Raw genomic sequence first — 144179 nt, forward strand, 5'->3', positions numbered from 1 at the left:
AATAACAATTCCTTTAGTAGTTCTTGATTATTATTTTACCAAAATACAAAGATGTCAATCTCTTGTGTTGCTATTGCAATATATTCATGAGTCATGAGTATGATTTATCCTCTGGGGATGAATGAATGTCTGCAAATTCATCTAATAGGCCCTAAAATATTGAGATATTTCAGTCTGGCCTGGTGTGGTGAGATTGGTGGTCCAAGTGATTGACAATGCCATCCCACACCACACTTGAATTATTATTGTCTGCTCAGGCATCTTCCATGAAAACAAATATGAATAAGTACATGCCGACTTAATGTGATCATAGTGAAAACCTTTGCATCAGAGGACGCAAAAATTATGATTTTTCCAGTTTCAAATGAAAGGCTTTTGTCTCTACAATCTATTTATGCAATCTCGTGTATCAGTTGGCAGTAGTAAACAGAAAAATGCAGATAAAATATGGGCGGTGAGGAGACGAACAAAAGGAGAATAGGGATTTGTAAGCTTAAATCCAACACACTCGGTGGAGGGTTTTCCTGTTCCTGCGTGGCTAAGGCAAGAAAGCGAGAGAGATGGCTGGGTTCAGTCTGAGGGTCACGCTCAGTTTAGCATCGCTACAAGGCAAGAGAAACCTTTTTTTCCTCTTGAAAGCTTTCAGAACTGTCACACCTGCTTAGGCCTGTAACACCACCCTTCCCACACCCCCTTCTTCCTCCATACCCCCCCCCCCCCCCACACGCACACACACACACACACACACACATGCACACTCCCTCATCACCCACCCAACACAGAGAACAAGCTCTCCCTTCATCCCTTCCCCCAGATGTGCGCTCTGTCGCTGCCATGCCTACAAGTTGATAGTTGATTACATTTTTCAATGGTCACTTGTTTGGATTTTGATGAATATCTCTCTGGCTCTATATGTGAACTGGAAGCTTACAGACTTTGCATTGCAGGAGTCTGATTCCACAACTTGGAGGGTGTTCTAGGAAAAGCCATTAGTGAGGGCACTTACATATTCTGCTAGTACTGCAAAAACAGGGGGGGATAGTATGGACTCAGCTGCCAAAAACTTTAATTTACCGTCTTAACAAACCGTAATGTAAAAAAAAAAAAAAAGATAAAGCTTGGCAGGTCAATAAATAAGTTATATGACATTTCAGGTTGTGTTATTGCTGAGGAATTTGGGGAATGAGTAATTTCCCGTTAAAAAAACATAATAGCTCATTTTAGTGTTAGAAAATGTGAGAATATGTCATGCTATAATAACTCTGCTCCTATTATTGTGATTTTTTTTAAAGTGGACACCATTATTCCACCCTTCTGTGCATAGAGAGACTAAAATGAATATGCACTTGGAACAGACAAACTCCTTCAACCTTGTAGGTGACAAACACCTAGACACTAATCTCATCTATCCTTCCTTTGTGGCATTTGTCCATGCTTACACTTGCATACACCATGTTGACTGTAACAGAGGAACACAATTGTTTAATGCTTGGTATAGCCTTCATTGATATATCTTTAAAATGTAATGGTTTGATATTTAATACATATACAAGGTTCCATTAAGTCCTAGTGAGTGTTGAATTACTTCCATTTTAGCACTCCGCGTTCTCAAAGGAACATTTGACACCGTTGACCATACCATCTTCACGTCCTGTTTTGAGCAATGGGAAGGCATCAGTGGATTGAATGATTTATCCCTTGGATGATTTAAGTCACACTTTACAGACAGGACCTTCTTCTTTAGCATTGCTGAGTTGAGGCCTTCCAGGACTACATTGTGGGGGTCCTCAGGGTTTGGTACTTGGCCCATTTTCTGCTCACCATTAACGCGCTGCCATTCAGCAGGAAGTATCAAAATGGACTCAGTAGAAACAGATATATACAAAAACTTGGCCCCTATATTACCCTCAATGCAAGATGACCAAAATAATTTGTTATCTTATTTTCTTGAAATGGATTTCCACTGGCTTGTATAACGTGTTCACTAAGCTTCATATTATATTTTTGTATGACCATTGTTTTACTCCTCTATTGCAAACTGGTTTCAGTTGGTGGTTTTTAACAAAAAAAGTTTTTTTCTAATATATTTCTGTAAAACAATATCATTAAATATATCAGTGATATGGTCAACAACTTAAGTTTAGCATTATATTTATCTGCTGCACACATTTTAGTCAGCTTATCACCCACCAGCAGTGTTGGGCAGTAACTAATTATTCAGTAATATATTACTGTAATATAGTTACTTTTTCCAGTAACTATTAGTGTAAGGGATTAGAATTTACTAAATTGTAATTGTATTAGTTACTGATCCAAGTAACGCTGCATTACTTATTACTTTACAAACGGACAGGTCACGTCGGCTACGAGCCAAAAAGCTAGACGAAGAATGGGGGATGACAGAGATCTGGAGAAGCTCGTCGCTGGGTATATCGTACATAAGAGGTTTGAGAAGCTTCTGCTAATGACAAACAATCGTTGTTTCACTTCTGAACATTTTTACCTTGCTTAATATGCCAGGGCAGAAATATCAGTACAATAATCTGGACATAATATCAGCCTAGGTTTTATGCAAAGTTGTATGTTCTGTAAAACCATCAGATACTCCTTGCTGCTCTTATGACTGACGAGCAGAACCCGCAAAAGTAAAATAGTAATATAACGAGAAACGTAACAAATTACTTTTAAAAGTCAAGTAATAAGTAAGGTAATATAGTTACTTTTGAAAGAGCAATAAGTAATTAGTAACTTATTAACCTTCCTGAGTAACTGGCCCAACACTGCCCACCCGTCATTTACTCTCGTTCATCACCCGACCTAATGATCTGGCAGGGACATGTCACTCTGTGCATACTTTATGTTACATCAAAAGCTGACTACCAGTATCTAAAACATCTGTTTTATACCTTTAAATAAAGGTATTGTCTCATATTTGTATATGACTGGTGTCTTTTGTGTGAAGTAGGCCACTTCTGAGACCAGGGGGCCGAGGAGTGGCTGAATCCGTTTACCCCACCTCATGGATTTCATCCATTGTTTTCTCTTAACGCAGTTATTATTATTCCGTCTCTCTCTCTCTCTCTCTCTCTCTCTCTCTCTCTCTCTCTCTCTCTCGCTCTCTCTGTGTGTGTGTGTGTGTGTGTGTGTGTGTGTGTGTGTGTGTGATTTGTTTAAAACATGCATTACACTGAGGGGCTCTCCTTCATTCTTTCATCAAACCAAAATGAAAAGCCAATAAGGCTATTTTAAAGACACGTATATATCATCACATAATGCCTCTCGGCTTGTTACATTTTTATATCCGGTGTTACCCCGGGGAGATCACTCAGGTAACATTCAACCCCCGGCTCTATGTCTTCAGTAAGCAAACAGTAAATAGGCTGCGGGAGATATTTATACCCCCAGACAGGACTGTCGTGCCAAACTGAAGTGAGTGTAGACACACTGCGACCGGAGTTTACTAGTCTCCATCTCCGTGTATGTTTTTTTCAGTTATTAATGGATATTGTTGCAGTATTCACAGCCCCTATGAGAATTAAAAAAAAGACAGATTTCAAGTTACTCTGAGGCATACGTTTTTGTTGTCAGAAAAACAAGATTATTCTGAACGGAAATTGTGTTTTGTTGTTTTTTATAGGCCAATTGATTCTCTGTGTTTGATTCCCGGTGGGAAAGGTCACAGAATACATTTCGGAGCAAGCACTTTGGTGGCCAAAGTCAGGCATTTGATAGATAAATAGAGTATTTGGATTATTTATGGGTCGAGTATTGAGCTTTTAGGGTGCAGGACAATCTCCCCCAAAACAACATCTTCCTTCAAAGTCAAGTATGAATCCAGAAATCCAACTTAAATTCATCTTTCAAATACGGCATGATTAGTATTCGCTGTTGCACCGTCAATCCTCTTCAAAGCATCGACACCCTCCTCCTTTCTGTTCGTGTCCACTCGGTGAACTCATCGTGTGGCCTGTCAGTTCTCCTCGCCCACTACAGGTGGACTAAAGCTCAGACTCTGTGACACGCGGTAAACGGAGCTTGCAGCTCCATTCGTCGTGTCAGACCAGACCGTGGTCTGCCCTGCCTTGCTCTGCTGAATAGTGTCTAGAAAGCGCAAATATACTAGAAATAATCTCTGAAAGCAATAAGGGATTTGGCACTTGGTTTAAGGCTCCAGTAATTAGAAACGCAGTCGGGCCTTCAAAAGGCTGGCTGCAGATGGAGATCAGAGCCCGTTCTTAGCCGTTAAAGCTGTGTAAAGAAATGTCATGAGAGCTGAGACCCCCCCCCAGCTCTTTACCTTTTCTACCTTACCAGGGTATTTATAAATACAGCTGTAACTCATCCCACAGTCATTTTTTTTTTTTTAAATGATTGTGAATGATATACACCTCTCTTCACAGTGCTTCTTCAAAGCCACCATTCTTTCAAGGTAAATAGTAAAGGGTGACGGAGAGGAGAAATCCTGCCTTTGAGCTCCTTTTCAGGATTCTCTTTGATCCAGGCCTCTGTGTGTGTGTGTGTGTGTGTGTGTGTGTGTGTGTGTGTGTGTGTGTGTGTGTGCGTGTGTGTGCAAACAGAAAACCAAACACCATGTTCCCAAGAGCCAAAGATGTGTGATAAAATGCAACCCTCTAAGGTATATGAGGGTGTGTGTGTGTGTGTGTGTGTGTGTTCGTGCATGCATGCATGCATGCATGTGTCCCCACTAGGTGCCTCCGCCACAGTCAGAGCCAACATTCTCCCTGCATCATCACATTGTGCTTTGAATGTTCAGTAACAAATGCATAGTAATGCAATTTATCGCCACTGGTTGCAAAAAAGGATTCATTTGTAAAGGAGACTTTTTTCCTGTTCATCCTCTGACAACAGTATTCGCGTTCAGACTCGGCGTTCTGCAGCCCTCTGTGGTGAGGAAGCACGTTTCGTTGTGACGTGCGACTCTCTCCTGAGACATTGACATGTTTTGCGGTGTCCTTGTTCCACGGCCACGTAGTGTTCCACTCGTACCTAAGCTCAAAGCTATGAACGTTAACTGCGTGTCAGATATGTACCTCCTGTTTTTGCAGTCAGCCCACCCACCGACTGATGAGCCCACAATGGAAAAATCGCACAGAAAAAAGTCCCGCCTCGCTAATTTAAAACACAGTGTTTCGTTTCTCACCTCGCCGCTCGCCTCACGAGGCATGCACAAGCAAAATCGCATGTAATCCCTTTTTGGGGTGAAGCGATCGTACATGCACAACGAAGAGGCCATCAATCAGAGCCTTCAGGGACTTTTTTTTCTGTTTCGTTTTTTTTCCGTGCGTTCACGCAACAGACAGCCCCACCTCCTCCCTGTCGTTTTGGGCGATCTGATCGCTCGGCAGTCTGATCGCTCGGCCCTCTCCTCACATCGAGGTTACAAGGTCATCCTCGAGTGTCAAGTCAGATTTGTCTGTTTTGGCCTTTAGTAAAGAAAGCACACGCACGTGCCTGAATAAAGAATACACTGACACATAGGGCCGTGGGTGAAGTGGGGGGGGCCTCCGGACTCCGACAACACCTGGATCCAGACAGCTGGCCTGATGAGGTGTGATGTGGCCCCGGGCATGTCAGACTCTGCATTCTCAATGGACTTTTACGCAACTACCTGCAGTGTTTCCTACAGCGGTAGAGGTCAGCCGGATCGTCCACCCCCAGCGGCCAAGGGCATACTTTGGATGAATTTTCTAAAGAAAGCTCCTTTTTTCCCGATGCAATGTTCTGTTCTGTAAGCTCCGTGCAGCAAATCCCCTCATCGTCTTCCTTTGCCCAGGAAAAGCAGCTCAGTGAAGCCTGCATCGCTGGACATGTCTCTGAATAATCCAGCACCCGAAACTGTACTTTCCTCTCTTTTGGTGACAAATTGGGAAGAAAAAAACCCCAACAACAACAACAGGTGACAGGTTTCCGGACCATACGGTGGAGCCTGGGGGCCTTGCAGGAAAGGTTGCAGAAAATGTTGGAGCAGCGTGCTTTCATTTGCAGTCTCACATACAGCCCCTCTGGAAAAAGTTCAGGGAAATGTCCAGACTTCAAATGCATGTCTGAAAAGCAGCTTCTCTCGTCAGCGGATCCTACGACGCATTGCGGCGCTTTTGCCTCGGGTCACCATTCAGCTTCTTTCTTTGCGTTTGTTGTGCACATCCTTTTGAGGTTAGAACCTTTTGGAGTTTTTGCAAATTAAAATGCCAACACGACGGTTGTCTAAAGGAACAATAGAAGAAGAAGGGACAGCGAAGGAGAACCGCTAGGTGAAGAACTGCAAGCGACAAGACACAGACGCCTGGATTCATTTCAAGATGTAACCTGCTTTTAACGTGAACATTAACGTAACGCTCACGGTGATGGTGATGCTTCTTGTGCTGGCTGGTCGAGCTGCTAAGGGTCGTTGTCACATGATGCGGGGCCTGCGTGCACCTGTTGTTCGTCCCAATCCGGCTCCCCGGCGATTCTGATCCTCACTGTTTTTGCTCCGTCACCTCCGTGTTGCACACCACAGGGAGAGCAGCCGGGTTGTCCGTCTGCGTTGGACTACTTTGTGGACGTCAGGACCCCTGAATGATTGAAATATAGGGGGGGTTACATCAATTACAACAAACTGCATCCTCCCACCAAATCTCCCAAATTCTGACACCGTATGGTACTGCAATTGACCACAAAAAAAATCAACGATGAATTCAAAGACTATTACGCTTCTCTATATACATCTGAATCCAACGCTGACACACATGACTTCATCACCTTTTTTGAGTCGATTCTAGTTCCTTTAGTCCATCCAGATATGGCCCAACTGCTGGAGAGCCCGTTGAGTAATACTGAGCTCGCTGCTGCTATTACAGCTATGCAGGGTGGCAAATGCCCAAGCCCGGACGGGTACCCGATTGAGTTTTACAGGAAATTTCAACATAAATTAGCCCCTGTTTTGATGGATATGTATAGCGATTCATTTCAATCTCTTAGTTTGCCCCCAACACTGAATCAAGCTTCTATTTTCCTTATTCTAAAAAAGGATAAAGATCCCTTTACTTGTTCCTCTTATTGGCCAATTAGCTTGTTAAATGTGGATTTTAAATTGTTATCCAAAATGCTTGCCCTACGCTTGGAAGCTGTGTTACCAACCGTTATCTCCCCTGACCAGACTGGATTCATCAGAAATAGGCTCTCTTTTTTTAACCTGAGGTGACTTTTTAATACAATCTACCACTCCCGCATGACCTCTGTACCAGAAGCTGTGATTTCCTTGGATGCGGAAAAGGCCTTCGATCGCGTGGAGTGGAGATATCTATTCTATACATTGGAGAAATTTGGCTTTGGTGGTGGCTTCATCTCGTGAAGCGACCCACTGGCACCGCCCATGAGGATTAGGAACTCACCATTCACCTGCCAAAAGGCTACTAAGTGTTGTTTTTTTCGCCTGCTCCCGTCATACAAGCATCACATACGGCGAGCAGAACTTTCTTCTGGTCACGATGGTTTCCAGTAGACCCTCTGACCATTGTCTGAGATTTGGCAACTGCCCACACCTCACCATACTCGATTGACCCCATGCATATACTTGCCAGTCTCGGTGCACACTCCATCAAGCAATCCAGCGATTCAGTCACCTCTAAACTTTAACTACCCCCCCCCCCCCCCCCCCCCCCCCACGCGCCTCTCGTGCATCAGGCTCAACCCTGCAAGTTAAAGCTGTGTGAATTTCATTAACATATCCCCCCCCCACCACGCTCTTCCAGTGGTTCGGATCATGATATGAGCAGAGGAGTTAATAAGCATATTAATTACCTGTGTAGGAGACAAACCAGCTCCCACAGCGAACCCCCCCCCCACACACACACACACACACACACACGCACACACACACCAACCACGGACTGTCACTGTTGCGTTTAAATGAGCCATCATCGTCCTGCGGCCTCCGAGGTCAGCCGAGGCTCTGCAGTTAGCACAGTACCTGCTACAGGAAGTCTCCAAAGTCACTCGGTAATGAGAAATAATTAGAATAATACAAGGTCAAGCCGGACGGCGAGGAGTCGACAGAGGCGGGCAGGGAAAGAGGGAGGGGAGGGAAGGAAATGGCTGTAAATCCTCGCTGAGAGGCTGGATCCGATCACGACTCGCTACTAAAGTTCATAATTATGTCTCTGTCAGAAAAGTGAGCTTGGTGCGAACACACGTGTTAACTGCTCGCTCAAGACGTCCTCTCACATCTCAGAAAAAGGAACAAAGTGTCCAACTTTCGCAGATACACACAACGTGCTGACCGTATGTGTCTGGCCTGTCACGTGCTCGCACTGAGCATCAATCTGATATTGAATTAAACGGCGTGTGTGCATCTGGCGCCGTGGGCGATAGGTGCCCTCCCGCGGCAAGCTCTGCCAGACCGAGCCGGAGGCTCAGACAGACGAGGGGCGAGCGGCGGCTCAGTGTGCACAGAACATACAGGCAGGAGTCAGCGCAGGTCAGCACACAGGAGCCGCCCACGGCCCAAATAACAAGCAGAACAAACAGCAGGATTTTCATTCCTCGGCCGCAGACTTTCTCCTCTGTATGCTTATAGGAATCGGAACACACCAGTGCCGTCACGATCACAGAATTGAAACCTTCACAGGCTGTCACAGTCAAGGTTTTTTTTTTAACCCTTTGTTGGCATTAGAAAAGTCCTCCAGTTCATACTGTACTGTTCACATTCACCCCATGAAATATGTCAGGTGTCAGGTGTCAGCTGCACCTGCGTGTGATTCTGGACAGCAACTGCCATGATGCATCTTGGGATTAGGGCCGTGTGCACGTGGGGGAAAAGAGGAAAGCTTCATATTAGTTATAAGCAATGTGTGCAACTTTCTGTGTTGAGTTTTTTATTTCAGTATCATGGCTTGCAGTGTTGTTTTGAAGGAAGGAAGTTAAAAAATATCAAGTGTTTTTTTTTATATATTAGTGGGCTAATATCAAGTGGCAACCCATCATGTCGTCACCCATTTGTCTGTCAATTGCCATTTTGAAGTTTTTCAAATTATTATTTTGGCATTTTGGCCACTGCCATCTTGTTTTTTGGAAACCAGAAGTAACCATATTTGGAGGGGCAGTGGGCGGGGCCTGACTGAGGTACCATGGTTTACAAAAATGAACATCACCCTGAATTGAAGAAGACATGAAACCATAAACTCCTCAGGAAAATGTTTCCTGACGTTATAAATCAAGTGAGAAGTTGTGTCCAACATGGCTGCCCACTCTGAACCCCCGGGCTGATCCGAGAGCAAAGGTACCATGACCTGCCTTCCCACACTCTCTGGAGAGAGTGAGCGGGCAGTTGAAGAGTCGGGGGCGCTGCTGCCTCCAGAGAACTGGTGACATTCTTTTGTGCCGACCTCAGAGGGTCCGGCCGCCGCACTGTCTGTGTGAAGAAAAACAAGAATGAATAATTCACACTAAAGCCAAAGAACATGTGCAGTGCGGCCTATAACTTGGGATGCCTGTTAGGTGGCCGAACAGCGTGGCATTTTAGTCACACATTAACAGTGACTGTATGCCGCACGCCACTTTTGTGGTGATTCCGAAGAGCACAAACTTGTAAGCGTATTGGATTTAGGGCGGCGGAAGGCTGGAGTGTTGGTACAGGATTTACACAGAGTCATGTTTGTGCACACTTTCAGCACGAAATGTACACAAGGCTCTGTGCACGAGGCCCCCAGTTGAAGACGCGCCGGAGAGTCCGATGCTTTCCAAGATCTCCAACCTGCAGCTGCCAACAGTCGGGATGCTGCTCTGTGTCTTCCAGACCTTTTTCTTTTTTTTCTTCTGATTGATGGGTTTACAGCCTCTGGCACTCTTGATGCTTTCTGGGGGGGAAAAAAAACATTGGGCGCAAAACATAGACGATCTAGGAAATCACTTCAATCCCTTGCAAGCGGCACGGAATTGCTGCGACATCAAGAAAACAATAATGAGACTGAGAATCAGTTCACGCCTGCTGGGTCTGGGAACCGGTAGCTACGAGCTTTCATCTCCCAGTTGCTGTTTTTTTTGTTTGCTTTGTGCGTCTGCTGTGTGTCTGGATATCCTCAAGTCTCATTTGCATTCATGCAACAGAGCAGTGGCCATCAAAATGACATAGGTCGGAGCATAACGTGATGGCCTTTCTCCAAATGATAATGCACTGGAGTGGCTATATATAGATGAATGTCACAATGTGTGTGGTGGTCTAAAAAACGCAGTAGAGTTACTGTGTGTGTGTGTGTGTGTGTGTGTGTGTGTGTGTGTGTGTGAGGGGAGGTTTACTTTCCTGCCTCATGTGGCTGCTGCACATCATCAGTGAAGTGAAAGACAGCATTCTGGCATCTTTTACACTCCAATACACAGGAGAATAAATTCCCTCACAAGACCAACCTCTCCACCGCACACACACACACACACACACAGTAGCAGCAGAATCCTTCCAAAAAAAGAGAAAAAGTCATGAACATTAGGCACGAGGAAGTTGCTGAGAAGTGAAAAGCCGCCTAAGCTGTTGATCCTGTTTGCTGCTTTGAAATTTTCCGGGGGAATCTTCCCTTTCAATCTTTTTCACCGAGGGATGAGTGCGTGGCGAGGGAGAGTGTGTGTGTGTGTGTGGGGGGGGTCTTATCTGTCGCGGGGCAGAGTAGCACCCTGCGAAGCTCGGCACACTCAGGTGCTTCATCTCGTGTGTCCTCTGCCGGCGAAGCCTAAACCCCCTTCTGAAACAGCGGCGGCGGCGGGGGGGGGGGGGGGGGCTGGAACATGAAATCGTTGGAGGGAGTGTCGTCCGGTGAGCCGGTATCTCTGAGTGACACGCCGACGCCACACAAAGGGTGTGAATGTTGAGATGTCTGGAGGTTTGGGACGATTCCTGAACGGTGATGAGACATCGTTTGCCTCGGCTTTTTTCGAAAACCGTCTATTTGGCAAAACAAATGAAGATACAAAAAATGAGGTTAAGATTTGGGAAAGACCATGGGTTCGGTCGAATTGTCAAATTTGCGTCAGAGGTTTCCTAAATCTTGAAGTGACCCGGAAGTACTTCATCGGCAGCCATGATAAGAGCTGTTCGGATTCTCTAACTGCTTCCATTCCTATCTCCTGGAGCATAGGGTACACTGGACTTCCCTATGCCAAAGGAAAGGAGAAATAGAAGCCCCACAATTCATTGCGGCAGCGACATTTAACATGACGCCCCCATGCACGAACGTAAACGATAAGTAAAAGAAGTAGAAGAGTATGAATATGACCCAGAAGAGACGCAAGTCATCATGTCAGTGACCGTTGCTTTTTAATCTTTCACATCTGACGTCACACGCTGGCGAAACACACCGAAACGTGATGGATGGGTGTACAGTTCTTTTGTACCCACCGTCTACGAAACCGGCCGCCTGAGGTGTCACATGTTCACAACGGGGACACATACTAGATAGCTTCAACCAGATACTGGTCACGGTACGGACACATCGGCGCCGGCACGATCTTATGTTTAGCATCAAGCGTCAAGACATTGTGCTCATCGCTCACAATCAGGACGCATTCTGCTTCTGCCGTTCCATATCAACGATGGATCAAAAGTCCACACGTGAAAGTGCAAGGTTCTCGCCCCGAGGGAGAATCATCAGATTGATTGCGACAGGTCCCTTTCTGGAAATTCTTATCTGACTAGACTAAAGGGGACCGAGGGCCCTGACAGATTCAGGGCACAGCGTGTCGTTGTGTGTGTGCGTGTGTGTGTGTGTGTGTGTGTGTGTGTGTGTGTGTGTGTGTGTGTGTGTGTGTTTCCCCCCCCTTTTATTTGTCCCGCGAAATAGGACATGGTACAAAAAGGTTGCTACTCATCTACTCTTGTGTCATTCTATCAAGGGCGAAACAACCTATTTGGCTGCCGCCGTGGCCTTATTTAAAACACACACTCTCTCTCTCTCGCACACACACACACACACACACACACACACACACACATACATGTTGCACGCAGCCATACTGTAAATAGGAATCTGAGCACTAGAGTAGATGGAATTTTTTTCCCACATTCACACATTCTCCCGCCTGCTGCCGGGCTGAAGGTAACCTTTCGCTTCCTCCCTTTGTCTTCCTCTGTGTGACAGGCCCCCCCTCCCCACCTCCCCGCCACTTCTGTTTCTCGGCCCCTTTCTCCTGGCCCGCACAAAGGGAACACGTCGGCAAAAAGGTGAGCTTCTGCTACCAGATGAAATGTAATCAGACAAGAAGGGCACGTTCACAGATCGCCGACGGGAGACGCACACTTTTCCCCCCTCCTGCTTTTCAAAAAAAAAAGAAACGGTCCAACTCGACGGAAATTGCCCGTAATCAAAAGGTAACTGTAACTGTCCGGGCTCGCGCAAAGTAATAACCACTGACAAATTGAATCGCATACTTTTCATGCCACTCGTGTCATCCAGTGTTTTGTGAGGCAACAAAAATAGCCGGGGAAATCGTTTACCAAGGCAGCAGATGGTCTATGCAGTCAGCAAAAAAGGTGACGGGTCATGAATTCTGTTTTTCCACAGGGGGGGAAGAAAAAAAAAGCGAGGATGAAAAACACTTCTGAGGGGAATGAATGATAGAAGAGCCACGGTGGTCTCAAAGTCTGACGCTGCCAAAACACACCGCTGCGCGTTTGGTGGTGTGTGTGTGTGTGTGTGTGTGTGTGTGTGTGTGTGTGTGTGTGTGGTCCAGGTATTACTCATGTTGTGGGAACCTAAATCGGTTAAAAACAAGTCGTAATGTAGATCATTTGATTTTAAGGCGAGGACATGTTTTGAGGTTAGGTTGAGGTTAGACTAAGGGGTTAAGGTCAATGTCCTCTTAAGTCACGGGGAGACAGTACTGGACCAGAGCAGATGAGGTCCTCTCTGCTCTCCCTGGCAACAGAAGCGTCATCAAGTTATTAAATAGGAATTGAATATATTCAAAAGTAAAATCTTTAAAAGGTGACATATTATGCAAAACTCACTCTTTCAGTGTTTGTGCAGAAAAATGTGTGGTTCTGTGGAGCCTGTCGGCCCACAAACTGTCAAAAAAGACCACCCTGTCGGGTTTTTTTGTGAGATGGCTAAACCCTCCAGCCTGGCTCTGAACCACTGGTTCACATTTCTCTCCCAGTGTGACGTCACAGTTGGACTCTTTTGGGGGTAACCACGCCTACAATCTTAGAATCTCCACTTTTCTGGTGTAGGGGACGTGACATTTCCTACACGTTTTGAAATCGGTTGACCAATCACAACAGACTGGGCCAGCTGGCCAATCAGAGCAGACTGGGGGTTTATTGGGAGGGGGAGGGGCTGAAAGAAATCCAGGTGTTTTAGACAGAGGGTGAAAGAGGAGCTGCAGGAATGGAGAGTGTGAGAACACTGAGGCCTTTTCTGAACATTAGAGCATGTAAACCTTTTCAAGTGGTGACACAAATTAAAAGTATGAGCCTGAATATGAGCATAATACGTCACCTTTAAGCCTCCTTTCTGGGAGTTATGTAAGGTTATAGACACCACTCTCTCATGCATTTCTAGGAAGCCGTAGCTTATGGGCACCACCGGTGCAGTTTCCACCGACAATAAAGTTGGGCTGCATGCCACAGCTTTTCAAAGAGTAAGGGAAGCGTGGAGGGCGAGAGGTGAGGCTTAAAATGACGGCATGTTGTGAGAAGGGGGCCGGTGGGTGCACACAGGTGTCGTGAAGCAAATCGACAGTCGGCGCGGGCGGCTGTGACGCGATTGAAGCAGGCTACTGGCGGTCGGTTGAGTCACAGCTCAGTCGAATCCAAATACGCAGACGCGACACATGTATGCTTCGAGTCGTTGCGGCGGCTTACACTTTCCAAAAATACAATTATGCACAAATGTCCCTCAAACGAATAAGTGTCCACAAATGTGGTTAAAAGTCAAGAACGTGTCCGGGAATCATCACGTCGCAACGTTTTCCCCCAGGATCAAAGTAATTCATCGACAGTGATCATCCACTCATTCACATGTCAAATGTACACAAATGTTTATATATTTATAAATCAATCTGTAGTCCACTGTGTAACGCACTGAATTTGAGGCAGCATCATTTTTTTTCCCTCTTTCATGTAAAAGTTTAAAGTTTAAAAGAAAACTCTTGACGTCTAAAGTCCTTATCCAATATCCAAAAGACTTTTTAGAAGAAAAACACTATAATTGTACTGATATACTACTACTAATTTAAACTAAAAATTGGGTTACTTTTATGACAAAGGCTTTTTTTTCGGCAGCCAAATCTAGTAAGTGTGAGAGAGCACAGGTCGTCTCTTTGGAAGGCACGATGGAAGCGGAGACGGTGAAATTGTATTTTTTTTACTGCCGTTTGGCTTTGAAGATAGCACGTATAAATGAGTAAGCTCTACAGATAGTTGTGGATGTTGTTGTTCCAAAACAGTGGAATAATTTCATTCATTGAAAAACAATCGCACGAGGCTGTATTCATACTGTAATGCTCTAAAAATGTGCAATCTGCAATGGGCCTCGGATGCAGAACCTGGGGACCGAGTCAACGCCCTCGTCGGCGAAGATCGCCTCATGAAATTTAATAAGAAATCCTCACCTTCAGCCTGACGGCGCGTGCTGACCTCGCCCCTCCGTGTGCCGCTTTGGCCGACGCGAACGCGAGACGAACGCGCAAAGGGGGAATACGGGACAACTTTGGATTCCATTGTAAACCAACTTGGTTCAAAGGATTTCTTGAAACATTTCAGAGCAGTTGTGATTGTGACCTCGTATACAACGCTCCACTCGAAGGCCGCTCTTTCAGCTCTCTTGTTGTCCCGACGCTGATCTCGTCTCTGCGCACTGCAGAATAAACCAGGCACATCCAAACGCAAGTTGGATCCGCGGGACACCGAGTCCGCTTCGGGGCTGTTGAAACGTACCAGATGGTTGAGGTTTTTTACTGCAGAGTGACTGCTCACGAAACGACGAGACAGACAAGAAATACACGGAGCGCTGTAAAAAAAAATACACGAGCGTGGTGCTGTCCCGTCCTTCCAGTGAACCAGCTTTTGAGAAGGCGAAGCAAAATGTGAAGGTTGGTTCAAAAAAAGTCACAGTCTGAAGACATAATTTGTGAACGTCACAACTCTTTTTTTGTTATTTCCCCAAAATGTGGGACTCCAAAAGACTTGAATTGAACATTAGGTGTCTGACTCCATGGCTCGAACATCAACCGTAAACAATGTTGCCCCCGTGTGGTTTAAAGACGGAATCACAGGTAGAGAGGGAACGGGTCCCTCGGGAATCCTGCGTCCTGCTGGGACACAACCTGAGAAGAGCATGCATGCATACATATGAACACACACCCAATTCTTCATCCACACACACACACACTCACACACAAACACACAGTGATATGCTTGTTCAATTAATGTAAATGTATATACAAATTATGGCAAAAAATGTTTTTGCCAAATGCCAACTTCCCGGGATATGTTAATTTTCCCGTTATTTTTCATCCTGCCAAATTTCCTTTTTGCTCCACGCACACGGCTGGGGGGGGGGGGGGGGAGAATCAATTAACGCGGAGGAAAAGGCAAATATGAGACATTCAAAGGGAATTTCCCCCTTTTCGGAAATGCTTGTTTGTATAAAGCTTTACCAAGAGTCAGAACCAGTGGCGACTGTGCCGTTCTGATGAAATAAAGGCCGTTCCTTTTATGAACATATGGCATTGATAGGCTATAATTCCCTCAATGGTCGCACCACAGTAAATCAGATTAATCTTATGTAATACTTTTTCATTATGTAGTCAGGTAACGATGCAATACTGACCCGTTACTCCGGACACTTTAATGTAGGTGCAAAATATGGCCAAGTGGAACAAGGGAGTATCAAATGGACATTTTTTAGAGGAAAAGAGAAATAAATTATCCTCATAATTATTCTCAGTAACTACAAGGTCATCTTTCGTCATTTCCGAGTTTATTGTAATTTTTCCTCCAGGGGAAATTCATGTGAATATCTAAACTCTGCACTGCATTAATTCTAACAGACCACAGTTGTATATTTCTGATCGTGTTTTCTTCAAATTATGTTTTTAAGAAACATTTGAGAAAATCCCCCGATACATTAAAACTGCTGTACGTTTCCGCCTGCAGCCTTTTTCCCAAAATTGAGACACGTTGAATTGATTACACGTTTTAACGTAATATATAATGTTAAAAAAACAACAACAACAAACACATCTTGTGTTGCCAAATGTTTCACCAAACTTGCTAAAAAAAACGCAAGAAACATTTGTGTGTTGATCACAATCCCTTCTGTCAGTCTGCAAATGTTCAAATATTAATATTTCAACAGAGCACTGGACCTATTCTCACAGACCTCAGCTGTATTTTTTTTACCTTCAGCAGTGACCTCGCTCTGCTGAAGGCTCCTCTCTCTCCCCTGACCCCCCGTCATTGGTCGGCTGTTGACCTGTTTGTGAAAAAAAAATCACAAAATAAGCTATTTTTGAAAATGTGTCGTCAACGTCCCGATGGCGTGCAGTAGTGTAGTACAGTATGTGTACAGGTTATTTCATTCTGCAGGAGCTTCTCTTCTCTCAGTGGACAGATCGCAGCGATTGCTTTGTCTCCCACGGTCGTGGACATTGGCGCTGGAACTCATTACCTCCTCCAACGGGGTCCAGTTTTTCTCACCACACTTGGTGACGAAAGGTTAAGTTCCCCCCTTTTCTCTAACTGTTTTGTGACATAAATAATTCAGGTTATCAGACCACTTTTTTTATTTTTCATTCATATTCCTCCTGAGCTAGACAATAACTTGAAGGAGAAACATAGAAAAAACATGTTGAATTCTAGTTGATGAGGCAAACCATTCAGATACTGCTAATAATTGCATTTTCTCACTTGGTTTTGTGGACAATAATGAAAAAGGCTTCAGCTTTTAAGTATTCTGAGGGAGAGTTACACCTTATTCATGTAAGTACTAATGAAAAGATCATATTAATAAATTGTTTTCATGTTATAACGTGACACTTTTTACATTGTAGCATGACATATTGCTGCATTATGTTCCACGTTAGAATAATATAGGAGCTTAAGTAAGTCATTTCAGATTTTTTGCATATGAATTCATCTTCCACTATTAACCCACCTTTAGCTATAGCTAAATACATTGTTTTTGATCAATTTTCTCCTTGTGGTGCCTACTTATTGCTTCTTTTTTTGATTGCGTATCGTAGTTTATGATGTTTGTTGTTCTTTGTATGTGTGCAGTTTGGAATGTGCTGGCAGGGTTATTCTAATAAAAGAAAAGAAGTCTTAAAAGAAGACAAAGCCTTGAGGGCATTTCATGTGAACAAAAAAGGCCACAATATTTCTCTAACATTGAATTTGAGGAAGAGCCAAGGGCACAGAAAAATCTTAACCTATATAAAATAAAGACAAAATAATAAACTTTATTTATATAGAACTGTAAGTTGAGGCAAATTAAATTATGAAAAAATTAAATATATGCAGTCCTTGTCTACAGTTTAACACTCAGAAACTTCAGTTCACGTGCAAAGACCATTATTTTGAAACCGGAGTTGTAGACGAAGATTTACGGGCTTCTTTTCTCTGCTGACTACATCTCAAAAAAATCTCCAGCAAAATGTTAAACTTTTTTGTGCTTCACACATTTTCATTTCTCAGGCTGCATCACTTTCCTTCGAACGCATTTCTGTGATTCATAGATAAGTGATGATGTTGCCACCTTGTGTTGAGGAAGTGAGCTACTGCCACTTTCAAAATGTGGAGTTATAGTGGCAATTTGGCCAAATTTCAGACATTTTACATCTTTGATTGTTTAAAACGTAGTGATTTGGGAAGGGTCCCATGCTACTAATGTAAATCAGAATGGTGATATATTAACATAAGAAGACTTGTGTGCCTCATCTGCATCACATCAGGTCAATAGGAAAATGTTTCCTACGAGTCAAATCGGTAGTGGGGAAAAATAACCGCTGCTGAGACTTTAACAAACTCAGCGGTCACAGAATTGTTCACCCCGTTGTATCAGCCGCCATCGTCCCCAGTGACCCCCGAGTTTCTGCTTTACCAGACCTGATCACACTTTCTCCCGACATCAGCACGACCCGAGAGAGCAGCAGAGAAAACACAAAAGTCGTTTAGTCTCGCACTGAATAAAAACAGAAAGAAAAAAGGGACAGATATGTAACTGAGAACGTATCGATTGAATAATTCAGTCCTACCCTGGCTTTGTTTCAAATGAGACTCTCTATTTGCTCCGGGAATTTCTCTTCGATCGAGCTCCAACATCTTGACAAGCTGCTGAAATAAGTCGCGACACAATCGGGCGCATTGTTTACAATTTTATTGTTATGTTCCATTTTTCTCATTGTCAGATAAAAGCAGATAAGAGAGGAGCGTTCTCGTCCCGAACAGCGTGCAGCTATGGAGGGGGAGAGGGGGGGGGGGGGTTCCTGTCCAAAGCCGGACCAGCGAACCATCTGAGGTGAGTATACGTTAACGATACGCGACGAACACCACCCCCCCCCCCCCCCCCCCCCCCCACCCCCACCCCGCCGCCACCATCAGAAAAATTGCTACGTGACACTGTCCGTGTCATAAACAGTCACAATAGTGGCTGCCGCGTTGTCAAGCTCGTCGACGACAGTCGGCCTGCAACACATTCAGGACACACAGTCATTCTGAGGTAAACTAGAGTTGGCTAGTGTTGTACTGAGCGAATAAAACTATTTTGTTATACATACTGTAGGTCTATAGTGTCGTGACCGCCACATCCTGCTCCTTACGCGCAGGTCACCGTCGCTCGTCTCTACCTTGGCATAGCTTTGGCAATAGGAGGTAACATGGTGGCGCCCCGTCCGGGGGGGGGGGCAAGCGTCTTGTGTCCATTTCATGAACACGTAGGGAGGATCTCCCAAGGCCTTGGGCCAGTGAGTATAATAAGGGACAACACAATGCAGAGATTAGAAGTCAGCTATTCATATTTCAAGTTCGACGGTTTTCTATATACTGCTACCGCCAGCTGAAGGAAAAGCACCCGTAGACGTGATTATTCTTGGGTTATGTACATGTCCTAGGCCCCGAACGCGGCCAGAGTCTGTACCGCCCCTCCCTCTTTCAGTTAGAGTGAGATCCACTGTGAAGTGCAGCTTTGCGGTCATACCAACTCAACACGAGCTTTAGCTTATTCCAATAGTAGAGGAAGGTGCTTGTAGCATGTCAGCCGACACATCATGATTTTTTTTTCTCGATCACATTTGTTTTAGCGTTCTTTCAAACGTAAAAAAGAAATAAAAAGAGAAATGAAAAAAAGAAAACATCCGAGTAGACTTTTGAGTCTAGCTTCACGACACCGGCTTAGCTGAGGTCCGAGACGGATTCTGAAATAATGAGGGGTAGACTACAAAAACAGCAGCATAACAAGGACAATTGGGATGACAAAAAGAGATACTATGATAATAATATGACACGATATATCGTCCTAGGCTTGTTTTTGCTAATATAAAAAGGTATAAATAACACATCCCCGCTTTGGTTACGTACAGTAAAGATGAAGAAAACAAAGCAACAAATGTTAAGACACAAAAGAGAAAACCTGGTGCAAATTTTCCATTTCCTTTTTTTGGGGGGGGTGGGGGGATTACCTGAGATTCCAGTCGTCCCTCAGGGCTTTTACGGGTTTGATAGCGACGGCGCTCGCCGATTGACCGACTGATTTGATCAGTCGACTGATTGAGGTTAGAGTCTTCGCGAAGCCCCGTGGGGTCGGAGGTGTTCGAGCAAGCGGCACGGGGCGGTCGTGTCACCACCAACCAGACCCGTTACACCGGAAGTCTTACCTCCGCCCGGCACAACCTGACCTGCAGGCTCAGCACGTTCATGTCGCTACAGTCCGTCAAAGCAAACGCTCTTAGAAAAAAAACTAAACTAAAAGCTAAAAGAAGGCATGTAAGCAAAGGTTGGTTTGAAATGGGCGAGGTATCCTTTACACAATTCTCCCTCTAAGGAATTTGGGGTTTTTAATACCATCATGGAATGCACTATATATTTATATTCATATATATATATATTTATGTATACTGTATATTGCCATTAATATAAGCAGGATTACTGTTGATAAATACAGTGGCCCCCTTACCAACAGAGAGCACCCTTCTGCCTTTGATTGTTGGGTGTCACGGCCCCCAAAGGCCCCCGCGTGGGTGATGGAGGAGACGCTCAATGTTTTTTTTCCCCTATTTCTTCTGATTAAACTTCCAGTATGACGATGAAATCCACACTAGCCGGGGCTTTGGTCACTCCTCGTCCACGGTCTCCCTTTTTGAATCCGCCTCTTTCTGTTCCAGGACCTGAGGGCTGGGGCTGGGCAGGGCCGCCACCTCTGTTGTAGCCAGGGAGGAGGGGTCGTGCTGGTCGACAATCCTCTGGGAGGATGTGTCTTCCTGTGGAACGATATGCAACAGATATCAGGCTACGTCCCGTTGGAATCAGGTGGGCCGCTTCTTATCAATACAACAGTTTGGGTTGTTTAAGTGGCCGAAGCAGTTTGTAGCCTTGGTCCTCTTGTGAGGCTAGTGAAGCGGCTAGTGAAGCTGTGTGTGTCCTGCTGTGGAAGGTTAACAGCCGGCCTGAGTTTCTGCTGTAAGCCCTTCTGACCTCTTGGCAATTTCTCAATTTGTTTCTCAGTGTAGTAAACTGTGGCTCATGGAAGAGTATTAGAGACAGGTATAAGAAGAAAAAAAAAATGAAGGGGAAGACTTTTCCTTTTCATTAATTATTTAAGACATTTCAACTTTATTTTCGAAATGTAAAAAAAACTTTAAAAATCTTCCCCCCTGATTTTTTTTAATAATGACTTTCCCTAATACTCTTCTGTATTTATAACCACCTTCCACTGACTTGGCTGAAACATAACATGTGTGCAGTGATGCGGGTAACATCACAGACAGCAGCACACCCTCAACACAAATACGGAGGAGGTTCTTTGCTACTGGCAGTTCTCGTGTCCATGTTCCAGGGCAAGAACATCTATTTCGTATGCAAAACATCGCAGTATGATACAGAGGTAGATTCGTATTTCCTTTTACTCGGACAATCGCAAGATATTTAAAAACAGTGATATTTATAATTGATTATGACTTGACACTCTTCATTCTGCTACAAAAATGATCAATACCAATGATATGACTGAAAAAGAGCACTGGGTTTCAACTTCGACAGTGACTCCTTAACCCCCCATGTCTGATATGACGGGCCTGGGGGTTTTGTTCACGCGTGTCCATGTTGGCTCTTGAGCTGATGACGAGATCAGATCCCGCATGAAATAGAATACAACAATATGAGGGCAATATACAAAGCGGTGCACCGATTAAAAAAGCTCCATTCTTAACATGTTCTCTTCAGCCAACGTATCTCTGTGACTGATCAGTGTCGCTACATGGTTTTTACATGCTAGGGTCCTTTTTCATGCAAGCTTAATTTCCCCGTGTGAAAAAGTCAACCCTACGGTGCATTTTTCAAACTATCTTCTTGTGCTGGGAAAGCATCGTACCATCACCCAGGTACGCAGTGGTCAGTACCTACCAAAGGTGGTCCTATAAAAGACAACTGGGTTCATGGGTGCCCAAGGCTCATGCTTAGATTTGGGGAGAGGCGGTTGGCCCGTGTGCTCCAATCCCACAGAAGATTTATTCTAACACATATTGCTGAGAAAGGCCGGGTGCTTGTGGGTCGTTTGCAGAGGCAAGAGATGGCACCAGGATGCTCTACGGGATGGAATTGTTGACTTGGCCTCAAAAATCTCAATCTCAATCCAGACCAAAATCTGTAGGATATGCTGAGAAAAACAAGTCAGCTCGATGGAGGCACCACCTCGAAGTATTCGAGACTTGACGGATCCGTCGCTAACTTGGTGCCTGATACCATGTGTCCATAGGTCAGAGCTATGTGTTGGTGGTATGAATATTAGGCAGGTGGCTAAATGGTGTATGTTGTGGCGATCTTTACATTCGCTTTTCCTTCCATGGCGAGTCCATCGTGATAAAAGTCTATAAAGCATTACCCCAACTATTATAGTGATAATGTTTATATTTCTCTTTTTTTCTGAGACAATAAAGTCATCTAAATGTGTGATCACCTGTGCCAAAAAAATGCTCGAATGACCAGTTTTAGAGTAGCACGATCAAGGTCTACGGGTCTTACCGCTAGTTGTTTTCAATTGTTATGTCGTCTTACTTGCTCTGAGAACCGGTAACTCACCTGATCACCGAACTCTTGCATCTCTCCCTCCTCACCGTTCGAGTGGCAGCTCGGACTCGGCACCTCAATTCCATGGCTTTCCAAAATGGCAGCCTCTAGTTGTGTTTGACGAGAAAAAAAGTGGGAATTGGAAACACAGGAAGTATAAATGTGCACGTACGTTTTCCGGTGGTCTATGGAGAAGAACCAATGACCAAATGCTTTGCTCCTATGAATCCACCTGCGATATGTTAAAGGGGCAGTAAGCCATTCTAAAGCAATACACGTTTTGTAAAATAATTAGCGAATATTTCCTCGCGGTCCGCTAGCCGTCAGTTCTGTGTGTGCGCATGGAAAAAATCGGGGTTTTCGGCTCAGCATGATGCAAAATGATGCAGGCCACACAACACGGTGAGTGCAGTTTGTAGACGTCACATCCAGACACATTAAGAGACGTCCTAGCGGGTGGCGCTCCCATACCTGAGGTCGCGGGTTCGCAGCCCGGCCAGAGAAGGAAGATCACAGCAACAACAAAGAGAGAAACAAGCTTTCTACAAAATAGCTTACTGCCCCTTTAAGTGCCGTCAGTTATCAGCTCCTCACCGATATTCGCTCGTCTCTTCATCTCCTTCCGGCGGTTGGCGAACCAGTTGTACACCTTCAACGCAGTCACTCGCTCAAACTCAGACAACTTACAACCTGGTTAACAAAACCAGACATCTGTCATGTCAGCGAATTTAAGAAAAAACACATTTGTCAATAAAAAAAAAAAAGCAGTCTTCCACAGTGTCATTTAAGAAACAACCACTTGGATAAAATAACAAGTGACCAAAGCCCAAAGTCTAAATGCATATTAAGTCTGCTCAACACTCTGAAACCACAATATATGCAATAATATGAGGCAAAAAAAGAGGAAGCCATATATCTTTCAATTTACGAGCTCGGAAAAAAAAGCTAAAGTCTGGCATTTCCAAATAAATAAATGACTGATATGATCAATCGCCAAAATAGTCTTGACGAGAGATGAATCAATTTATCAGAACTAGTTCAGATCACATACGCAGAATGCCATTTCAATTTGAAGTGGTTGAGCGGACAGGGTTATTTTTAGCGATCGCCCTCAGTCGTTTCTGACGGGAGCGGGCGTCGACGCAGCAGGAGTACGTCACAGTACCTGGCTTCTGAATGACAGAGTTACAGGCGCCGGCAATCTCCTCTCGCTTGGCTTCGTCCGGATACTGGTTCTCTATGAAGAAGCTGTAAGAGATAAAAAAAAGACGCCCACAGTATTGGGAAATAGTTCAATCATATCGCATCGCGGGCTTTGCATTTATCAGGAGCCGGCAGCAGTCTGAGCGGCGGAGCTGGTGACGCCCCTCGTTTGACACTTTTATCAACTCGTATTCTTTGTATTGAGCCAGAGGAGAGAAAGGACAATATTTATACAGAGGAGGAGCATCGGCAGACGGGCCTCGCTGGAGGGGAATAGATTAATGGATGCATTAAGTGGATTAATTTCAGGGACTGAAGCTTTACATACCTAAATCTCTTCTTAAGCCCCATAAATATGGAGATTATTAGGTAAAAACAGATATTAATATTACCACGCAAGCCCCCCCCCCACCCCCTCAAAAATGTTCCTTACTCATGTCCACCTTCTTCATATCCCTCCATGTTTCAAAAAGAACCATAGTCTCACATTACAAAACACACAGGGATAAATTTCCTGCATCCTCCTTATCCTCTCAAGCTGAACACACACACACACACACACCATCTTCACCTCTGCCGTCCTGTCCTTGGGTCGAAACTAGCTCATAAGGATCGACACTGCGGTAGAATTGCGTAATCTGGTGGGCACGCCTGGTGAGTGTTGTCTGAGGGCCTGTGTGCTCTTGTTACTTACAGCAACCACGCAATAGAGAAATCAATGGCACACATGCGTCCCTCTGAAGAGACTGTCAGGGACAAAGATGTTGCAGAGGTGCGGGGGGGAATAACACCTCGTAAAAAAAAACAAAAAAACCTGCATCATAAATCAAAAATGCTTCTGAGCCGCACAAAAAGCAGCAAGTCAAAACAGTGAGACACTCAAGGACACTCACCCGGGGGAAGATTATTCGTGCTATACTTTAACTTCAGGCAATGGTTGCATTCCTATCATGGGGAAATGACAATCACGAAGGTCTCGATGGCTGAATGCCGAAGTGCGGACACGTTCTAACTCATCTGTAGGCGTCAAAATACACATGGATGGTTCCTGGAAAGCTTGGCTGGAGATTTTTTTTCATAGTTGAGCGAAAAACACAAACTCAATCCAGGTGAAGCATTTGTTTTTCCTTTTATTCCAAACCGAAAACCGCTGCAACAGTTAATCGATTAGTGATCGACTACTAAATTAATCGCCAACTATTTTGATAATCGATTAATCGGTTCAAGTAGTTTTTATGGAGAAAAAATTCTCTGGTTTCAGCTCCTTCAATGTGAATATTTTCTGGTGTCTTTGCTCCTCTGTGACAGTAAACTGAATATCTTTGGTGTGTGGACAAAACCAAACATCATCTCAGGGTTTTGGTATAACACGATCAACATTTTTCACCATTTTATGGACCAAACAACTCATCGATTAATCAAGCAAATAATCGACAGATTAAATTGATTTCAAAATAATCGTTAGTTGCAGCCCCGTGCGAAATACACATCATTTGTCTCGCACCATACAGTTACACTGCTGCAGCACCTCATGTCCAAAAAGTGCGGTTTACTCCGATTGGTCGGCTGCCCCTGCTCCTCTGTGATTGGTCAACCGACCTCGAGCGTGTGTTGGAAATGTCACGCCCTTTACCCAGAGGCTTCCTGATCAGCTGTGAAGCCAGGGAAACAATGGCCTCGCTTCTGCAGCAACCAATTGGAGCCAAACTAGCCGGTGGGTGGACGTAGACGCGGAGAAAAAAAAAACCCAGGGAAGCTAAACGAGACCTTTCAGGCTCTTCGGGAGCAGAAGTTTCTGTGAGGGAGAAGGACTCCTTATATCGCAGACGTCGTCCAAAAGGCCAAATATGGGAACTATATTGTCGATAGAATGAAGGAAGTCAGAGTAATTACTGCGCAAACCCCCGAGCTCCTGAGTAGGATTTCCTCCTTTAGAGTTTAGTCAAATGGTATTTTAAAAGAAGAAATGGTCCAAAGTCTCACCTCTCCATGATTGACTGGCACTCCTTCCTCCAGGTGAACCTGCTTCCTCTGCGCAGCCGCAGCGGCCCGGCCACTATCCCCGCTCTGTCGCCGGACATGATGCCCGTCCTCCAGTCGGGCTCCTCCTTCACCAGAGAGCGCATCGATAAGGTGGCACCTGAACAATGCAGCAGCACACATGCCAGAGTTTAAGCGTTTGCGAAAAAACAAAAAGAGGAGAGCGATCATGTTTAGATGTCGCAACAGCCGAACGGACACCAGGGTGGAAGGTTGGAGTGCGAAGTCGGCGCGAACCGCTTCACTGGGACAAATTACTGTCATTCTAAACTCGCAAAAGTCTCAGAAAAACGTCCATGGTGGTGAAACGTTCGGCTAAGAATAAAGAAACAAAGCGCACATGGCCCAGGTGGTGGCAGCGGTAATTCCCATCTCCAGTGAATGCAGCATGACATCTCACTTCTTACAATACAACTGTTTACAAATGTAGTCTGTCACAGGAAATATGCCCCTGGATTGGACTGTACCAGATATCTATTTTTAGTAACTAGTGAGTTACTAAATCCTGTTTGCATCACTAAACCTGAAAATGTCTCGGCTGGTTGAATCTGTTGCTCGGAAACATTTGTCCAATCAAAACAAAATGTAACAGTACTGTTTCAGTGAGTGGTCAAACCCAACCAAACGTTATTCAGGCTAATGCAAGCGACATTACATTTGGTCACTTGAGGTTTTACTGTTATTTTTTACATCAAACGTCACATATCACCAAACGTATATATTGAGGCTTCGTCAGTTTGACCGTTAGCTATGTAATATTTCGGGACATCTACTATCCACACAAGGACTAGTTTGAGATGTTCAGCTCGTTCTAAAAAAGTGATGTTATCGAAACTGGATCAGATCTACTGTTAAATCTCCGCTATCATCATTCAAACCTTTTCACCATTAGTGATGACTTGCACCTGCTTTCTGTGGACTTCAGTTGTAACTATAGTCTGACCAGTTTAGTTCTTTTTGGAGACAGATACCAATATTGTTATGAGATTTATGAAAGTGTGTCAGTTTAGAAATATCAACTTCCGTTGCACAACCCATAACAAACTTAAACTTGAATGTGTTTACACCCGTGACCAATAAATGTGCCGGCAGGACATTGAACTGCTACACAATATACATTTCACTGCGCTGTGGCGATTCGTAGAGAACGGCCAGACGGATTCTAACATCTTTGGCATTTCTTTACCCCGATGACTTTGTTTCTTGTTACCCGCTCACAAGTAGGCTGATACAGACACAGCTGAAATGAGCGCATGTGGTCCGGCTCTTTGCCTACGCTGTACTTCACTACATTCAAGCCAAGCCCTGTTTGCCCTTACACACAGTCAGCTACTGAGGATTTCAATAGAAGCCACTGTATTTTTAAGCTTGGGGGCACAATCAGCAAAAAAAGAACTTGAAAGTGGCTATGGATATTGACGGGATGCCTGCCAGCTGGTGTGCAGGCGCCCACTGCTGCAAGCTGCTGAGGCCCGGGCAGGGGAGGGGCTGGTTACCTGGTTGGGCCTGGGTGGCCGCGGCGGCGGCAGTGTACCACGGCAGCAAGTGCATCAGCAGCTCTCTCTGCCTGCTCCACACTGGGTTGGGGTTGAGGTTGGTGTTGGGGTTGGGGAGGATGTTGGGGAGGCTGCCACTTGCCCCTGCTACCGTCCCATCTCTGTCCCCTCCCCTGGCCCTGGGCATGGGACTGTGCTGGCTTTCACTCCACCTCAGCCCTTCAGTCGGGACAAAACCAATGGTCAGGCAGGCCACAGCCGTGGATCAGATTATAGACAGGTCATTGGAGCTTGAGAGTTTTTTCGTGGGTTTACTGACACACTCCTGTAGACCCGTCTGCCAACTTTCAGTTGTAAATTTGAAAACAAAATCAGTTGTTATCATTTATTTCAGAAGCATTTGCCAATTAAGAATTTTGACAGATTCTTTTTTTCACGTTTTCGTGACGAGCAGGTCAATAGGAGCAAAGGATGTCAGGAGCGAAAGCACTGTGACCGCTTGGTCTTTGAAACCTTGCGGAGCACAATGCGTAATGTTAGTATCATTGTTACGAAAGCCTGTTTGTTAGCCGTGTAGGAATGAAAACCAGCACCAGAGTACCTCCAGCATCAGGGCTGAGAACTACAGAGGAGCCGAGGTAGAGCTTGGGGAGGAGGGGAAGAGGAGATAAAGGGCTAAGATGAAGGGAGACGGCACGGATAGCAGGTGGTCCATCGGTGGCTTTAGTCGCTTTTGCAAAACTGGTAACGGAAAATTGTGACATTTATTTATTGTGCTGTCTGTCACGAACAAGTAAAAGCCGTGTGAGCATCTTTAGCAGCTACTGCTTTGTTTCAAACCCGCACCAGATTTTTTATTGTTGTTGGTAGATGTGTCCCCTGTATCCTCGGACATTGAGAGGTCGACACCCAACCAAGCTGTTACTCTAGCCTGTACAGACACACCGCATTCACGCGCTAACGTTTCATTTCCAAACCAGAAGGGCCTCAAAATTATTGATTGGCATCTCCTGTGACAGGGCTACCTTTATCATTTGTCTTTCCTCTGAAATTATAGATTGGTCCCGTGTCCTTCCTCGACCCCGCAGCCTTCGAGGACCAGGGTGTGAGTTAGCGTGAGGTAGTAAGAGGTGCGTGGGTTTACCATGCAAGGGGATGGGGGGGTGAAGACGGGGACAGATGGAAGGGGAGGTTAGCAAGCAGTCCTTCACATTTATTAGACACAGGGAAATATGATCTCTTTTTAATATGAGCCTCATCGTGTCCACAGTATAATCTATTATCATTTCCCTGACATTCAACCTTGAGGCCCAGATCAGCACTCTCATAATTAATCTTCCTGTCCCGAACATCCATCACGCCTGTAACTGTCTAACGTTTTCGCCCATCTGCTCTACAATAACATCACATCCACCACTGTAAACTTGACGCCCCGCGCGTCTCACCTGGGTTGTTCCTCTCCAGCAGGTACCAGCGGTAGAAGGCTCGGCGCTTGGAGTCGCTCATCTCCAGGCCCTGCTGCAGCAGCCACTGGGAGATGTAGCTCTGGCTGATGCCTGCGTGCACGAGGCAGGACATGTTATCTCGACACATTAAAGACGTTGATTTATCTCACGCTGCCGCAAAACGGCATCGGCGCGGCTGAGGTGGGCCGCGAGCCAGCTGTGGAATACTCCCGTTAAGCTGATGAAACCCAACAGCGATGCCTGAATTAAGGACACGTGAGCCGATGCAAAACGTTTTCCGGGGAGGACAGACAGAAAAGTAACTTTGCTGATGCAAACATTGAGCTTATGAAGAGCCGCATTACCAATATCGGACAAAAACACTAAACATTTTAGCTAGTAAACACAAGCCGTTGCACGGATCTTGTCCATGCCATAAATCATAAATTGTTCAAACATTCATGGCAAAAGTTGGGGAAAGTATGTGAAGCCCTTGGCTAATGACACAGACAAAAGTTTTTATGGAGTCAGGAGTTTTCAAACCTGGAGTCCAGTCGATGCAACATGATTGGACAAGTGGTGTGTGTGTGTGTGTGTGTGTGTGCGTGTGTTGGAGCTGCTTTAAAAAAATCACTCAAACATTCTGTTCTATTGACAACACCTCAGATCTTAGGTAGACTCGTGATGGAGACTTATCGATTGACATGAATTCATGTCAAAGAGTTTAGATGTTCATCTGACGATTTAGCATTGCACTAACGATTATTTTCATAATCGATTCATCTGTCGTTTATTTTCTCGATTAATCGATTAAAATTTAGTTGTTGGTCCATAAAATGTCCTAAAATGCCGATCGTGTTTCCCAAAACTCCAAGATGGTGTTTTGTTTCGTCCACACACCAAAGGTATTTAGCTCTTCTCTGATTTCGCTTAAATCAGAGAATTAAGACTCCTTTTTTTCATAAAAACTACTAATAGTTGGCGATTTATTTAGTAATCGATTAATCGATTAACTGTTGCAGCTCTAGTGGAGGGAGCATCATGATTTGGGGCTTTGCTGCCTCTGGGCCCCGGACACCTCCACATCGTTGTGGGGGTAAATTATTATAATGCTTATCAAAGTATCTTGCAGGATAAGGAGAATGATCTCAGGAGGATCTCGAAGGAAAAAAAATTCCTTAACGTTGTGCAGACTCCAGGAAGAGTTTGTTTGAGGAAGCTGATGCCAAGAGGAGGTTCGACCAGTTGTTGAATCCGAGAGTGAATTATTTTTCCCTCCAGCACTTTTTTTAAGTATAAACTTAAGCACATTTGGTTTGTCTACACTTGTGACTGAGGTGAAGATCAGATTATACATACATGTACTGTATAACTACATATACTATAATTTCTTATAATCAATTATCACCATGTTCATTTCATTCTTTGCGTCTCATTTTTCAAGGACTTCCTGCTTCTCTTGTTGTTATGGTTGGATGAATGAACAAAACTTGACACTTGCATTCGTCACTTTGGGAAACTGTGACGAGCAGTTTTTGGACATTTTATAGGCCGAGTGACTAATCAAGAGTAAAAAAATAATAACAATCTGCAGATTAATCGATAAAGAAAATAAATGTTGTTGTTGCAGCCCCAGCAAACACTACTGTGGAGTCAGAGAGAGCGCGGTGGACTGTTCCAACAAATCGCACGACCAGTGATTCATTATTTTCATACATTTCCAAATGATTGTAGGATACAGTTTCTAAATTAAGCTGCATTCAGTCATATTATTTCCTGTAACTTAGCAACCGACTGCGGAATAGACAATCAGCTTCCTGTCTACACCAGATTAATGCTGATTGGGAGCTAAAACTACCATTTTAAAATGAAAAACATAGCAGTATGGATGAAGCCTTAGTGGCTAACTTAGTTATCAAGCTTCATGTTGCTATTGAGTGGACGAAAAACATACAAGCAAACAGTGAACTGGCGTGAGAACCTGAAAATAGAATCAAGAGTCAAATATGTGTCTTATCTGAATCAAATCAAACTGAAATATGAGATTCTTCCACCCCGCATGTGTGTGACATGTATCATCATCAGTTGAACGAGCTGTAAAGACACTGTAGAAACAACCTGGTACCTACCCGTGACCTGGCCGACGATTGCCTGAGAGATCCTGCGATTGTTGAGGAACGTTTTGATCTCCTCTTTCACCAGGTTGCTGTCTCGCCTGTGGAAGTAACAAAAGCCCCATCACGGCCGAAGATCCATTACACTGTGGTTAAAACAAAAGCCTTTGCTCCGACTAACCTTATTCACTGTTGCTTCTCTTTTTTCAGCCATCCCTGAACGCCTGACCTGAATTAACTCCACTAAAATGCTGGAGAACAAGTCTGCACCTCTGGGGACTGTAGCTGTCATTATCCTATCCGATGTTATAATAAGTCTCTCTTTGTCTCTACCGTTCATTTGCTCTCTCTACGCTCGTCCTCACCCAGTACTAACTCATCCCTGGCCCTCTTAGCACCGACGCGCCCCTCTTTTCCCCTCTCACCTCATGTACTCCTCCACCTTCTCCTCCAGGTCCCATTCCTCCTCGCCCATCATGTCGTAGCTGAACGACCGCTGAACCGCCACACTGGGAGGGTACAGGGGCGGAGGCGAAGCCTCGTAGCTGTGGCTGGGGGACAGCGCGGCGCCGTCCAGGCCGGAGGTCTGCGTGGTGGCAGAGGCCAGGGAGAGCGAGGAGGAGGAGGACGACGATGACGAAGAGGACGGGGCCGGTGCGGCCGCGGCGGGGGTGTTGTTGGACGGGGCCGGGTGGGAGTCGCAGTGCGAGGGGCGGTGGTCTGGGTCCAGCCTCTCCAGGGACTCCAGGGCGTGGATGATCTGGGGTTTGGTCATGCCGGAGAGACGCAGGCGCTGCAGGAGGTCGATCTGCTCGATGGTGTAGCGTGGCTCGGCCTCGCAGCACTCCATTCTGGCATCTGCAAACACAACCAAGAGTGTAAAATTTTTTGCCACAGTGAACCCGAGACTGGCTTTTTTTCACTGAAACACAAGACCAATTTTTGTAAGTGAATATGAACCAACTGCGCGGCTCTATTAATACACCACAGCTATGCACGGCTGGGTGGATTTCTCACCAGATAAACAGCGAGTCCTCGCAAAGCGTTACCAAGGCATATGCTGCTATATTTATCTCCACTCTGCACCGTTTGATACACCTTAAATTTAGATAATATGTGGCAGACTTTGTCAGAACCTGCAGAGACACACCGATGAACGACGAGAGCATTATTAATAGACAAAAAAGACACACACACACACAAACATTTCAAACACTAACCCCCTCTTTTGTCGCCATCCATTCATCTTGAAAACAACACTTAATCTGGCAATAACCACGTCATCTCCGTTATGTTGAGAGCACATAACTTTGAGGCCAGACACAAGACTGACTCGGGTGGAGAAGCAGACTGCATTCTCCTCTGGAGAACCCTCGGGTCATTCAAAGTGTTGGCACCCCGTCAAAACGCTTGGCAGAGGCACTCTGTGGCTAACCTTGCTCCATTTGTCCAGAGTGGAATTAAAGTAAGATCCCCCTGGCACACGTGGCCCAGTCATATCCATCGCTCCCTTTTTACGTTCCCCACCTGCCTTTCTGGTGCAGAGGGCTGTACGGTAAGCCTGTCGAGTGAATATTGTACTTATAATAACTGTAATCATATTATTACACTCGTGTTACTTGACACGACTTGGTTGAAAAGACCTGGGAAAACTGAGCGCATCAACGCGTGTTACAAATCTATTAAAACCAACTCCTCATTACAGCATAGGTTTACCACAAAAAGTTAATCTTGTTAAATGGAACGTGTCACAAGAGGGACAAAGAATTCTGGGATGCACCCATGTGCCTTTGTTGATGAGCAGGACTTTGGTAAAACTCGCCAGACTCTTGCAAAGAATTATATTGCACTTTTTCTTTTTTTTGCAGAAGTCGTTTAAGTCATTCACAGTTTGTGTGTTTTTTTGGGGGATCCCGAGTTCTGTCAGTGCACGACCAAGGTGATGCACATGAAACCCCGTCGCTCGAGGTCATCTCTTACCTGCCGGAGGCGGCGACGCGGACATGCGCCCCGGGAGCGGCTCGGCGCGCGGGGTCGCGGCGGGGACGCACCACTGGCGCATGGCTCGAGCGGAGTGGTCGGCTCGGCCCGGACCTCTGCGGAGGGGAAGACAGGGAGACTTGCTGCAGTGTGCCGCGGTCAAGCTGCCTCTGCTCGCATGCTGACGGGGGGGGGAAAAAACGATAACTCCACACACACACACACACACACAGCCTGCAGATCACTCGCTAGGTCGGCTAAGCGAACGCCGTAATCTGTGCGCCGTGCCCCCCCCGAGCACCAGCCTCCCCATCCATAGCCGCTCCGCTCGCTCGCGTACTGTCTCGTTAGGTCAAGTTCGCCAAAAACGAGTCGAAGGCGGAGGCGGAAGTACTGCAATATAATTTTCACAATAAAAGCATTTCCCTGACATCGCTACAAAAGAAAGTTGCACGCTTATACCCAAGTGAATCAAAGGGTTGTATTGACAGCAGAGCAGAGAGCGTGACCACAACCTCACCTCCAACCACGCACAAGCAATTACTTGCCGTTGTGTTTAGGAAAGAAAATATTGATATACACTATTAGTCCCTAGCTTTAATTAACTAGAGGCCCTGTATCTATAGCCGGTGGTACTTTACCACATAATACACAATAGTAAGTTATTATTATTATTGGGGAGCAGCATCGTAGCCAGCGACACAAACAGACCGAACAAACCGATCAAGAAAAGCTGGCTCCATAATAGGCTGCAAGATGGTGCACCTTTGAAGCTGTGGTGGAGAGGAGGACTATGAACGAACTGTCATCCATCACGGATAGACCCGGAGCCATCCTCTCCGCCTCACACTGGACGGACGGCGGAGCTCCTTCTCCGATGGGCTGACTCCGCTGCGCTGTCGCAAGGAACGCTACAAGAGATCTTTCCTGCCACGAGACTTGAGACTTTACAACACCTCACCTCTGTCTGACAGAAAGACTCTGGACTCTTGTTTGATCTAAATTAAAAACATAAATCCCGGCACATTTGCACCTTCATGTGGTAACTGATTGTACTACTGCATGATGGATGACCATTTCGACTGATAATATTTCATGTCAATTCTTTATATTTATTATTCTTATTCTCTATATTTTTGCAATTCGTACATTTTTTACATTTGTTTGTGCATATATTGTATGTGTGTTGTGTGCTTGGGATAAATAAAGAAACTATCTATCTATCTATCTATCTATCTATCTCTTCACAGGCTCCTTTCTTCGTTGACGGTATACTTAAAAAATGTATCCAAGTACACAACATACGCTTTTATTTTGAAGGATGCGGGAAACAATTACTTAGTTTGGCCACCTTGACTCTACAGTCCGCCTCGTCTGGGTTATCAACTCGCCTGAAACTTCCACCTCAGAGGTTACACACGCACATCCAGCGTGACAGTGACAGTGTTCCCGTCGGGCCGCCGTGTGAGACGCGTGCACGGGTCAAACGTGTCCGCCCGCGGACAAGTTGGCGCATTGCGTTGGGAGGTGCTGCTGGGTCTCGGCTAGTGGCTAACGAGCTAGCTCGCTTGGCTAGCAAAGTTAGCCGACGGCTAGCGGCGGGATTGTCCCGCACCCGCGGAGCGCGTCCCCCCCCCCCCCCCCCCGCTTACCTCGCGTCGCCCGCGGAGCCGGGCAGGGCGGACGGTGACGGTGGCGGAAAAAAAAGTGTCGGTCGGTCCGCCCGACCCCCACTCGGAGAAAGTCACTTCCTCGGGCCGGAGCGGACAGTTGACTCAACGGGCGCAGGGTGAACGGTGCCGGCTCATGTTGCCTGTCAGCTATGCGGTGGGGGGGTAAACAGTGTACGTGGGGAGTCCGTCTCAATTTATGACCCCTCACCCGACACCAGTCAAGCCGCCAGGAATTATGATTATGACTTCCGGTTGTACTGTACCCACCATAAAATACCCATAAATATACTTAAACGCTTCAAGAAGTGTTGACGTTAAAAAAAACAACACGATACATTTCAACCAAAAACACAACAAATACCAACAATGCTTTTCCATATCTACTTTTACGCAGCTTTAGAGGAAGTCTGTTTTTTTTTTTTTTTTGGTTTAAATTCTTTTATTTTGCCCGCTGAGGGAAACACGTGTCACTGACTGCGTCCGCCTCGACGCGGCTCGTTGTCGGCAGATGCACAGAGCCCGAGGACGCACAGTCCGAACGTTACGCAACACAAGTTCACCCAGTGGGTGATCACAGCCAGCGCTCGGACGTCCCGCCTCCTCCTCCAAACAGCGATTTCATAAACAGTTGGCAGTCAGATGGGTCAACGCTGCTGCCAAGCTTGTTTGATTGAGGTCTGACTTGGAACATGTTAAACTAAAACAGAAAGGGTAATAACGAAAAAGATAATAATCTGACACAAAACAGACAGACATAGACATGTCCAAAAAGGAGCGGGGAGTAGTACACCCCTTCTACAATTGGTCATTGTTAATCATATTCCTCCAGTCTTAAATAGTCTTAAGTAAATCAAATAAAATGAAAAAAAAATTGAAACTAAGAAAGAAGAAAGTATCAATCTAAATGAATGAACCATAGACAAACAATGCAAATGAAGCACCTTCGTCCCTGTACCCTGTGAGAATGTTTGGACATGCCTCGTCCCATGACGTTGCCCCACAGACGGAAACACAAAAACTTGAAATGAAATTATCCACTTCAATTATAACTTGCTTTCTCTTTGAGTTAACCTTTTTTTGAATAATTTACCGGTAGATCGTTATATATATATTTTTTTGCTTTAAACATAAATCGTGCCGTTTGAAATTGTTTGTGTCCGTGCGGAGTCAGTACCCTTTTTTGGAAAAGTAAAAAAAAGTCTTCACCTGTATGAACTCAATTGAACCTTTCCTAGAACACCATTTGTTGCTATATGTGTGTTCTTAATTAATTATGCTGAAGTAGCTATTGGAAGTTTCTGAATATCATGTCCATTGGACAAACTGGTCACTATCAGCTTTGAAATTGCATACAAATGAAAAACATGATGATTTTCTCACAAATTCTGGAGTTACAAGGAGCTTCTTTTTTCCCCTCTGATTTCTAAGCAGATTCACGAATGTTTATTTGCAATGGACATTGGAAATCATTTTACAAATTGGATAGTGTAAGTCACTCTGAATCTACAAATATGTGTGTGTGTTCACTTTCGACAACATTTTGACTCCAAAATCGGACACAAAAATTGACACTGACGTGATTTTGACCTTTGGATATTGATAAATGGCTACACACACACCAAAAAAACTGAATCTTATTCATCTGGTTTAGTTGGAGGAAAGTAACTATTAATATAAGACAAAAGTTCTCAAACACTTTCAGGTTTTGAAGGTATAGCTCTTAGGGAGGTTGGAGACCCCTAGTGCATGATCTGTATACAGATATGGAGAGAAGAGGGTGAACAACACCAATTTTCAATGATTAAATAATAATAATAATAACCTGTAGTTATAGTTAAACTGTATTGATTTCCTCTGAAGTCTACACTGGACTGAGTGTTAAACCTGTATTCGCGGCTCTGCGCTTCTGTTTGCAGTGGTGTTTTCGTTCTTCGGTGTCTGAGTGTCATGGTTTTTCGCCAGTCCTCCAAATTTTGCAACATTTTCATATTTGGCTCTCGGGACACTGGAGAATACTGTACCTCGGGCCTTCCCCTCTCTGAGCCTTTTTGAAATGGACACCTCCTACTTTTTGTACCTCGCAGACGGCCTGTTCGCCGGAGACAGTGAACCCATTGCTGAGTGATATAATATACTTAGATTTGATTGCCAGAGTTCACACAGGCAGCCCACAGACAACATTCAATCCATATTGTACAGTCCGGTCTAAACCCAAAGGAATACTGGATTCTGGCTGGTGTATATATTCTCTTATCATACATCGTCTGGGACTCACTGAGTGCTGGACACTACAACACAAAGCATTTCATCATTGAGAACCAGCACTTCTAGTTTGCAAAATGGAGGCATTACACGACTGATCCTCATTGCCCCATGCGGAAATTGTTTTTGGTTTTTTTCTGACTGGAGAATGCGTAGACACAACGAGCTGCAAGCGCGGACTGTGCTAAAGGGAGCTTTTAGTGATGACCTCGTGAAGGTACATGTTGTTCGCTGCAATGTGCAACCCACCCGTTTACTGCTGCCGTGCGAGGAGAACTCGAGCTTTGTTCAGCATAATAACGGGAAACTCTGGGTGAAAAAGAAACCTGGCTCTGTCCAAAAGGCAAATAATATTTATCTAAAATTAGCTGGGAGGCAGATCATTTATGAATCTTTGTACAGAACCACACTCTTCTCATCTAACTTTCCAAAAGAAAGAAAGCTTTGAACGAAAATTCGTTCTGATGTGCAGTGGTCTTCTGGTGTATGTGGAATGACAATGAAGTCTGTCTATCTATCCATCCATCCATCCATCCATCCATCCATCCATCTATCTATCTATTCTATCTATCTATCTATCTATCTATCCATCTAGCCATCTATCTATCTAACTCGTAGTACCCTGAACAGCACAGGCTCATGAGTCAATTGGTTTCCAGCAATCTCTCCTGCGTGTTAGTCAAGGTGTTCACTATCACCAGCTGCAGCAAGTGACTGTAGCTGAAGAATGAGTCTATGTTTGCCTTTGTCCAATATCCCTCCCTCCCCTTCAGCCCGTGCCAAGAAGGCAGCAGTAATAAGTGCTACATTCAGGAGCCATTGCTCAGTTCTGCGAGTCCACGCCATCGGTATTTCAGCACTCAGCGGAGCGTTCTTTTCTTTGTGGGGGTCCAGCCCGGTATCTAAGACAACACCATGAACTGGTCCTTCCTCGAGGGCCTCGTGAGCGGAGTGAACAAGTACTCGACTGCGTTCGGTCGCATCTGGCTTGCAATCGTCTTCATTTTCAGGCTTCTGGTCTTCCTGGTGGCTTGCGAGAAGGTGTGGGGCGATGAGCAGAAGGACTTTGACTGCAACACCCGGCAGCCCGGTTGCCAAAATGTCTGTTACGACCACTACTTCCCAATCGGCTACACGCGCCTCTGGGCTCTCCAGCTGATCTTTGTGACCTGCCCGTCCCTTCTCGTGACCCTCCACGTGGCCTACAGAGAAGATCGCGAGCGCAAACACCGGCTGAAGCACGGGGACGACTGCGTCCCTCTGTACAATAACACGGGCAAGAAACGAGGGGGTCTCTGGTGGACCTACTTCCTCAGCCTGCTGTTCAAGATAATAGTGGATTCTGTCTTTGTCTTCCTGCTGTTCTACATCTACGAGGCCACCTTCTTCCCTCCAGTGGTCAAATGCAATGACGAACCGTGTCCGAATGTGGTGGACTGCTACATCGCCAGGTAAGGGCACCTCCGAACTTCCAAATGATAAAGATCCTGCAATCTCAACGGCCAAACTTGGCCACTGACAGCCACCAAATGAGCTGATTTCTTTAAAAGAGTCGACAAACACCAATGCCATTCCGTCTCTAACCTCTGACCGTGTGTTCCCCAGGCCCACAGAGAAGAAGATCTTCACCGTCTTCATGGTGGTGACCAGCTTTGTGTGCATCTTACTCACTCTCTGCGAGGTCTTCTATCTGTGCGGGAAGAGGTTCTGGGAGTGTTCCGGAGGAGGACCGCGCTCCGGCAGAGAAAACTCCTTCGTGATGACCAGAACCCCTCTGACTGGGAGGGAGAACTCGGCGTACAAAGACCCTTCCCTGGAGAAGGCGAAGATGGTCGACAAGGGCAACGGAGAAGTGGGCAAAGAGAGCCCGGCCCCGGCGTACAGCATAGCTGTCGCCTGAGAGACATCGGCATCACGAGTTTGACCCAAGAAAACAGAGTAGAAACCCAAAGTAAAACCTTATGTACTGTAACTGTTCTACTGTCAATTAAGATTAAAGGCAAAAAAACATTGTTGTTTACAGAGGTCATATCATTTTTCAAAGATATGTAATGTTGTTGTGATATAATATGTAATGAGCTGAACATTTATGTGGTAGTTTTTGTAATCTTGTGATCTGAAATGACTCCTATATACAGCAGAGGGGATCTATTTTGTTCTGTTTATATGATTATATCTTATCTTATTATCTGTTTCTACTACCGCCACATATAAAATTGCTGGACTTGCAGTGTGTACGTTAACATGAACAGGAAGTGAGGAAATATGTGAGTTGTGAGCATACGCAATGTCACGAACTCACCCCAGACATAAAGACAGATGCCCATTCTATTTTCAAAAATAAACAAGCATTCTGTAAGAACTTGCTCTCGCCCCCTTCTTTTGTCCCTCTATGAAACGTTTTAGAAATCACAGGTACCCGACCTGCGTCTCGTCTTGGTCATTTGAAGCTTTGTCCACTGTGTTGTTCAATAAGGACGTCCATAAGTTCTCTACGATATGCAAGGCATAATAAAAACGGGCGCAGTATTGGTATACTGAAGCCAAACACGTTCAAAGTAATCAGCAAAACCACAACGTGACGTGCCGAAACAACTCGGATACAACATGCGGTCAGTGATTGGAGTAGCATTATTGACAAAAGTTTATAAAGTCAGTCACCACTTCTACACACAAAGTTTCAGACCAATTAACAAGCCCCGCATTCTTTCTGGAGCGGAACAACAGGCCGAGAGTAGATTTGTAAAGGACGCTATCGTAAAACCGAGTGTACCAACAAGGCAGTGCCTGTTCCTGTACATTCTTGCCTGATAAAGAATGAATATTCGATTATCGGATTTTTTGCGACATTTGCTCGCCATATCTCCGGTGTTTCTTAATGGAGGTGCCTGCTCAAACAAATGTTAGGTGGTGGCCCTATTTGATCCTGATTAATCAGGAGGCTACAAAGGGGCATATCTCCACATCGCAGTTGCTTAGTGGAGCTGATATGAAGTCACCTGTCGAGAAACGTGGCGAGCAGAGCGGACTAAGTCCCACTATGGTCCGCTTGTTATGTGTCGAGTCATATCGCCTTTGTTATTTGGACAGAGTCGTGCCCAGTTACTGAAATTCCTCATTCGGTCAAACCATTGACGTCCATCATTCACGTGAAATTTGTTTTTAACTGCACATCAGCCGTAGTAAAGGTTAGTTTTACATCAACGGTTCCTGAAGCCCTTTGTCTTAGCCGAGAGTCGATCGTACGATAAATCACTGCCGAAAAACAAGCTCAAAAAGTTTAGGACAAAAGTTTGTCCTAAGTAGCTGGAGTTTTAAATGGAAACTCAGGGCGGACGCCAAAAGTGGCCACGCCTCCAGATTATGGTCAAGAGTTGAATCTTCAACTCAGTCAATATTGGAAATCCACTGTAGGAGAGAAGTTGCCCAAAGCGACCCGTGGAGCCTCTTCTCATTGTAAGTCTATTTCCAAGACAGACGCACGATGGACTGATTGGAAAACCAGACTTCTCGAGGTAAGCCGGGGACATTCTGTCATGTTTTGTGAAAAAAAGTCTTTAGAGTCGAGAATTTAAAGACTTTAGAACAAAGTCGGAGGCAGTGCGAGATGAAATTAAAAGAACGGCACATACACATTTCAGCCTAATTTTTTAAACGTGTGCGAGGATGAAAACCAGTTGAGCCATGTGAACGTTTTTTTTGTGCTGAACAAGCAAGTGTTTTATTAACTATTGAAGGCTTTTCTCCTCGAAATATCAAGTAACATTTTTAACTGTGAGAAGCGGAATAGGTAAGTATCTGAAACAAGAATATTTAGCAAAATCAAAGCTGATTATACATATATATATATATAAAATACTTTTTTATATTATTCCCCTAACTTTGTATCTCCATTGGTGTTCAATCTCTGCAGTGTATTAGGTTTAGAAAGACCGACCCCTCAAAACAGTCAAAGGTCAACGGGACTGAATCGACGCTGACCTCATGGATTGGAAGTTTCTCCAGGGCCTTCTCAGTGGAGTCAACAAATACTCCACTGCCTTCGGACGCATCTGGCTGTCGGTGGTCTTCGTCTTCCGGGTGATGGTCTTCGTGGTGGCCGCCGAGCGCGTCTGGAGCGACGACCAGGGGCACTTTGACTGCAACACCCGCCAACCGGGCTGCACCAACATCTGCTACGATCACTTCTTCCCCATCTCCCACATCCGCCTGTGGGCCCTGCAGCTCATCTTCGTGACCTGCCCCTCGTTCATGGTGGTTCTACACGTGGCCTACCGAGAGGAGCGGGAGCGCAAGTACCAGGCCAAGCACGGTGAGAGCTCCCGGCTGTACGACAACCCGGGCCAGAAGCACGGCGGCCTCTGGTGGACTTACCTGATCAGCCTGTTCATCAAAACCACCTTTGAGGTAATGTTCCTGTACATGCTCCACTACATCTATGACAGCTTCAGGCTGCCCAGGAAGGTCCAGTGTGACACCAGCCCCTGCCCTAATTTGGTCGACTGCTACATTTCCCGGCCCACGGAGAAGACCATTTTCACCTACTTCATGGTGGGGGCGTCGGTTGTGTGTGTGGTGCTCAACATCTGTGAGATTTTCTACCTGGTCGCTTTCCGGATGGTGAATCTCAAACACCGAGGCAGCGTCCACACTTCGTCGAGAAAGATCCACTCCAGCACGATGGACTGCGGCGGCTGCAAGCCCTCTCTTGCGTCCTAGCTGCAGACTCAGTGTAGAGAATCAAAATGTCTTATTATGCCACTGTTTGATTAACTAGTGGGTGATCTTTTTTTTCCATCAAAGGGCAGGTTCACCTTTTTTCATGTCTGTACCCTTGTCTTTAAGTACATAGAGAGAGTTTGTTGGTTGCTGTACTTGTTCCTCTTGCCCATATTGGCAGAGATCCCTCCCTATTGTGATTCAATTGATGAGGGATACCTTCACCTTCTTCATCTTCTTCACTCCAATCGAAACTTCAGCTTATCATCAGAATGCATCTTTGTACAGGAGAGGGACAGTGGATTTTGTCCCAGGTCTTGGGCAGGAGAAATCATTATAGCAACCAATAACTCTTTCAATGTGCAATAATGGCATGTGTGCGTCGTTTTTGTGGACAAAGGGTGACTCTATCCCTTATCTTAATTTTGTATGTATTTTTTTATGTAAATGTATCTATTTTAGCACAAATGATATACTCTATAATGTGATTGGATTCTTACAATACAAATAATTGATCCTTAAAAGAAAAAAGTAAAATGGTCATACAATTGTAACCACTGTCCACATGAATATGACCAAAACTGAAATATTTTTTTTGTTGTTGTTGATTTTCCTGAAAAATATTTTCAAAGCACTCAGAATAAACTTTCTTTCCCCTCCCAACTTGCATTAAGCCATTTCTCCACCTGGTGGCACTAAAGGCACACTACATGATCTTGTTATGAAGCCTTCGGGACACATAGCAATGATCCCATGCACAAGTTATTTTGTGTTATAATGATACAAAATTAAAACAATTACCTGAATTCCTGAATTATAGCTCCTGTGTTACTCACTAGTAACTTTATAATCAGATTAGTGACACTAGGATTTTAATAGTAACTTATCTCTCATGTCATGTAAACACAACCTGCTGAATTAAAAAAAATATTTCAGTAACGTGATCTCAATATTGTAGAATGTATGATCAGTCTTAAAAAAGCATAGTTTATCAAGTTTTTCCAGGCTCTGTTTCAGGTGCTGACACCATAGACCGGATATGGAGAGATTGAGACCGGAACTATCGAACTACATCAACGACCTTAAAGCTCCTCGTTTATTTAAAAAAAAAAATAAATCCGTTTGATCATAGTAAAAAAATCTTTATGAAAAAAGTCAGTTGAGTGTAGTCCAGCATACGAATGTGTATGAATTTTCGTAATCTTAATTTCTAACACAAAAAACAGCGCCTGCGAGCAACTATCAACCTATATGTGGGTTTCAAAATAAAAGTGTCAACCCTGCATCCTTTAAAGGAGCAATATTTACCTCTGGGGACGAATTTAAATCTGAATTTTGGAGAGATTAAAAATGATTGCATGATTGTGATGAAACAACACTGTTATCATCAGTGGCGCCGTCAAGGGGAGAGTTGCAGTAGCAAATGCATAACATGCTACATGGTGGTAAAATGCTTCTATCTGATATTTTACATTGGGTGCTATTCATTTCAATCAATAAAGTATATATATATATATATATATATATATTTTATAATAGTTAAATAGTATAGTTCGGTTTAAGTGTCACGGGTTTGAAAGAGCAGGACCCAAATGAAGGTAAGAAGGAAAAAAAAGAGTATTTAATAACTAAGGTAACAAAAAACTGACTTAACTAAACAAAATCCAACTATCCAAACCTCCAAAATGAACTACAATGGCATAATAGAATTCATTACCCCCCCGAAACAAACTGGGGGGCTCCACTCCTTATCATACCTGCAGGTTCCTGAAGTAAAATGGGATTTTATTTTGAAACATCCGAGCAGAAGTGTTGTTGTGCGCGCCGTCTGACCGGAGAGTCACTCTGCGAGGACAAGAGCAAGACGCGCCGATGAGGTCCTGACAGAAATGGCCGCTACAGGTAATTAAAAAAAAAAAAAGTAAAATAAACGTGAATGGAAGTGTGTGTGTGTGTGTGTGTCACGTGCAAGACGGTGTTTGTGTGAAAGGTTTGACACACACACACACACACACACAAGCACACGCACGCCAGCCAGCCTGGAGATGATGAACTCCGATGTGTGTGATATTTATCATAAGTTGCATCATTTCACTTAACCAATCAATTAGTTTCCTCTCAGACTTCAACAATTTGAACCCCCTTGTTTTTAAAGTTGTGGTGTTGAACGGTGATTTATCTATTCATGGGTCCTGATATTTTACAGCGATCGTGGTGAGTTCAGGTGTTAGTCAGCTGGGTGGTTACCAATTGTCACCTGTGCACGTGCCTTGTCTCGGAGCATGCGGGATTGTGTGGGTGAAAATGTCCCAAATATTGAGTCAGCCTTTACAGTAGATCAGCAGGTTGGTGTCTGTGGGATGAACTTCTTGAAAAAACAAATCTTTCTAGTTTCATTTTATCGCTGTTATTTAGCACAAGTTTATGGATCCTGTGTGGATGTTTTCAAAAGATGGATCCTCGTGGTGGTTCAAATTGATTCCCCACTGGTTTAGAGTGACATTTCTTTTTGATTTATTGTGCTTTTATCAATTGTATGCCTCGTCATCAGAGTCTTGTGAAATACACATAAGCAAATATTTAGACTCTTTTTACAAAAATGCCCCCTTTGACTATATTGCCAATTTAATATAAAAGCATATGATAAATTGTAAGCGTTAGATTTATTAATGCTACGTTGGGTGCACTTGTTGTCCCAGGGGTCCATCACAGTGTTAGTTCACCTGTTAATAAATTGTCCACTGTTGTTAAGTCCTGTTCTGCTTGTGGTTTGGGGACCGGGAAGGGAACAATTTTCATTTAATATACTGTATGTTGTGCTCCTACCCCCCCCCCCCCCCCCCAGTCAGGGGCATAACAATGTGCATGATCAATATGTCTCATTTGAAAAGCTGCTTTTTTTGTTTGTCAGTGTAAATATGGAAAACAGTGGAAAATTTTGCTGGAATATTTGGCCGCAATTTAATTTTTCCGTTGGTTTTAGAAGCAGCCGATTGAGTCGGCTCCATTTCTCTCGACGAGATATTGTTTCGGGGGCACAGTCTGTACTGTAGTTATGTGCTCAGCAGCTAATCATTAATGCAGGTGACATCTCTGTGGCGGCTTTGACCGGGCTCTCGTGTGTGCCTCCGATCAATAACCGCATCCACGTGGACAACATGGTTGACATGGAACCTGATCAGAAATCCCTGCAGCTCCCACTACTTTGGAGCACTAACTTGCTTCTCCTTCTCTCTCTATCCAGGATTGTGTTGCTCCAGGCTTGAGGAACCGAAGGCGCTGATGAAGATGGGCCTGTGCATGCTCCTCCTCGGCCACGTCAACTTCCTGCTGGGAGCGCTGGTGCACGGCGTGGTGCTCCGACACATCAACCTCCACAAGCAGGCCCGCGCCATGGAGTACGCCATCTCCAACGTGGTGGCGCTCACCTCCGGCCTGGTGGTGAGTCCGTGGAACCGGCGACAAACACCCTGTGCGGAGACTGCGGCTGCACACTGCATACCTCGAGAATTCCTAGAATCGTTCGTTTAAAAAAAAATCTATATTACAGAAAAACATTTCTTCATGGAAATAGGAAATACGTGTGTATCTGTTTAAATGGCTCCGCGTGTAGCCCCTTAAAAATCAACCAGGACAACTTGGCCTGTCACGATAAACTCCTTTTTGTTGCACGATATATTGTCCCAGAAATTATTGCGATAAACGATATTATCGTCATTTTAAGACAATTTATTTCGACATCTTGTTAGTTTGCAGTTTAGGCCTTTTAGTTGTTTTCGTGTGTCAGTCCTCCACGATTTGTGTTGTGTTGCAGAGAAAAAAATGATATCCAAAGATTAGACAAAACAAGCAATTCGAAGACACGGTGCCTTTAGAAAAATACTAAGAGATCCCAATTTTCTGACATTTCAAAGAGCAAACCAGTGATTTATAAATCAAACGACGAGAAACAGACGAGAGGGCAGAAGCAACGAGACTTTGCTGGACTGTTATGTCCACAAGCTTGCTTGTGGACACAATCGCTGCTATCGAGGTCAATACAAATTATTGAGTTAATATTCATGTATTGTACCATAAGCCAATAACGTAGTTATTGTGAAAAGCCTAAGGACAACTCACTCCAGCTGATCACTGGCTCCCTCTTAGCTTAAACTTCCACAAAAATGCAGAAAATGTTGTTATTATAATGATAAATTTAGATCTGGTTAATTCCAAACTGATAAATCAAATTGATAATCTGATTTGAGTGCAATGTTAAAGGGCTATTCCATTATGACTTTGTCAGGCCTAGCGAAAACAACCTTCAAAGCACGCACACACACACGCACACACACACACACACACGCACACACACACACACACACACGCACAGAGGCCCTCAGACACATACTTGAAATGCTTGTAATGATAGCACACAGCTGTGCTGTTGACAGAAACCATGTTTTGACTCGGCCCGTGTTGCTGCTTTTGAGTGTGTCGAGGCTGCACGAGAAAATAAAAATTGCGATGTGCAATCTTGAAATTCTTTATAAATTTGTTTTATGGTCATTTTTAACCCTTATTTCCTTTTCCCCTGTATCGTTGAGAGATTGTCGCGATCTGCAAAGTGAACATCTGTCTCGTCCCTGCAGGGAATTGTCGTTGGCATCCTGGCTATCATCCTGTCTAAGAACAAGAGGAGTAGAGGCCTGGTTAGTGTCACTTCACCACTTCTCTGCTTTTCTTCTTTTTCATTTGAAGCTTCTCAAGAAGGGATTGAACAAAAAGACACATCGCTCCCTACTTTGCCAGATGGGTATTTTCATGACGCACAGTCTGTCTCGTCAGGAGGACGTGGGGCCTCGGGTGTGTGCAGAGCTGGAATAGTCTCTGTTTTCTTTTCCCCTCCCTCTCTCCAGTCTTGCAGCGTGGCTTTTCCTTCCTGTCTGCTCAGTCAGCTGTCGGGCTGCTCCAACTGGACTGACGAGGCGGCGGTGTGAAGGGAATGAGTTTGCCATGGTAAACCGCTCCCAGTCCCCCTTTTGTTACTGAGACTAACCGTGGACTGGGGCAGGGCAGGGCAGGGCAGGGTCGGCAGGCAGCCGGTTGCCTCCTCATCCGTCATGCTATTTTATTTCCATGCATCATGTGGCATGAATGGTGTCTAATCTCAACACTCCCTGTTATTTGTGTCTTTATCACATCGTGCTGGAGCTGCAACAGTTTTATACTCTCCCAAGGAAACTCGTGCTATTCCTCATTGTTCTTATCGGGTTTCGATAGAACTGCTCAGCCGTCGTCACCGGGAGATTTCGAAAGGCCCTCGTCTCGCCTTCTGTCAGCGTATTGCAGAATGGGGTTCCGTACCCACAACATTTATCAAATCATTTATTATCCTGCGTCGTCGATAGTGTTACGGTCAGAAGGCTGAAGCCCTTCTGCTCTCCCCATCCCGTCTGTGGAAGCTACAGGTCCATTGGTTCGTACTGAAGATGTAAAGAGAGGTCACAGTCATATTAAAGGTGACGTATTATGCAAAAATCCCCTTTTCAGTGTTTGTGCACATGCATGTGTGTATCTGTGAAGCCTGCCAGCCCACAAACTGTGAAAAAAAGAGCAAAGTGAGCACCCGAAAAGGGTCCAAGTGTGACATCACAGTGGGAGTTTCATGACACATTACTGTTAAGTATAGGAAACAAAAACATCATATTGAGGTCTTATAGTGTTTTTAATTTATTTTGCCAAAACATATTCATGTTTCTTTCTTAAATTCTTTCTCAATATTAAACTTTCATGTTGTAGCAGATGCCTTGAATCTGCTATATTCGACTATATTTCAATTAATATTGTAAATAATTGATTGTGCTTTTATCAATTTAGCTAGTCATCAGAGTCTTTCCCCGCTCCCCCCTCCAATGTGTCTCCCACAGACGTGGTCACTTTTCACCGTCAGTTTGGCGTCAGCAGTCATGGCGACGGCCTCGGCAATCGGACTCCTCGTGTCCGTGGTGAGGGCCATCCTTCATGGTGGGCGGAGCCTGCTGACTCACTGCCGCTTCCCCGACGCCACTGGCTACTCCAGCATCACCAACGAGTGTCCCTTCGACCCCACTCGCATCTACGTGAGTGTATCGTGGGGGGAACCGCAGATGTCGAGATTAAAAAAACGTGAACTGTGAACCTTTTTTCCCCGCAGCAGCTGACCGTCATCGCCGCGGCATGATCGGAGCAGAGCGGCGTGGCATCCACGTCATGGCGGCTGTGTCTGTTTGTGTGTACATAGGGTGTGAGAGGAGGAGGGACTTGGAGGCAGGGTGTCTGTCTTTTCTGTCACTCAGTCAGCCCGCGGCTGCTGGTGGCAGAAATGCTGACCCGACCCTGTCGGCCCACTTTGGGCTCCGTCGTGCTCGAGTGTGCCGCGGATGCACCGCCAGGCCTGCTCCGCCTCACAGCTGCAGCCACACATCAGCACCACTCTGGCATTTTAAGCTCGTGGTCTACAATTTGTCACTCCGGTGACCTTTGTCACAAGAGGTTAAGGGTTTCCTGTCATCACAGGAGAAGTTACAGATTGATGAATGGCTCACGCTGATACACACACATCTGCAGTAGAGTGTGTTATAAACCCATACTAAATTTAAAACATGCGTACTGCTTATTAATTCTTATTTGGGGGATTTTTAGTGATGTGTTTATAGTGGCTTCGAGCATCTTCCGGCTTGCAATAGTTTTGATCGCTGCCCTGGACAATATGTGCAACAAAATTTGAAGACATCGGGTACTTTTGGTCAAATACTCGTTCGTCAGCGGCAGCCATCTGGGTTGCTTACAAAAGTCGCTTCTCTCCGCGTCGTGGTATGAACCCCGCCCATTATCGGATAATCAGTTGTGATTGGACCGGCAAGTTTTCTTGCCGGTTGAAAATCACTTCCCAATGGGGGGAATTCAGACAGAGCTAATTTAAATGAGCTCCCAGAATTCCTCTGGGTCCCTGGCTAGTGTCCCGCACGTTAATTGAATGAAACCTGAAAGTCTAAGTTTTGTTTGGCAATTTTAATCGTTCCAAATCGTGCATTACTTCACCTGAAAGTGTGTCTCAGGCTCCTGGCTCTGATAGTTGTCCAGAGCCTGTGATACTGGTTAGGCGAGGTTTGTGTTTTTGTTGTCTCCAGCACATTTCATCATGAATTCCAAAGAAAATCTTGTACTTCAAACCCTCCATTCTCTTTGTAGTCTGCCAAGCGAGCATGCCGGAACAAAAGTCGCATCTCTTTTTCCTTTGAATTCCCTCTGAGCAACTTTAATACATTCTGCGCTGCATGATTTATTCAGCACGCGGTCTCTCTCTCCCTCTCTCTCCCGCGCATACTGAAGCCCTCACGGTACGCCGCTGTTGTGTCTGTTGCGGTGCTCCGCAGTGACATGAGGAAAAATAAGCTTTCCGTATCGCACCATTAACCCGCACTGTCCCCCCATCTACGTGGAGCCGCTCTTGCCTCAAATTGTGCTCCGTGTGCTCCAGCTGGTGGTCGCCACTGACTCTCATCCCTCCATCCCTCCCCAGAGCACCACTCTGATCCTTTGGCTGCCTCTGATCGTGACTTGTATCACCCAGATGGTGTTTTCTGCCCAGTGCTTGGCCACCTGCACTTCCTTCCTGGGCCTGCCTTGCTGCCCTACCAGAAAGTCCCCCATAGACTATGGCAGATCGGTGAGACACTTCAAAAAATGAAATTCTTTAGATGGTGCATTAGACTTGTCTTAAATGGGGCAATATTGTGACAAATACATAAAGAAGATGTCCATCTGTGTAGATCAATGTGGTGCGGCCGATCGAGGAAGCCGCCCCCTCCCTCTGCAGAGTGCCGTCTAGGGGCTCCAGTGAACCGCCGACGCTCCACGCTGGGCCTCCGAGGAGCCACCGCGAGCCTCCGAAGCGGTACACTGCACCTCCGAGAGAGCTGCACCGACCTCCGCCCCCTCCCCGTCAGCACCGGAGCCTTCCTCCCTCCGAGAGACAGCCTCTCCACCAGCCACACAGAGAAAGGCCAGAAACGACTCGGGCCGGCGGCCAGCAGAGGCCACCGGAGCAACACCAGCTGCTGGAGAGAGGTGCGCTGCAGAGGTCCAGCTTCTGGATTTAGGCACGTTCGACAGACGGGAGCTTTTGTCAAATATGAAACTCACAACCCTGCTTTCCTGTCGGTACCTCCAAGCTCTGGACTCTGCGGGTGTCTTTTATTTAGCAGTGCATTGGACTTAAGATCAATTCTGATGCATGGACTTTTTCTGCAGCTCACAGGGTCTTTGCACTGTGGGGAATCCCTGTTTGGTTAACTTGTAGGTTGTTTTTTTTGCATATGATGGTTGAATTATTCCTCAGGATAGAAAGATGAAACAAATCCTTTCAAGTGAGGACATGGTTAAAGACATAGTTTGACACTTTTGGGAAAATGTTTTTTTCTCTGTAGTTAGGACGTGGTTAGTTTGTTGGAAGACCTGAAGTTGAACTATTACACGTATCATGGCAGCCGGAGATGTGGAAAGGTCCCCACAAAGGAAACAACACACAGAATACACAGTGTGTGTGTGTTTCTGTTTTTGCAGAGGATGGAATCTCTAGTTTGAATTTTTTACATAATTGAGAATAAAGTGTGTGCGTGTGTGTGCGCAACTTTTCTGCAATAAGGTCAAGAAAAACTAGTTCCATGAGAAGCTAGTACAGTGAGATTTTGTATTTATTGCCTAAGTAAATAAAGTTTTTACTCAGAAATTATGCAGCGCTTCTGTTTGTTCTGTATCTGAACTCTGCGAGTGGGGAAACAAAACCCTACTTAATACGTGGTAATGGCAGCAGCTACAGTGACCTGACAGGTGTGACTGGTTACTGACAGGCTTCTAAAAACACATTCACCCACATCACGTTGGGTGCATGTTCAGGGCCTTGACGGGCTGCACAGGGCGTGACTTCAAGTGCTTCAGCTGCCAGACCAGGCGTCCGCCTCATCCACGGCGAAACGCCGCTCACCCCTAATTGCTTTCCACACGTGACGCAGAGACCCAGAAATGAGGAAGCAGTCCACACGTGCAATACTTTGAAACACACGTGTGTGTATATATATATATATATATATATATATATATATATATATATATATATATATTTTCGATTTCATGTCCAAACGGAACCAACATGACGTACTCACGTGAGGTTTTCATGCAACAGAAAAATGGGAAAGGGGGGGGTTTGGGAAGGAAGAAAAGAGCGGGCATATCTATCCAGCACAAGGTACCAGTTTGTCAGAGGCAGAGAGAATAGAAAAGGGTGAAACTGTAATCAGTGGGGGGTGGGGAGGTTTAGCAACTGTTGTTCCTTGTCCTACCAGCAGAAGGCGGTGACACCATAGGATTCTGCACACTTTTGGTACAAGTTAAACCCTTGGTAGGTCTGATGTCATGCAGCAGCACCAGCATGGCTCTCAGGCCCTCAATCTTTATTTCACTCGGCCACCACTGCACACACTTCCATTTGTGAGGTAGCAAAATGTGCCGGGGCAACCCAATATATATAAATCACATTGAGATGTTCAATTAGATGTTTGTCAGTTGAGTCTGGTATGATGAGAAGTGCCTTTACTCACCAGCGGAACAAAAAAAGGTATGCATGTGTATCCAGTACCTGCTTCATGGAGATGCTGCTTCATGGAGATGCTGACAATGCTAGAATAACTGATTATTATGGGTTTTAATTCAGTGTCTAAAAGGACTTCCTTAAACAATGAAATTCTGGAAAGAATACTGAATCCTTCTCCGTTTTCCTCTGAGGAGGGGTATTGAAGTAGAAGTATTCGGACCATTAATTAAGTTATTACTGTAAGTACAGACATATCTTCAATAAAATCCACTTTGAGTATAAAAATTAAAAGTACTCATTATGCAAAATGGCCCCAGTAATTTATATATCGTTACAATTTTGGATGTTAACCTGTATGCTGTGGTATTAACTTAAGGTGGAGCTAAGTTTAAATGCTGTATTACTTCTTTAATCTACAACAATACATATTTCAAAAATGAATCCTATGTTTTGTATATAAAATCTTAATCTATAAAAAAAGCAAACATAGTGGTCAAATAAATACAGTAAAGTAAAAAGTACAATGTTTTCCTCCAAAATGTAATGGAGAAGTATAATGTAGCATAAAATTAAAATACTCCAGTAATATGTTAGTAATTTGTACCAATACAAGTCCAGTATTTCAAAAAAAAAATTGGACCACTGCTAAATACATATATAGTAGTTATCAGCCTATAAAAAAAATAAAGAAATGTCAGTACAGTGGTATGTTTCGTGGTAAAAGCATCAACTAGTGCTTTTAGTTGAGCATCAAATGACAAACACGATGGATAGAAAATGTTTTTGCCCCAGTCTGTTCACTCTTAAAGTAGGACTTTCAAACACGGTGTCTTGAATGTGTTAACTTCGAATTTCCAGGCTTCCCTATGGTCCGATTTGTCAAGACATAATTTGTAGTGTGTGCTGTCTCGCCAAAAAAAACTGTGATCTTGCAATTGTGGACCTGAAGTGACTGCTACGTGAGAGTGGTGCTGGCACTGCTGCGACCGCTGGCTCTGTTTTGTACATGCACAGTATTTAGGGTGGAGGGTTTTTCGTTTCTTTTCTGGAACATGTTTTATTGTTTTAAAACTCACGATGTCAAGTCTCCAGTGCTTCACAAGAGAGGGCGGGTGTCGCTAACATAAACACAGCCACTGGCTCCCGTCGGACGACTACGCTCGTCTGGAGGAACCTTCCAAATCCCAATCGGAGCAAGTGTCCGGGCTTGCTCGTGTCTCGCGAAACATGTCCCTGCGCCTGTGAGCAGACGAATCCAGGTTTACAAAAGCATTCAGCTAGAGAGTGGTGAACGAGCCCTTAGTGAACTCTCCTGTCTGTCGGAGGAAAAGGGAGAGGGGGGGGGGGATCGGGGGTTTGTCCCGGAGCATGGTAAAGATTTAGTTGTTTCTGCCTGAAAACGGTGCTGAGGAGGCTGCAGAGCTACAAAAAGGACGCCGCTGCGCGTTGTGGCTCGTGTCGTCGTCTGGCTCTCAGGAACATGCAGTGTGGTGACAGCGTAGGACTTGATAGGTTTACTGCTCCTCGATGAAGAGCTTTTTTTTTTTTTAAATACTCACAAATCAATAAACAGCACAACATGATAATACTGTAAAAGTTAGCCTCAAGCACGCGGCGCCATATTCACATGCACACACACACACACATGCATTCAGGCCCTAAATGCACGGCCGCGCTTCATGAACACATGGCGGCTCAAACGATATGTGCTACCGGTGTCTTTGATCAAATGCATTATGGGACTTCCTTGTGTCACAAAGACTTTCTTCACATTCTCCCACGAAACCACAAAAATCCCGAAGGGATCGACCTCGACTGCCGTTGCCTCTCTCTCTCTGTCACTGTAAACTGGAACATGGTCATCTTTAACAAACTTGTCAAAGTAAAAGCACAGTTAATAAGAATAAAAATGAATAAATAAAACACCATGAAGGAGAAAAATAATAAGTACAAATGAAAAAAAAACAAAAAAAACATTGAACATTTTAAATCAACAAAATGCCAGTAGGCATTGAATAAAAACTGAATGGGATCTTAGGCCTTCTTTTTCTCAGCGAAAACATCATACAGCAGAAAAATCCCAATAACGCCCCCGCCCACCCGCCGTCAGCCCCCGCCCACCCATACAGATCAGACCAGGAAGCTACGCTACATAATACTGCCTTTCAATGCCAGAGTGAGTGCACCGTACATGAAGACAAATGTACTTCATCTTGTGATATACACAGACATACAGTATGTACATGATATACACGTGTTTTGGAGGAGCGCGTGAGCAATCCCCAGCCAGCAAAAAACTTTGTCACAAGCTCCCTGGAACTCCGACATTCCAGAGAGAGAGAGAGAGAGAGAGAGAGAGATGTTGGGGGGGGACATTAGCGGAAAAACACCTCTGTTGACTGATCAATGAATGTACGCTTCTCCCTTCGTCTTCCCCACATATACCAAATGAAAGTAAAATGAGAGTGATGACTTTTCTTATCCCCTTTCAAATGCCCCCTCCATCCTTGCACGCGACATCAAAAAACAATTATGACGATATGAGAGATGAGAAACCATCATGCATTGATTTGAGTGACTAGTTCAACAGCAACAGAGAGGGTGGGTGGGGGTGGAGGGGGTCGCGGCGAGGCAGCAGTTCAGAACTGGGAGGCCGAGCTGGGGTCGCACTGGAGTAGCCGCACGATGGAGGGGTCACTTTTGGCACCTTTGATGAACTCCTCCAGGGACAGTTTGCCTGCAGGACAGACACCAGAGAAAAATAGGAGTTATTTTGTAGGATTAAAGCAACGCACATTGCCCTTGTTAAAAGTAGTGAATATTTCAATATGGTGTCAATAGAATAGTAAATATCTACAGTGGGACTCTTAATTGACAATCACATGAATTTTATATATTAAAGTTAGAACAGGTAACTGGTTTTAATGTTGTGGCGTTAATGTTAATGTGTTAATGTGGCTGCCCGCTCTATTTTTTGACTTAGAGAAGCCATGAATAATTAATTGATTAATTGTGATCAATGTTTCTGCTAGTTTTGTGGTCTTGAGTGTGAATCAGTGCCCAAAAAAAGTGGGCTATTGTTGAATTTGGGGTGTGCACAAATGCGCTTACTTGGCTATAGATCTGGGAGAAATGAGATGGGCTCTGTGTAACTCAGTTATGGAATCAAACACTTTTAGTTTGGTAGGAACAGGCTGAACAGAAAGACTTAATAAGAAATAAGACAACTTATTGGATCTTGGTCATGAAGATGTGTCAGTTCGTTTTACAACTGTGGGTTTGGCTAGGTGTTTTTAGCCATGTTTGCATGCGTGGCCCTATGGATGGCAGCGGGGGGCCAGTCTGTCTGACGGCTTGCTGGTCCACCATTTTGTTTCAGACTGAAATAGTTCAACAACTTTTGGTGAGGTTGTCATGAAGTTTTGTAAGTCATTCACGGTTCCCCCGAGGATCAATCCTACGGACTATTATGACCCCGATTTTTCATCTAGTGTAGCCACAAGGTGGTTTGCCATGACACTTGGTACAGATATTCATGGTCCCCAGAGGGTGTGGCCTAATTACTTTTCCTGTAGCTCCACCATCCATCCAGCTATTGGATGGATTGCCATGAACTTTATTACACACATTCATGTTCCCCACAGGATGAATTGCGATACCCAAACCTTTTAATCTGTTGCCGTCACCAGGTCAAAATTCTGATTTCTTCCGTAACTTTGTGTTATACCACCTGCAAAATAGTGCTGGCATGCTAAACAGTGATAGTGAACATGTTGCCATTCCACTTGACCATTTTGTTCACAGCTCTTGGTCTCATTAAATACGGAAGAAGTCAATATTTATTATAATTAAGTTTGCAAATACTGCTGATGCATAAAGACTAAGTTGGTTGTTCACGTATAAAAGATTCAAATTAGCCAGTTTCTTGGAGAAAGCCTGGAGATGAAACCCCAACAACAACTAATACACGTAGTCTTGAATTCTCTCTAAAATGTCTAGTTTCCTCCACTCACCATCATTATTGAGGTCCATTTGTCTGAAGATCTTGTCTGTCCTCTTCTCTGGCGTGGATTCATCCTCTGGCATCTTCATCACAGATGACACCATCTTGTAGATGGCCTGAGAGACGGTGAGCGATGAAGCAAGGCGAGCGCGAGAGAAAGGAGGAGAGAGACAAAGTGGGCGGGGGTGAGAGAAAGGAAAAAGATAAGTGAATTCGAGCCAGCGGGGACCCATTAAGGAGGCTCAGCGGGAGGGAACTAAAACACGTCAAAGCCGAAAGAATAAAAGTGGCCGCGGCTTTCAAGACGCTGATATTCACAGGACTCACTGGCAATTGTCACTCCTGATGCTAAGAGCAGTTGTCCACAAATACCCATGGCAGGGTCTGTATGCCACCAGGAACAACACACCATCATACCACAGTGACAGAGGCGGCATGTGCCAACAGGGTGAGGGGTGGTCAGGGCCCACCCAAGGCATAGGCGGCTGCTTGGGGCCCCCTAGTCGCCAGCCCATGCCCAATGTAACGATAGGTATGATACAACCACCGTCAGTCACACGGTTGATGGAAAAGGCAGTAGCATATAAAGTTAAAGATAACTTTATCTTAAAGATCACTTATTAAACAAGTAGGGTAGTTCCAGCTCTGCTGGTGATGGGGGCTCACAAGAGGAGCTAACACTGTATTGATCTGATACATCTTTATCTGTTGACTGATTTCGAGCGCCCCCCGTCCCCCGACAGCATTAAATTAACCTCTGCGAGTCGAGCGCAGAGAGGCTGCGAGTATCAGCCGGCCCCAGGCGCGGATCTACAATCTTCTTACGCGGTCCGATAAATCTCTTGCAATGGAAATGTGTAGGGTGTGAAAACGGACGGTAGATCAGCGTCGCGGCAGAGCCGTCCGAAGGCGGGAGGTCGCTCGCAGGGAATAAGCTCTCTGTGCTTTTCGGTCACATATACCAGCTTTAAAATTTTAGCTCTTGGTACTACAAAATGAGACCTCAAAAAAAGAATGTATATGTTGAAAAATATCACAGAACTATACTAAACGGACAATGAGGCTGACAATCACAATTTCCGGCTTTATACTTTCTTTCCATCGTTTTACTTTGAACACAGATCTCGTTGACGTGACATGAACGGAGTGACTTGTTCGTGTCAGGGGGGACAGAGCAATTTTTTACGAATTACGTATATATATATATATATGTACGACACAGTCGATGTAATATATTAATATATATATATATATATATTAATATATTACATCGACTGTGTCGTACATTTTGGATTGGCGTGTGTGAGGTGAAGCTGACGATCTGTTGTCCAATAACGTGGTGTAAAAACAAATCTGACCACCCCTACACTGACAATGTCTCCGTCTCTGTGGGTGTGCAGTGACACAATGGGCCCCACCCCTCTCATCCACTGGTGCGTAGCCTTAATGAGCTTGAGGATAATCCCAGTATTCTGCACACTCAGGGATAAACTCTTGTTAAATTTAACTCGCTAATCCATGAGAACTCTGAAACGCGCACACACACACAACATACAGAGAGATCTTCAGTCCGATATCTCGGTGTATGAGTCTCTCTATTTCTTCTCTTACAACAGTGAAAGGATTACATGCAGCACTAATGTAGCACTGTACTTAACAGTTTCCTGCGCGAGTACTGCAATCGGCACATTAAGTATAACCCATATACATACTTAAACAAATGTATTAACTTGCATAACTTAAGTCAGCACTTATCATATTTATCGCAGTCTATTTCTGTCCATGAAAAATGTATATATGATTGGCTGGTTCAAATAAGATTGGACAGCAGTGGGCTTCTGGGAAATTTGAAGGAACGTGGGAAACGCTGAAGTTAATAAAATATATACATTTTTGAAAGGAACGACCCAGTAAACGGCGCAATGTGTGTATATGAATAGAAAAAAGTGTATGTTTGGTGACAGAGAGATCTATGGGACTATTAAGGAATTTCCTGTTATGCAAAAAAAAACACGTGACTTATATTCGGGATCCCCTTGTTTGTGAATTGTGCCCTTTATCTTCATCTTAGAAGAAATGTAATCTTCCCTGGGAGACATGGAGTTTCAGGCACAGGGGCGTTAGGCAGACAGAAAGAGTGTGAGACACTGCAAATTGTTCTGTGCCTGCCAAGATTCAAAATCCAAAGATTTGGATATATGAGATGTATTATCTCAACTCATCCTTTGCTCCCAACCAGACTTCATTACCCAGTGTCCCTTGCTCACCTGTACAATCTCCAGCATCTCATCGCGGCTGATGTACCCGTTTCCGTCCAGGTCGTACATGCTGAAGGCCCACTTCAGCTTCTGCTCCAGCTTGCCCCGTGACGTCACGCTCAGGGCAATGATGAACTCCCGGAAGTCTATCGTCCCGTCACCGTTGGTGTCGAAGGTTCGGAAGACGTGCTCAGCGAACTTGGAGGCGTCGCCGTAGGGGAAGAAGTTGGCGTAAATCTTCTTGAACTCCTCAACATTCAGGGTGCCACTGGGGCAATCCTTCAGGAAACCCTGGGGAACGGAATACGACACGGGTAAAAACTAGTCCTTTAACACTCTCTTTCAGTCTCTATGACACTTTTACTTTTACATCCGCTGTCACTCTTATTGGAAGAAATAAAATCTTTTCAAGGGCAGTTGGAGCAATCAGAAATCCAATTCCTGTCACGCAACGTTGACCAGCATAGGTTTCATCTATCTAATGCTCTATTCTGAACAGATTGAGGAAGTAGGAGTCTTGGATAGTTGAAAGTAGTCCTCTTTTCAATAAGTCACATTTGATAAAGCCCCTTTCTGCCTGAGAAGAAAGTCACAGAGGCAGAGATAAAGCTTTTTTTCAATCTTCGTTAAGATAGAGGCAGCAAAGTGACAAAGTCATTCTCCAGATTTGAAGGCTAGAGTTACTTTTTGATCATCCTAATAAATATCCTCACAAGTGAAGGTGGGAAGCCAACATGCCTCTGCTCCTCATATTGCCACGTATTCCATGAGCGGGCGAGAGGGCGTCACAACTTTTTAAAAAAGGCCTCCTTTGACTCGAAGCTCAGATTTATTGCCTAAAAATCCACAAAATTGAAAAGGTGGATTAATTCCCAGAGACGTCGGGCACCTTAACATCGTTTGGAATATATTATGCAGTTTATATGACATCTCCGGCATCTAGGAGCGTTCACCTGCTGGGAACAGGGGCTCTACGGTCACTTCAGGTGTCTTAAGCATTTACTGCAAGCTCGAAGCATCAAAGAGAAAGGTGAATGGAAAATGGACTATATTTATAGTGAATGGACTATATATATAAAGCACTTTTCTAGTCTTATTGACCACTCAAGGCACTTTACAGTACAACTCACATTCACCCATTCATACCGCGCTGCTATTCACAACGCTTTATTCTGTCACATTCATACACTGCCGGTTCATAAGAGCCGCCAGAGTCAATTTAGGGTTAAGAACACGTCGGCATGTGGACCGGAGGAAGCCGGGATCGAACTGCCAACCTTCGGGTTAGTGGACCTCCTGAGCCACAGCCTCCTCCAAGGCGATGGGTAATACGGATGTTAACAGGCTTACAAATCTGAAAGCTTTCCTCTCTGCAGGGCGTGTTTAAGGGTATTTGTCACGGGACACCTCCACACATATGTGCGAAAATGTTTTTGTATGCATCCTAAACAATGCATTACATTCACCCAAATCACCTTGTGTGAGGACTTTCAAGGGAAGACAGCTGACTGGATTCCTTGTTCGTGATATCAATGTGACCTCTGATGCAATCGCCACTGGAACTGGGATCAGTGGGGGGGGGGTTACGTTTATCCTTGAGACAGACAGTCAACTTGTTTTTTTAGGGCCCACTCATGCAGCCTTATGCAGTAAGCCTAATACTGACCAAAGATGGATAAATTCCTTCCCAATCATCGCGATTGCATTCAGTGTGAAGATAGCCGGGGTCAGCGCGGCTTAGGTCACCGGCCGGGGGAGGTGACGGTCTTAACATGCACAGCTCTGATGCGGGACAGCTCACACATCTGTTCCATAGGTCTAATCCAGGCAGAGGGCCACACAGCCATTACACAAACACACATCTGCGCGCACACGACGGTCAGTTCACCGTGGCACTTTATCGCGCCAAGACCTATTTCAGTCTCCCCAGTGGATTAACAGACTGGCAGCGGGTGACGTCATGCTCGAGGCAGCTGTCAGTTTTACTAATTTCTGATGAAACTTTGACTTTACTGAGGAATGGAGCCTCTCACAGATTCATTTCTATTATCAAAACTTGGTATTTTTCGATCAGAGGGTATTGTTTTGTGCATTTTCAGTTGTTGGTAAGTATTTATCTGTGTTGACAAGTGTGATCTTTGTCTGAAGTCGACTATGACTGAAGTGTTAGATGAACTCGACGGTTGTAAACCTGCAACAACACCAGTATACAATTGACCTTTGAACTCAAAGTCAACTCCGTCACCTATGCATCGTACACCAAAAAGTCTCAATAACTGCACAGTATTTGGACCTTCTGCTTAATGCTGCACTAATCAATCGTTTAATATTAACAATGGATCATATGACAGCAGCAGTTAAAGTGGTGGAGAGGAAAACATTGTATTGTAGCCAGGGATGTAGTACTCGGGCCCGGACTTGGACTCTGACTCGAGGGTTAATGCAAAGAGGACTCAAGCTTTCATGAAATCGGACTCGAAGGTGGATGAAGTCCCTGACAACTTATATGTGTAATAGGTCTGTCAATTTAGACTGTAACAGTTTCTTGCAAGGGGCAAGGGCGTGCTTGTCCTCTTCCACCTGCAGATTCAGCCGCCCCACACTGTGAACAAATTTGGAAGATGCAGCGGGACGTGCCCCAGGTCGTGAAGACTTTGAGTGGTGAAAGCTGTGTCATTTTTGTAGACCCTCTTTAATTTGTGACCCGACTTGGACTCGGAAACAAACACTGGGGACTCGAGACTCGACTAGGACTCAAACTGAGGTAATTGTGACTCGACTCGGACTCGACTCAAACTTGTCTTTGGTGACTCGGACTTGAACACTGGGGACTCGAGATTCGACTCGGACTCGCAAGTTGGTGACACGACTACAACACTGACTGTAGCAGCATAAAATGGAAATACTTGAGTAAAGTTAATTTTTATGACAGCAGTAGTAGTAGTACTATTACCATGATTTGGTGCTGCTCAAAAAATGCCCAGCCTCTACGACGTGTGTCCACGCACCTTGTACCACTCCTGCAACTCGTGGTCGGAGAACTCCGTATTCTCCCGGAGGTCCTGGAGCATCTCTGGCCGCAGCTTGCTGTTCTGTTTCCCCATGGTAACAGGACGGGACTCTCGGTTTCCTTGACAACGACGGGAACTACAGCTCTAGCCAGTCCGCGTTTTGCACACCTGTCAATCAGAGATAAAAAAAATTTCAACAAATGAAGCAGGTCAGCAACAAACAGGCAGAGGGGAGGATGAACTCCGGTGACAAATGGGGACAGACAACAGGTCGGTCAGCAGACACAAGCACGTGTCTGCTGACAACAAAATGTGAGGGATTCAAAACCAGACTGAGGAACATCAGCTACAGTAGAATATTTGAGAAACGGGGCTCACAAACCAGAGGTACGTCATCTATTACTGTAATAGACTTTGTAATTGATATTTGTGCGAATCAACAAGAAAACATTGGAAAAGCAACACGAAACAGTTCCACACAAAAAGAAATTGACAACATGACTTTGTCCATTCTGCCCTCCTGTAATGAAATCCAAGTGGGCCCCGTCACCGCACAGGGCCCACTTTGACACGAGATGTTACGCAACGCAGCGAGTCTTTAAACTGCCACATTACGTTTGCAAAACATTAAATAATCCTAAGGCGCACCCATCCCGCCCCACTCACCCCCCGCGTGACGTCAAGTGCTAACACACTGATCACATTTATGGGTTTATCTGGCCAGCTGTGTGTGTTTGTGTGTCAAATCAGCAACGTGGCGTGAGTGCGTGTGTCCAGATCTCCTAATCTTCATCTCGGCTCAACCTGCCCGACAAAACACGATTTCAGTGATGCAACTATGCACTGCAACCGTTACTAGGAAACCGTAAGTCTTTTACCTTGAAAATATACGCATTTACCCTTTAATGTTGTCTTTAATGCACTTCTAATGGGCTTTTAAGAGGATAATTAATAGACATATTGGGGAATTTGCCTTCTGGCGGAGAGTTAAATGAGAAGATCGATACCACTCTAATATCTGCATGATAAATGGGAGGCTATTTCCAGCGCCCAGTTTGCTGAGGTTAGAATTAAGGAACAGAGGGGGAAACAAAATCTGGACAGAACATTTTAATCCATTTTGAAGGGGACAAAACCAATGAATGAATACAACAAAAGCATCTCAGAAATAGAGCATTCAGACATTATTCACTTCAAAGAAAGAAAAATATCATAAAATATTAGACTAACAAGCCCTTAAAATGGTCCCTTCTGGCAGTATTGTCTTTAAGGTCTCCATCTGGGCGAAGACAACGCACACGCAGCTGATGCGTGTCGTCGCTGACGAGCACCATGGCGACAGCAAAGACAAAAAAAAAAAAGCAGATGCAGAATGTTGCACTTTTCTAGGAGAAATGGACAAAAGATTATTCGTTTTTTCATTGAAGTAAATGGTGGTGTGCCCCCGTGTGCAGGTGTGCCGCCGCTGGCCAATCTCGAGCATCATTACAGCCAGAGACTTGTGGCTGAACTGGGTGAGCTGCGAGGATGAATGATCTCGGTGGAAGGTGACACTCGTCGGTGGAGCTCGAGTGTCCAACTAGCAGTTTTCACAGGGCCGCATCTGAATGAGACAGTGTCATGCAGGCAAGTTTTGTGGTCAGTAATAACTAAGAAGCTTGTTCAGAAGGAGAGTTGGCGAAGCTCTGCCTCGTCCAAGTGTCGGTTCGTCTCGATTGCTGACATGACATGATATTATATATATATAGCATCATATTCGTCACCTGACATCAGACGCTTTATCAAAGAGAAGTATCTTCCATCACATTAGAGTTATAGTATGTATAGTAGAGCTGCAACAGTTAATCGATTAGTAATTGATCACTAAATGAATCAGCGACTATTTTGATAATAGATTAATCGGTTCAAGTAGTTTTCATGAAAGAATCTGTAAAAATTCAGATTTCAGCTTCTTAAATATTTATATTTTCTAGTTTCTTTGCTCCTCTTTGAGTGTAAACTAAATTATGTTTGGTGTGTGGACAAGAGAAAACATCATCTTGGGGTTTGGGAAACACAACCGACATTTTTCACCATTTTATGACATTTTTATGGACCAAACAACGAATCGATTTAATAGAGACAATTATCGACAGATCGATAATGAAAATTATCGTTAGTTGCAGCCCTAATGTATAGTGTAGCCACCTGCCCAGAGCCGTTGAGAGCGAGGGAGTAGCGACAACGGAATTTCAAAATGCTTGTGCATCACATTACTCATGTAGAGTTCAGATAATTCCCGGGATAGTTTGGCGCAATTATTAACTATTATTCAGAATGACATAGCTGCAATTTTGGCTAATTAGTAGTCAATAAATGAATCGATATACCATATAGAAGACAGACATGCCTATGTAGTTGGTGAATACGTTTTTAAAAATGAAATTTGGTTATATTTTATTCTATATTTCACACGTTGATTTGATTCAGATGTGCTGATAATATACAATCTGATTATTTAAACGTCTCAACATAGACGGTCCATTGACTCCATTCTGCTACTCTAATGCGATGCTGCTCACTTCCGTGAACTATTGAGAGGCTCCGTGATCCGCCATTCCTGGAAAAAAAAAAAAAGAAGAAGGTCCATAGGAGTGAACGGAGTTGTCGCTACTCTCTCTCTCAACGGCTCTGGACCTGCCCTTTCGAGGACGCGCCCCTCGTGACGCTGACCCTGCTAGCCTGATGGCTGGCTGGTTTTCAAAAAAAAGATGGCGCGTACCTTCCAGCGAACACTCGGAGGAAGAGGTGAGAACGTCCCGTTGTAGCTGAGCTCATACAACCGCCGGTCGAGTATCTTGGAATCACCGCCGTTCAATATTCCGGATACATCTAAACCACATCTCACGCCACCTCTTCCAGCGGTCGCGGTCACGTCCACGGTGCCCCGGACTACTCGTCGCCGGAGTCTGCGCGTTGTCTTCCGGGAACTGGAGGTAACGCCGGTTGCCGGTTCACACAGATGCTAATAGGAACAGGAGGTATCACTCCAGCTGATTTTCTGGCGACCAAACAAACCCCACGGCTTACAACGCCGTTTTCTGTGAGATAGACTTGTACATACGGACTGAGAGAGAGACTCAAGGGTTTTGGGGAATGTTATTTTGTGTGGATTCGAAGATGGACTTCTGTTGTATAATGTACTGTGGGGAAACATTGAACTATTCTTTCTGTTCATGTGTGTTATTACTGACTGTAGGCTCACAGTGATGGGGAGAGTGCTGAATCACTCTTCCTCGTAGAGATCGTGGTTATTTAATAACTCTAAAATGGCCAGACCAGACCTCTGACTGGCAGCCCGCCTCAGGAGCCATTGACCGCTACATCCAGAGCCGGCCCTAGCCTATATGTGGCCCGAGCATTGCCCCCCCCCCATCTTTTCTCTGCACCAGAGGGAGATGTCCTTTTCTGTGACATTGCCTTCATCTTTATATGCTACTGCCTTTTCCATTGAATGACTGACCATCTGTGGTTGTATTGTCCCTATTGTGACATTGCATGCATGAGCATTAACGTGACCTCTGACAGAGGGGAATTGATTAAACCAGTATTTGCTTGCCAGCCACGTTAACATAAGATTGCGTTTTTGTATGATTGTCACTTAGATAACATAACATGTGAATCAATAAAATAAAAATAATCAAGCTTTCTGGTGGCCACGAGGGCCCTAAATTAGTATGACACCCGAAGGATGTCATAAAAACTTCAACTGGCAATTGATAGGATTCATGATTTGATAATATATATTTTTAGGCATTTGTAATACATAATTGTGCATGTGGGGTAAAACCATTCAAATTTAAAAATCACAGCAATCCTCCCTAAGTTTAGAAGTTGAAAGTACTTAACTCTTCTGTTAGGTTAACAATTCATGCACGTTTTTTTTTTCTTTTGATTTGACAGTAGTGAATGTAGAGGTGCATACCGGCTGGTTGTCTCGAACCCTGGTCAAATTCAGCTCTACGCGAAATACCTAGCTCCTGTAAATCTTGCTAAACAGTGCCCACTGTGGCCATAAGGGGTAATTACAGATTACAGGTCCACAATTTATCGCTGAAATGTAGCTTCAGTCGCTAACAGTAGCCTTATGAGTTACTGATCAAATCTCACCAAGTAAACCTGCAGCAAAACTCCAGAGAAACTGAGTTCACTTAGTTGCAACTTTATTGCCTATAAGTTTTACTCTTCCGTGATTAAGTCATGTATAAAATACATTAAGAATCATCATGTACATCATCCAGTAAAAGATGTATTCAATGAATCGATTTTGAAGGTAAATGTATATAATGTATCATATGTATTATTTGGAAAAATGTACATATGAGACACTATGGCTGACACATGCTAATATGACCCGGTTAATATAGTGAAACAACTTTGTGTGAAAAAATAGGATCATATAACTTGTACATGTTAATTTGCTACTTTGTGTTAGGGATCTAATTAGCCTGTGTGTGTGTGTGTGTGTGTGTGTGTGTGTGTGTGTGTGTGTGTGTGTGTGTGTGTGTGTGTGTGTGTGTGTGTGTGTGTGTGTGTGTGTGTGTGTGTGTGTGTGTGTGTGTGTGTGTGTGTGTGTGTGTGTGTGTGTGTGTGTACTTGCGAAATGTCAAAGAATATGTGTGTTGCAGGTGTTTATTGGTGAGAGTTTTTCATGTACACGGAGACAAAACCCATGCGCCTGATCGTCTCTTTACTCAGGCTAATGATATTAGACTCATATTAAGTCCCTCATCTTGAAGGCATTAGAGTAAATGCTTGTACACTGACAGTAATGATTGCAGCCAATTCCCACGCTACAGAAGGGAGAGCCATCAACTGTGATTTCCTCCTCTCTGCTTGGGGACTGGTGAATGCTGCGTGTAAGGAAACAATGTAATTCCCATCTGGCATAAGCACCTTATGTCCAAATTCTGCCTATGTATGGTTTGCTAGACGTCCAATTCCTTTTGGTTTTTAACCAAATTTATTTTCCTTTCAATATATTGCAATACTGTGTAGTTGTAGTTGTTTTTCTATTTTTCCTGACTTCAAATACCCCTAAGCCCCCTTCAGCTTAATGGGTCAGTCTTCCGCCATGTGCACAAACTAAGAACAAATACGGACTCAAATTAATTTATCCTCGAGGAGTTATTGAGCGAAGTCTGCTGTGCTGAAAGCTGTATGTGAAATCAGCAGGTAATTTGTGTGCTTTAGTTGAGCGGGCTGAGAATGTACGGAGTGCACCACTGTGCCTCAGATTGGAAAACAAACACACACACACCCGTCATACACGCGCTGATGCACATGTTTTTTTGTACCTGAAGGAATTAATAATCGCTGCCAACGCTGTCCAATTATCAGACGGAGAACACAGCCATAAAGCAAACTGTGTGTGTGTGTGTGTGTGTGTGTGTGTGTGTCTGGCGGGGGGGGGGGGGGGGGGGGGGGGCCAGTGTGTGGGCTGGTGGCCACATTAAAACAATCGGACCAAGAAACTAATTCCATTTGGTGCGTTTCTACAGGAAGGAGTAACCTGGCCCCGGCTACTGCAACACTGTGTCTTATTAGGTAAATAAGCTTTGAATTGGAGATGGAATACATTTTATCCTAAAACACAGAAACTGATGAAGGGAGTGAAAATGAATCCCCTCACTGGGATCACACACAGATAATGGAATCTTTGCGGTAACATAATTAAACTATTGTCCCATCATTAGCTGCCTGTCCAACAATGTTAACAAAAGTAACATTTCCATTAAATGTGCTGTATGTTCTCTCTGCGTTCACCTCATAGGAGATATTAATAACAATAATAAGGTTCAATGATGTAACTGACACTAGTACTTGATAAAAAAAAAAACGGCTTGAGCAACAGTTTGAGCCACATGACAACTGACCAAACGCCATCTGCAAATGTGATGACCATGTCATTATGGCTGAAAGCTCTGGATAACAACACGTCTAATATGAAAAAAGTTTGTGAGTATAATTATGCAGAATTTCGATGGCTCTTTTTGTAAAGCAAATTTGTTTTGTTTTGGTGATTGTTGCCTAAACACTGTTGGTGAGTGATGCATGCTTTTTTCCACCATGGATTTCTCCGCCCTGAACCCTAAGCCATTATTTTTCTATTTTGATCCGATGCGTCACCTCGTGTAATAATGCTTGTCAAACCTCAACCCTGTAATGTACAGTCAGGTTATACCCATCTTTTTTTTTAAGGACAACCTAGGATATCAGAATATGTATGCCCCAGTGATATCACATGAATGTATAACTAGTTATATGACCATAAAGACCAAACGGAAATTGAATCTCACAGACATTCATCATAATGACACACCAAACAAGATTTTTCGCTCTTGAGAGCTGTTCTTTGAAGCCATGGTTATAAGATAAAACAATCCAAAACATTCTTACTAATGCAAATCAAAAATTTATTTCTCTCTCTCTTTTTCTAAAAATAAGTCCTTTGATTTTTCAACTCAAAAAGCCACTTGTGAAATTTTGCAAAGCAGTTCCTGTCTGCAGTGACACAGAGGAGTGTCAGTGGTAGTAGTATGAGTAGACAGGAGGAGTGAGAGGTCCTGTTTTCAGTGTAAAATCATATTTTTTTCCGACCAGTCGACAACACAGCATCTGATTGGTACAAGTCTGTAACAAAGCCTCTGATTGGTCAAAGATCCAAAATGGACAGCAAGAAGTCCGCTAACAACAACAGTAGCATTTTACGTCTTGGAAAATGGGATAACGATTATCATAAAAGTCATTCAATGTTGGATTTATCATCATGGACATGTACAAAGTCTCGGAAAAGACTCTGAAGTTCCAGGCCGCACTCCAAATCTTCCAAAAGTGCCACAATCGCACGGAAGCCCTGCCCGAAATGGTGCAAATGTGTTAGCTTCCCATGAAAACAAACCGTTAGTTGCTGGCATAAACTTTTTTTTTATGATTTAAACAGAGCAGCCACTGCTACTCCAAACTTAGCATATAGCTACATGGAATGCCCCGCTAGTTAACAAGCTAGCATACAGAATTCACCAGAACATCCAATGAAATAGCTCTTTCATCATTAAAGATATTTACCGTGCCTGTTCAGTGTTGTTTCTAGGTTGACTGGTAATATAATTAGCTACTATGGGGTTATGTGCCTTTTAAACGGGGGAGGTGTTAGATCATCTCTACAGGTTCGACAAGGCCCTTGGGGACCAAATCACAGCAAAGTGACAGTGTAAACTGACCGACAGGCAGCATGCAGTCTCCACACCCACACGACAAATCCTATTCCAACACACTGACCTTTTCACTCTGGTCGCCACTCTCTCTCCCTCCCCTCCCCCTAGGATTTTTTTTTAAATTTCTTCGACCCAGCTGTGACCTGTGAAAGCTCACTCCGAAGCCTCCCCGTTGGTCTGGGAATCACAGCACATAAAACAGTTTTGTGTCGTCACCAGCCACGGTTGTTTTAATCCCCTGCGGCCCCAAAAATCCAAACCCCAGTTCCAATCCCTTTTAACCACGTCTTTATTGTTCATCCCTCCATCCTGTGTCATAAGAAAATAATCCATCTCTACAGTATAGATGCCCAGTGCTCGTTAGATATTGTTGTCCACCCCCGTCGTACGTCAACATACATTTTACAGACTCTGGGCCCCTTGAACATCTGTTCCAGAGCTACTAAGCTGGTCACTAACCTCCCAGTCGATGAGCCTTGCAAAGAGAAAAGGGAGGAGAGGAAGACAAAGAGAGGGGAGAGACAAAGCCATGCGGGTAAATTATGTAACCCCGCACATATGATCATAGAGAGAAATGGGGCTTAGGTGAGAGAAAATCAGAAAATCGTCTTTCAAAAAAAGGAATAAAACAGGTGATTTAACCACATTATGAGAATGCAGTTTGACAATCACAAGATCCCGTTTCAAGGTTGCAAATGTAATTGTTCGATCCACAGACAGATGATACCAGGAGGCAGTATTGTGCTTAGTGTGTGCTGACTTGGGAAACACTTAGGGATGAATTTGAAAGTCAGGAATAACATAACATTTTCCTGACTGCAATAAAACTTTTACTCTTTGAGTTTAACTGTGAGTAGATGCAATTTTCATTTTAGTGTCGAATAGACACACTCTTCTGGTATGTGTTAGCTCCCCCCTACAGTTTTTGATAGTAATAATAACTTAAATGAGTATACAGCACTTTTAAAGATAAAGTTTACAAAGTGCTTCACAGAGCAATGGAACACTGAAAGACCATAATGAGTATTGGTAGTAGTAGTAGTATATTTTTTGCCAACATTATAATTGGATTTTTTTTTCAGGCCATTTTATTGCCCAGGAACCCTTAGACGCACCTGAGAGCACATCAGCAGATGTAATTTCATTCTTTTGATTTGGTTTTCAGCTTCTCCTTGAGGACGATTGAAGCAGGTTTCACGGCACATTTTACAGGCTGTTGAGTTAGATCCTCCCACACGGGATGACTTCTCTGGGCAGCCATGTGTCATAAAAAAGTATTAAAAACATTCACTTTCTGTGGACAGGTGGGTACCAGGCATCATCACAGAGGTGGACGACTCTGGCCGGCCAATCAGTTTTTTTAATAAAAGGGCCAGTGACAGTACATAAAAAAAAACTGAAAGTGTAAGAATGAGGTGGAAAATCGAGATGGAGTGAGGGAGATTGGAAAAGAGGCAGGGGGAATGTTAAAAAAAGAGCGTTTTAAAAGGGATTCAGAGAGTCCAAAGTCCAGTTTAACATTTTAGCGAGCCTGACTCTTTTTGTTGACTCTTTAATGTGGTCACACGACGTGAAAATGCCGCCTTCGTATTGCCTGCCAACAGCTCAGTCATTAGGGAGGAAGAGGGATGGAGAGAGGGAAAGAAAATAAAGAGAGTGGACTGCAGAGAATGGAAGACGGGGGCGTTGAAGTGGTATACGGCCCTAGAATAAAGCAGTCAGAGCTGACTGGCTCCATTGTGTTTTTTTCCTTCATCGCTCAAGTGTTTTCAGTCTCCCGTTTGCGTCTTCGCAAAGCGCAGCAATCTCAGAGGCTGCCTGAGACGCTTATACCTTTCATCCATATTTCTTTTCTGTATTTTTCCTCCTCCTCTTCGTCTCTCAATTTCTCATAATTTCTACCCAACAATTTGCTTCTCTTTGACAGAAACTTCCGTCCTGATGACCTATCTGTTATCTCTGTCACACCCTGGAGAGCAGTAATGGCCCTGCATTGTCTGTCCTCTCTCTCGCTCTCTCTCTAGAGTGATGCCCAAAGACGAGCAATTTTTATCGGGCCATGATGCAATGATGATGACGTCCATCCTTTACATATCCACTTATCCCATCTGCACTACACCACACTCCACCGTTGCCAACTGGATAAACCAAAATTAGGTCATGGATGCAAGCCAACCAACCAATTATTTCCATTATCAATTAATCTGCAAATGATAAGTTAATCAATGAATCATCCGCGCAATGAAATATCAAATGTGACAACAATGACAAATGACCAGACCCTGAGGTGGGGATCTTCGGTAAAAACTGTCAACAGTGAAAACACTTGCCTGCTTTGTAAGAAAACAATGCTGATGTATGAAATTCAAATACAGTATGAAATTCAACCACTACAGTAAAGAGCACAAGGTAAGGATCCCCTCCAGTTGGAAAGTGATTTCCCAACGGCAGAAAACTTGTCGGTCCAATCAAAACTGATTGTCTGATAATGGGCGGGGTTTGCACCGTGACGCGGAGAGAAGCGACTTTTGCAAACAACCAAGATGGCTGCCGCCGATGAATGAGCATTTGACCTAAAGTACCCGATATTTTATCAAAATCTTCAACACCGGTTCAGACATTGTGGAATCAACATCACAGGCGTCTCTTCTCTGCTCTGGTCTGTTGACATGTTTGCATTGCTCAACAGACGTCACATGATTCGTTGCTCGCACTGGTTGAAGGTCTGTCCAATTGAGGCCGGAGGCATTTTGGTCTGCGTCCGTTGGTAACGCCTCTTGGAAATCGAAAAACAAACTGAGAGGTCCCAGACTAACATGCATATGAGCATTAGTCTGGCGACTCCAGGCTACTTATGGACTACTTTCCCCATCCACCCTGTTCTTCAATACCCCGTCTGCTCCATTTTGTGCCCTTACTGCCTTTGTTAGTCTGGGAAAGGGATTTGTCAACAAAAATCAATTCAAGTCTCAAAATCCATGTGTTTCCCTCTTAAGAAGAGGCACTGAGTGAAAAATAGAGATCAAAGCTTAGGGGGCGAGGAGGTACAAGTGTGGAGGGATTGATGGAGATACGGAGAGTTATTGAAGGAAAAGACATTAATGGAGTGGTTAAAAATAAGAATGAGGGCTGGTCCTCGGTGTGGAGCTCTCTCTCTCTCTCCTGCTGCACTCAGAGAGTTTTCAGAGCATGTCCAAATTCTGATAATAGCTCTTTGTCAAAGAGGGAGGGCACACATACTCGTGTATTCACAGAGGTATATGCACACACACAAACCTTACACCACTGTGTGGTTTCAAATCTTCCTACTTTCATTTAAAATGACTCATTTGTAAAGCGTACTGCCACTGATGATTTGAGAAGAACTGAAAGCGAGAAAGAGCGAGAAGGATGTGATGTGACGAAACATTTAAGGTCACGGAAGTGCACCAGGCAAAGGCTTAAAAGGCTTATGTGGCATTCACTTCAGAAATAGCGGATGAGAGACAAGTCTTCATTCTACGGTCTGAGAAAAACAGACCGCAGAATGAAGACTTAGGGCAAAGCAATCTTTTTTTAATGGGACCGTGGTGAAATAATTAATGGGGAAAACTCCAGATATCACTATATTCAAATTCAAATACCTGCAAAAGCATTTACTCTTTCCTGTTTGCATGAATATGCATTCTCCTCCAATGAACCCACTGAATATTAGATAGCCACTGTCTTGAGTGCACTCAAAGAAAACCTACAAGTCCATTAGGGCTGCAACGGAACTTAACAGTAATTTAATTATCGATAAATTCAACGGCCAGTTGTTGTTTGTCTGCAATGCGTCAAAAAATAAATAAAAATTGCGGCGACCACAGTCTCCTAGAGACCAAAATGACCAAATATCTTGTTTGTCTGACAGTCTAAAAGTCGGAGTCATGAAGTTTGAATTCATTTCAATGTACAGGTAAAGATCTTCACACGTGCAAGCAAACTGCAAAGTGCATTTGTGGCCTGGGTCCATCTGTGCTTGCACGAGTGAATATTGTTATAGTATTAATATCTATCAATATATTATCATGGCCTATTACTAACACTACAACACTGCCCAAATGAGAAATCCAATCTGGGTCTTTGGTTTATAAGGGGTTTTAATAGATTGAAAATAAGGACCAAAATACTGCCCCTAGTGGGCATTCTGAAAACTGGCCTGATTAAGGTTGATTAAATGTCCTCACCACCTCCACCCACCAGCCAGAAATTTAGCTTTAACAAATTCACCTTACGTGGTTGGGTAATACTGTGGGAAAGTCAATTTACACCATCTACTGGCAGCACATCCAATACTAAATCTTAAGAAGCTTTTAAATATTACATAAATGACTAATGGAATGATGAATGCAGCACTATATATGTAAACACACGTACAATTATTTTGATAGAGCTTAAACAAACACTTCCTTCTGGCTCCGTGGAACAGCAGCAGCAGACATCTTTCAGGAACTTACACCTCCACCTGGGAGGAGGCTCACATGTCCATCGGAGAGCAATGCTATTTCTATCTGGGCCACGCAGACGATAAGTACAGTCTTTCATCCTGGAGAAACGATCTTGATTATGTGAATGCGAACTTCAAGCTGTGTGAGCAACACCAAGTAGACATATTGGTTCGCCGCTACACAATCTGGGACAGTTTCAGGGCCCTAAGGTTAGGCAGGTAAATGTATTCCTATAGACTTCGAAGGAGAAAAGGGTAATTTATGATAATAGCTTTCTTGGCACTGGAAGACAATTTCATTACATTTATTAAGCAGTTCAATCTTGAACCTAATCTGCTCCGCTGATCCCTTCTCACTGCACATATGAGAGACATTAGTGCATATGAATGCTAAATTATACTGGACATTTACATGTAATGGTAGCGAATGAAATTCTTCTTTTTGCCGAGTCAAAGTTAAAAGTGAAATGCATTCAAGCACATTTTCCCCTTTAGGAGCTGGACACTAAATAGTCAGCACAACCCTTCACAGGCACCTCCCTGTGTTTATACGAGCGATATAATGCATGCGGATGGATAACGCGCCGAGTATTGGAGCAAGGTGAGCAGTGTGGGCCGCAAATCAAAGCCTCATATTTTTGTTGATTTCAGTTTGATCGCTGTAAACACATTCAGCGTAGGCTGAAACTCAAGCGCGTGGTTAGGTGCCGGAGAACAGTCGGAGCCGTCGCTTTGAGAAAAAAGGCTCGTGTTCGCTATAGACATACGGCTCAGGTCAGCGACGCATCTGTCGGTGCGTTCGCGGCAGAGGAGCGGGCTCTAAGCTCGCTTTGCGCGACTGTAGCGCGCCATGTGCTTGTGTGTGGGAAAGACCAGGTTCAAGGGGACGGCTGCGAGTGTCGGCACAGTTGGTGCATCAACGGGAATCGAGCTGTAGCTATTGCGGATTTCGCCATATGTGCACAGGTGGAAAGTGTTCGTTGGTTAGGTTGGATTTAGCAAATGTAGAGGAATGAGAGAAGCACATGAAGGAGAAAGAAAGGAGAGTGCAGGCGATACAAATTTAAACAGAACAAGGGGAAACAAGACTGATGGGTAAATAAAATCACTTTTCCTCTTCCTCTCTCCGCCTTAATTTCATCATGGAGTCTGCTCAGTGCAGCACTGCGACCTTAAGCGAGAGTGTAATTCCAGCCCAGGGCCTGCGCATAATAATATATGAAAATCCATGGTGCCTGCTGCACACTGAGTGAACTGAAGACAGGAGACTCAGCTGCTGACAGGCCGAATCGTGGCCCTCCACCCGGACGGCCTATTTTATATATAATATATATATATACATATATATACATATATATATATATATATATATATATATGTATATATATATGTATATAGCAGCAGCCTCACTCCCACAGGGTGAGACACAGCCACACGTTAGCTCAGTTCCTGAAATAATAATCTTACACATTGTGTGGACGCTATGATATATCCATACATCCTGATGGCCTTCAGCCATCGCAGGCCCCAAAAATAATGACCAAACTTCAGTCCATGCTCGCAGCCATACAAAACTAGAGCTATCAGGGTAATCCTGCGGATGAACCGAGGACTATCGACGGCTCAGTCGCACATATTTACAGATATTCCGACAGTTTGTGGATGTTGCCGTCCTTCAATAATATTTTTACCAGTCCAGTAAAATGCTGTGTATCACACCTACGCTGACTTAATGGTGTTTGCAGTCACCAGTGATGGGAGCTACAAAGCTGAAAGCTTCTGACTCTTAAAGGGATAGTTCAGTGATTTTGGAGTGGGGTTTTATGAGTTACTTATGCATAGTTAATATGATACCTTATGGTGATGGTGATCAGCGATGTCATTTAACAGAGTTTGGAGGAGAAGTGGAAGTAGCCTAAAAATATATATATATCCGTTCAATTGTTTAATAAAGGATGTGCAAACTTAAACGGCTGTCTGGAGGAAAACTGAAGCAGTGAAAAAAATACGTCCTTTAGTGTACAATTGAACGGATATTTTTTTTCAGGTAGGCATTTAAAGATGCGGCGAAAAAGACTTTTTTCCGTGGTCCCTTCTGCAACAGTGGGACTCAGACTTACGCTACTTCCACTTCTCCTCCAAACTCCGTAAAATGACATCGCTGATCACCATCTCCATAAGGTAACATATTAACTATGCATAAGTAACTCATAAAACCCCACTTCAAAATCACTGAACTATCCCTTTAACACCCGTAGCTCTGATTTTAATGGTGTGTTCGCACCGAACGCGACGCAAATTATTAGTGGCGAGATGCGAATAACGAGTAGACGTACTAGAATTTGCGTCAGCCGCTCCACTCACTCAAGTCGCTAGACTTCCCTTTTGCACAATCGATGTGTGGCTTTCCTATTCGTCATTCCTGTCTGCCTTTTATACATTCAACTGTGTGTGTGTGTGTGTGTGTGTGTGTGTGTGTGTGTGTGTGTGTGTGTGTGTGTGTGTGTGTGTGTGTGTGTGTGTGTGTGTGTGTGTGTGTGTGTGTGTGTGTGTGTGTGTGTGTGTGTGTGTGTGTGTGTGTGTGTGTGTGTTCAGAGGAAGTTTGTCAGAGATAGTGGAAGGACGAAGGGCCAAATATTTGCATTCTTCGCTGGAATGGCGTGAATAAGGACATGTTCCCGCAACCAAACAAAAACAATTCCACGCCACGTCCCGTGTGAACACATCGTAAAGGTCTACCAGCTTCAAATAACAGGAGTGGAATCCTGCACAAACATACCAAACATAACTGCATACCACAGTTAGAAGAATTTTGATGATTTCACATGATACATTTTTGTATTCTTTTTTTGGGGGGGGGGGGTTGTTTGTTTGAACTGGATGGGACTTGGCTGGAAATTGGCAATGCCATGAAATTCAGTGCCCAATCAGAGTCAAGCAATCGGCGAATCATATGTTTTGTTTTCTGTACGCGAAAACTACTTCCCCACTCTGACTCGGAGCCCAGAATGAATTACCACATGTGGCTGCAGGGGTCGACGTTGCTCAGCAGAAAATATGTAGAGCTGCTTCGAGGTAAGACAGAAACACTGACTATATGAAACTAAGCTTTAGTAAGAGGTCAGACGTCTTACAATTCTCCATTTCAGCTTGACAGCGGTTTCTGTTTTCACATAAAAGCCAATTTGTCTATTCCCAGACCAAAATAGTATTCCAATATTCACAACGGAGATATAATTGTCATTGCGAAACTGACCCCTAAACAAATCTAGTGTCCACAGATCCCCTCAGGGGTCACGAGTGCAGCTATTTCTGCTGCGGAGTCGAAGGAGAATCCTAATATAGTTCAATCCTTAGCTGCAATTGATCTGCTGACATACAACACCCGTCTTCCCTGTCGTCTCATTTAGCCTCTCCTTTTTCTTTTCGTCCCTACTCTTTCCATCTGCCTTCCCCGCAAACCTTCTCCGATGTCAGTTTGTTGTTTTTTTTTTTACCAGCCCTTGATCTTCACTAAATGCCGTGGGCCTGCCTTCGCTCCCCTGGTGCCGTTGCTCTGGATCTTTCTGTCCTGCTTTTGGCCACCGCAAACTGGCAGCGGGGCTGCTAGAACCAGGCCCTCCGGCCCTTTTCCATTCTTACTAAAGTACCCAAAAGTGGGTTCACAAGCATCGTGCAGTGCTGGGAGTCCCGAGTGCAGTCGCTGTGTCCTGGTTCAATCTGCCTGGCCGCTTAGACAAGAAAGGGGAGGATTAAGTCTCCAACACATGACATGCTCGCACTCCAGCTTCATTCCCATTATCTACAGCGCTAAAGTTTATGGACGTACAAACATGAATGCATGAGGAGAGAAATCTTATTCTTTGAATGTGAGCAGCTTGGACAGTTTGAAAAGCTTACGGCTTTGATTTAGTTGTAGCCCAAGTGTACACGATTTTGCAAGGGCGAGTTAAACAGGACACTGAATGAAACATTTCCTCTTTCAACTTGCCGACAGTATCACGTTGCCTGGGAAGAGAATTGTCCCACATGCATTTTAAGTGCTTAAAGGGTTACAGTTCTGTTTTGGAGCCCCTCAAAGGACTCTAAAAAAAGGTACATCCCTTGCTGAGACACGCCTCCAGATTGGAAGGGCTTTCGAGGCTTTCGGAAGTGTAATGTCCCAGAGAAGCATGCGGCACTCTGCACCCAGTCACAAAAAGACACAAAATTGAGACACAACACTCCCTAAGATGAGGTGGTAATTATTCTCCCAGCATCAACTTGCATCCTCCGTTGCTGGAGGCCATTATTTGCTTATCCAGGTCAAGGATTCTTATATTATGAGAAATTAGTAGTTTGAAAAAAGTTAGCTGTGGCACCGCCTAGGATTTGGTTTCAAATTTTGACATCACTTATATTTGATTAGACCAAAGATTAAGGAAAAAATATGAACCTCTGAGGAGCAGTAACTTGTTGTATCAGCTCTGTGATCTACTCGTGCTAATGGTGTTACTGACCTCACCAAATTACTGTTGGCTTACCATTAAATTTAAAATATAAAAAAGAATAATATGGAAAAAAACATTGACACTTAATTAAAAATGACAAATTATCTCAAAAACCAATCGAGCACCCGACAGGGGACACTTATGGTGGCGCACCGCTAATTCCATTCCCGGTTTCCCGGCAGCGCTGGGAATTCAATGTGAAATATTGTGGAATATGTGCAAATACCGTGTTCAACACGACGTAGCAAACATGGCGACTCACGCGGAGGTCAGGTCCACCTCATGTAACTATATTTAACTCATTCAGAGTTGACGAGAAAAACATTGGATCTTTGTTGCTGGTGATTATACATATATGAACACATTGTTGTGGACAATACATTCATTTTTTGTGAATAAGTTCTTCTAAAAATTACACACTGTAGCTTTAAAGTAAAAAAAAGAGTTAGGATTCATGAGGAAATGTTGGCATTTGAGATAGTGATATTGCACATTTCTCTCAATTTTTACAACTAAATCAGAAAAAAACTTATAAAGCAATGGCCTGCCTGTGGGATTACAATGTATTAACACTTTATAATTAAATATGCTTGTTCACTTCACAGCACAGAGTGAAGTGGGAAGCGGCTCTCAGTGTATTTCCCAAACTGTCAAACTATTCTTCTGTGTTTAATATACAGAACAGTTTGGTCCCCATCGAAGTTATGTTACAACTAATGATGTTTGTTTTCAAAGAATATTACTGAAGACATTGCTTCAGTAAAAAAAAAAAATGTTTTATTGGCACAACCGGATTGAATAAATCAAAAATCTGGAACTAGGAGAACTAACTTAGAAAGTACTTTACACAGTAATTAAATTAGTAATAGATTTAGGAAAGACAACAAAGTGTCTTCTTCAAGGTGGCTCCTCCTCTGACGTAGGTCTGATATCACATTACATAAACCAAATAATAACTCATAGACTGTCATTCTTTCCTTCACTTTGTTCCCAGAAATGTATGTAAGTGGATTTTGTTGTGTTTAACAGTGACTTTGCCAAAGCTTTTGATTTAATGAACTGAACTTTAAAAAAAATGTTATGATGAACAAGCAACGAGGAAGATCCAGGTGATAAACAAAAGGGTGAAAAATATGCAAAAAATGAGAAACAAAGCATTATAGAGGATAAATAAATTGACGCTATGGTATATGAAAACAAAGGAGAAGGCGCTGATCGTGTGGAGCTGATTTGTGGTGGGGTGTTGACGGCAGATGGGAGAGGCAGGGGCCTCAGTCTTTTTCAGCTGCTTGCTGTCACACACTGGTGACAAGGTTGTGACCCTCCAGGTTCTCACTTTTTCTCTATCGCTTCGTTCTCCGACACCTTGTTCCTCCGTATCTTGCTCTCTTCTTTTTTTTTTCTTTTTTTTTATAATAATAAAAAGCACTTTTCATTGCTAAAAGCAATCTCAAAATTCCCACCCATCACATTGCTTAATCACCCTGTGTATTGAAAAAGATGCCACGGGGCGGCTGTCAATCCCACATATCCCACCGCACATCCAACACGCGGACGGTCGCACGTCCTTTTTTGAAAATGTGACTCATATGACAAAGGTATTGAATGAGGCTATAAAAATAACTACATTGTTGGCCGCATTTCTGTTTGCAGACCGCATGTGTGTAGGTGAACCGTGGGCGAGTGTTTGCCATATGGCTCTACATCGACACATTTACTATTCGTCGTGACGTGCCCTTTTGTGGCTCTGTGCATGAAATCCTGTTGTCTTCAGATAATCCAAAATTTGTCCTGGGAAGATTTGCAAATCTCTTTGGTGCGGCACACTGAGCGATTGGCGCTGCAGATTGGGGCTCTGACGTGTGTCCCTCCAGCAGAAGTGGTGTGTGTGGTTAGAAAAATAGAGAGAGTGGGGTGGGGGGGGGGCTCTTGCCCTAAAAGTCATCACATTAAAATAAGGCAAAGGACATTGCTCTCTAATATACTTACATAAAGGGGATTTACTCTCCACTTCGCGTTCTCACAACCGTAATCTAACTTACTCAGCCTCGCTTGTTCCGTGTGACTTCTGTCTGTCCTGGGAAGATTTGATCTTACATAGTCGATGACTGTTCAAATGGGGGCTTTGCCGTGTCCAACCCAGTCTGTTATTGAAGGAAAAATGTCAGACAGCGGCGGAAATGGAGGAACGTTACGTCTGTGTCTACAACATATGGAAAAAGGCTCCTTAAATCTCCAAATAAGGCCAAAGGCACGCTGTGAAGGATGGTGTGGGGAGGTGAGAAAAGCTTGGGAAACAACCAGCATCCCGCGCTTCAGCGAGGGGGTCATGAGGGGTGACGGGAAAATGCCATATCACCTCGCCATATCCGAGCTTTCACAATGCTTTCCCACTTCGTACACTGGAACAAAAAAGGTTGTCCATAAATACCAGCACACTTTGACGTTTCTCAGGAAGGGCAAAAAGCCAACTCAGCGAGAACCTCCCCTTCAAATGGGATCATGTCGCGCCGGCAGTGGCCCGCGAGCCGCGTGATGGATGTATGCAGTATACTGGCACGCAGGGCTCGCTCTGGGCTACGACGGAAAGATCATCCGTTCAGACAACTCTGATGCTCCTGCTCTACATTCCCCCTTCTTATCTCCAGCGAGCCTTTGCTGGGAAGTTCACACATCAGTCTGCTTGACACCAGGCAAAGAATCTCAACCCCCCCCCCCCCCCCCCCCCCCCCCCCGGTTTCTCAACCTTAAACGTGGAGCTGTGAGTCGCAACTGCTGGAAGTGTGATTCTTTACTACACCTAGGTGATAACAAATTCTGTCACAGCAATGATGAATACCAACTGTGTTTTCTTATGTTAGCGGTGAACTGCATAATTAACCTGTTCAACATAAAATCTCGAGCAAATCCTTAGAAAAATGTGTATCAAACACAATACACAAGACCTCCAGGAAATCATGATCTTCCATTATAAAGTTTAATTCAGCAAGTATTATATCATTATTTGTGTTTATTATGTATTTTAACTATTACATTTAATTGCCTTTTGACCGCACATTTGACAAAACAATAGACGGCAACATTTTACAACATTCCCTTTTATATTTTTGGAGTTCCATAGTTCTATTTGATCCATTCGAAACCGTTAATTATTCTTTTTTCACTGGGACAAATTGAACACCATGTTGGCATCTATCTATGGCTCAAAGTGGTTTTATTGTGATTTACAATATTGATTCATCCAATGTAGCCACTGGCAAGTTAGTCATTCTCAGTGAAGATGCCCAGTGGGGTTCCTCAAGGGTCTGTCCTTAGGACTCTGTTGTTTCCTCCATAGATGTAACCTTCAGCTTTAGTCTGAACCAGAACTCATCTGAGATCTAATTGGAAACTTGTGAAATGAATTTGAATTAATTTTGATGAAGATATATTCATTCAAATATTCATGACCAAATTAAATATGAATAAACACATTATTTATCAATGAACAGTTCAGGATCAAAAACGGTGTGAAGCTTGTGTAGATCCTTTGGACCGTGTCCATGTACAATTGTCCAGTACATCACAGTATCATAACCCTTAAAATATACAACAGCCTGTTTTCTTTTTTTTCTTTCATTCAAGGCTAAAATACAACATCAAAAATATTCAAGGCACAAATTATTTTACAAAAAACAATACTTCTGATGAAATCAAACAGCGGGGTAGCTGGATTTATAGCTTTAAGTTTGTGTCGAGTTATTTGTATATTTTTGCAAATTCCCATTTGTGCGTCACAACACGTGAAATAGGATATAGGTAGATCGCGTCAGCAGAATCATGGTTCTTAATAGAGCTGCAAAAGTTCATCGATTAATTGATTAGTAATTGATTACTAAATAAATCGCCAACTATTTTGATAATTGATTAATCGGTTATGTGTATCGGTTGTGAATTTCTGGTTTCTTTTATTCTTCTATGACAGTAAACTAAATATCTTTGGTGTGAGGACAAAACAAAACATCATCTTGAAGTTTGGGAAACACAATTGACATTTTCCACCATTTTATGACATTCTACGGACCAAACAAATAATCGATTAATCGAGAATAATCAACAGATTAATCTATTAATGTGAAGTTATACAGAACAGACACAGTTCAGTCGCAGCCCTGGTTCTTTACTTGAAATCAATAAGCTTTACTAACCCTAACCCGTTGAGCGAATATTCTCCTTGCAGCTCCCTTCCTTGATTTGTTTGTCTCTTTCGTCTTTCCTTTTGCTCCACCCCTCTCTTTTTCTTCATTTGATCCCTCCCCCCTGTCTCTGGTTCCCGTGTGAGCAACCACACGCATACGACTCACATCTCCACCACGGGGAGTCACAGCTTGCACAGCAACACGGCACTCTGATCACTCAGTGACAGCCCCGGTACGCCTCGCTCGCCCTGCGTTGAAGACCAAGTCTACTCGACTGTGAAGTATTCTGCTCAGGATCCATCGTGACGGGGGGGTTGTTTACAGCTGACAAACAACATGCTTATCCCAGGGCTGTGAGAAATACGGGGGAAAGGAGTTTGGGGGTCCAGGATTCTGACATTCTGACAAAAACTAAAACTGTGTTGAGTGTAGAGTAATCCTATTTAGGGCTGCAACTAACAATTATTTTCATTATCGATTATTTTCTTGACTAATCGATTAGTTGTTTGGTCCATAAAATGTCGTAAAATTGTGAAAAATGACGATCGTGTTTCCCAGAACAACCAAGATGATGTTTTGTTTTGTCCGGGCACCAAAGATATTTAGTTTGCTGTCACAGAGGAGCAAAGAAACCAGAAAGTATTCACATTTAAGAAAATGAAATCAGAGAATTTTTCCTTTTTTTTCATAAAAACTACTGGAACCGATTAATCGATTATCAAAATAGTCTGCGATTAATTTAGTAAACGATTAATCGATTAACTGTTGCAGCTCTAATCCTAATCATTTGATCATTGTCACACAGATACTAGGACCAATGATATCAGATTTTTAAAGATACATATCAGCAAGTGAATACAATAATTGACCTTGAAATGATAATTGCTTATGGGTGCTGAAATAGAATATAGTACATCTGAGAAAGTGATTTACTGACGCCTGGTCACAACAGCCCTTTTGACCAAAAAATGCATATTTCCTGTATTATCTATAGATATATCTATATAGATATATCTATATATTCAAGTCTGACTAAACTCAGATTTACAAGATCCGCGGCCAACTTGCAAATTTGCCTTGACAGTGCCGACCTTTGAGGGAGCGAGGCCCGGTGAGTCTCAAATTGAGGACGCTCCCCTATTAGCTACGTTGAACCATCCTATCACGTATAACTGCTCTGCCAGAGTACAAACGGCTCCACAGAAGAGAAATTACATGTATGTTCCTATCAAATTAACTGATCAACTCCCTTCATCTGCAGTCGCCAATCAATATTTGTGAACTCTTCAAAGACGCGATTCAGGAGTCGCAGGACGCCTAGATTTCTATAAGGCTAAATATCTACACGTGACATGTGCCTCTTATGTTTGCGTGCCATCAAGTGTGCAAAAGGGAGCTCTTTCATATTCACACTCATCACTCAGTCAGTAATTATTCAGGCTGGTCCGACGAGAGCATTTCACTCTCTTTTGCATGGGTGCCCCAAGTACAACAGACAGGAAAATCAAAAGGCAAAAAAAAAAAAAACCCACACAAATAATGCAGTTTAAAGATTAAACCAGAATCAAATGAAATGTGAAGCACAGCAATATACGATAGGACCTGCTAGAACTTCAATGATTATTCAATCACTTGATATACATCAACTCAATTGCTTATTTCCCCCACTACTTTGCCAAACGATAAATCAAGTTTAAAAATAAACAACATTGTTCAGTTCCCACTTCAATATTCTTGATTTCTTGAAGGGGAATGAACATATTTGGGTTTTGGACTTTTTGGGCAAACAAAACAAGGCGGCTGAAGGCTATTGGGACTCTAGAAACTGATTGATAGGATAATCAAAAATGAAAATGCTTTTTTTAGTTACACGAAACCTAAAATCAGCAAATGCAAGCATATGCCGTGCTGCAATACACATTCATATTTCACACTGTTCCCCTAACCAGCAGCGGGCGGTGGCAAAAAGAAATGTTGCAGAGGAAGAAGAAGCCTGTCAGCGGGAAAGCGTGGACATAATCAGTGCCGTTAAAAATTCTCTTAAAAAAAAGTACGGGGAGGGGGGCCCTTCACAGGATGAGAAAATGAATTAAACATGTTTTGTTGGACTAAAAGGATGCACCGGATGCGTATTGGTCAGAAATGCTGAATGCAAGAACGAATACCTTTTGTCTTTGTTTGCACCTTGAAGTACCATTTATTTGTCTGCTGGAGCATTTGGTCATTTAGGTGCCGCTACCCGAGCGGGTCCCCCGGACGTCAGCAGTTGACATCAGCGTGAGCATCCCGCTTGCGCCCAGTGCAGCACTCCACAGAATAACGCCGCTCTATCTGCTCCCAGCTCCGCGGGAGAGGGAAAAAAAGGTTGCTGCGTGATTGCACCAGCGGCCGGAGAGATGAGTCTGCAGTCATTACGGCTGCTTGTAAATGCCCCCAAGCCAGCCGGCGCCAGATCGATTTGTTTCTATTTCTGATTGGCCCTCTGTTATTGCCCAGAGCGGCCTGCGAGAGGCTGGCAGCGGGGGATGCTGAGCTTAATTAATGCTGTCACGGTACGAAACGGGTTCTAATTTTTTCACCCGGACCCTTTTAACCCACTCCGCTCTCTGTGACATTACAACTCCATCCTTACATTAGAAACATAAAAATATACAGGCACTACGCCCAGCACTCTCTTTCTATTCATGCCGCTGCGGTAGAGACACAGCTGCTGGTTATCATTCCATCAAATTCCCCACATTCTGCTCGGGGGTGAGCGGGGAATCTAAATCGAGAGACAGGCCCCATGGAGTAGTCGTCGAGAGTCAGGGGAGAGCCATGAGAACAGAAAATATTTTTTGTGTAATGCTTCCTTGACAGCTTTTCGGAGTAAAGGGACTAATTAATGTACTCCTGCACTTTTCAGGGAGCCCTTTTTAATTTGGGCCGCGCTAATAAACGTACCGAAAGAAGGACGGAGCGACAGGAAGAGATGTGACGAATGAGTGGGAGAGATGCGTAGAAAGGAGATGGAGGTCGAGAAATATCCTCTTGGTCCGAGAGAGAAATGAGAGGTGGCAGTGCAGCGACTTTTACAACCTGCTTAGCCCAAAACCGGTGCAACAAAATCTGTGCCGTCTTTTCTCAAACTTGCTGCAGATCTTGCACGGAGACGATTGGATGTCAGACTGATTTGCTCATTTACCTGCTGCGACTATCTCTTCATGCTTCGGGAGGACACATTGTGCATAGCAATGTAACGTGCAATGTCACAACTGATCTGAGAACTCTGGACACTGAAATCGAAGACAGGCACACTCGTGGCTATGGCGAGAACCCCTCATTACAAGCATCGTCATCTAGGTTTTCTCTGCGGCCAAACATGGCTTTAGCGTTCGGGAGCAGGTCAACGTTGGCGTGACTTTCCAAGAGACAGCTGCTGGTGACGGACGGAGTGAAGTTTCATGCTGAACTTGGTACTAGATTGGTAAGTTAACAGCTGTTGGTCCTATAACGTTGGCTATGTGGCAATAGGAAACCTTACACATGAGCAAAAACCTTTGAAGATTCCAGGATTATTCACAATGCTCACATGCGCCAACATCCCCATAAAATGCTGCTGCCCTATGCTTCACCCACGGACATGCCCCACAAAAATGACAGAAAAGATGGATGCAGTGACTTGAAGCTACGGCGTCGAGAGACAATAACCTGCCAGATAATAAATTACCAGATTGATGCAAACTGGAATCATAGCTTCTTTTTTTTGGGACTGTAAGCTATTCTGAGACGTGAGGAGCGATATCGCGTCCACTTTGTTATCATTCCAATGGACGTCTATTTTTTTTTAGTTTTGACTGGTCAAGCGCTAGCCTGGGACCCAGACGTGCGAATTCTGGGAGCTTATTTCATTTGCTCTGCCAGAACACGGGCCGGATCCCCTCCATTGGGATGTGATTTCCATCCGGCAGAGATCGTGCCTGTCCAGACAACCAAGATGGCTGCCGCTGATGAGCGAGCATTTGGCTGAAAGTACCAGAAATTTGTCTTCAAAATTTGTCCCACAAAAACGGCAACACTGGTTCACAGACATTGTGGAATCATCATCACAGGCATCTCAGCTCAACAGACGTCACATGATTCGTTGCTCTCACTGGTTTTACGTCTATCCAATTTGCTCACGGAGGCATTTCGCTTCGACGCCTCTTGGAAAAAATCGAAAAAACGAACCGAGAGGTTCCCAGACTAATACGCATTTCCGTATTAGTCTGGCTACGGCGGGGCGCTGCTCGCCTTGCTCGTCTCGTCAGAGCAGCTCTGGACGGCAGAAAGGGCCAAAGAGGAAGAGGCTGCTTTGAGATGTGATCTTAACAGAGGTATTGGCAAAGTGTGCAGCGAGTGTGCGTTCTCCGCCACGCCTTATCAGTTGAGAGCTGTTGGCCCTTTTACTGTATGCTTAAACACACACACACACACACTGCGCCGACTTCATTAGCACAACCACATGCCAAGCTCTGGGAGTAATTGGCTGCTCTCTCAGCCTCCCAATGGCTCGAGGAGAGGAAAGGAGAGAGCGGAGGACAGGAGGTGAACTCGCAGAATTGCTGTCAGTTACCGGGAAAAAAAAAAATCTCCAATCAGAAGTTACTTTTTTACTTTAATTCCATTTTCTTTCTCTTGTTTGAACCCACCGCTCATTTCTGGTGCTCTTCAGTCTTCTAATTAATTCGTTTTTATGCTTTATGATAACAAAACACATGCCGGTGTCTTTTGATAGGATCCACAGGAGACACTCCAACTGGACCTTCCCCCAACACGGGACTTGAACAATAATGTTGCTGAAGCTTCATGTCTCTTTGGGAGAGATGCATTCATCCCAACCACTGTTCCCCCGGGTGAATTCACGCACTGGCGATTCTCTGACAGGGATCCAACTCATAATCACCACCGACTGAGCTTTTTGACGTACGTCAGCTCGTGTTCCCCCCCCCCCCGCGCTATACGTCAGCTCAGATTGATCGGCGAAAGATATTCGATTTCTAGGGGGGGGGTCGCGCTGTGGGTTGCTTCCAGCCGTCCGCCTCCAGCTGAGCAGCTGCTCCCTCGGCCTCATCACCAGCATTATCAGACTGCATGTCTGACGGCCGGGACACGCCCCCTCCCCAGTGGGATCAGGGCAGATTATTATAGGGCGGAAGGCCACAGACCTCGTGTCAACCAATGCAGGCCACGCCCCCTCCCACCCCACTCCCCTACTTATGAAAACACGGCCACACAGAAAAGAAGGCTCACCACAAAACATCACTCTTTGAGTCTGTTCATCCTCACTGGTTGTGGGATCAATAATGTGCAATTATTTCATGTGACTTTCTTTCTTCTTCTTCTTCTTCTTCTTCTTTCTTCCTCTGCATTGCCTCCTGGGTAAGATCAAGCACGTCTGCTGTCGCCCGTCAGAGCGGCACTCCACGCAAGTTTCCGTTTGCTCGCGAATGAGGTCGAGCTAAATACAGTTGCATAATGTCGTCCGCGGTTCTGGAGGGGCAGGTTTGAGAAATAACCCCTGGTGACGTAATTGTGATGTCGTCGGGGTTACTTTTCGGGCTCCTGTTCGAGACATCGTTTACGTTTTTCTGCGTTTACGGGCTAGATGTGGACATATCTGTGCCCCAATTTGCTCGGCTTATAAATGTCTGAATCCCCATGTGTTGGCATTGTCACATCCGAAAAGGCTGCTTAAAAGTTTTATATGGTTTTTTTTTTACTTTGACTTCAGTTGTATTATATCAACAGTTCTGAAGGGCTTTGGAACCAGACATAGGACCGCTGTCAGTGCCAAACACAATAACAGAGTTCAACTTGATTCTGAGTTGAAGTCTGATTGTGTACAAATAAAAGTGTCGACTGTAAGAAAAGATGAACCATATAGGACATTTTTGTGTATGTGAACGTACAGCCATGGCTGTCTTTTATGGGATGGGCATAGTGTTTTGTATCGAGCGAATCGATGCCTAATAGTCATTATCTTCACAATCATGGTGATAATGGTTCACGGGGAAAATGGGCCACTCACAATTTCGCTATTAACAACAGAGTGCTAAAGACAAAACACAACGTAACTCTGATAAAGGATAACCAGAACCATTTCCTCCCCATTACTGCATTATGCCACCAGACCACCGAGACCTTTTACACTGAGCATCTCTTTCTCTCTCCTAAAGCGCTTTTTCTCTCCACAACGCCATTCGACGAGTTGTCCCTCTGAAAAAATACCACTGGCCTCCAACATCCATCATGCTGCCGGAAGACGTCAGGGCCACCGAGGCTCTGCACCGAGGTTTCGGTAATGAATTGTTTCTCTGCAAGAAGAGAACTGGAGCGTCTGTGTTAGGTATCCCATGATCCGCCGCTGACCTGCGTTCACACGGCAAAGACGGGGGCCATAATTCAAAGTGACCCTCTCGGGGCTGAGTGCTCATATGTGTTCCGTGCATACGGCACCGACGTGCGGGCCGGGTGCATCTTGTCAAGAGTTTCCGGGAGCGTCATTGTGAGAGCAGGGTCGTCTATGTGAGCAAAACACTGCATCGTTGCCGAGAGGGCGAGGGCCCCTGCGTTGGAACGGAGAAGGATGAGATGTACGTGTTGCACACGGAGGAGGATGCATGAAATAGTCGGCGATATTATATATAGTCAGAGATGATAATGAAACCATTTACCGCTCTCTCTCCCTCTCCACACTGCAAATGACCTGCCACATTGACATACACACCTCGACTACCATATCGTTCGCAAGGTGCTTAACGCCAGAGGGTCAAAAGCTCCGCTGATGTGGATACAAGTTATGACTCTGTGCGTATGTGTGTGTGTGTGTGTGTGTGTGGTGCCGGCGTGTGTGTTTATGAGGCTGACTGACTGAGAGAGTAGTGCTCCAAGTACACATTTATCTTCTTATGTAAGCACTAGACTGGCATTAGCACATGCAGGCTGAAAAATTGCCTCCACCCGCCTGAAACACCAGCAGGATGCCAGCGGGTTTCCTTGGGACACAATCCCTCAAATGCGGATCCATTTGTTCGGGGGGGCTGTGCCTCCACCGTTAAACCCGGGGACCCAGACGAATTCTGGGAGCACATTTTGTCTGTACGAAGGTAAAATATGTTGCCATATGCAAGCGCTTGTAGACTGGATTTGTGAACTTGTGACAATGTGAGAACTTGCAGAAGAAAAATCAGATCTTGTGCGTTAAAGTGTGCACTTGTGAAAAACATTCATTCAACACATTTACTCATACTTTGATTTCTTTTTGCTTGAGGCAATTTTTCGGTAGAGCCACAACTCGCTCATAGCAACCTCTCGCATCTGCCACTGCAACTTCACGAGTGACGAATCCACGCCTCGACTTTTGCCACATTTGTTGCAGTGAGAGCGTAGCAAAGCTGATTTCCACTCGTAGCTGCTGATAATACATTTAAGAAAGTATATGTTTTGCAAGATCGCATGGAGCTGGATTCGATCGCACTGCAGCAGAAGTCTTAGAACGTTTGAATCTCCGATGACCAACCGAGAGCCACGCCCACTCCTTCATGTGCTGGTGTCCGTCACATAATGATCGATTATGTCAGCATCCAGGAAACATTTTGATTTGGGTGCACCTAAATGTACTGGTTAGCCTCGACTCTTTTTAGGGAATATATTATTTTCCCAGAGTTTTCTACGACCTCTCAAGGGTTTTGTTCTTTTCTGTGATTCCTGTGTATGAATATTTTTTTTTAAAGTTCCGATTTTTGTTCACAAATCCAGTCTACGAAGCGCTTGCATTTTGCAACGTATATTACCTTCAACGTCCTTCAAAAACTCGCCAGCCCAATCACAACGGATTATCTGATAACGGGCCAGGTTTTATACCGCGACGCGGAGAGAGGCGGCTCTTGTAAACAACCAAGTCTGCCGCTGATGAGCGAGCATCAGATACCTGACATCTTCAAATTTCTCCCGCAAAAAAAACGGCGACACTCGTTCACAGACGTTGTGGAATCATCGTCACAGATCCCTCCGCTCTGGTCTGTTGACATTCCGGCGTCGCTCCACAGAACGTAACGTGATCCGTCGCTCTCACTGGTTGTACGTCTACCCGATTGCGTTCGGAGGCATTTTGGTAAGGGTCCGTTGGTAACGCCTCTTGGTAAAATCAGAAAAAATGAACCGAGAGGTCCCTGACTAACACGCACTTGGATATTAGTCTGGCTAGGCCAGGCTGCCTCCACCGTGCACCACATTGCCATTTACCTGAGGTCAGACCCAATGAGGGCCCACTCATCGGCTCCCTCGCCGTTCTTTTCATCATTAGCCGCCCTAGTTGACAACTATACGGAATGGGTCTGAAAGGATTACACCGGATTAAACTAAGGAGCGCAACAGCCGGGTGGCATTATGGAAAGGAAAAACGTAGAGGCAAACGCATCACATCGGAGGGCACGTGGCGCGGCAGGGCCTCGTTCAGACCGCTTGCTATCTCTGAGAAAGAGAAAAAGAAAGAAGCGCAGAGGTCCCAAACACAAAGTGACAGATGATAATTAGAGATGGCGTGTTGTGCACCCCGAGGGGCCACCGAGCCCCCGCCTCTCGGTTTATTTACGCCAGCCCCCTATCGCCGCTGTAAATCGGTCGTGGACCCACACAGGAGGAGACCATCGTAATAAACAAGGCTGTTATCAGAGCAGGGACACCGTGTAACGCGACTATTCTGTGGGTCAATGGCAACATAAGGTAACAGGAGAGGGAGAAGATGTTATGTGCACGGAAAAGGATTTGACTGAAATCTCCATGAGCCTACTGCTGAAACAACCTATCGGGTCCATAATATTGCACTGTGGCAGAAAACTGTGAAGATGGAGTTTGGGAAAAGATGGAGTTTGGGAAATGTTCAGCAAATAAGAAGAGGCACTCGTTTCCCACCTGTTTCCTCCTCCTCCTCCATCTTTCGGCCAGGTGAGAGCCGGATGCACCTTGTGGATGAAACCTAGAGTTCATTGCATCCACCCTCGCGCTTTGAGATCACTCATTAAAAAAAAAAACAGCAAGAAAAAAAATGGCAGGGCCTGTAAGCGCCGACATCCCATTCGCCGTTTTGTCTTTTTCTGCCTTTCAATTTTTCTGCGGGTATCATCATCACGACACTCGGTGGTCCTGACGTCAAAAGGCACAAAGCGGCGCCGTGTCACCGCGACGACACTATGTGCGCACGGGGTCGTTTCGGCAGCTCGCGCGTTCTCGGTCCCGCCACGAGACGCGCGTCTCCGCGGGTACACCGGAGCCGGCCCGTGTCGCCTCTCTTGTCAGGGATGTACGCGTTACATAAAGCATCGGTATCGTTCAGGAAGGCTAAAACATCTGCGGTGTATATAAATGTGTGCCCCCCCCTCCATGTCCTTACCCGATTGCGCCAAGGTGGTGTCGCTGCAGCCGGGGACGCGGGGGAGGGCGGTGACCCAGCTCCGGTTGTGCGGCCGGGGAGAGATGCGGGGATGCTGCTCTCGGGAGCTGCTGGACCGTGCGTCCGAGGTCTCCTCCTGGTTCCTACTGTATCTGCTCCGTATTGCGCTCACATCTGCACACACACACACGCGCGCGCACTTACACACGCACACACACACACACACCGAAGAACTGGCTGAGTGACTGACTGACTCGGTGCCCCCTTGGCTACAGCAGGCGAGCCCTGCAAACCATGTTAGTGCGCAAGCGAGAGGCAGCAGTGACGGTGCTGCGGCGCGGACCGGGTCGTGGCTCCTTCTGCTGCGGCGGCGGCTGCGGCGTGCGTGCGCTTGTTTTCCTCCAGGGTCCGGATCGTGGACGGGACGGAACAGTGGCGGAGGACGGTGTGTTGGTGGGAGAGCGGCGCTGGTGGAGTGGATTTAAATGGGGGGATGGTGTCGCCGGGACTACGTGGTAGGGGTTTAATTAGATAGCGCTGCGCCTATTGGCACCGACGTTGCGCACAGCCCTCCCCCTCCCCGCTCTGTTTCTCCCTGTCCTCTCTCTCTCTCTCTCTCTCTCTCTCTCTCTCTCTCTCCCTCCCTCTCTCTCCCTGTGTGCGCGCGTGCGCGTGTGCGCGCGTGTGTGTGTCACACAACATAGACTGATTGCGCACCACGCCGTTTGTGTAACAATGTAATTCGCAGCGCCACATTTTTGGACAGCACAGGGGGTCACAAACAAACCTAATCTGCACTGTAAAAATAAATAAATAAATAAATAAAACATAATGTCCAGTAAAATAAATGTACTGCGCTTGTGTTAAAACCATGCATTTGTAATCACTACATGCTTTTGATAATGCTGTGATGCAGCATCATAATATATCCTTGAACTAGTTTCCTCCACCGTTGCCGTCTTTAGTATTGTATTGTTATTAGACATAGGAGCAGCCTGTGTTTTGTAATGTGACAAAATTGAACAGGAAAAGTCGCTAGTCAGGTTTCAATCCAAACGTGGCACAGCGTTTAACAGCATGTCCAGATTCTCTGCCAAGGAAATGCTAATTAATGTGACCTTTTCCCACTCACAACCACTGGAGAAGACCACACTTGGTATTGCAGCTTCCAGTGGCCTCATGACACACTCGCCCCCCCAGGACGTCTTTCTACTATGCATGCAATTATTATGGGAAAGGAGCAGATGTTTTAGAGCATCATCAAAATCCTAAAGTGACTAAAATTGGATCTAGGGGAATTAATTGGGTACTATCTCTTAATGTTCTCCTTAATGCATCCACAGAAAGGTGGTGGAAATAGGATTTCATGTACTCATCTGAGAAATCGGAGAAAAATGTTTTTCTGCCCCCTGTTAATGTCATCCTAGCGTTCCATCCACTGCTCTTTACTTTGATAGGGCAACCCCTGCGAACACACACACGCGCACACACACACACACACACACGCAGACACACACACACACACACACACACACACACACACACGCACACACAAACACAGACACACACACATCCGCTTCAGAACTGACATACTCACTGGGTAGCCTGTGGTTATCAGTGTCGATTGGACAGACCAAGTACCAGCCTCTCTCCCTCACAGACACACACACACACAAACACACAGAGGTTTGCCATCTGAGCCAGACATCAGACATACATTTTCACACCTCACAGAACTCGAAAGAGACAGAGCTGTGGGAAAGTTTTTTTTATTTTTTATTATATTTTTTTCCCTCCAAAGGTTGGAGGATGACTCATGGTCTGTTGTCTCTCCGGACTAAGTTTGGCTGTTCATTGAAGGGACAGCTGGCCTTCGTATAACCAGCAGCACTTGAGCAGGAAAACCAAGAACGACACATACCTAACACGCAAGCGCTTGAAACGGCAAAGTTTAAAAAATGTTAACTATAAATATAAAAACCTTTGATAAAAGTACACAAGAAGACATAGCTGAAGGTTTTACCATTAGTATTTTAGCAGTATTCCTGCATGGTCAGTGTTTCGCGCAACATGGCAGCTGTGTTAACAGGAGCACATGGAACTCGTCACTCCCACCTCTGGAATTATCAACAACATCGTGGCCCAAATTTAAAAAAAAATTTGCAGCATCTCTCGGCTGTAGTTGCAGATAAAGTGCTGGGTATTCTCTTCAGGAACTGGTGGAAGCCAAAGGCAGAGACAGAAGAGTGAGTGGAGATCCGAGTAGACCTGTTTTCACCAGGTGGCCGAACAACACAACTCCTAAATCAACCATTACGCTGCTTGACGCCCGCTGGGCGGGTAAATGGTTCACTGAGCGTTATCACGTTTTTGCCAAATCGACCTAACGTGGCACTGTTGCGTTCACATGCAGTTTCGGCTGCAGGTTTTTTTTTCCCCTGACTTTAAGTAACAAAACCTAACTAACTAAAAGGCGAGGAGTTGCAGTTGTCTTTTCATCAGCCATAATCGGAATCAGAACCGTGTTTGTTGCCATGGAGGTTTTCACGTATACAATTAATTTGCTTTGGTGTTTCGGTGCATAACCAAACTCGAAGTGGATACATTGCAAGTCAAATTAAAATCTATTAAAATCTGTCACTGAGAGTTAGAGCTGCACAGGTTGGGCAGGAGATGATGTGCGCCTTTTACAGACAAACATTAACTACATGTTGCCATAGTTTATTAGCACTTACACTATATAATCAGTGAGAATTCAAAAAACAAAACACAAGGTGAAAAACAAGGGAAAATTGCAGGATTATCTGATATTATTACATTTCTGTGGATTGGGTTCTCTCTGCTCTCCGTTAACTGCTCATCACAGGGTGTGTGTGTGTGTGTGTGTGTGTGTGTGTGTGCGTGCGTGCGTGCGTGCGTGCGTGTGTGTGTGCGTGTTTGTGTGCGCGCGTGCGTGATATCATGCATGCGCTCCTCAGCTCAAACGGATGGGAAGTAGCAAAGGGGGAGTTTTTCCCCTCTTGTCTTTCGCTCACGACCTTCTGCGCTCTCTCTCTCTCTCGGTGTTTTGTCCGCCCACACCTCCACACCTCTCCTCGCCTCACCTGTCCTGTTGTTTTTCGACGAGGGTGAGACGGGGACAAAATATCTGACTCAGCTTTTGTTTATTTCATTAGTTGTTCATAACTCTGGCTCTCTTCTGTCCTGTGAATGAGGACGCTGATGTGATTGAATTACCTCCTCCTCCTCCTCCTCCTCCTCTCATTCCCTCTCCTCTCTCTTTCTCTCTCTCCGTTGTTTTTTTTGTATACTGTCGGCACTTTCTCTCCTCTGAGCCAGGGTTCCATGCTGTTGTTGCACTTTCTCTGGTCTTGCATAACCGTGCAGCGGTCGCGTTGCGTTGCATCATCCTCCTCCTCCTCCTCCTCCTCCTCCTCCTCCTCCCCAGGCGACATGGTCACTGTGGGAAACGGCGGCCCAGAAAACTGACCTTCATTTCACTATTCTAGAAAGACTTTCCTCGCTGCGCTCCGAGCTCAGTCCCCCTGAAGGAGAGCGTCGTTAGACCTGTTTGACCTTTGTTGAAGTAGAGTAGGATAAAGCATCGGGAGCCGCTTCAGAAAAAAAAGACTTGCACTCCGAAATGACAGACGCCACAATCAGCTTATTTCATCATTTATTGATGTCGCTCTCAGTGTCCTTCACCGCCAGGGGACAGACAGGTGTTTTTTTCCCCTCTGCGATGTAAAAGTGTCCAACTCGCTCAGGGATACATGGACCTTTGAGGACCAAAGAAGACTTTCAGACTGTCAGTCTACTTTTTCATTTTCAAATTCAGAACAGGGTATAGGCAAAGGTTGAATTCATCAGCACACTTCAGAGTCTGTTTACAGGTCTCGGGGAGGTCTGATAAATTGCCTAAAGTGATGCCACTTGAGCGTGTGTCAGTTGTGGCTGAGGACTACAAGTGTGAAAATGAAAAAAAGAAAAGAAGAAGGAGACAGAGAAAGAAGTGATGTGACAGACGTCTGCAGGGAACACTCAATGAATTCGAGCAGCAGCGAGGGCTCTGCTGAGAGAACTACATCTCCCCTCATTAGAAAATACATACAAACACTGGATATTAGTAAAAGTTCTGAAAACATTATTTGACATGAATTGAAAATATCCGATGGGGCTAAGATTCATTTAAGTATTTTAGATTGGGAGAAAACATTAGAAAAAAACTGCAATATACAGTGTGTGTGTGTGTGTGTGTGTGTGTGTGTGTGTGTGTGTGTGTGTGTGTGTGTGTGTGTGTGTGTGTGTGTGTGTGTGTGTGTGTGTGTGTGTGTGTGTGTGTGTGTGTGTGTGTGTGTGTGTGTGTGTGTGTGTGTGTGTGTGTGAAGGTTGCTTTCACTCTGTAATATTACTCGCTCAAGGTCAGCCGACACCAATGTGAAGATTCGACATCCTCAGTCACATCTACCAGTTACAGTGATTTTAGTACGTCATTTTGTTTATCAAGGAGACACAGAGTCCGTGTTAGTTTCATATTTTTAGACGGACTCGGCGACACTGAGGCTGTTTTGCTTTAGGTGACGTTCAGGAGTCAGGAATTTGGGATCAACAAAAGAGCTTGGTTAGGCAAAAGATAGAAAAAGATGGTCAATCCTTAATTGGCTCACGATTGCTCCAGGTTTTATTCATTTATTTATTCATTTATTTATTTGTTGCTGAAGTGTGGGTCTACATACTAAGGGTATGTACAACAACAAAAAAACAGTCCATAGATTTGAAAAAGGGTCCACGGTCCCTCCCGTATCCTCGTTTCCTTAGCGTGTTCTACTGATGTTTCTCTCGGGATCCGACCTTCCAAAGTTTGACTTTGGCCCTGGCACAAAGAGTAATTTATTAAAACCACCCAGCAGGTCATCACATGAGGTCAAGCGGCTGGAAATGACCGGAGGGAGAGACCTCGGCCAGTGCCAGGTCAAGTTTAGTTTGAAGCAAATTATCCCGATGATCTGAGTAATGAGGTCCAAAGAAAAAGTGAAATACACTGAAGGTGCCAAAGCCCGTTTGTTTTTAATGTTTGTGAAATGTGATCTTATTCAGTCGAGGAACAGGTCGATTCGACAGATTTCCACCAATAGTCTTTAATGTTTTCAAACCACAGGGAACAACCCCAACAGTACTTCTAATAGCTCCCGTCATAAAACGACACATTCGAAACGTTGTTTAACTTTCAGAAAACACTTTCTTATGAAACCTACTTGAATTCTTTGTGATTTTTGCTCACCACATTTGTCCTTTCTTAAATGCAATGTGCGCTCTGGTGGTAGCCTGACATTCAGTGGAGTTTAGAGGGACTTTGGGGACCCCAGGCTAAAGGGACCCGGGGCCCCTACATCGAACCGATTCAACATTTTGTACAGTGTACAAATCTGTGTGCAAAATTTGAAAGCGGTAAGCTATAATATCTGCAGTTGGTGCATTAACAGTTCAGACAGAAGCTAGTGTATTATTATTGTTATTATTACTGACGAACGAACTGGCTGTTGTTCAATCGGCGTTGCCTTGAATTGACAACCGACCCATTTTTCTGAAACATTTTTTTTTTTAACAATTACGAAGATTTTGGCAGGAGGCTGGTGGTGGCGGCCTTGTCAGGGGGTTTTCTATTTCTCATAGCCGATCATAGAATTTAAGGGGGTTCTCACAAAATTTATGTCACTGGAATCAGTAACATAATCAGCCATTTTCAGTTCAGGGCCTAAGGCAATTGCCTGCTTAGCCTACAACGTCGCAATGCCTCTGCTGGAATTGATCCGTTTCATTAACTTTTTAATGCTTTTGCTCCAATTATTACCATTGAATGATGATTCTCAGCACACGTTTCCTGACGGAATGGCTTCTTTTGTGTTTACTTGCTCCAAACACCCAGCGCACCATTTACCTTATAGTACTAAGATATATTTATCAAGCAGATTCACAAATGTTTCATTGTAACAATTACTAGTTGCAAAGTTTGCATCCGATCACGTCATCCTTTTGAATTTGTATGCAAGCAAGTTGAATTACTTGTCCTGTGCCAGTGTGCGTGTTCAAAGAATGTGGAAAAGGGTTTTTAGAGTTTTTTTCAAATAGTGAAAACAAAGAAAAGTTGTATAAATGACTAATTTCTGGATTTAAAAACTACAAAACAAGTGGGTAGTCAAGAGCCATGGGAGAATCATTGCTGGCACTAGAAGAGTAGCAATATGCAGGAGTTATGAGGTTTTATCTATGAAAGACTTTATCACAGCCAAAAGCAAAAACAAAGGCAAAACACAACAAACATAATTAATACCATAAAAAATACCACAAGCTTGAAATTAACAGTTATTTTGCTCTGAAGGTGAGTTTTTGCCCACACAAATCCAATGTGCCTCCAAACACAATATGAGTTAAACACCGCCCACCGTGCCAATTCAAACAATCTGCTAAATTATCCATGGAATGTTTTAGTTTTTTTTCATATCAGAGGAGTGAATCTGAAGACGTGTTTAAATCCCACAACACATCGAAACAGGACCTATAGCTGCAGGTTAGCTCCGAGGGGAGTTCTGCATATTGTCAAAGCCCTGGTATTTTCTTCTCCTGTGAATTACCATCGGGTTTTAACAGCTCGTACATGTTCAGTCCTGCGGGCATCACTTTCGGAGTAAACTTTTCAAGCTTTTCAAGTGCCTGGGGTCTGTTTCCCACCTCCTAGTGCACTGCTGCAGTCGTCAATAAACCACCGTCGCACGCCAAACACAGCTATGGTGCTTTCAGGGACCCAGTTCTACTTCATGGAATTTGAGCTCATGCCTTTTTCGTCCCCTTACAGATATAGAAAAACACAACAGAAGAGAACTTGGTACCTGTCAGAGCAGTTTCCAGCGCACCATTGGACCCACCCTCCATAACACGTGGAAAGATCGATGAATAGAGCTGAACGTGTAACTGGATATTTGTCTTTTCAGGGAAACACAATGGTCAGCGGCGCTGCACGGAACCTCACCTGCCTCTACGGGCGGAGATACTAGCGCTGCAGGGGAGCTCGGCCCATGGGTGACCAGGTCTGGGGTTTTCCAGCAGGATTGTCTGCCAGTTGGGTAAACAAATTTTTTCTACGGCGGCCCCGAGACCTCGGCTGCGACTTATAAAAAGAAAACAGACAAAATATGCAACACAACCAAAACAGAGAAACCTGCTGCGATTACTAAAAAACGCTACCAAACAGACAGATGGCTAAGATTTGTAAACTGTGCCTTCGGATCCATATGCTCAAAAGACTAAGCAATGAAAGGAAGCTCTCTTGTCTTCATTGTGTATTTCTGCATTTTTTTTTTAACCTTCACAGTCAGGAAAATTGACAGACAGAAACCCTAGATTCCTCCATTTATAGTTAGATACTTTGTGTGCGTCGACACTGCACAAATTTCCATTTTTCAGCTGGAAGGAAACCCTTTGTGTATTTGTATGTTTTTTTATTGTCTTATCTTGGCCAACATACAAACACACACACCTTGACCCCAACCCCTTTGTATGTTTTTCTTTGCACCTTTAGTGTTATTACCCTATCCCCTGACCTGAACTCCAAACCCTAAATCAGATATGTCAGATATGGCCTCAATGTGCTCGACTGGAACAAATGTGTCACAAAACACCATCAACTCAGACTAATTTACTGAATGCGTCCATGCAGAACATTTTCTCAAATGATCCGATTTGCAAATGAATAGTGCAATACATTGTAGCAGAAACCAAATCTAATTTGCATCAATCTCTGATCCAGCTTGACTTCCAGGTCAATACAGGACAAACAACAAATCACCATCAAGGTCCACAGAATATTGTCGCGATCAGATGTTGAGCAAAAGTTCAATGTTTCTCTGCGATGTGGTAAGAAATGATTCACTGCTGTCTCAGCTCATGTCACGATTCACGTCAAAGGACCAATTCATGTACCTGCCGTATTAATAAAATAAGCTGCACAAAACCCTCAGCTAGCTGTCCAGCTGGCGTCATTCTTGTTTCGGGTTTGCAGTGTGATATGCTAATGTAACAGCATGTAACAGAAATACATCAGCTGTGGATCGATGTGGTTGTGGGTGGAAATTTGGAGCCCTGGGTGTCCATGCTGACGTTGAGGAAACGATGAAAACTAAAATATAAAATAAATGGAAAAATGGAGCATCTCCAACTCCATGGGTGGATTCGGATTGTCCTTCCTGTTGTCTTTTCCTATCTACTATTCCTTGGCCTCAATAGAAAACGTCATGAGGTCAAGGAAAGGTGTAAAGGAGGGCTCATCAGACAACACTGTGAAAAATATCTATTCATTACCACGGTTGGAATTGAAATAAAAGCATTAATATAGTCTACAAAACTGAAAGGAAAAAGGTGGTCACATTGAGAATGTTTGCTCACGCTCCTCATATTTCTCCACATGACCACCGTGTGGCATCAGATGTAAATGCTTCATAGGCAGCGGTAACTTACATGATGACTAGTGTCCCTTCTCGGTCATATTCATACTCCTCTTCTTCTACTTCAGATTTAATCGTTTAACTTAATGCATGGGGCGACACATTAAAGGTCGCTGCCGCAATGAATTGCGGGGCATCTTAAGGAAGCATTGAAGCTCCTTTCCTCAACATTTAGAGAGTCCGAACAGCTCTTATCATGGCTGCCGATGGCCGAATTGACATTTTGACCGCACCCCATGTGAACGGTCATGGGGATATGAGATCCTTAAAGTCTTCACAAAAAAATAAAACTTGAACATGAAGCCAACCACTGACAATTTGCCAAGGTAGTCACTGTTGCCAGCTTAGCAGCAGAAGTTTCATTATCAACTTAATTTCAGTCAGAAGTAGACAAAAGCTTCTAACGTGTAGCTGCAAGCCGTTGATCTTTTCCTGCAAGACTGGCATTTACCCTAAGTAGCTAATTAAGCTAAGGTTAGCTCCAGGAGTTCTGTCTCTGTCTCAGGCTGACCTTTTAAACTAACTGATATGTTTTAAAAAATGAAACAGAGTATTTAACCTGCAACCCCACAACATAATGTAACCTATAGTTGTATGTATAGCGTATCGTGTGTGCCTTGGAAGTTGGTAGTAGGCTGGTTAGCCTGACATTATAATGTTTGCACCTTCTATTCACATCATTGCTGTGTCAACGGAGCAAATCTCCGAATTAACATTGGCATTGGGGTGAAAATAGCTACTTAGCATTTATATTTCCGACTAAAATATTGCTATTTTCTTATACACCTACTTCAGTTATAATTCGACTGCACATAATTAACTATATAATTACCTTAGAATATTAACATACTGTATGGCAAGGACAATTTATACACTTCAGAGTAAATGTAGCGGCACTAACTATATAACCATTATATCATTATATAACAATTATATAAAACTATAGACTTTGTTCAATACAGTACATGATTTATTGTATGTATATTTGAAAATAGATGTTAATATACTCGATTTCCAAATATTTTTGGTCGAGTATATATCAAACGCAACTTTCCAGAGGCAATCACAATTTGAATATTGTTAAAACTAAGCTCATCTAGTGTTGAATTATGACTACCCATTCGTAGGTATTGTCACTTTGGTATTTTCACCAACGGATGATCATTTACTGTCATGAGAGTGTGGATTTGAAAGTGAACTGACCAGATGATTTTTCAGAGCGAACAAGGTTTCCCTCACCTGCTGTGCACTGTGTGTTGCAGCTCATCCTGCAACGGCTCATATCACCTGTGTTCAGACAGAGGTATTTATACCGGCGCTATTTCAGAGAGAGGAAGAGGGACTTTCTTTTTTCTGTAATGCCAGTGTAAAACATCCCTGGAAGCTATTTCACTCAACACTCAGTCTTAAATATGCAAACCCATCCTGTAGCGAGTCGTGACTGTGTCAAACACAATACTGCTGTGAAAAAAGGGCCCCAGTTGAAATGTTACAACCAATTAAAAGCAGCAGTGAATGCATAATGCTCGGTGCAATGAGTCAGAGTCAACAGTGGCTTTGGTGGTTCTTGTTGGAGTAGTACACCATTCCCATGGTCTTGGTTTCACAGACTTAAACACAGAAGTCCAGCCATAATGAGACTGAGATAGTTTTAATGCACCTTGCAGCTCTCACTAATGCTCCGACTGTACACTGTGATGCTTCCATTTAATCTCCTTTGGCTGCAAGGAGAGGATGTTCTCACCTGTAAGATCAACACGGGATGACTCAATGAATGCGTAGAGGGCAGGGAGCTGTGACTGAGTTGATAATGATGAACGACTATCCTTGAGCTCCGATACAATCTGTACTTGAAATTTGTACCCATAAACACCTATGGGATACAGCTGGTGGGGAAAGTGATGTTAGACTTTTAAACCCCACTGGGAAACAGGTAGCTCCACTTCCAACAAAACCACTCTGAAATTAAAGGAGTCAATTTCTCTCAGGTTAAAAAGAGTGGCTATCAAAGTCATATTTTACAGACCACTATCCACAACGCTGAATAAAATGGAATATTTAGCATTCCTCAAGCCTGTTTTTTATGTCAGACACCAAATTCTCCTAGCGAAAAAGCGCTCTATAGACGAGTGCAGTCCACCCCCACAACAGCGTGTGCACCACAACCTGATCAAGAAATTGGCAGACGGTCCAAGGTCTTGTAGACCAAGGTGAAAAAGCCTCCGTGTTTTGATTTCCGCTAATGAAGCAAAGCCGTAGAGTCTTTGGTGCCAAGATGAGTGTCATCTTTCAGATGAAGGCGAGTGACTGCGCCTAGTGCTGCAAATAGGACTGGGAGAGTGTTCATTTGCGAGTGGGTCGCCCGTTGCCCCCGTTGTGAAGAAAGTTTCCTGTTATAATGAGGCTTTCCTCTGTGAATGTCTTTGGCATTCTGCCTTTGAAAGCACTCCCATCGCACTTTAGACGACAACACATCAATTTGATATCCAATTTCTCCGGCTTTGAATTTTAAATGTGGATGACAGTTAAAAAAACTAAATCAGGAAATGCATTACCAAGATACCTCATGTGTAATTTAGCCAAACTGGATCGGACTGTTTTCAAAAATGTAGACAAAGTGAATGCTCAGTCATGCTGTTGGAAATTCAGGTCCTTAAAGCTTCCTTTGTTCTTGTGAAGGTTGTGTATTTGCATCCCCAAGTGGTAGAAAGTAACTAATTACATTTACTTAAGATGTGAGTTTTGAGGAACTGTACCTATGCTCTACTACTCACATACTTTGTACACCATTTATCTAAAGCTTTAGTTTTTAGTCATATACTTCAAAACAAATTTACTTCAAAAACACTTCACACACACTTGAAAACTCTAACTTAAATATCATCAAGAGTCTTGAGCGATATCATTCAATTTCACGTCAAAATAATTGTTTTCAAGAGCAATATAATGAATTGTGTCTAACTATTATGTATTAAATATATTTCCAAGAATAAAATCAGGAACTTTTGACGCTGGCAAGGAGCCGAGACTCAGAGGCAGCAGGTTCAAAATATTGTAGAAAGGATGTGTGTCCAAATCAAGGAGCAGGCAAAATCTGATAAGCAAAATAAGACACAAGGAGAGATGTTCAGAGGCAACATTGACAATCTGGCAACAAGGAATGAACAAAGAATGCATATAGTACATGTAGTATATAAGAGGTGTTAAAAAAAACCTTGAGCAAAATTTGTAGATAATACTTTTTCTTCAGTAACATTTTGAATTCAGGAATTGCAAAAGCACGTGTCAAGGACCAGGACAAACGAGAGTGGGAGAAGAGGGCGACCTAGTCTAATCTGTCTCGGTACTTCACTGGCCATTTGTGATTACTCGAGCACTCTAGCCACCTACCGATACGAGGAGCAGAAAGCCTCCTCAGCATCCAGTGACGGAAAGGGGGAGATACCTGTAGACTGTACATACTATATTCTATACTGTCCATTATACATTCATGATTTATATTGGAGTACTGTGACGTTATGAGTAGCACTTGATGCGGCTGCTGCTCACTCACAAGCTATGAGGGCACCACCAATTGTATGAGAGGATTAGACCTGGCTGAATGCCCAGGGCTAGTTAATAGCAGCAAGTGGAGGACACACACACACACACACACTAATACAATTGCAACATGCGCACAAACTCACAAACGACCTATTGCCTTTGCTTTTCCATACGAAAAAAAAAAAAATCAATACAAACTAGCCATAGTGATCAATATCAATACTTTGTCATTGGACTGTAATTGTGGAGTATTCATCTTTCGAAAAGGAGTTGCCTTGAAAAGCGAACACAGCCCAGTGATTAACATGGCAATTCAAGGATGCAAAAAAGCAGGATCAATGTCCAATAACACCCTAAGTGTCAGAACTGGAGCCGACCAATGAGGTGGGGCGGTGTACGGAGCGACCTTTCTGGTCCGTAGAGTGACAAATCCCACAGCACAGTGGATGCTGATTAACAAAACCCCAAGGACAGAATTCACACAAATGCTCCTGTTAAATTAGTTCTTCCCAGAATTTGAATACATCTTACATGGCTGCTTACGTTCAATGATCCTTTTTTTTTTTTCCAGATCTCTCTCTAAAGCTAGCAGGGACTATCGGCTCATCGCTGTGCTCCTTCGAACCTCCTTGAGTCATCTCAGCAAGCAGAGGTGAGGTAGGCAGAGAAAACAGAAAAATAAAAGTTAAATTAGTAATGCGGCCTGGGCCCACTGGCATGAGGAGGGAGGGCTTTGTAATATTGATGAGTTGAGTGCAGTGGGGATGACTCATCTTGCGCTGGAGATGTAGAAGAAGCACATAAAACCTACAGTACGAGTCATGAATTTATTTTTGAAACCTAAACCTCTAAATGAGAGACATTAAAAGGAAATTAACAAAACAACATTTTGCCCATTGTGAGCATGAACCTGCCACTGAGCGCCTATTTCAGGCATGTCCTTGCAGTTTCCAAAAGGAAAACAATTACAGCAACCTACACAATGTTTATGAAGGAATTTGGACAGTGCAATCACACAGTCGACTTACTGTACGTCTTTTACTGGGGGTTTTTTGGTGGCGTTTTCTCGACACCATTATGCGGAAGCACTCGCTGTAAACTAGGGCAGCAGTCGAGGTGTAAAAAAAGGAAAAAATGTTTTTCCTTGACCGCAGTGGACCACGTGATGAGGTCAAGGAAATATGTGAATCAGAATTCACAGGGCCATTTTTATTTATAACACACTAAAGATAAGTACAATGACAAACTCAGTTTTGCACACCTACAATTCCAATAAGATTTCCTGTCCAAAACGGAATCACACCTACCAATGGTGCGTAATTCATACCAAACACAACGCAAATCTTTCCTGCGATTGAGATTACATACAAATTCAGTGCAAATTCCGCAGCGGGTGACGCAAATGGCTCAAATGACGCAATGCGAATGATCCAAAATGATATAATGGCATGATAGGAATATTCAATTAGAAAAAGTTGAGCCAATAAGATAATAATTGAAGTAAAAATGTGGAAACCGAGCCAGATTAAATTATGTTAAATTATGCAGGTTAAAGAGTATATAGACATCTATATTGTGTTCTGGCATGGGTACGTTTTGTTAGGATGTGCCCCGTAAGGGACTGTGGAATGACTTTGTGGACTTTTTGAAACAAGTTTAGACTTGTTGACTTGGTCTTTTTATTCATATTTCAGTTGTTTGGACTTAAAACTCGTTAGATTCTCTTTTACTCTGAAGTAGTACCTTGTGTGTCTCATATTCGCTTTACTTCCTGTCTTTGTCTGGTTTCCCACTTCAAGCATAAAATAGGTCCTTTATGGTGTCTGCATACAACTGGTGGCACTACAATGTCCAATGTAACCTATGCTAAAGGAGATGAGATAGGAAGCATTGAAGCTCCTTTCCTCAGCACTGAGAGAATTCGACCAGCTCTCCTCATGGCTGACTGCTTAGGTACTCCTTGTTAAACAAACCACAGTATTCCTTCACCTCATGCTTACCCCTCTTCCCTTCAGTTCAACTTTCACTTTCACTTATCCATTATAGATAATATTTATTAATTATAAATGTTATCAGCTCCATCAGGCCCATTCAAACTGGCTCCCCCAGATTTCTTTAAATACATTACATAGGTTAAATACTATTTGTACCACAGCTTGATTGTTATCATTTACTGATATGTGCATCCATATTGCCTAGTATGCCCTGCATCAACTTTTTTAATTAATCTCAATAAATAGCTTTTCCTGTATTAGTCCATTTTAAAATGATGTGCGCCAGTGAGGAGTGACATCATCACATTCACATATTGTCAAGAATGGTCCTCACCGGTTGCCGCTTGAAATTGCGAGCACAATGCGCGCGCACAGTTCGGACTCAGGATGAGCACTTTATTCTTTGACACACACTTGACTAAAAAAGATTATAGGTGAGGTCGAATTGTCAAATTGGCTTAGGAAGTTTCCTAAATCTTGACGTGACCCGGAAGTATTTGATCAGCGGCCATGATAAGAGCTGTTCGGATTCTCTAAATGCATAGGAAAGAAGCTTCAGTGATTCCTTTCCCTGTCTCCTATAGCATAGGGCACACTGGAGCTTCCTTTGTGAGAGTAGGGACATATAGACGCCACACAATTCACTGCGGCAGCGATATTTAACATGACGCGCCATGCACGGACGTTAACGATTCAATCTGAAGTAGAAGTAAAAGAGTATGAATATGACCCAGAAGAGACGCACGTCATCATGTCAGTTACTGTTGCATATGAATCATTTACATCTGAAGTCACACGGTGGTAAAACACACTGAAACATGTTGACGGAGCCGCTGTGTATTTTGTAGTTCATCTTCGGAAATTCTCTGAGCAGCGCTGTCGGCTTTTCCTAGTTCCTATCAGTCCTCCTTTACACCTTTACCACCTATTCTAACTGTTTGAAGAAGTCTTGAGTGTGCTGAGAAGATGAATCCCCTCTGGTGATATATTGATCATTGTATTGACATTCTTTGTCCAGGAGCTGCAGGCCCTCTTTATCAGCCTTCAGAGAGAAAGGAGAAATATGTACCGTGATGACGACTAAGCGTGTTTGGTGCACGTTTTTCAGACATTATTTTGTGCACATCAGAAATGAGCGGTTAAATTTACACATGGGTGAATAAGTGCATCATGCATACTGTATCACAGAGTCAATAAGGCCGCTTGTGAGTCATGTCCAACATCTGCTGCTGAAATTGTCCAAAGCCTGGGGAGCTACCAACTAATAGATAACATTATCACACTATCACCGTTCTAAATTGAGCGTATGACACAAATGGTTGCAAATGATTACGGATTATGTTGCAGGCTCATTGTCACACGTTTCCAATGATATGATGATGGTTTTGGCCCCCGACGACAACCAAAGAGGATACATACTTTTGCCACTGCTTCATCATTGCTCTAAATGAATACTCAGACTAATGATTTCAGCTTTTCCCAGGGTTACAGGCTGTCCCACGTGCTGTGCACAGAGCCGACACAAAGTTTCTGAGCAGATTATCCCAAAATATGATCGTTACAATCAATTTGGTTTAATTTGCAACTCGGTGATACAATGTTATCATTTAAAAAAACATAATGAACTAAACGGAAATGAGCTTAAAATTAGCCACTTCTGCACCGTGAGATGTTTTTCAGTAACCACATACTGTACGTGCATTGGTGTATTTGTTTCAATGCTTTCGTGCAAGTAAGCTAACTGGGATTTGTCCTGGTGGTCTGCTGGACCGTCCACACGAGACCACATTGACCAGTCAGACGTCTTAAGCTTTCTGAGATCTCGTTAAAAAACACTTTTTTTAATACGAAGGGATTTATAGAAGGTCTCGCATGAGGAGAAGTTAATTAAGGCTTCCTGTGACAAGACAAGTGACCATTGACTGATTCATAGTTTTATATCATTGAGGTTTATTGATAACACAGTACAAGCAAGCTGGTTTATTGCTCCTTGGACCTGTCGCACTGATTTATTAATGGGTGTCTGCCTTTTATTATCCATATTCCTTCAATCCACACCTGTTCCACTGGTTTGATGCTCACACTACAAGTTAAAGCATTGCAACCTCCGGAGGCCTCAGCTATGGATCCTGATATATTGGATTTCCGCCTCATTAGAATGCTACAGTGCAGCGGCCAGCTTGTAGCGAGCCCCGGGACATACGAGCGGGCAAGGAAACCATCGAGAGGCGAGAACAGTGGATGACTGATGGTAATCATCCCAGCAATTCTAATTTTATGGTTTGGACTTTTTGTCCCTCAGGCTGTTTGAACAACAGGGCATTAACATAACTTAATAGAAATAGAGAATACGGGCAAAGACAATTGTTGAGCAAGCACTTTAAGCATTAGTACAAATATATGGCCAACACAGTGTAGATGATATTAAAGTCGACAGAGTAAGATCATTGTTTTACTTTATCATGCATAGAAATCACACCGTGTGTCTTTTCGTATATTTGATAGTTTGAATGACTCCTTCACCCAGAAGGGGGTAATGGTCTATTTAACCACTGCTTTGCAACTCAAACCTAAAAAAAACACTAAATGTGGATATCTGTAGGAGACTCTCTCCTGTCACTCCGGAGCTATGGTGGAAACTGCTTTATCTGTGTTATCGAAATGGACAACGGATAAAGTGTTGGACTTTGACGTGGTTGACTGCAGTTTGATTGTTTCGTACAGATAGTAAACACATGTTTTTTTTCAACCACAACAATGATTTTTCCCTTATTTAAAAATAGTACTGTAAGTAAGTTGTTTTTGTGCCCAAATCTTCACCAAACAGTTTACATTAAATCACAAGATGCTCACGCAAAGATCTTTTTTTTCCAACTTTTGGTTCGTAGCGGTGTCGACGGGCGCGGACAAATCCATGACTCTGCCGACAGAAACACGCCAGATCACAAAAGACTTGGCAAGCCAATGACATGCGGCGTGTTTTGTCATTTCACTTAAAGAACTGGCAGGATGAAAGATATGATTTAGCTATGCTAACTCTTGAATAAAATCTGAATAATGTAAAGAACTACTTTACAGAGTGACATTTCAAAATCTTGTGTGTTACATATTTCTGAAATACAAATATGTCACTTCTGTAATAATGATAATGATATTAAGAAATACTAACAAGAATGAGGTTTCAAATTATTTATGTATTATAAACTGAAACGTTTTTTCAAATGAATACTGTTTGTCATGTATGGCTGTCCAAAGGAGATAAGGTAAACAATGATCCTCCTTCAGTTCCATACCAGACCTAACAGCCGCCACAACCTGTCATCCAAACACAACACAGTACGTAAACACAGTACCTATACATTCTCATGCTTTTTCTAATGCAGTTTATAAAAGGCGATTTATTTCATGGTGGTAGTGGAAGTACTTTACAGCTGCCACAAATTGATTTTGGGCTTTGGGCACGTTCGATTTCTGTCACTGGGCTTGGTATTAAGCTCCTGCGGTGAGTCATACTTGCCAACCTACATGTACCTGTGATCCAAAAAAAAAGGAGAAGCATGCTGAAGAAAACCATATGAAATTAAAATCCACAGACTCGCTTTCACAAAGAAATGGATGCGAATGGTTGCTTTTCTTTGTTGAGCATCAGAACGATTGAAATTTGGGTGAGTAATGAGTCCTCGGGGTTTAAAGGTGAGTGGTTCAAGGAATTCCGCTCAATTCTATTCCCTCCTCCCCCTCTCTCCACTCACACACGCACACACTACAGTGCTCTCCTTGTGGCAGTCACGATTCCAGTCCTGGTTGATTTGTCGAGACCTGTAGTTGCTAATTGGGAATCTGGGGGCACTGAAACAAACTGTTATTGGTATAATAATTAATTCAAGCAATAATTGGCCATTAGTTTGAGCGAACATTATCGGATTCTATGCTGCACACAGCAGACGGAGTCTACTAAGGTTTCGGAGGTGTAAATGGGCTGCATGTATATTTATTGCATTTCTCATCTCCGGCCACTCAAAGAGCTTTTACAGGACACCCACATTCATACAGCTATTTATTGTTCTGTTGAACTCATACACTGCCGGCACATCCGTCAGAGACACCTTAGGGCAAGGACACTTCGGGATGCCCACTGGGGGAGGGGGATCGAACCACCGACCTTCCGGTTTAGGGACAGCCTCTCTACCTCCTGAGGTGTGGGCTCTTCAGTTTGACAGCTCTCTGTGGCTCACTCACGTGACTCTCCCATTACTTCCCTGCAATATCTCACACTGTTCCCCTGTAAAAAAAAAAAAAAGGGTTAAAAGAATTTCATATTAAAAGTCAACTCCTGTTTCACAAGTTAAATGCTTTTATTTTGAAGCTGCAGTTCGAAATGTTCCTTTCACAATATTGTATTTATTCGAATACTGTAATATTTTTTTGATCAATGGACCTGGGACTCAATCACTCTGCGTTACCTCATTCACATATTTATTTTAATAATCTTTAGATTGACCCATTTTGTCCCCTGTCCGCCCTTGAAATATTGTGTAAGTGTGCGTGTGTGTGTTAGAATACAGGGATTGTTGTGTGTTGTTGTGTGTTTGTGCATGTGTACACGGCAAGTCCCTTGGTGAGTTTTCCTCATTGAGAAAGTGTGTGTAGCTGGTTGGATGCGGTCGTCTGTTGCCTGGGCAACACCGGCTACATTACATGCCTTATACGCTAACAACACCAAGCAGCAGAAATTTCTGGAATTTTTCTGCTGGATTAAATGTTCATAGAAAAGTTGGGTTAATGAGTGTGTGGTAAAAAAATGTTTTTAAAAAAGCTCTTGCACAGATGAAGATGAGTAAATTTGGGGTCTGAGCCAGGTACGTCCAGTCCGCAGGCAATTGTAAATTATTACCAACCACACTGCTCTATAAATGAGCAACCAGTAACTATTAATGGTGTAACCTCTTATGTACTTGTAGCTTACAATATTTCAAACCGGAGAGACAAGTGAATGAAGAAATATTATTTATTACAGATTCAACAGAATGACATGCGATGACAAAGTATTGATAGAGTCTTTGGCGCTCACACTGTAGCCGAGGGCGTTGGTCCTGGAGCAGCAGCAAAGTAAATCCCACCACTGGGTCCAGACACTGGGCGGTGATGGTGGTTGACGACTTGCCGAGTTGATGGAGAGAGGAACCGGTGAGTCTGCGGAGACTGGGCGGTGATGGGGAGGTGGAGGGGTGCGCAGAACAGCAGCAATGAGAGGACTCAGGCAGGGAGATGAATCATATTTAAACAGACAGCAGCGAGATGGTAGGCTAACAGCTGATGAACAGCTGATCGCTGAAATGACGTGCCCCCGGGGGGAAACGACAGCAAGGAACCGAGAGTGTGCATACGTGAGTGGGTGACCGAGGATGAGAATTAAACTACAACCGAACCGAAGCAGACACCAGAGAAGAGTCTTCCTGACTCATCTAGAAACAGAATTGTATGTGCATAGAATAATATTTTAACTTTGATCTTGAAACCTTATTCCATAGTGGCTTTGTGACCCTGTTACCTGCCCACTTAATGAATTGAATTTGACGGGATAAAATTGCCCTTTTCACAATTGATCTACATTGAAGAGCTTTTTTATGAATTAGCAAAAAATTCCAAAAGCTTTGCTGTTATGGGTTATTGTTTGAAAATTGTCAGTTAGTTATATCCATTGAGAATTAAATCGAGAAAGAGAGAGAGAGAGTGCACCTGTGCTGCCGAATGCCTCCATTTAAATCTGGAGTGTGTGGCGTATCCCTTTACAAAGTCAACCCTGCCAGAGCTCTGTGTGGTGAATGTGACACATCAATTATGGATAGGCAGTAATGCACACTTTGCCTGAGTGCGTCCCCGAGTGGCACCATTAAAGATGAAAATATATTCCGCTGCGCTCACTGCGACATCAATTAATCACGGCCGTGTTTCCCTTAAATTCCGGATACGTCCCTTCAAAGTTTCAGTGTCTTCCCTGCTGCCCAGAACACGTCAGTGGGGGAAATGAGGGCTGAGTTGGACGCCAGGAGAGAGTGATCTAATTATTATTTCCCCCGCCGACTTCACACTGAATGAAGGAGAGATCTGAGGAAAGAGTGAACGCCCACTGATAATGTATTTCGGCTCCTTATTCCTTATCCTCTTTCAGCGTGTCTGTTTGAAATGTAAAGCTTTCAGTTTCGTCATAGTTTTGTCATTTAAAGTATGTAAATGTACTTTGTATGAGTGTGGTGACATTTAGTACGCGTTCCAATCGGCTTCTCCGCAAGCTTCCACTACACCCTTCTTAAAGCTACAGTGTGTGATATTTGGAGGGACTTATTCACAGAAATTGAATATATTGTCCATAACTATCTGTTCAAATATGTTTGATCACCTGCAACAAGGAACCAATGTTTTTGTCAACTTTGAATTAGTTAAATATAGTTACACTTGGTGGACCCGACCTCCGTGTGAGTCGCCATGTTTGCTCTGTCGTGTTAAATCGTCGTCAAATTTTCAGCGCTGCCGGAAATGGATTCAGCGGTGCGCCACCATAAAGGGTCCCCTGTCGGGTGCTCAGTTGGTTGCGGTTTGCAACTTAACCACCAGAAAATCACAAAAGTTACACACTGGGGCTTTAAACTAATTGTCATCTTCTCTTCTCTGGGATATCCCAAGGTTCTATTTTAGGACCACTGCTTTTTTATTGTATATGATTTCATTTGGCGGAATCCTGCGTGATTTTCTTTTTTTTGAGACCCAGATTTATATTCTTAGTCTTTTTCTGAAGATACTGGTAATGCTCTCAAATGTAAAATTTTTCTGTGCAGCTAGAATTTTGGTCTTTTCTTCCATCTAAACAAAAATCGAAACAGAACCAATGAGCCATACCAGGACAAAAAAAGAAAAATCCATCTAATTTGTTAGATACCATATCTCAGGCTTGATGGTAGTGTAGTTGTTATCCCAAACTCAATACTTATACTCTATATGACACGTGACTCACCCCTATTGTGAAAACTAAAACTAAACTATTTCAAATTAAATCCTTGTTTTAAGGTGAATTTTATAAATATTTTACATTGTCAGTATATTCATTTTACATAATTGTCTTTTTATTTTTATTTTTTTTAAATTTTATTTATTGAGACTCTGATTTTAAAGTTACTGTACAGGTACATGAGGCAGAATTTTGGGCGAACACAATGATGCATGAGAAAAATCTCAGATGTTCCTTTCCGTCCTTGGACATAAATATTTCACTCAAAATAAGCATCATGTAGCTGAGAAGAAGAGCTGGAACAAGCTCTAGGAGAGCATGTGGAATGTGTACTCTGTGTCTGACAGCTGTGTTGTTCGTCAGTTCGTCTCTTCTCTCTCCCTCATTACAGACACTGTGATAATGGGGCGAGGCATCGTTTTGAGTTTTAGCCATTGGCTCTGCTCCCTTTCGTGCCCCTGCTGAGGCACCCTCCTCTCTCCCTCCTCCTCCCCCTTCCTCAACTTGGTTTTATCTCTTCGCCTCATCACCATCATCCCACTCACCCACTGTCATAAACCACCGGGTCAGACATTTTCCCCATTTCCTCTGACATGGCTCCGTCATATATCGCTCCCTCACCCTTTCCCTTTCACTCCTTCCCCCACTTATCTACATTTCCTCCGTATCTTTTCAGCTCCCCTTTCAAATGCTCTATTATGCCATTGATTAGCCATAATTTGATTTTTTTTCTCTCTTCTCCCATTCTAGTAAACAGCCTTCTCGCCCACAGGTTCAATTATGCCATCTTCAAATGAATAACAAAAAGGTTTCATAAAGACAAAATGGATAATGTTTTCATAATAATAATGCTCTTTTCTCCTGGTTGGTGCTGTCTGTGGGTTACATGGTGATGGCTTCATATTCTCTATCTATCTCCAGATGTATATGCGTAACATGGCCTCAGGTAAGATGAACACACTCATGTACACCCACACAGGGTAACCATGACTTAAAGGGATAGTTCAGTGATTTTGAAGTGGGGTTGTGTGAGTTACTTATGCATAGTTAATATGTTACCTCATGGAGATGGTGGTCAGCGATTTCATTTGACGGAGTTTGTGGGAGAAGTGGAAGTAGCGTAAGTCTGAGTCCCACTGTTGCAGAGGGGACCACCGAAAAATGTATTTTTCGCCACATTTTTAAATGCTTACCTGAAAAAACAAAATCGTATGCTTAAGGACGTATTTTTTCACTGCTACAAAATGACGTTCTGCAACAGTGGGATTACTTCAACTCCCCCTCCAAACTCCGTAAAATGACATCGCTGATCACCCATCTCCATAAGGTAACATATTAACTCTGCATAAGTAACTCATACAACCCCACTTCAAAATCCCTAAACTATCCCCTTAAGGTCACAGCCTGCCTCTATTGTATTCACTGTTGCTGTGCAGAAGCTCATTTTGCCCTTTGGCTGATTGCTATCTGATCATTTGGTTCATTTAACATGTAATAAAAGGCTTTGTCAGATGAAAGGCCAAAAAACACACACCCACCCCCACACACACGCACACACACACACACACACCCGCACACACACACACACGCACACACACACCCGCGCGTGCATACAAAAAGGATAGGGATCGGACAAAAACCAGAGGATCTCAGGCTTTGCCAGAAGTCAATACCAAGCAGTTTCCTATGGCAACCGTTCTCAGTCCAGGCCACGACAACAGCCCCTACGGGCCCTTGTAGCCTTTAGTTGAGTTTCTCTCACACACATGTACTGCACACACACATCTGCTGATTGTGACAAAGATTCGGGACCTTTTGCCATGTGGACATCGGTTATCAAAGGCGTCTTACTCGCCGGAAGGAACTGAGAAAGTAGTTGGTATCATGCAGATGAGAAATTCTCACCTGCCGTTTGGGGATTAAGATGTGTTCTTAGGATTTCTAATTCAAGCACACTTGAAAATACAGAGGGCAGCTTTGAATATCTACATCCGCTCTGACAGACATCTTGATATCTCTGGGTATTACCTGAGAATAATACCTTCGTATCTCCCTCAGGAATCTACCCTTCCACCAGACGAGGCCCAGATTTGAAGAGGATACCAGCAGGGAGGCTTTTTAATGAATTAATATGCATTGGCCCAATTAGCCTCTGCACTGCAGTAATTATCGTGTGCATTTATGCGCTGGAAATCGGGACATCCCATTACACAGCTCTGCCAACCCAAAGGATTGTGGGACTATTTCTGAGTCGGAGGAGGTCACATTTTTCCGATGTGCTCTCTCTGCACATTAATTAGCCGGAGTTCGCCTGCGTGAAGGATGTGATGTGACGGATGAGCGGTCTGATATGATTCACGGGGGACAGCATGTTGTTGGAAAGCAACACATATGATCATCATAATCGGCTTATGTTCCCGCTCTAGGTACAAATTAAATACCACATGGTAAAATGACGTGTTGCTCATTGTGACAAACCCATAAACACTTTTAGATGTTTTTTTAGCATATTGTAACATATCAGATTAATCTTTTTGGGCTTGGTTTGCTGCGGGAAGCCAAACATATGGACCAAAGTGGTTTAGTGGACGGAGGTTACTTTTACACTCAGGCAAGCGGAGCTGCAGCAGCTGTATTGTCAGTTCCTTAGAGCCGCCTCAATACGCTTCCTCGAAAAGTGTCAAACTTAGGACGCCATACCTTGATAGCAGAGAAGAAAATATTCACATTATTATCTTGTCACAGCAGTGCAGACTTAGAGTCCTTTAGTCCTATGGGTTAAAATGTAGCTGTAATGACTAGGGATGTCCCGATCCGATAAATATGTTTTTTGCTTGTTTGAACGGTGCTGGCCCCCCAAAAATTCTGCCTAAATTTCTGTGAGCAGTATTCCATAACTCAGTCATGTTGCAGGCTCTGTGTTTCTTCCTGATTATTTGTCTTACAGTTGAGTATGAGGTTTTAGATGGCTTGGTTAAGCAAATTGCATCCTGAACGATGCATTATTAATATTTTATTTCACGAGTGGTGAAAAGATTGTTTCAGATCAGTATCGGATCGGTATCGGCAGATACTCAAGGTTGCAGGATCGGTATCGGATCGGACACGAAAAAGTGGTATCATCCAATTGGATTTGTTTTTGGTCTTGAGGAGTAATAGCATACAGGTCAATGCTAGTTCACAGATGTACTGCTGACTTCTCTTCTCTCTCTCTTGCCCCCTCACTACACACAAAATGTACGCACTGTACTATCAAAGTGGTGCGGTGGCGTGAATGGTCTTTTGTACCTGCATGTTGGCCCTGTGATGTGCTGGAGACCTCTCCTTCCCACCTCGTGACCAATACCGCGCCCTCCCTTTGAAGGACAAGTCTCTTGAAGTGATCTCTCGTCAGAGATCCCAGATTTTATCCTCGATGCCAATGTCCAAAAGTCCAAAAACAAGCTGCTCTCCCCTCCACGACAAAGACGTTGTCAACGGGTCGCTGTCACACCCACGAAAAAGACAAACGATGAGCAGCATCGGCTGGGCAGTCAATCTAGTTTCTTGAGAGAGCAGGCCGCCATCACCACAGGTGGGCAGTAAACTTACAAAATGAATGCAAACAGAAATCAGATTTCTAACGGGACAGAGAGCCGTCAGGCGATATGTTGCTTTCACTGAGGGTCTTGTCTAATTGAGGTCTATTTTTAGCTGTAACGGGTCAAGCACAGCTCGCCTGGCTTGCCCTCACAGCACGTCACTGGCACGCGGCAAACCTGTGACGGAGGAGGGGTCGTGTTAAAGATGTATGACTCAGAGGGCGGAAGGGCGGCGGCCGAAAGTAAACAAAAGGGAAACGCTGTGCACATGCATGCAGGAATGATGGAGGAGGATTGTCAGCGTGAGTCAGAGCAAACATGACAGGACAGAGTCAAGCGAGGCAACGGCCAGACAGGCTGACTGGCCTTTGGCAGCTCTCACACTTTAATTTAAATAGATTGGGGATGGAGAGAGAGAGAGAGAGAGAGAGAGAGAGAGCGGGGAAGAAAGAGGAGGGGATTGCTACCATGGTAACCAAGTTTGGATGGATTGATCTCAAAGGGAGAGATTTTCCACATCCCCCTTTAACTGTCTTACATCACTGTAGATCCGTTTGTGGTTTCAAAATGTATATATATATATATTGAGAAATCTGCTGTATTTCATTATGCTGTGTATTAAACTTTACACTGAATTATGGTTGGAGCATACGGAGTGGACGCATTTGACATTACTGAGCATTGCACAAGAGGAGTGATATGTACAAAGACCAGACTTTTCTTCCTGAAGCACTGCGGTAAAAAGTCAGCTGCCCCTAAATTTGTGGTGCGCCCATATTCTAACCTTACAAATGCATCGAAAACAGCCCAGAACGAGGTGACGTGCATAGTTAGCGACTTTGTTCATCTAGTAATTCAAGAGTCATTTTCCTTACTTTGCACGAACGAATAAAAACAAAAATCCTGATGATGGCTGAACATTTGCATTGCGGATACCTCTGACTACCAACCTGGGACCCAGACTAATCCTGGAAAGCTCATTTAAATTTGCTCTGCCAGAATACGGTCTGGAACCCTCCATTGGGAAGGAATATCCGCCCGGCAGAAAACTTTCGTGGTCCAATCACAACCGATTATCTGATAGTGGGCGGGGTTTACAACACATCACGGACAGATGTGACTTTTGTACACACCTAAGGCCGCCGCTGATGAACGAGCATTTGACAAAGTGCTGGATATTTTCACATTTCTCCCACAAAAATGACAACAAGACATTGTGGAATCATCAGACATCTCCTCTCGGTAACCTCTAGTCTGTTGACATTTTTTCGCATCGCCCAACAGACGTCACATGATTCGTGGCTATCCAATTGAGTCCAGAGGCATTTTGCTCTGCGTCCGTTGGTAACGCCTCTTGGAAATCGAAAATGACCCGAGAGGTTCCAGACTTATACACATTTGAGTATTCGTGTGGCTAGGCCATCCTATATGACTACAAACAAATTGAAAAGAAAACATTTTAACAAGCATCAATCGATTGATTTTCCACCAGGTCAAAATGTGTGACTTTGACTTATTCTATTACAACCTCCATGTAGTCAAAGTTGACCTGAACTCAAATCTATCGTTCCCTGTCAGAAATTATGGAGCAATGGACGTTTACAGCACCCCAAGTTTAAGAAGGGGAGACATTTCAAGGTTCAAATGTGGTACAGTTAATCTCAAAAAGCTCACTCAGAGTGTGTGTGCGTGTGTGTGTGTGTGTGTGATTACGTGCTCACCTGTATGCGTGTTCCAGATCATTTCATTTCACAGCCCTGTGGCCCCTTGTTTTTGTGTGTGTGTGTGTGTGTGTGTGTGTGTGTGTGCATCTTGTTGCAGATACTCAAGTGAAGCTGATATAGACGACTGTGGTGCTTGGCAGAGGCTCCTCAGCCCCCCACAGAGCCCCCGGAGGGAGGCTGCGAGCGGTTCATCACTCACACAGGATGAGGGTGATTACTTGGCTACCGTATTCTGGGCCCTGGATCTAAATATAGCAGCGCCCGGGGAAGGGCAGGGCTGCCGGGAGGGTGGCGACGAAGGCCTGTGCTCAACGTTGATTTGGCAGCAGCTTTTTCAACTTTTATGCCGTCTGCTTTACACGTCCACAATAGCAGACACAAACTCGGCGCTGATTAGTTAAACACACTCTGCCGTCTCCAGTTTGGTCTGAAGTTTGACTTTATTCATGTATATTTACCCCCAACCACCTCATTGGCCTGTTGAATGTTGCTCGTTTCATTCAAGCTATTTCTTGGCTCATGGATGCCTCAGCCAGACATGTGCTACACTTTCAGGCTTAGGGGGCTCCTCGGACATGACATAGTTCAGACAGTGACTAATACTTGTTGTGTTTTCTGGTGATCCTCAGAAGATCCCCTTTTTCTGAGGTGTGTGGTCGTTGTGTGTTGGCGCATTTGACAAATTATTTTTAAAAAACAACTGTGTTGTATTTATGTGTTTATAGCATTTAAACAACACCATGATGCCTCTTTCCAATATGCATAATAATGAAGAGCAAAGAAAAAGCATCAGGTGTGACAAGCATATGAATAATAATCAATATATTCTTTTAACCAATCTAGGTCCCTCTACCTGGGCCGGAACTAACCATCACAACTTAATACCATATTACAAATGAAATGTTAGTAACTCTGCAACTTGTGTACCAAACTTTTAGCCGACTCTCCAAGTTGTTGTTCCGAGATTCTCAGATTATTCCGACGCCGAGATAAGAGCACAGTATTGTCACATACACATGATCGTCATTTGTCCCACTGATTGGTTTGCTCACGATTAAGGAAGTGAATCTTTACTCATATGAGCCTCTCGGAGACAAATTAAAGACGACACCCTCTTTATGATAGATGATGATTATAACCTTTAATTCAGTGTCAGTGTGGGCTGCCACTTTTCCTATCATTCATACACTGCCGGAAGAGCCGCCAAAGGCAATTTAGGTCAAGTGTCTAGCCCAAGGAGACATCGGCATGTGGGCTGGCAGAAGCTGGGATCGAACCACCAAACCTCGGGTTGATGGACGAACAGCTGGCTGCCAAATCCAACATACAACAACCCCATTGTGCTTGCATTTCCAACTAGAAAACACACACACACACATGCACACACACACACACATACACGCTGCTCACAATAGGTTGACAGAGATGACCGTTAGCTTTGCTCAATTTCATCTTCATACCTCCAGTGTGTTATATTTTTCACCTGCAAACATCGCACCGTATCGATGTGCACCGCGCAAGGATAAATGATAAGCACTGAAGGTTAGGGTAGTAGAACTTCAATCTCCTCTACCCCTGAGTAAAAAACAGTAGTTTGGCTGCATAGCTTTGTGTTAGTTCATATACACCTCTTGACATAAAAAGGCATCATTTGTCAAGTCCTGCCTGTGTTTGGACAGCATATTGATATATGTAGTGCGCAGAGGGTCCTATTTTATTTATCAGGTTAGAGGTCTCTTTTATTTGTCAGGTGAACCCGCTAGGGAGCAATGGAACCCATCCGTTCTCCTCACCTATTGTAGAGCAGCAAGCAGATGCATTGACAAGATCCGATTGGGTTGAAGAGGACGATACAAATAGAACAGCTTCAGACATTACCAACATAACTCGAACGTATATTGTCAAGTTGAGGGTGCTTGTTGTGGGGCTGAAGTAAGACAGGTAGTCAGTTTTGTATATACATATTATTTTTTTGCATTTCCAACAACATGAGTTAAATTGTACAGAGCCAGGGATAGGTAGGTAGCATCATCTAGCTGCAAATAAGAAACCTGCTTTCCTGCAATCAAGAACCCATTCTTTCAAATATAACTATGAATGTCAAGTGGTGAATATTACACAGTCATCACCTCCAAAAATTGAAAGCAGAGGCTTAGCGAAGGTTGAATTCAGTCTCCTCTCGTTCATCATATTCAGCTCAGCTGAATATGATTCTGCTCATTCTGCTCACTTATTGAACCATTCAGAACACATTCACACAACGATTTTGGGCAAACCACCTCACGTGACTTAAAATACAGTCAGAGCTTGAAACAATGCTGAAACACACAATGAGCTAAATGACCAGTTAATAGCCGATATAGCTCTGGGATTTAGATCGCACAACGGTGGAATGAGAGAATATACTCCATAAAACACAAGTTAGTCTGGTAGGAGAAATTTTGACATCGTAGCAATGAAAGTAAAACTAAAGAGCAGAACAGTAATTGTGAATGTTTAACAAAAGAAGCACAAAAAAGCATCTACTTATTCAGTAACTTCTGCTTCCATGGCTTTTAAAACCATTGTGTATGAAATTTTTTCAAAGCGTAATTTACATGAAACAGACATTTACTTTGGTAAAAAATCAAGAAACATGAATTCAGTTGTTCTTTATGGATTGATAACAAAAAGAATGAAATTAAACTATATTTAATTGTGTTGCAACACTTGGAAAGAATATAAATGAGCTAAATGTGTTAGGTAGATGTTTGAAATACCAGTATTCCTACTTTCTAATGTGTAAATTAGAAGGTTTTCAAATGGCTCATCACCTCGTCCGACTAATAAAACACCTGACCTCCCCTCGCCCTCGCTCCCCTCCCTCCTCTCCACCCCGCCCTTCAGATAGCGCTGTGAGACTACGAGCCCGTGCCCTGCACTTACCACATATCGAGCGCCCTGCTGATCGATGTGCACGCGGGCCCTCGGTACATGCCAGTGATTATCAATGTGTGCACCAATGCGCGTTCAACCACCCAGGTAGAATTAGCGACTAATGGATGCAGGCCAAACACGAACATACACCCATTCCCTCCCCGTGGCAGGAGGTGTTCAATACCGAAGGCTCGTGCCACAAGGGGCGTGGGCGGCACTACACTTCATCACTGTTTGGTTTCATCGACGGCAAATGGAAGGTTTGTGAAAGAAGTCCTATAGGATGACCACAAGCGCTTATTTTTCTCTCTCATTTTTTGGTTTTGTTCAGGGTTTTTTTAAATGTTGCTACACTTTTATAAAGGTTCATAGTTGTTCTGCTTTTCGTTTGCACTGGACCTCGGTGGAGGTAAAAAGCTCTTTGACTTTCTGGTTTTCGGTTACTACTTCAGCCGCCATGATGAACAAATATTTAAGTAAGGTGTGGACCCTAACAAGCTTTTGCATTTAGTATGAACTGCACATACAGTACAGAGTGGACACCGACTCCATATACCAGTGAAGAAAATAAAATAGGAAGTATGAGTATGTAGCTGGTCTCGTCTCTGTAACTGTAACTTGAATTTTCCGCGACTGAGGTTTTGCCCGTCGGTCCGTCTGAGCAGCAGTCAACACCGCCAGGCCGCTTCCAGCTCGACAAGCGCACACCCTGCCTGGACCTCGCTGACCTCAATAAGGTACGGACGCAGTGAGTTTGTTTGCACGCGCGGCTGTGTGTTTTGCTCGTGGGTTGCGCGTGGGGTCGTGTGTCTGTGACAGGCCGTCAGTCGTGATGGGATCCCCCTGCTGCGGCTGGTGAGGGCAGTCGCTGCCAGGTGGCCCCTGGGGACAGAACGGTGCAACGTGCGTGGCAGTGTACGGAGCGAGGTCTACGCGCGCGCGTATGTGTGTGTGTGTGTGTGTGTGTGTGTGTGTGTGTACATACACATTTTGTTCATGAGTGTTCATCTAAGTGAATGAATGTGAATGGCTGGTGGGTCATACTGGTTGGAGTTGGAGTGACAGCTGGCCGCTTCATCTTCCGGGTTGGACTATAATGCGATGGCCAGTTCTACAGGACAGAGGACACGCAACACTCACCTCTTTATTTCTTTTCTTTTTTCCAATTCTCCCAATCTCTACACCTCCTGTCTCCCTGCAAATGTATCTGTACCTCGGTGCCCTTCAATTTCCCTCTTCCTGTCCTCTGCGCGCTCCAGCTGCTCTGCGACTCATAGCATTGTGCGCGCGGACGTGCGTGCAGCGTGCAGCGTGCATGTGTGTTTGATGTGTCATGTGCAATACTTTTATCCGTGTGAGGAGCATGTGTCTTTATAGTAACAGTAGATGCAGAGCGCCACCAGGAATTGTAGGCCACATCACCGCAGGCCACGCCGCGCCTGAAAATATAACTCATGCGTGTGTAACCCAGGTTACCTTAAACTTCAACTTCAAATTTATTTGTGTCCCCATAGGGGCAATTTGTTCTGCAGTAAGTCAAAACACATGAAGACAGCAAAAAAACACAAATGAACATACATGCAAAGCAATCGGGCGTGAGGTGAGGTAGAATACAGTGAGCCGAAGCAACAGTAGACAAATGGATACAGCGAATTACAATCAAGAAAAAGAAGGAAGAAAGATCAAACTACATATGAAATAAATAAATACTACATAAACCACCAACAGCATCAATACCAGGCCACGGTACTCAGGTCAAGCTACCGGTAATAAAAAAAGAAATGGCTGAAGGGATGAAGGAGTACTTGTACCTGTTACTCTTTACAGGGGGAAATCTGCGCCGAGAGCCTGAAGGCAAGAAGCTGGAATTCTCTTGCAATGGGTGAAAAGGATGGCTTTGGCTTTCCTAACTGACTGCCTGGAGAAAAGATCAGGTATTGTGCTCTGGTGAACCCCCAAAATCTTGCTGCTCGTATTAACGTTTCTGGTCGGAGCATTTTTAGACTCTGTATTGAGGTGACCGAACCAGCAGAGGAGAGAAAAGGAAAGAATCGATTCAATGTATGATCTGTAGAAAATGGTCATGACTGACTTGTCGATCTGAAATTTAGCCAGTCTCCTGAGACAAGACAGACGTCGGGGCTACACATGCAACAGTCTGCATATTGACTGTTGGATGCGAGGCTAATACCCTGTATGAGGAATCTGCTTTTACAGATTTTATTAAGTTTATTATTTTTTTAAATAATTTTGGTAAAATTCTTGAATTCCTAACTCTCAGTTTTTGTCCCCACAGTGAGACAAGTATATTTAGGGCACAACCTGAGGCACGGCATGCGAGCGTCACACAGACTTGCATCGTAGATGTTTATTGCAGCAGTGTGTGATGGATTGTCGGGCAACACTCGACTTCAAGGTTGTGTGAAATAAACCGGCACCGGAGCACAGTGGAGATTATAATGGACGACAACAGTGATAGGAAAGAAGAAGTGTTAACAGTGAATGGGTATGAAAAGTTGGCCAGTTTGACAATCTCCTGCAAGCACTTCCTCTCTCATTGATATTTCTTTTAAGTGCTTCAAAATGTTTCTCCAATGTTGGTATCCATAGCAACAGATTACGGCTATCCCTCAAGAGAGATGAGACGAGAGACGGGAAAGTTCTAGTGTGGGTGTGTGAGTGTGCGTGTGTATTTCAGGTAAGTAGTAATCCATGGTTTTGGCCTTTACAAAAATGTATTTTTCACCAACACACCTCGACTGTTTCCATGGCTACAGTACCTTATCCAATTTTGAGGAAGGAGGGCACGACAAAATGGGAGAAAAGGTTGAATACATGCACAGATGAAAAAAAACGAGGAGGAAAGAAGATAATGGCAAAAAAACAATCAAAGGGTTCATGAAAGCTGTAAAATGGCAACGAAAGGAAGACAGGAAGTAGGATTATTAAGAGATTAGCTTTGAATTCATGTAAGTGTGTACTGTATATATTTAAAGAATAGCAGATTGACATTTGCACAGATCACACACAGGTGGACAAAGTTTAGGCATTTGCAGGACTGCACTCCACACACCTGAGGCGATGCAAACACATAACATTGTGCCACAAGTGTCACATGAAGTGTGTGTGTGTGTGTGTGTGTGTGTGTGTGTGTGTGTGTGGTCAGGAACACTTCTTCGACAGCGAGGTGAGGCATGTTGCTAAGCACTGACAGATCCTCAGAGATAGAGGGGGATGAAAGTGTACGGAAACGAAGGGACGGAGGAGGGAGAAGTGGTCCGAGAGGGAGATAGCGAACGGAGGGGGGGCAGGCCCGAGACGATTTACTTGAGAGAGTTTCTCATCAGATGGATTGATTTTTCCTCGTAGTAACATATGAGGAAGGGCTCAGCGGAGACTGATTCAACCACACACAACTCCAGCCCCATCTGAAGTGGACCGTATCAGATGGCCAAAGATCACAGTCAAAGTTCCAGAGATCCATTAGAATGTTTTTTTTTTATGGTAAGATGAGAAGATGAATTCGACCCTCATAACTACGGAGCTCACGCTGGGAGCTGATGGGGTCGGTTTAACTCAGAGACCGGAGGCGGGGGGATACAGCGAGTCTGGCTCCATTCACAGTTAAAAAAAAAATCAGACAACAAGATTCCCGGATGTCACCACCACTTGCCGTCACGTAACTTCTATGTCATTTTCACATTTTGGTTTGTGTCAAATTTGTTTAATTCTTATGATGGACAGAGCAAGGCTGGCTGTTCCGCTCCGCCTCCAGTCTTTGTGCTAAGCTAGGCTAATCACTGCAATTGACGCACCCGGAAGTAGTCACCCAAAGCTTCTTCAGTAGTCATCAGGGTAAGACGAGAAAATAAACTCCCTAATGATTAACATACAGACGGGTGAGAGTGTTTTTTCTCATCTAATCCATTACTTGTATTTCCAAGAATGTCAAACTATTCCTTAAACAATAAATGGACCGCATAGGCAATGAGGACAGTGGAGCACTAAGTGTAGAGCAACAAAAAGGCCACTTTGTAATTATCAAAGCACATGTGAAAGCGAATCGCGTCGAGCTAATTGATTTGGTGTTGTTTATTATTCCTCTCTGATGCACGCGGAGACAAATTAAACGCGACCACCCGGGAGAGACAATAATTTGTATTTGTCTGATAATTGTTGTTTTACTTTCCAACTGCGCATCAATTATGCAAAGCAGGCTCTCTTTTTTAAGCGCGTCCTTTAATTAATGTGTGTGCCCTGCGTACGGCGGATTCACAGTGGCGACGGCAGGCAAACGGGTCCATTCAGCCTCGTGCACACTGTCGGAAACTGTAATCTCTCCAGCTATATTTTGTTTTTCAGTCTTCTAAAGCGTTGCGGTAACAAACAAGTGGGCGCGGAAAATGTCAATGTCATTGAAAAACAAAAAAATGTGAATAAATTACAGTTTGAAGCACATTGGCTGTGAAGCCGCCCCTTGTTTGATTACTATATTCAAGACATTGAATGACTTTTTATTGTTTTCAGATTGCATGGTTTGTAGCTTTGCTGGGAAACTTCAAGTCAAGTGGCAGGGGAAATCTGAATGTTGGAAAGTTTGAGTGACTTAAGATTTGTAAAGAACTGTATATAATATCAATAATACACAATAAATATAAAACACTTCACATTCTAATGGTTGGAATCAGTTTTCAGGATGGGTTTTGGGTCCAGAAGGGGTGATAATGTGAACTGACGATTCACAGTCAAAGAAATGTTGTCTTTTTTCCATCGGCCTTTAGAAGAAGCCTTTAGAGATAATAGTGTAAATTGTAGTTTGCCCTCATGGTTTTGTCGTATTTTCCTCAGTCAGGATTTGAAAAGGGCAATAAGAATGCAAAACTGTAAAGCCGATGTTAAAATTTCCAGTTCATCAGTACAAAGCAATGTATTCCTGTATTTATTTTTCCTCTGATGCGGTATGTGACATTGGGCCATAGACAGAAGGCTTTTAGCTGCCAATAGCATTACAGACACAATCAGAATAATTGCAGGTGATGGGAGTTCACTATATTAGCAGGGAGGGCTCTAACCCTTTTGTACTTCTTAGGAGATTGGCATTTCTTTAAAATTTCACCCAATGACATTGTGTTGTATCATTATTGTTTTGTAAGTATTACTGCTGTCAAATGAACATGAGAAAAGCCCCAAAATGTTCGGGAAAAAACAATCTTTTTTTGAAAAAGACCAAATTAAATGTCAATAACTCTGAAATGCCCTATGGAGTTTCCCCCTGTAGACAAACAAAAGTTACATTTACATTCAGTGTTAGTCATCAAAACATATTGTGTATATAGGTGATGTTTAACAAACATGTTGAATGTATTTCCAAGTTCTACTTCAGATTAAACATGACGGAAGACGACTAGTTGGGTTTTGGGTCAAGACTAGGTTCAGGTTAGGTAGGGAGATGTGCTCTCCCTACCTCAGACTTTCCATGTATGCAAGTGGAAAGGTTAAATTAGGTTCAGATTAAGTTCAAGTTGAGTTTAGGTTCAAGTTAGGTTAAGGGGAAACAGACCACAACAGGTAGACTTCTCCTCCCCAGAATATCTTCCCAAATTGAATCTATCCGCAGCTATTGTTTATGTCCATGTGTACTGCGCAGTAGTCTTCTTCTCTGCCTTCGTCAGCACATTGGTGTGCATCATATATGGCAACTGATCCATGGAATAATGTGAAACCATTGGCTTGACTATTTATTGCATGATCCTAGGGAACAATATCACATCTCAGTTTAATAATATGGAATGTTGATAACCACATTCATAGTTTTGTTGAAGTTTTGTTGCGTTATGGGTTTTTTTCTTCTCATAAAATGTCCTTTTTCAATGGCTGATGAATGATTTGATTTCATGATGACACTGATCATGACAGGGAAGTTGTCACCTGTTGCCGTCCCTCATCGCTCTTCCAATTACATGTCCCCGGCGCTCCAATAACAGTGTGTTCACTCAGTATCCATAAAGACAGAAATTAAGCTATGAAAAATGAGACAACAAAACAGCAGTTAGAAACCTCACTGGTACACAATTTCAATGTGAGGCAGCTGTTGTTGGGTATAATTTCTGAAGCCCCACTGTGTCTTTGACTGCCACAGACAAAGCTCTCTGCAGTCATGCTTTGCTAAAAAACAACATTTTAATATGCATCAGACGGAAATTATCCATTTTACCTGAAACCGTACTGGAAGCATCTGAGACTTTTTCTGACACTGCGAGATATTTTTTTCATGCAGACACCCGGTATGGTTCAGGAGTTTGAATTTGAAATCAGCGAATGACGTAACAGACATAGGATGGAGTAGAATCATGAACGGGTCTTCATGATTCAACGATATGATGTTCATGCTGTGACTTTTTTATAAACCTCAATGTGAGTTTATGAGTCATTGCATAGTTGAGGGAGCAGGAGCACTCATTTACTCACACCTATATATCTCTGACTTGTCAAGTGTTCCCTGCAGTTACCACAGCAACGCCACAAACTAATCTGGTTAAGTAAGATAAACCTGAAGTACCTTGGCTAATGGGAACAGGAACAGGAATCCTCCTCGAGAGCAGCCACCGTTGTAATTGAAGCCGCAGAATCTGCGATGTTTGATCTCAGAAATTGTGCGGCAGCAGTGGAGAAAAGTCTCTGTGTTTGAGGTTTGACATCCCTTTGGTGAAATGCGTAGGATAACTTAGTATGGAGACAATCAACACCTCCTCCCGAGTGTGAAAAAAGAGATATACCATCTGGTGTTGTCTGCTGAAACGTTGGCATAGAACTCAAGCTAATTGGGCTTTGTCACCTCGCCTTTCAATATCTGGCTTTTCGGGGAGCGGAGAGATTTTTTTTTTTTGCTCATTCGATGTATTGTTCTTTACATCTACAGTTTACTCATTTATCTTTTCATTTACCAGCTGTAATGGTACAGGAAAGGATCAGTCACCCTCAGATGATCTAAAGCACACAGGGTCAATTTGCAAACTGGCTTCATTGCAGCTCTGGTACAGTATATGGCGGCTTTGATCAATGATCACAGAGATAATGTTTCTGCTAATAGATTTAATGTGTACAGATTAGCCATAATAATCTGTGTGCGTGCGTGCGTGCGTGTGTGTCTGCCAGTATTATTAGTACTGTATGTGTCTCTAATTTCTAGTGTGTGAGGATGGCCTGCAGGGCCATTTGTGGCACTTTTAGGTGTGTGTGTGTGTGTGTGTGTGTGTGTGTGTGTGTGTGGGCATGTGCGTGTGTGGCCTGACAATTAGGGATGAGACTGACAGAAAGGGATTTGGTCTTTTTAGCCGTAGAGGGAAAGTTATTTCCCCATAATGTTGCTCTGCCTCTTTAGACCTACAGCATTTCCCAAACCCAGTTCAAAACCTACTGACACACAGACGAACACCAGATTTCCTATGGTTACTGCCCGGCGGCAACCCACCGTGACGTCACCCATTGGTTTGTGAACTGCCGTTTTAGTTTTTTTGCAACCAGACGTAGGAGCGGGAGGTGTGGGTCTGACTTCGAGCTCGTCCCCCGCGGGCCCGCCCACACCTTCACCGGCACTAGCCGTCAAATCACGCTGGATCCATGCCATAATACACACATTTATTTTACTCCAAGTGGCGACCCACCTGTTTGCACTTTGACCCCAGCGCCAGGTTGTTGTTTTTTATAATTGGGGGTGGGAGAACTCGTCCAATGTTCGCCCACCTACGCTTGCAACCATGCACCGATTGGACTGACCAGCTGTCGATCGCGATGTGTCCACGCTACAGTGCTCCATCGTCTATCTTACTCTAAATGCGACCATGATATACTAAATAAACAGCATGCTGTATTGAAGAAGACTCAAAATTAGAGATTGAGGAAACAACGTGACCGGAAGTGCACGGAAATTAGATCTGCATCGCCGATTGAACAAAGTCTTCTCTCGGCTAAGAGAGTAAAACGTGTTCGTTACGTTGCACCTTCTTCTTTTGAATTTTTCCGAGCTTTTCATTATTGGCTCACTGTCAAAGTAAAAAAAAAAAAAAGCAAATAGAGAATTTTTAGGTCTTTTTAAACTCTGGATTGAAACACGTGTGGTGGATATTTATTGCGCCAGGACGTTATATTTGGGATTGACTCAAAATAAATCACAGTACCAAATTTCTCTATAAAGCATGAACAGGTCACCCAGAGCAACGGCGTGGCTCACTGATGTGTTTTCAGTTTTCGGTGGAGCTCTGTGGCACAAATTGTTTTTCGCTACACTAAAAAAAACAATAAGGGGAAACACACCAGACGTATCCTTTTAGTGAAGTGCAACTCGTGTATTGTACTGCTTCTTGATATCAATTGTAATTTCATCTGTCTTCTCACCTGTAAGGGGGATGATTATTTTTTCATTTCCCACACAAAAGCTGCACACACAGAAACGATTGTGAGGTGAAACACTACATTACACCATGACTGTAGAATACCTGATTGCAGCCTCACACACACACATGCACACACACACACACACAGACTCAATGATATAGCACATCACAAATCCGATGGAGATCAGTTGGTGAGCTCAACATCCTTGAGCCGGGTTATTTACCCCACTGGCTCCTTTTGCATTTTGTGAAAATGACACATTAAAGTGGGAAGAGCCTCCTCAGTGGTCAGTTTTCGGCTCAGCCGCTAATTAAAAACTTTGCAGCACTTTCGGGCAGGAACAGATTGAAAACTCTTTGTGGACTGGTCTCCCACTGCAGAGCCCCTCCGAGACGGACCAGCATCTCTGCCAAGGGCCCGAATGAGTCACCCATCGTCTCCCTCCACGGGTGCCACGCTGCTTTGTAAACCGAGCAGAAGGAAAAACAACACTCTTCATATCCGTGTCTTTGGGGCAAAGTGCCGCTCTCCTTTCCATCTGTCCCTCGCGCTTCATTTCAGATTTGTTTCTTCTCGGCCTTCACTTGGTTGTTTTCCAACCCCCCCTACTCAGCTCCTCATCCTCCTCCTCCTCCTCCTCTCTAGGTCACATCTGGCAGGAAGACAGCTTATGTTTGAGCTCATGGGCCGTTGCATAATGCCCCTCATTCGATCATCAATTGCACTCAGTGGAATGCGTCTCCTCTCTTGGATCGGTTGCACTTCTTTTCCCTTGCACTTGCTCGATTGTCCTCCCGTCACCAAAAGAAACAAAAAGACGACAAACAGCTGTCTGATCTCTGTCCTCCTGGTTCTCAAAGAAGAGTCGTTCTAACTGCCTGAAATGAAAAGATATGCAGCAACAGTCTCCTATTGTGCTTCTCCTTCCAGCTTTTTATCTGCAGGATGCAGGATCGTGGGTTGTTGCGGTCGTTTCTGTCTCCAGGCACCGTCTCGATCTGGCGTCCTCTATCACCGTTCTCCATTCCAGCATATGGTTATTGTCCGTTTATGGATACAGCTGGCCGCCTGCGCTCGTCTGTTGTCATTATGAGCTGTGCATGGGCTTTGCAGAATTGGCCGCCTGGCTCTATCTAATCTATCTGCCCCCTGCAGTCAGCCGCGCGTTACCGGCGACGTCAATCTCGCCGCTTGTTTTGGAGCTGGAAAAATCTACGTGAATGTCAATCAATCCTTTTTACCAGCAGGGCCCGTTGGCGCTTTTTCTGGCTTTGATTGCCGGAAAGATCCAATTCAGCTGGGAATGATTGGGAATATTAATCAGAGAAATGTGGATCTGGGAAGGGACATGTGGGTAGTAAAACGATTCTGGCCTCTGTGAGGAGCGGCACATTAGAGCGAATAGGGAAACACTATGGAAAGATAACTTCAGTGTATGGGGATCTGTTAATTTCTGTCACATTTAAAAAAACCCTTTACCTTCTTTGATTTCTTGAATCAACATGTGCTGAGTGGAGAGCAACTACTGCAGCAGGGTCATTTAACGATCCAGTGCTGCCACCTCATGGTGGACTGAAGCAGTGTGCAGATCTGACATCTACAGGACATCTAACAGTATTTGTTCATCTTGCATGCTTCCTCGCGGTCATTCAATCTATGGCTGTTTTCAGTCACGAGTAAAACGAGCACTATAATCAGTGTCTTTATTTATTGTCCACATTGTTCATTTACATTCTCTTATTTGCAATGCCACTTGTTTAATAAGGATCTGTCGTCGTCTTGAACTTTGTAGTTAAAGCTCGCCGGCCTTGATCTGCTCTGATAACCCAGCTCAACTCCTTTTATGGCACACAACTGCCAAAAGACACCTCTGTTCTTTTTGATGGCATAATGATGCCCGTGGCTCTGCTTGTCACTGATGAGGTGTAATGAATAGACCCCAGGTGAACGATTTGCCAGGAGCTGCCAGGAGCTGCCGGCAGTGACGGAGTGACGTGAAGTGGATTGACATTTCTAAAAGGCCACTGCTGCCATTTGGTCAATGGACGGCAAATTCATGTTTTCCAGTTTAAACACAAGTCACTCTGCAACAGGAATGAGTTATTGATTACCAATCGAGTATTGATTCACACCATCAATCAACGCCTAAGCAGAGACTGAGAGTCTGTATTCGCCTCGATATACAGGAGGGGGTCTCATCAAGATAGCTGCTCTATGCACATTTAAAGGTGACATATTATGCTCATATTCAGGTTCATACTTTTAATCTGCGTGACCACTTGAAAAGGTTTACATGCTCTAACGTTCAGAAAAGGCATCAGTGTTCTCTCGCTGCCGATTCCTGCAGCTCCTCTTTTCACCCTCTGTCTTAAAATGGATTTATTATTTTAGCCCCTCCCCCTCCCGATGAATCCCAGTCTGCTCTTAATTGGCCATCTGGCCCATTCTGTTGTTATTGGTCGACCGGTTTCAAAATGTGTAGTAATCATTATACCCTTTCACCAAAAAAGTAGAAAGTAGAGTTTCTCTGATTGCATGTGGGGTTACCCCAAAAGTGTCCAACTGTGACATCACAGTGGGAGAGAAATCTGAACCAGTTGTTCAGAGCCAGGCTGGAGGGTTTAGCCAGCTCACAAACTTTGAAAGAAAGACCACCCTGCCGTTTGTTCGTGGGCTGGCAGGCTCCACAAATACCCACATGTATGCGCACAAACACTGACATTTTTTTTTTTGGCATAATATGTCACCTTTAACATCTTTCTCACGGGCTTCAATTCCCTCACTCGTGCTACTTGGTTGACTTTCAAACAAGACAAGCTATGCACACAAGCCCCCCTGGACTGCAATTCTCACAAAACTGTTGCCCACCATTTTGGCCTGAGCGAGCAAAGGCAAGTTGCAACGCATCAACCAGCCGTTCAGAAATCACTCTGGTGCACTTAGTCTCAGAGGGGCTCTGCGGACGCCCAACTCCACATGCTGATGGGGGTGGAAACAAATCATGGATTTTGGAGGAGTCGTTGTCCTTTTCCGGATTTAACGGCAGAGCATCTAACAGCGCTGCACCGACCACGACCACCGGCACGGTTACAAAATAGTGTCTTTGTTGAAACTGTAAGGCACCAACTGAAACTTGTGGATTCTATATTTGTTTTGGACTAGCACGGTTATAGATAATATTGCCATCTTTAGTAATATACAGTACATTTTGCATTTTTTGTAGCAAACAAACAGTGTCACATTCTTGTGAAGTCAAACTCTGAAACGACGGACGCATTGACTGTCACCTGTAACTTTAAAACCTTTTAGCATCTCTGCATTGTGCCCACGGCTGCTCCACTGGCAGCGTGGCGAGTCGTCTCTGCGCTTGACTTAAACAGGAGTCAGGGAATCCATTCATTCAGCATCCTCCGACTTGAGAGGTGTCTCCTCCATGAATACAAGTGGTAGTCAGAGAAAGAGAACGGCACTGAGGCACCTTTAAAGTTCCTGTATAGTCATTCATACGGGGTGCACATACTGTAACTGGTGCATCTGCCTTTGTGATAACCAAGAAAAGTTTCAGGTTATTATTCTGAACAATAGATGCTCTCGCTCTCCTGGTCCCAGCAAGACAATTTCAAAACTGAGCTTTGGCGGTGCCGAGTGGACAGCTGACACCTCTGCTCGACAGCGGAGACACTGTTCAAATAGAGAAGCTGACTCGCTGATGTATTGAGATGTCAAATTCAGATATGAATTTATGAACGACATCCTTCAGGAACCTGAGGCCAGCTTGTCTGCTGACGGAGTTTCTCCCTGTCAAGAGAAACGGATGCGTTTCCAGACCGTTTCTCCAACTTTCAGGAAAAATCCCTCTGTTGTCCCTGACACTGCCCTCGAGCAGCGCTGCGTGTGTTTGGCTTTTCACATCTCAATATCCTTTTTAGAAAAAAAGCAGACTCCCACCTCTCACCCACTCGTCTGAGATGACAGCAGAGAATTTTTTTTACCCAAAGCCTGCTGTGGAATCTTGGATTCAAACATCCAAGCGCAGGCTCAATCCGGTAGTGGACCCACATCGTCGTTCAACCATGTTTTAATGAGGAGAGCAAAATACCAATCATCATCGGACTTCTTGACAACCAGACCTAAGAGCGTATGTGCACCCCTGCATATGAAGCAAGTTCTGACCAAACACGTCAGTATTGAGCAGACTGAGGCTTTTTAAAATATCATCTCAGGTCCCAGACTCCTGCTCGACCTCTACCTGGACTTGTGTCTGACTCCGAAGACAATATAGCATCAAGCTGAGACAGTTTGCATGGTGATAAAAACAGACATAGAATACATTTGCCACGGTGTGGAAATGATGCATTTCCACACACAACACAGTCAAAGTTCATCTTTCCAAACTCTCCGAACTTCCTCCCCCCCCCCGTCCTCCTTCTGCCTACTTCCCCACACCGGCTTTCTGTTTGGGGTTGTGTTTCTGTGCAATGCCATAGGGCACGTGGGCAGCGATGGTGCCCACCTCCGCCGCGCCCTCCACGTGAAACATCTGATCGTCGAAGTAGATGTGCGGCCGGATCTTCTCCAGCATGGGGCCCTTCGGTGCCCCCGCCAGGAACAGGGCCTCGTCGATCTCCAGGCCCCAGGCCCGGAGCGTCTTCAGCGCCCGGATCCCAGAGCTGGCCGCGCTGCGAGCCGTCACCAGGTACGTCCGGATGGGACAGTCCAGCCGGTGGCCTTTGGCGTAAAACTTTTTCTGCAGCTTCCCCAGTGCCTCCAGGAAGCCCTTCAGGGGACCCTGTCGGAGAGGGACACACTGTGATGACGCGGAGCCGGCGAGATCGAGTGTTCTCTGGTGTTTGTGCATTGCATTTCATGCCATTAGTTGTTATCATAATTGTGGTTTTATTTTAATATTGCACAGTGTGAAGCCTGTGCAGGTTCCAGCCGGGTTTTTTTTTTAATTGCTGGCTGTCTGACAGGACGATTAAAAACAGCCTGACTCCCAGTCACTTTTAAAACCATTTATCATATCATTTTTGCATAATTTATTCATAGAATAATCAGTTAATAAAATGGTTTTTATAATAACCAACACCCGCATGATCGTTCACATGTGATGGGCTTCATGAAAAGGGCAGTTTAAGGCTGCGAAGAAGATTAGGGTTTAAAGCTCACGTTCACATTTTTTTTTCTTTTTAATGATGAATGACAAAGAAAAGTGAAATACAATCTGCACTGATGCCATCTGTGACTTTTTAGCCAAGCCTTCCAGTAAGAAGCTACACACGTGATCCAGCAGCGTGTCCTCGTTCGCCCTCTCGTGCTCGAAGAACTTGTCCAGCCCGTGAGCCTTGAAGATGCGCTCCGACTCGTCCGAGAAGAGGACGGCGTCGCCGTCGAACGCCACCCTCAGCTGCGACTCGGAGACCTCCGTCTGCTTCCCTGGCATGAACATGGTGGCCGCTGCGATGCCTGCAACGCAAACACACAGAGGGAGGTATGGTCAACTATGGCTCCGATAATGCATCGGTTGAAGGCCGGGGAATTGGTGGTTGTACAAGTTCCCAAAAGAAACTTTATTTGAATTTGCTTTGTTTTTATTTAAATTCACATCACTTCACCTTTACTTTACCTCCACTCACAATTCACTTTGCTTGAAATTAAAGTAATAAAGACTTTAATACCTGAAGAAGAAAGCCACATTTTATTAGATCAGTTGCTTAGGTATTAAATTATTTTGACACATTAATTCTCTTCACTAAATCAAACATTTGACACATGCACACCCCGGAGCTGCCACTTCTTCATTCAAAATTCAAACTTTAGTTACAATGTGTGAAAAAAAGATTATATATTCAAACTGTCGGAACCTATTAGAATTTAAAATGTAGTTTAAAAAAGTACAACGCGAAGTAGTTTACCTCTGGTCCAGTAGAGGGCGTACTTAAAATGAACCAACAGCTTGAGCTATAGCATGTTTGGTTGAGAAGGGGTCCGACAGCAGCCAACCAAGTGGTTGGAATCGTCCGAAAGGAACGACCTGCTACGTTGGAATCAGGTGGATTTGAAAGAGCGACAGCCGTGGCAGACAATCACTATGGTGGTTGCATCCGCGTCGAGGGAAGAGGCACAGTTGAAAAGCAGCCTGCCCTTCACTTCGGTTCACCACACCATGACCCACGACAACGGGAACAAATGAACCAGGAAGGTTCTCAGTGACGTCGCTGAAGCTGCAGTGCATGTAAATAAAGAAACGCTGGTTGAGGCCTCGTGCCTCGACAAAGTATTAACAAATGGCTTTACAACTAATAGGGACCTTTCGAGCAGAATGTCAAGGGCACTTCCTTTGCTTTGACTCTGTGTGTGTGTGTGTGTGTGTGTGTGGGTGTGTGTGTGTGTGTGTGTGTGTGTGTGTGTGTGTGTGTGTGTGCGTGCGCTCCAAGAGTCTCTGCATTAGTGACATGAATCTGTAAGTCACATGAAGAGTCACCTTGAGAGGTGCAGTGTGTGTGTGGTCACGCTGTGATTAGTCAGCAGACCAGTTCGTTTCCCCTCAGGCCCTCTGCGTGCGCGGCCTGTGAGACAGTAACGGCAATATGTGTGATGCCTTTTTCAGTTTTTTTGATTGCTAGATAACGGAAATCTAGAAAATGATCACATTTTGTAATCCTTTTGGAAGCGGCTACAATCACTTTGGTTCATGTGTTGTGTCCCTGTCTGTCTCCCTGTTTTCTTGAACATACGACAACAATAATGCACCATGAAATGTGCTGCGCCGAAAAAAATGTAAACCCTTCTGAACTGGTTGTCACGTCAAGTCGCGCAAATTTCACATCAACACATACTGATTTCCAGCCCCCTTTGCCAGCAGAGGCATTATGATCGTCATCCTCCTCATGTTTTCAGATGAGGAAACGTATTCTGAGCCTCGGCCTGAGCAAACGGGATGTTACCGTCGCCCTGTGTTCCTTTGAGTGTGTCTCCTGATATGCCTAGTAGCGTGCAGGAATCCATCAAGCGGATACAAAGAGGGGGAAAAAATATATTAATATGCTGATTTATGGTAATGTCACGGTTGCATTGGAGAGGCTGTCAGTCAGTGGTGCTTATTATGCGACCAGGAGAGGAATCAATCACAACGTATACTCCCAGCACACTGACACACACGCAGTGTGTGTGTGCGTGTGGGTGTGTGGGTGTAAAATAAGATTATTAGTTATTTTATACTTATTTCCATTTAAATTGAGGGAGAACTGGACATTGGCTGCACGGTGGTGTAGTGGTTAGCACTTTTGCCTGACAGCAAGAAGGTTCTGGGTTCGAGTCCCGGTTTCAAACCAACCAGGGCCTTTCTGTGTGGAGTTTGCATGTTCTCCCCGTGTATGCGTGGGTTCTCTCCGGGTTCTCCGGCTTCCTCCCACAGTCCAGAGACATGCAGAAAGGGGGCAGGTTAATTGAGGACTCTAGATTGACCGTAGGTGTGAATGGTTGTCCGTCTCTGTATGTGGCCCTGTGATAGGCTGGCGACCTGTCCAGGGTGAAACCCACCTCTCGCCCAATGTTAGCTGGGATTGGCTCCAGCCCCCCTGTGACCCTTAAATGGATAAAGCGGTAAACGATGGATGGCTTGCGTATCAATTTTCAATATGAAACAATACAGTTATTAATGCCACAACCAACTCCATATTTAAGATATTTACCATAAGAGAAGGTGTCAAATCTTCACATCTAACTCTCAGCTAAGAATGCTGATCTCCCAAAGGCTCAACTAATTCAGCCAATTTTCCACTACTCCATCTGTATTTATTGTTTCATATCATGACAGTGAATCTTTTTTCTAAATTAAAATGAACTCAATGAACTAATAATGAATCACAGAAGCTTTTGCTGTCCTGCAGACACTGTGAGGTAAATCCTGACATATAATGAATCAGGTGATCACATGTGAGCCATTACTGAAGGTGAAAAGTGAGTCTGTTGGTATTTAAAGATGGCAAAATGTTATCTATCTTTACTTTAGTTAGGAATTTCTTACCTCCAATTTTGTCTTTAGAGAATTATTAAGTGTGTGGTTCTAAATTCTAAAGGCCAAGAATATTCTCAGAGCAATAACCATGTTAGTCAAGTTCCACATCGTATCATATCGTATCGCTTGCACGTGCGTGTGTGTGTGTGTGTGTATGTGTGTGTGTGTGTGTGTGTGTTCACCTTCAGCCAGCGCCTCCCTGACCTTTTCGGCGTCAGCGGACAGGTAGAGGTTGGTGTGCCAGGCCTTCAGGTAGCCAATAGGACTGCTCCCGCCCGTCATACAAAACCTCTCAATGAACAAGTCTGCGGACAGAAGAGAAACAAACAGGCGGCGAGGTTTTCACTTTCAGTACATCGCTCGGTGTTGAATTATCGGCACGCGGTTCATTTAATGCATCACAGATCCATTACGGTGTGGTCGGGTGTGTTTATTTTTATCCAGCCAACATCGGGTGATTGTAGAACTGGGAAGTATAAGTGAAGAAAAGCAACTTCTTTCTACCGAGGACTGTGGATTTGAAACTTTCGCAGAGTTCGTGAGAAGTCGGTTTAGGAATCTCAGGGAGGTGAAGTGAAGGGGCTGAAGTGGGCGAGGACAGGGTGACAGGATGAAGTAGAGGGAAAAGGTGGAGAGGGTCCAAAGAGGAGGGGTGGGGCTGTACAAGTGAGGGGCACAAGGAATTAAGACTGGTGGGAAAGTATCTTTTTGCACTTTGGCCGAGGGAGCCTCTCACTTTCAGTGCTGCGGTCAGACCCATGATCCATCTATGTGGAGAGAGAGGCGGACTGATATCAGGTCATTAGATCCACGATTACAGAGCTGCGGAGCATTCACTCAAAGTGAGCTCTTATGTTTGAGGAGAACAGAGAGGACACAGGGCAGCGCGGCTGTTACAAAGGAGACGGTGGAGTGATGGAGAATCAGTCTGAGGGGAGTTGAAGGTTATGACAGAATGAGAGACGGAGGGCGACGCCCAGGATAGATGACGATGCAGTAAAAAAAAAATCAGAAGGTCGGTGGGTGGGCGATTGATTTGATGATTAATAAAAGAGAAACTGCAAGGCCATGGCATTTATTTAATGTTACACTAGAGTGGGCGGGAAACTTCGCGTTGGGCTTGCGTGAAGGTGACGGACCTGCTCTCGAGAAAGAATCGCAGAAAATCGGTGCAGCAGAAGCTTTCAGTCCGCAAAACAGATGCGTCCTACATTTCCCATGATGCAACCAGTAGCATCTTTCTATTTGACCCCTCCGCTAATGTTTTTTTCCAACTCCGCGCCCTCACTTTGGAACAAAGGCTCGCCCAAGCCCAAGCTGAGGTGCATCTGATGACTGACTGGTTATCGTTAGGGATGCACCGCACGTTCGGCCAGCGAAATTGTTGAATAAGTAAAAAGGCAGAATCACTTTTTTTTTACCAAACAGTGTTTTTCAGTGCGATCAAAAATATTAAGGCGTGGAATGCAAATAAAGGTATTTTAGTTTTATTTATTTTGAGTTATATTGTGCTTTGCTGCAATAACTGTCTGCTGAAAAAAAAACTGTTCAGTGTTACATATAATATAAATAATATAAATATAATAATATAAATATTTATAAATTGTACTGTTGTGTTTTTGATTTTTTCACTTGAAAATCCAGACAAAAAATTAAAAGCCAATTGAGGCTATTTTATTTATGCAATGGTGAAAATGTTGGCAAAATAATTTAAAAACTGTAAAAAACAACGTAATTAAAAAAACGTAAGTGTTTGATTTTGTTTGGTTTTGGTCAACAATTTTCATTCCGGTGCATCCTCCCTAGTTAATTTCTCAGACTTCGCTGCAAGAGCAAACTTAACTTCTCCTGGAAATATAGCGGAGTGGCCCTTTTTCATCTTCCATCCACAAGTCATGTTCAATTAAAATCATTCAAGTCATGTTCTCCCCGTGTAATCAGTCAAAATTTAATTTGGGCCGCTTTAGCCTTGCTGAACTCTAGTGAAAAGTCAGATAGCGACGGAAACAAAAAGAGATATGATACTGTCGGCTATTACTCATAAACAGGCTGGAGGCAGAATAGCAAATAAAAGAAACAGAGGCGATCGTGTTGCTTCAAGCTCCCAAAGTGATTGCTCCGTCGTTCAGAGAACCGACTGATTTCTTCCAAACAGTTTATTTAGCTTTGTAGTCGGGCCCTGGTGGGTTTCAACCCCTACATCACGCTGCATTGCGCCTCATCATCTAAACCCCCCCCCCCTTTTGCCTTTGACACGGACGCTGGAGCGTGGGAGTCACTCGAGGGAAAATGTCCTCACCCTTGATGTCTTTGTATGTGTTTTTCTTTTTCCCCTCCTCTTGCAGAAATGCTTTCATATCATCTATGGATATCTTTGTGCGATTTATTCGGTTTGAAGATCTGAATCCGCCGCTGACACACCGGTGCGCATAAATCATCATTGTACAGTTTAATACTTTCCCCTCGTGAGGTCACGCGGTGGCTCCAGTCCTGATTTCCACGGAGAATGATAATGTCATCGCATCAAGTCTCAATTTACTGCGCATGGCGCACATTACAGGACCTGACAATCATCTCGGGCCCATGGGTCCCGTGAACATGTAAATGCTATAACAGATGTATCTGATTGCTGGCGGTCGCCTATGTTTGTCATTCACACAGCTATGTGCTAAGTGCAGAGTTGCACCCAGTCGTCCGAATGCAAGAGGAGAAACTTTATCCTCCGTCCTGCCGCCCGTTAAAAATAGCGAGTGTAAGGAGATGATAAACGTTGCAGTGTGGTTTTCACGTTGCAGTTTCAAATGTGAAGAGCCGTGTGAATATACCCCTGTCTCGGTCCCTTCTTGTAGTTGTGTCAGAGACCGAATGATCGCTTTCTGAAAAAAAAAAACGCGTTTTCCTTTAATTCTGCGGCAAAAGGTCGGAGGTCAGTGGACTGTTTGAATGAATGAATCGGGGGCTCCCTCATGCAGAGAGCCACCGGAGAGATCTAAGATGAAACGCATCTGGAAGGCCGTGTGCGGCTTTGTCGGCTCCGCTCAGACCTGTTTTTGTTTGTCATCTTTGAGCTCGGCCTCCGGCCTGGAGCCCCCTCCCCCCGAGGAACAGGAAGTGGTCTGCGAGGAAGATGTCATCACAGCACACAGGGTCTGAGATGTCCCTGGGAAGGATCCCTACCAGTCAGCTGTTCACACACACTGTTGTTTGTCCCTCGGCTGAGCTCCCGTCAGACGTGGATTATCTCATTACGTCGATGTCTCTGATGTTTTTTTTCCCTTCTAAAGTTGCATAAGGAGTGAGTTTAACCCCAGGGTCACAAAGAATGGATGCAACATCCATCCATCCATCATCTACACCGCTTTATCCTTTATCCCAGCTGGGATTGGGTGTCTCTGGACCGGTCGTGAGCCCATCATAGGGCCAATATACAGAGACAAATGCAAAACGTTTCAATTCACTTGACCAAAGTCAAAGCCTCGATGAAATTTTAATTCATCCAGATTTACTACCTATTACTATTGTATTACCTGATCTGTGACCTTTTTGCCATCTAGATCCAGCAGAGCTTGTGAATCGCTGATCTGGGGCCTATTCATCGTCACGTGGTTTCGTAGCATCATCATCTTAACTGGCATCTTACCGAGCGTGCCGACACGACAGTCCCCTGCTGCCCCGGGTCCTCGACTTCCGCAGTAAAGAGGACCTCCACTACGCCCACACTTGAACATATTCCATGGAGAGTATGTAAAGATGGATGACATGAGAAGTAACTGCACTTTGGCTTCACTTTTGTGTACAGTGGGAGGAAGCGGAGACGTGTCGTCCGTCTTTATATGAAGTCTGTGAAGTATTCATGTTGAAACTTTCCACCTCAGCATCTGACGGAACTTGGGGAAACCTTCTTCACCTCCTCTTTCATCATCCTTAGTGACGCCTTCACCAAGACACTGACCGCATCCGCATGTTCCGCCTCCACGCAGTATTGGGACTGACCATCAGTCCATCTTATTTTTTCTTTCCTTCTTTTTATCCCTTCCAAATTATTATTATTATTATTTTCCCCTCCTCTCTACTGTTTCATTATCATTCTCTCTTTATGTCCTAATAACCATATTTTATTTTATATACACTTTCCCTTAAAGCTACAGTGTGTAATATTTAAGAGAAGTTGTTCACAGAAATTGAATATATTGTCCATAGTTGTGTGTTCATATATGTATAATCACCTGCAACAAAGAACCAATGTTTTTTCGTCAACTTTCAATGAGTTAAATATAATTACATGAGGTAGACCCGCCCTCCGTGTGAGTCTGCATGTTTGCTACGTCGTGTTGAATACGGTCGTTGCACAAAATACAGTCCAGAGTACGTCGCATTCACGTTGAATTTTCAGCGCTACCGGAAATGGAACAAGCGGTGCGCCGCCATAAAGTGTCCCCTGTCGGGTCCTCAGTTGGTTGTGGTTTGCAACTTTACCACCGGATGCCGCCAGAAAATTACATAAATTACACATTGGGACTTTATTAAGGATTTTTTTACACAATGGTTTCAGAAAGTATTCAAACCTCTTTCACTTTTTACACAATTTAATGTGTTCCTACTAGTTAAAATGTTTAAATGGGCGGCTAACTTTGGAGACAAAAAACTGATGATGATGATGATGATAATGCTAAATGACTCAAATTTCACCAGTTACGGACATGTAAATAACCTATCTATGGGCGCTTACTCTATGACAGAGAGCTATTAAAGGGCACTTTTCCTGTCTCCCACATTGTATCCATGACACGGTCCCATTCGGTCGCCATTGCCGTACATTTTACAACTTTACACAATGTGGCTTTGACCTTTAACCTGCCATCAGTAATGTCAATTAGAGAACTTACTGTGATGGTTTATGGTGTTGATGAGTCGTATTCCCACGTGCGCGTGGTTGTACGTCACCAGAACAATGTCGAACAGCTCCTCACTCTGTGGGTACAGCTCCCGCAGGCGACCGTTGACCGTCTCCAGAGCCTGTCGCAAAACACATCGGTCAAAAAACAACAACCAGTCAGCGCAGACTCGATCAATGTCTGTACACTGATGTCTTTGTGAGTCGGTGTGACGTTTTACTTTGACAAAGGGGAACGCGGGCCCGGGGGCGAAAGGTTCGTCCTCGTGTGCGATCTGGTCTCTCAGATACTCCTCCACCCCCTCCTGCTCGAACACCTTCTGCTCGCGCTCCGTCCGAAACAGGACGCGAGAGGAAACGGCGACAGTCACTGCGTTCTCTGGCTTTGGCTGCAAAAGAGTTTAGACAAGGCACAGTATGATGGCGACAGGGAGAGAAAAGGGGGGGAGATGAGCGAACAGAATTGACCCACTGAAGTGATGACTGGACAACATGTGGGAGAGAAGGAGTGAAAAATGATGACCCTATTTTGACCTGTGGTGACCCTCAAAGGAAACCCTGCTAACGATACTTTATTTTGATGCGGTTAAAGAATTTATGAGAACTCCTCACATCATAATAAATGCTGGGCTACATGCAAAAAAAAAAAAAAAGCATGCCACATTTCATCATTCATTTTCATTGTCATGCCTGTTATCTAGGTTGCTCTGTGTGAACGTGAATGTGTCATTAGTGCAGCGGTGTTATCTGTAATCCGGAGATTAGAAGACTGCAATGTTCAGCCACATGATTATCACCATTCACTCGAGCTGAGCACACTAGGTTCAACAATATATTCAAATGAAATGATAGTATTGAGATGTTAAATTACTGGAATACAAAACTGAAGATGATGTACTTTAACTTAAGTATTTAGAACCTTGATGGGAAAGAAATTGGGTTTTTTTTGTAACAGGCAAATACTCCAGCCACTCTTGATGTATGAGACAGGAGTTTTATGTGCTACACTAACACTGCGCTCTTGTTTTATTCGGAAAGCTGCAGGGAAAGTTTCTATAAGCTGAAGCTGTGGAAGAAAAGTGCGTCCCAATCACCTTCGGATTGAGATTTGTTTTTTGCAGAACTGATCATACTGGTAACGTTCCAATTCTACAGCAGAAGTCTGAGAAAACACCCTCCACATTTCATTCGAGATTGTCCCTCCTCACGCTGAGGTGAACGGTTGTGTGGTTGTGGAGGGTGCAGTGGCCTTGTGTTGTGCTCGCGTGTGTGTGTGTGTGTGTGTGTGTGTGTGTGTGTGTGTATGCTTGGGTGCCTGAGTTTGGAGGGGGAGGGCGGCATTCCTTCGGGGGCAACCGGCATAAGTGCCCACAGTGGGCAGCTGAACTCAGATGAGGGGCTCTGACTAATTTAAAGTTGAATAACGAGCATGACAGTGTGCGTGTGCGCGTGTGTGTCCGTGCGTGTGTGTGTTTGAAGGTTACACGAGTGCACATAACTTTGCCTACGTGTGTGTGAATGTAGAATATGGGTGAAAGTATCTTGTATCTTGTTGGGGGGGGGGGGGGGGTTGTTAATCATGCATGATACCTGTATTAAATTGATCGAAAAATACTAGTGTAATACTAATTAAAAAAAACCTAATAATTGACTTATTGGATTAACCTGCAGCGCAAAAAGGACATATACAGAATGCAAACATGCGTTCTCTGTGCGTTCCTATCGGGGGCAGGGGTGTGTGTATTAAAACACGTTCATGTTTGTGTCCATGTGGCTGTGTGCTGGTAAATAGGCCACATGTCGACAGGAGCACTGAGCCACCGTCCCTCCATTTAGCCCCGTTCCATCGCAACTCTGCTGCCTGCTGACAGGTCACCTGTTAACACACATACACACACATACACACACACCATGTTGCTCTGTGTGGCATTTAATCCTGACCAACATCTAAATCAGATTAAAAATTGAGAAGTTGTGTTTGATTGGACAGTAACAGGTCATTTTGGACAATTTGCGATATTTGGCGCTACGCAACTGTACTGCATGATACAAATAGGTGTGTGTTATTGAGACTGTACTCTCAAAGATTTGCACAGGGTGGACAAAATTGTAGAAACATCTGTCCCCATGATAAAAAACATGCTCCAGACATGATCCAATCGTTTTGTCTAACACCGGCTCATTACGGGACTGTTGTGTTAGACCGCATTAAGTTGAGCCAAAGAAGGTGTACCTAATAAACTGACAGCTGAGTGTATAAAAACACAGGTGTATGTAAAGGTTAGTGTTCGTACCACACACACAGGAGAGTGACTTTATTTTGTCACCAGCGGGGACAAAGCTGTTGCAGGCTTGCGTGTGAAAGTTTCACACGGGACCTTCGAAAAGTGCACGAGTGCAGTGAGGGTAACGATAAAGTTACGCACAAGAATGAAGGTGCGCTGTGTTCTTTTAAATAAAAACAAATTTATTAGTTTTAGTTGTACTGCGATTAAAATTATTGGGAATCATTGATAACATTGATAACCTTAAAGCTACAGTGTGTAATATTTAGAAGAACTTTTATGTATTGTCCCTAACTATTCATATGTGTATAATCACCTGCAACAAAGAATCAATGTATTTTCTTTAACTTTGAATGATTTAAGTATAGATTCATGAGGTGGACCCGACCACTGTGTGAGTCGCCATGTTCGCCACATCGTGTTGAATAAGGTTGTTGCACAAAAAGGTTCTAGAATACGTCGCAATCGCGTAGATTTTTCAGTGCTTTCGGAAACTACTTTACCACCGGATGCCGCCAGAAAATTACAAAGATTACACACTGGCGCTTTAGCTGGCCAGCTTCGACTTTTCTAGTGAAATGACAGCATGATGGGTTCTGCAAAATGTATAAAGTTCTATAGGGGAGGGGAAGAAAAACACATCATGCATGAATGTTTGTATTTATATACAGGGCTAGAACCATGGAGCATGTTCTCTAGGACATATGACGAACACAGCGGGACATTGTCCGAGTCAGGGAGTTCACGCCAGCAGGGGAAATCTCCAAAACATTCGGTGGCGGCCGTGAATCCACCTGGGATTTCTCCTCCTGTATTCTCACGTGGGCTCACTCGGACTGGACGTTTTTTGCATTCTCAAATACAATGCATGTCTGAAATCAGCTCGAATACAAAGCCTCTCCACAAACATGTCAGACAGCTCATCAAGCTCTTCGCCTCCTACAGTCCACACGAGGGTCACTGTCTTTCCAGCCTATATGGCAGAGCGTGCAGTGAGTCAAGCGATATTAAAATTCACATATCACAGAAGCGTGAGATATTAGAGCACACTAGCACATTAGCTGTCCGGCGACTGAAACGCAGTGGGCAGGGGGTCGTTCGCTCAGTTCAGCCGGTGACAGTCGGGAGGCCCATGGATCGACATGAGAGCGCCCGAGACGAAGCGCCGGGTCAGGCTGCGGGTTAGTGGAGTGGGTGTGTCTGGAAGCATGCGGGCACAGCGAGGGGAGGCTGAGAGGAGGTGGAAAAAAGGGCGTAGGCGGTGGTGATGGTCGTACTTACGAAGAACACGCCTCCCTCCACCTTCCGGGCTCGTCTCCCTGTCACCTTAGCAGAATGACAGTTTGTTTTTTACTCATCAGAAAAGGAATTCCCCACATCGTTACACTCCCCCTTCAAGATGACGTCACATGTTATTCTCTGGCAGATGCATTTTT

At 44.1% G+C, this 144179-nt stretch overlaps 6 protein-coding genes across 12 annotated transcripts in view; 3 read left to right on the forward strand and 3 right to left on the reverse strand.

Annotated features, from left to right (window-relative positions):
• Positions 1-18350: 18350 nt before the first annotated feature.
• zgc:91944 (uncharacterized protein LOC436941 homolog) lies at positions 18351-35585 on the reverse strand. 4 transcript variants are annotated; one of them, XM_035634693.2, is made up of 11 exons: positions 34198-35585; positions 32546-32661; positions 30991-31423; positions 30581-30666; positions 28452-28562; positions 27007-27225; positions 25454-25610; positions 23433-23515; positions 22862-22957; positions 22280-22374; positions 18351-20463 (listed from the first exon to the last, which is right to left on the reverse strand). In XM_035634693.2, the coding sequence occupies exons 2-11, from the start codon at positions 32625-32627 to the stop codon at positions 20317-20319; spliced, it is 1509 nt and encodes a 502-aa protein (XP_035490586.1). In that variant the 5' UTR covers positions 32628-32661; positions 34198-35585; the 3' UTR covers positions 18351-20316. The 4 variants fall into 4 exon arrangements, with proteins under 4 accessions (XP_035490586.1, XP_035490585.1, XP_035490587.1 ...); XM_035634692.2 differs by having other exon boundaries at positions 32546-32726; XM_035634694.2 differs by lacking the exon at positions 32546-32661 and having other exon boundaries at positions 34198-35584.
• Positions 35586-35776: 191 nt separating this feature from the next.
• Positions 35777-38839, forward strand: LOC118311128 (gap junction beta-4 protein). The gene is made up of 2 exons (XM_035634696.2): positions 35777-37931; positions 38086-38839. Exons 1-2 carry the CDS (start codon positions 37396-37398, stop codon positions 38378-38380), a joined length of 831 nt encoding a protein of 276 aa, XP_035490589.1. The 5' UTR covers positions 35777-37395; the 3' UTR covers positions 38381-38839.
• Positions 38840-39607: 768 nt separating this feature from the next.
• LOC118311132 (gap junction beta-3 protein-like) lies at positions 39608-41862 on the forward strand. Its single transcript, XM_035634701.2, has 2 exons — positions 39608-39995; positions 40394-41862. The coding sequence occupies exon 2, from the start codon at positions 40465-40467 to the stop codon at positions 41197-41199; it is 735 nt and encodes a 244-aa protein (XP_035490594.1). The 5' UTR covers positions 39608-39995; positions 40394-40464; the 3' UTR covers positions 41200-41862.
• Positions 41863-42978: 1116 nt separating this feature from the next.
• On the forward strand, positions 42979-49954 carry tmem54b (transmembrane protein 54b). 2 transcript variants are annotated; one of them, XM_035634699.2, is made up of 6 exons: positions 42979-43101; positions 44444-44640; positions 45831-45890; positions 47109-47300; positions 48743-48889; positions 48993-49954. In XM_035634699.2, exons 1-6 carry the CDS (start codon positions 43089-43091, stop codon positions 49320-49322), a joined length of 939 nt encoding a protein of 312 aa, XP_035490592.1. In that variant the 5' UTR covers positions 42979-43088; the 3' UTR covers positions 49323-49954. The 2 variants fall into 2 exon arrangements, with proteins under 2 accessions (XP_035490592.1, XP_035490593.1); XM_035634700.2 differs by having other exon boundaries at positions 48794-48889.
• LOC118311133 (hippocalcin-like protein 1) lies at positions 49899-90446 on the reverse strand. 2 transcript variants are annotated; one of them, XM_035634703.2, is made up of 5 exons: positions 89889-90446; positions 60082-60252; positions 57083-57364; positions 54826-54931; positions 49899-53549 (listed from the first exon to the last, which is right to left on the reverse strand). In XM_035634703.2, exons 2-5 carry the CDS (start codon positions 60175-60177, stop codon positions 53452-53454), a joined length of 582 nt encoding a protein of 193 aa, XP_035490596.1. In that variant the 5' UTR covers positions 60178-60252; positions 89889-90446; the 3' UTR covers positions 49899-53451. The 2 variants fall into 2 exon arrangements, with proteins under 2 accessions (XP_035490596.1, XP_035490595.1); XM_035634702.2 differs by lacking the exon at positions 89889-90446 and adding an exon at positions 62846-63038.
• A 38784-nt stretch (positions 90447-129230) lies between these two features.
• Positions 129231-144179, reverse strand: part of nt5c1aa (5'-nucleotidase, cytosolic IAa) — a 19396-nt gene continuing 4447 nt past the window's right edge. The window contains exons 2-7 of one of the 2 annotated variants that reach the window (XM_035635426.2): positions 144025-144069; positions 140680-140847; positions 140451-140580; positions 135747-135869; positions 132826-133010; positions 129231-132333 (exon numbers count right to left, since the gene is read on the reverse strand). In XM_035635426.2, the coding sequence (XP_035491319.1) occupies positions 131977-132333; positions 132826-133010; positions 135747-135869; positions 140451-140580; positions 140680-140847; positions 144025-144069 (1008 nt within the window). In that variant the 3' untranslated portion in view covers positions 129231-131976. The remainder of the gene's footprint in view (positions 132334-132825; positions 133011-135746; positions 135870-140450; positions 140581-140679; positions 140848-144024; positions 144070-144179) is intronic. The other variant, XM_035635427.2, reaches the window with a different exon arrangement.

Source organism: Scophthalmus maximus, chromosome 5, assembly GCF_022379125.1.
Source record: "Scophthalmus maximus strain ysfricsl-2021 chromosome 5, ASM2237912v1, whole genome shotgun sequence".
Lineage (NCBI taxonomy): Eukaryota > Metazoa > Chordata > Actinopteri > Pleuronectiformes > Scophthalmidae > Scophthalmus > Scophthalmus maximus.

What these genes read in the sequence shown, in the direction of transcription:
- zgc:91944 (XM_035634693.2), bottom strand. Translation starts at nt 32,627, where the DNA reads ATGCGCCAGTGGTGCGTCCCCGCCGCGACCCCGCGCGCCGAGCCGCTC. An exon ending in CGCGTCGCCGCCTCCGGCAG is followed by an intron (nt 31,424 to 32,545) that starts GTAAGAGATGAC and finishes TTGTGTTTGCAG; the next exon opens with ATGCCAGAATGGAGTGCTGC. An exon ending in GGCCACCCAGGCCCAACCAG is followed by an intron (nt 25,611 to 27,006) that starts GTAACCAGCCCC and finishes TGCATTGTTCAG; the next exon opens with GTGCCACCTTATCGATGCGC.
- LOC118311128 (XM_035634696.2), top strand. Translation starts at nt 37,396, where the DNA reads ATGAACTGGTCCTTCCTCGAGGGCCTCGTGAGCGGAGTGAACAAGTAC. An exon ending in GTGGACTGCTACATCGCCAG is followed by an intron (nt 37,932 to 38,085) that starts GTAAGGGCACCT and finishes TGTGTTCCCCAG; the next exon opens with GCCCACAGAGAAGAAGATCT.
- LOC118311132 (XM_035634701.2), top strand. Translation starts at nt 40,465, where the DNA reads ATGGATTGGAAGTTTCTCCAGGGCCTTCTCAGTGGAGTCAACAAATAC.
- tmem54b (XM_035634699.2), top strand. An exon ending in ACAAGAGGAGTAGAGGCCTG is followed by an intron (nt 45,891 to 47,108) that starts GTTAGTGTCACT and finishes TGTCTCCCACAG; the next exon opens with ACGTGGTCACTTTTCACCGT. An exon ending in TCGACCCCACTCGCATCTAC is followed by an intron (nt 47,301 to 48,742) that starts GTGAGTGTATCG and finishes ATCCCTCCCCAG; the next exon opens with AGCACCACTCTGATCCTTTG.
- LOC118311133 (XM_035634703.2), bottom strand. Translation starts at nt 60,177, where the DNA reads ATGGGGAAACAGAACAGCAAGCTGCGGCCAGAGATGCTCCAGGACCTC. An exon ending in AGTTGCAGGAGTGGTACAAG is followed by an intron (nt 57,365 to 60,081) that starts GTGCGTGGACAC and finishes TCCGTTCCCCAG; the next exon opens with GGTTTCCTGAAGGATTGCCC. An exon ending in AGATGCTGGAGATTGTACAG is followed by an intron (nt 54,932 to 57,082) that starts GTGAGCAAGGGA and finishes ACCGTCTCTCAG; the next exon opens with GCCATCTACAAGATGGTGTC.